This window comes from Vulpes lagopus, chromosome 24, assembly GCF_018345385.1.
Source record: "Vulpes lagopus strain Blue_001 chromosome 24, ASM1834538v1, whole genome shotgun sequence".
Taxonomy (NCBI): domain Eukaryota; kingdom Metazoa; phylum Chordata; class Mammalia; order Carnivora; family Canidae; genus Vulpes; species Vulpes lagopus.
This window is the reverse complement of record NC_054847.1, coordinates 26,801,860-26,946,038: the sequence shown is the minus strand read 5'-3', so window position 1 is coordinate 26,946,038 and position 144,179 is coordinate 26,801,860. Positions and strand designations below refer to the sequence as shown.

General features: G+C 37.5%; 1 long non-coding RNA gene across 1 annotated transcript; it reads right to left on the bottom strand.

Annotated features, from left to right (window-relative positions):
* Positions 1-49,055: 49,055 nt before the first annotated feature.
* On the bottom strand, positions 49,056-109,806 carry LOC121481805. The gene is made up of 3 exons (XR_005985423.1): positions 109,752-109,806; positions 108,965-109,155; positions 49,056-49,834 (listed from the first exon to the last, which is right to left on the bottom strand). It is a non-coding gene; the product is annotated as an uncharacterized LOC121481805 (long non-coding RNA).
* Between the last annotated feature and the right edge of the window lie 34,373 nt (positions 109,807-144,179).

The following is a 144,179-nucleotide window of genomic DNA, read 5'->3' as shown; positions in this document are numbered from 1 at the left end:
CATGTTTGTCATCACCATCTAATTTTTGCACAGAAAGAACTGAGAACTATTGGTCTATCTATCAAGAAATTATTATGATGAGTTCATCACCTCTCTAATGGAATCAAAAATCTTTCATAGCAAGATAGAACCTAATCATTGGCTTGTTTGTGGTACTGAGATGTTCCTCTTTGCTAACAGTTATACTATATCCACCAGATTTTTCTATTAAAAAAACCACTTGATACATTTCTATCCCCTGTGAAGCACCTACTTACATCATTTGGTGAATTCTGTTGTTATTGTTGTTTTAATGAATGTTTAATGTATTTCTTTCTAGCCCATATCTTTCCAAAAAGAAGGTCAGGTGACTTGATACGGCATAAATGATTACAAAATTAACTCATAATTTTGGCAATTCGTTCCTTCTCTCTGAATGTTTAAGAAAAAAATATACCATATTATGCTTTTGCCTCTCTGGCTTTTGATTCACTTTTTTGATCTGGTTTGATGGAGGCTCCCTAACCTGTGCCTCACCCTGATTATAGCAAAGGTAAAACCAGTACATTTCCAACTTCGTATAAAAAAAATTCACAAAATGAGGGAGTTAATATTTCCATACTTGACCTTTTTTCATTACAAAGAGAAATGCAAATAATTTAATAACATTATTTGCTTATACCCCTTAAGGTTCAAATAACTAGTTATTATATAGGAACAGCTAGGTCTAATCTGCTTCAGAAGAAACATACTCCGTTAGTGTACAATAGCTAATATCAGATCACTAATAGATTTAACCTTGTAAGTTCATAGATATTTAAAAGTGTTATGGTTTGAAGGTCAACTTGTCTGTCTTACTGTAAAAGAAAGGCAAAGAAATGAATAAAAATTAGAAAGAATTAATTCTTCAAAAAGTTTTTACAAATCAAAACCCCGCAGTTTCACACTGAGAACAAAAGAAGCATATTAAACACCAAAGTTTATCAAGACAAATTAGGTCCCAGTTTCAAATTTTCTTTAATCTTTTGCATCTGAACAGTTTTTTTGCCTCATGCTGTTTTCCCTAGTTAAATGTTAAAATGAATTCTAGCCAATACCATTGACTTCCTCCCTTAAAAATATTGAGACACATAATAAAAAATTAATTACTTCCCCTAATTTCCGTGTGATTCTTTAAAAAGATGTAAAATTCATTTAAAGTAAGTGGTGACTTTGTCTTTGAAGATCACGACAATTAACATGGATCAAAGCTTAGGTTCTGTAACGATGATAGCTTATTAGCATAATGAAATTAACTTAGAGACAAGAATCTTTAATAGGTACAACAAAAACGCTTTAATAATACTTGAAGAAAATTATGTATTTGCTAGAAGTACAACAGTTTCAGATTTTCTATCCAATTAATAAGTTGTTAATTAACTCCTTTCCCAAACAATGCGCACTTTAAGTTAACATCTGCCCATGGAATATTCTATCCATTGTGCTTCATTTTTTTGGACGGATATTGCAGCTTTGCCGACGATACTTTGTATTATTTTTTTAATTAAGAAAATTCAAGTTTACTCTTCCATACTACAGATCCATCATTAAAATAAAAGGAGGCCTAATCTCATACCTTGAGAAGGGAATGAAGATGTCAATAGATGATCGCATCACGTTTGGCAGTTCACACTTCAGGTTTCTACATTTCAAGGGCAAATTGTTTTTGGACAGCTTTAGGGCATCTATAAAATTTGACCGACTGTTTCAACCCACGAAGAAAAAAGTATTCATTAAAAATAATACTAATAATTTTGGTCTAAGTGTATATGTTGGAAACCAGTTGTATCTAAGGATAAGTAAAAAGAATGCTTTATTTCCCCTAGCAAGTCTTTACAATTATGCTTTCTCCAAGTGCTGGTAAAAATGTATCTTGTCATTTATTTCACCATTAGCCACTAATTTCTTAAGCCAGTATTTACGGTATTAATTTAAGCTACTAATCTTTGAGAGTGCCACCTCGCACTGAGTCTTCTGAACATTAAAAAGAAGAGAGGTGGTGCTGTCATGGGTGTTGTTTTCACTGATGCTGGTGTTTGGTTTATGTAGACTGATTGATTTTCTCCTTGTCCACGTAGCAGAAATGGGTGCCTTCTCCAGGTCCTTCTCTCTGTTACATGTGTCTGTCACACTATCTTTCTAACACAAGGTAATTTGAAAACAGAATTAAAAATCGACAAAAGAATGATTTTTTATATTAAAATTTAACAAGAACTTTCAATAATACTTTACTCTGTCCCTACTGTCCTTCCTTAACCTACCTCCAAAAATCTCTTCCTCTTTCATGTCCATCGAGGAAATCTGTGTGTTTTCCAGTTCATAGAAGTTGGGAATAGTCTTTCCAAGCAGTTCTTCTCTGGATCTAGAAATTAAAGAATAGCTTTTGATCCCAAATTATTCTGCTGCTCCCAATCCATATCATAAGTTCTTGGTTCCCCTGGGAAATGTCAGGTATTTACCGGCCTCTCTTGCCACTTGATCACCTACTTGCCTGTCCCTGCCCACACAGCTGCACTATAAGCTCCTTTTCTATCGGATAAGGGCTCAAACAGGAAGCACGGAAGTAGGGCTCATAGAAGACATCGAGAGAGAAATACGAGGAGACTAGGAATTTTATGAAGGTCAGTGATGCGATGGGAACATAACTCTGTGATGCTTTCAACTCTTGCCCCAGAATAAATTACGATTAGACTGAATTCAAACATATCCACATATGAAACCTATTTCTTTTTCTTTTCTTTTCTTTTTTTTAATCAGATGGTAGCTCTCACTGCCTACTTGAGCCCTAGGAATATTTTGTACCTTTATTTTAAAACTTACACATTTTATCTTTTGTATATGGCTATTTTTAGAGGTGTCTTATCACACAACTATTCTTGAAGCTTTAAATCATAGTAAAATTGCATTTTTTTTGGGAGAAATAACCTGATTTCTCCCCTCTCCCTGCCCTCTGATCTTCCACGAGTGACTATAATTGGTCAAACCTTACTAAAAGTTCAGTGGACAAGGGAGCCTGGGAAGGATAGTTTGCAGGGATCAGCCACTCTGATTACAGGACAGAGTAGAAGAGAGCACAAAATGGATATAAGAATGACAGGCGCTGTTGTGCAAATAATAGCTTCTTCTTAAGGACAGATACTAGATACAAGGGAATATTACTGAAATCAAGGCCTCTTGGGTTTTCCTACCACTTCTTCAGTGCTCAGCTTGAGCATGGCGATATCCTCCTGAAATGCATATTGGATTTTATCACACCTCTCATTTTAACACCCTTCAATTCCTTCTCATGCTTTATAGTATAAATCTTGGATTACAGAGTTTATCACACAGACCTTTGTGCTTTGTGCCCCTTTCACCTCTAGCACCTCCTTCTGGCTACCACAATATACCTCCTGGCCCAACTGAAACTAACCACTTGCAATTTTAGAATATTTCCAGCTTTTGCAGACATGATTTTGGGATGCTTGAGATGCCTACTGGCATCTCCCAAACCATCACCAACATAGCTATTACTATGGCTTTTTTTCCCCATGAGAATAACTTTTATAATCCTTTGAGACTTCCATAATCTTTATGTCCCTGGTATGACTTAGGTGCCTTTCTGTGTTCTTGAACTCGAGGCATACCTCCAACAATAAATACATTTCACTGTAACGACTGTTACAGTGAGTCCCTGCAGGATTTTAAGAGCATGAAAGTCGAGGACTATACCTTCTAAATTTTGAACTACTAATGCTCATCACCTAGAAGGAAAACAAGAAAAGACTGTGGAATTACTAAATGAATGAATGAGTAATCTCTTCTTTGACCCCATTAGATAACAGTACATTCACTTTATACATCCTATAGCTATAAAGACACTCAACAAATGAAGCGAAATTCCATTCTGTCTTCTTTAATGTAAACGGAAGCTGTTTCTTAAAGATATTTTAAACAGTAATTAAAATATCTTACAATGGTCTCCTCTAAGTAAAAATAGATTCAGCCCATTTCTTTTTCATTGAGCATTCTCTTTGAATGTAATCCTTTCCTTCTTTCCACGAGTGTTACTCTTCACTGTCTAAGGTTTGGCACAGCTGTGTCCTGGATTTGAATTTCCCTGGATGACCCTGTTCCTTTAATGTTGCTGTTCGTGTTTGTTTTCAGAATAATTTATGTTTCACACTTAATTTGCATGTTTTTTTTTCCTAACTTCATAAGTTTGAACAAGAGTATAGTTTTCTGGTCTCATATGACAACTCAGCAGGATAACATACTGTACAAAATATGTTCTGTTTTATTTTGTTTCTTCCCTGATCGAGTGCAAAAGATATTTGCCCTGGGTAACTATGTCTTTGTTATTATTATTACATATTACACAACTAAAGGCAAGGGAATCCCTAGGCTTAAGGTAGGATAAGAAAGGAAGGAAAAAAGGTGGAGAGGAAGGGAGGAAGGGGGAGGGTGGTAGGGGAGGGTCAAAACAAATAATGTCCCTTCTCATTTGTGTTTACGTACCATTTTTGACCATAAAAACCTTCACAGGGGGATCCCTGGGTGGCGCAGCGGTTTGGCGCCTGCCTTTGGCCCAGGGCGCGATCCTGGAGACCCGGGATTGAATCCCACGTCGGGCTCCCGGTGCATGGAGCCTGCTTCTCCCTCTGCCTGTGTCTCTGCCTCTCTCTCTCTCTCTCTCTCTCTCTCTCTCTCTGTGACTATCATAAATAAATTTAAAAAAAAAAAAAAACCTTCACAGGAATACCTTCAACAATGTCAACACTAAGCTTCAGAAATCAATTGAAATCAGGATCCCTGAGAGGATTGATATACAATAGATTTGTCTAAGGGCTGATACAGTGAGAAAAGTCAGGTTATATTAAAGTCTCAGCCTCTAGATGACCAACGATATTGTAAAAGGCTATCAGGAAAAGTAGAAGGGCATTCAATTTGTGTGACTGACACAATCTGAGCTAGATCCAGAAATAGATCACTTCAGCTGTTTTAAAATATTCAATGAAGGCTCAGCGGTTTAGCACCGCCTTCGGCCCAGGGCATGATCCTGGAGACCCCGGGACTGAGTCCCATGTCGGGATCCCTGCATGGAGCTGCTTCTCCCTCTGCCTGTCTCTCTCTCTCTCTCTCTCTCTCTCTCTCTCTCTCTCTCTCTTTCTCTGTCTCTCATGAATAAATAGATAAAATCTTTTTAAAAAAAGTCTTAATATCAATTTAAAAAATAATAAAGAGAATAAAATAAAATAAAATATTCAATGAAAAGCTGACAATCATTTCTGTTATCTCTATCTGCTTTGGTATGGCATAAATTGTATATTATGTGTGTATCATGTTGCTGTTGTTTCCATTTTTTATTTGAATTCTAATTAGTTAACCTATAGTGTAATATTAGTTTCAGGAGTAGAATACAATGATGGAGGGCACCTGTGATGGGCAATGGGTGTTATAAGTATGTATTATTTTTAATGGAAGAGTTTTCAAACGTGCTAAGGCATAAAGGATGATGTGACGATCATTTGTATATCCATCCTCCAAACTCAACAACTACCAACTATTGGCCAATAGTCTCAATATGTCACCCTTCTCCCATTTTTCTTGTTGTCTTTGGTAGTGTTACATATCTGGAGTATTTTAAAACAAATTCCAGATATTGCATAATTTTACCCATAGGTTCAATATATATTTCTAAAAGATAGAGACCATTTTAAACAACCACAATGTCATCAAACATCTAAACAATTAAATAATTATTTCTTAATATCATCATTATCTAGTCCACACTTAATTTTCCCTGCACTTTTTCTTAGATTGTGTGTTCAAATCAGAATACGGTCAAAGAAACTGAGTTGTTTTTTTTTTGTGTGTGTGTGTGTTGAATTTCTCTTATTCTTGAGGTGTGTGATTATTTACCTACATTGTCACATAACCTTTTCTTTATCTCCAGGTTTCCCATAAACAGATGGATAGAGACAGAATTTTAAATAGGGTCATAGTAATAGTTTGGGTGGTATTTGTGAGGCAATAACAGCTCATGGACGGTGCTGTGTGTTCCCTGTTGTACCACATCAGGATCCTCTTAATATCCAGGGGTATCCATTTGTACAATATCTGTTTGTACTGTTATTTGGTTTTTGTTTAGTGAGGTTGCAAAAAGTGATTTTAAAAATTCTTTATTTCCTTTTTTAAAATTTTTATTTAATTTTTAAAAATTCTTTCCTTGTGGATTTTTTTCCTCTTATGATAAAAATCTTGGTTTCTTTGAAACACATTTTGGGGTAAACTAGAATAAACCTGATGCACATCCATATTGGGTTTAGTAAAAACATTTAATTATATTTTTCTTTATGTTATACACTGATGATAAGAACAAATTTGAGATATTTGGGGATGTATTAAATACTGAATTTTTTAACCTTTTGGGTAAAATCTTACCTTTCTGAGAAAGTTGAAATTGCTCCTATAAATTTAATTAAAATGTTTTTGAGTTGAAAAAAACTGTAGATACACATAAAGCTGTAAGTAATACTATTTAGAGGTCTCATGTTCCTTTTACTCAGTTTTCCCCAATGGTATCATCTTGCAAAACTATATAGGACCGTATCACAACCAGGATATTGACACTGATACAGCCAAGACACAGGAAATTTCTATCATTACAAGAATTTCTCCTATTTCTCTTCATAGTTTCCATCCCCTCATTCTTACGCTATGGAAACCACCAATATGTTCTCCAGTTACACAATTTTGTCATTTCAAGAATGTTATATAAAGGGAATAATTCAGTATGTAACCGCTTGGAAACATCTTTTTTCACTCAGCATAATTCTCTGAGATTCATCCAAGTTGTTCCGTGTGTCAATAGTTCATTCATTTTTAACTGCTAAGTAGTATTCACTACCGCCATGCACATCAGATTGTTCATTCATTCACCGAAAGACAACCTGGTTATTTCTAGTACATGGCTGTTATGAATAAAGATGTTGTGAACATTTATATACAGGGTTTCATATGAATATAAATTGTTATTTCTCTGTGATAAATGCCCATAAGTGCAATTACTGGGTTGTATGGTACTTGCCTGTTAAATTTCCTTAAGAAACTGCCAAACTCTTTTATGGAGCAGCTATACCATTTTACGTTCCCACCAACAATGTATGAGTGATTCAATGTATCCTCATCTTCATAAATATTTAGTTTTATCACTATTTTTTTAAGATTTTATTTATTTATTCATGAGAGACATGCAGAGAGAGGCAGAGATGTAGGCAGAAAGAGAGGCAGGTTCACTGCAGGGAGCCTGATGCAGGACTCGATCCCAGGACCCTGGATCATGACCTGAGCTGAAGGCAGATGCTCAACAACTGAGCCACCCAGGTGCCCTGTTTTATCACTATTTTTTTTAATTATAGTCATTCTGGTAGGTGCATAGTGATATCTTTTGTTTTTAATTTGCATTTCTCTAGTGGTTGATTATGCTAAATATTATTGAACACATTAATTTGATGTCTACATATCTTTTTCAGTGAAATGTTTGATCTTTTGTCTATTTTCTAATTGGACTACTTATTTTTTTTTACTATTGAATTTTGAGAATTCTTTACATGTTATAGACATTATTTTTTGTAAGATATGTGGTTTGCAAGTATTTTTTCCAAGTCTGTAACTTGTCTTTTTTAACTTTTCAAAAGTATCTTTTGCAGAGCAAAAGTTTTTATTTTGCTCAAATGTAATTGATTTTCCCTTCTATAAAACATGTTTTTAGTTTCCAACTATTTTCTCCTATATTTTTTCTAAAAGTTTTATAATTTTATGTTTCATATTTAAGTCCATGATGTATTTTGAAATAATTTTTATCTAAGATCTGAGATTTAGGTAAAGGTTATATTTTTGTCTATAGATGTCCAATTAGTCTAGCATCTTTAGTTAAAAAGGCTGTCCTTCCTCCATTGAATTGCTTTTGCATTTTTTTTTAAAAGTCAGTTGAACAATTTATGGGCTCTTAATTGTGTCCCATTGACCTATATATATCTACACAGTCTTCAGTACTGTGGCTATATAATAAGTTTTGAAATTAGGTAGGCTGATTCCTCCTTTTTATTCTTCTTCTTAAAAATTATGTTAACTACTATAGTTCCTTTGCCTTTTTATATAACTTTTACAGTAGATAATCTTCTCTATGTCTACAAAACAATTTTGTTGGTATTTTAATAAGAAATGCACTTAACCTAGATGTCAGTTTAAGGACAATTAAAATCTTCACTATGTTAAGTCTTCCAAACCTTGAACAGAATATATATATATATATATGTATATTATATATACATATATATGTGTATATATACATATAAATATATACATATACATATAAATATATATATATTTGTTTAGATCTTTGATTTATTTCATCAGCATATTGTATTTTTCCTACATATGTTGTTTTAGGTTCACATCTAATTATTTCTCTTTAAACAATTTTAAGTAGGATTAAATATTATTTTTTTTTCTGTGTTTATCATTAATATATAGAGAGACAAATACTTTTTTGGATGTTTATCTTGTATCCTGAAAGCTGATGAATTAACTTATTTTCTAGGAATTTTTAGTAGAATCTTTCAGATGTTTGTATAGACAATCACATCATCTGCAAATAGGAAGCACTGTATCGCTTCTTTTACAATCTGTATTATTTATTTCCTTTGCTAACCTTATTGCAGTGACTAGGACTTCCAGAACCATGTTGACTGTATAAGAGCAGATACCTTTGCTTTCTTCCTAATCGTAGGAGGAAAGCATTCAAATTCTCCACCATTAAAGTATTGGTTGTAGATTTTTTTTATAGATGGTCTTTACCAAGTTGAGGCAAGTTCCCTCTTCTCCATTTTTTCTGAGCGTTTTTGTTATGAATGGTGTTGAATTTTGGTCAAACCCATTTTCCATATCAATTGATATCATATTTTTTTTTAGCTTGCTAATATGGTGGATCATATAATAGCTTTTGAAGACTGAACCAATCTTGCATCACTGTAATAAACCCCACTTGGCTGTGGCATCTAATTCTTCATATATATTACCTAATTCTATTTGCTAATATGTTACAGATTTTTGCATCTAATTTTTGTGTCTAATGAGGGATATCAGAATGTAGTTTTCTTTTTTTTTATTTTCTTTGTATAGTTTTAGTATCAGTGTGATACTAGCTCCATAAAATGAATTAGGATGCAGTCCTTTGCCTTCTCTCCCCTGGAAGAGACTGTACATAATTTGTTTTAATTCTTCCTTAAAAATTCAATGGAATTTGCCAGTAAAATGGTTTGGGCTTGGTGACTCCTTTTTCATGAGTTTTTAAATTGTAAATTCAATTTTCTTAATAGTTGCAGGACTATGGGACTCTTTCCCTCTCTGGCTGTAGGAGTGAAAGGAGCTGCTGTCAAGTCTTCCCACCTCTGAAGGATGGCTGCCAGAACTGCTCCAGCTTCCTGATCAAAAGGAACAAGCAAACAGCATGGAGCCCAGTAACCTGAAGGCTCGCAACTCATTCCGCTACAACAGGCTAATTCACCACTGTGGCCATGCAGCCAGTGGCCCACAGCAGACTGTAGTGGTGGTCATAAAGCGGAGTTGGGGCCAGTGAAAACCCACCACTTCCCATGTAGGGACTAGAAGCATCAGTAAGAATGCACCAGTCACCCTCAGCAGCAGCAGCAGTCATAAGATCCACAAAAACAAGTACTGCCCAGATTTGGGCATGGTTGCCATTCACAGAGTCAGGGCCATCCTGTGTAGCCAGAAGCCTCTGATGGTGAAGAGGAAGGGGCTGGCTGGACCAAGAGCTCCTGAGCACCTACTCCCACCTCCAAAGCCAACCACCTGGGCGGGGGTGAGGCAGAGGTTGGCTGCAATTATTTAAATGATCTATTTCATATTTAGACATTTGTGGCAGTATTTTTCAAGAAATGGATCCATTTTATCCATTTCAAATTTATCTGAGTAATTTACAGTGTTTGACTATTTCCCTTTTTATGTTTGCAGGATCTAAAGTGATATCCCCAGTTGACTATGAATATTGATCTTTTATGCCTTGTCTTTTTTTTTTTCTAATGAATGGGTAAATTTTATTGGTCTTTGCCAAAAATAATTTTTGTTTTATTGTTTTTCTCCTTTCCATTTAATTTCTGTCGTTGTATCCCTCTATCTGCTTGATTTATGTTTATTTTTGCTCTTCTTCTTTTACATCCTTAAGAAAGGAGTTAAAATTATTTTTTTGAGACTCACTCTCTTTTTCTCACATATTTAATGCTACAAATTTCCACCTTGATACTTATTTAGTTATGTCACACAAATTTTGGTATGTTTGATTTTCATTTTCATTCAATATATTTTTTAAATTTTCCTTCAGACTTTTTTAAAAATTCAATTTGCCAACATATAGTAGAATATCCAGTGCTTATCCCATCTATTTTCCTTCAGACTTTATCTTTGACCCATAATTTATTTAGAAGTCTGTTTTTAGTTGAATATTTGATGATTTTTCTATTATTTTCTTGTTCTTGTCTTCCAGTTTAAGTTCATTTTGATCAGGGAACTCACTTTGATGACTTCAATTCTTTTAACTTTGCTGAGGTTTGTTTATGGCCCAGAACATAGTATACCTTTCAGCCTTGAGCTATTTTCCCTATCTCCCAGGACTCTGATGACATGAATGTTAGATCTTCAGGTATAATCCCAGAGATCTATTTTTTTCCTGCCAGTCTGTTTTCTCTACATTGTTCAGATTGAAAAATTTTTATTGTCTCCATTTAACTTCATTGATTGTTTCCTGCATCCACTCCATTCTGCTGCTGAGCCCATTAACTGAGTTTTTAATTTAATATTATTTTTCACTTCTAAACTTCCATTTTGTTTTTCTTTTATGTTCTATTTATATGCTGGAAATATTCCATTTATTTGCTGAGACTTTTTGTTTGCTTTAGTTGTGTTTGTCATTGGACACCAAAGCGTTTTTACGATAGCTGCTTCAAAACTTTTGCCAAGTAACATTTCTGTCTTCTTGATATTGGCATCTATTAATTGTCTTTTTTCATTCTACTTGAGATTTGTCTGCTCGTTGGTAAGACTAGTTAATTTTTATTGAACCTGGACTTTTTTGGATAACAAGTTATGAAATTCTGGATCTTCTATAAATCTTTATTTTTTTGCTATTCTTCTCTTATGCCACACCAATAGGGAAATATGAGGCACCATTGCATCATGGACAGTTTGGGACATCGGTCCAGATTCCCCTCTCAGTCTCCGTTCATGGCTGGGGGATGGGGGTAGGGGTTGAAATGACATGGTGCCTTGGTGATACCAGTGGAGTACCAGTGGGTAGCAGAACTACCACCTGTGCCCAAGAGTACTAGGGAGCACTTTCTATAACTTTTTATATCAGATCTTTAATTAAAATTATATAAGCACATTCCAAATCATTAACAGTCATCATTAATGAAAAATGTCAACAAAAAAGTAAAACAATTTTCAAATCAACTCTTATGACCATTCAAAAACTTAATACAGTTAAAGTTATAGATAGCAAATCCAAAAGCCCTTCCATTCATTGATAAATATAATGCTGAAATTTCCTTCAATAATTTTGAATCCATCAGAATGTTTTCTCATTAAGATCCAATTTATAAACATACATATTACTAGAGTAGCTACCACGCAAATAGTATGGACATGATTAAAAAAATACAAATGATCCACAATAAGATAGATGAATTCAATATATGCAAAATAATAATATAGAGCCTCTGCCCTCAGCTCTATCTACTAAGAGTCTCCACCTTGCTACCATTCAACCCACTGAGTTCTCATCCCAGACACAATTCAGACTATATAGCTTTCTTTTTGAAAACCTAAAAAAGGACTCCAGAAAGTCCAAAAGACCTTGATTCAAAATGGACACAATGAGTTCTACAGCTGGCCAATGAAGGACTTATCTAGACCTTTACTGTTGAGTCTAGAGCATCATAGCCAACTAGCAAATGCTGGACGTTACCCATCCTGCTCAACATCTGTAGGCTTTCACTATCAGACCAACTTGACATGGCTGCTTCAGGCCAAAAATATAACAGCCTGGGGGCAATAGGCCAGGAAGTCTAGTTGTTCTGGTCCTGACCAGACGGAGCCCCCCAAAACTGCGCTGCACTATGCACATGGGTTTCCACCAGATTATGTAACTTCATGTGCCAAATCCATACACAATCTGAAAAATGCCATCACTCCTGACATCATAGAACACTAACCTCATGTGACAGAAACATGAGAAAACATTTAAGGGAAAGTAACATTTTTAAAAATAAATCTTGTTTTCCTACTGAAAAATTATGGTGATAACATGGGACATGTTCCTCAAAATCCTCAGTGATGAACTACAAGCCTTTCAACCTTTGCTGAGAAAAAAGACAGGGCTATTGGCCAGATCCACCCACACTAGCCAGCTGATATTAAGGAAAGTATGGGGATTTCTATTATCCTTAATCATGGAGCAGATCACCTATTTCCACGTGCTCTGAAATATTGTTTACCTCATTACAAAATTACCCCTTCAGCATGCCCATCATGTGTCCCTCTCCTCAAGTAAACAGATCATTGACCCTATCTTCTTCAAACAGTGGTTCTTGGTATTTCTAGGTTGTTAACAAAGTTTTCAGGGGTGCATCTTAAATAAAACCCTCTAAAGACACTGTATTATGTTTCGTGGGCTATTTTTTTTAAATTGACATTATATTTCTTCTACTTACTTTTTAAAACTTCATGCTGTTGATAAATGAGAGAATTATAATAGGAGAGATTATATTTTCAATGGTCTTTTGATTAAATAGAAATATGCTAACTCTATATCTGTTATTTCTATTTAGTTTTACTGGTCTATAGAGTACACGTCAGAGAGCCACTTTACAAAATGAACATTTAGTCTTTTATAACCTTCATTAATGTATTACAAAATTAACTTTCCTAACTCGAGATTAAAAATAATGGGCTAAAAAATGCAACAACAAAAATAACAAAACAAAAATAAAATAAAATAAAACATTAAATTAAAATAAAAAATTAAATTAAATTTAAAAATGCAACAACAAAAATAATGGAAATCAAATAATATGATTTGCATGTTGCTTTAATATTTTAGAAAATCCGTTATGTAAAAACATCTATAAAACATCTATATATGAAACAAAAAATAAAATAAATGCATCATGAGGCCCAAACTGTCAGATGGCCTGAAACTGTATTATATGCCAAACGGCTGGTGTCTGCTGGCTATGCACAACCTGATGCAATTCCGCTTAGCACAATATAGCAACTGGCATTATACCGGCATTGCCTCAGAGGAGCCCCCATTGACAGCTATAGGAACAAATTAATTCTCACTTTGTTTTTCATTTTAGTTGTCACTAACAATGCCTCCACCTTCTGGCTCAGCATCTCAATATTAACTTACAAGCATGAAACAAGAACTTAATCAAGGAATGTTTGGGGATTTACTTTTCAACAGCTGAGATACTGAAGGTGAGGTAAGAGCAAACATTTGTTGGTGGGGGACAGTAATTAAGTCCAGACAGAAGGTACAGAACTGCAGTGTTAGCTAAATCTATTTATAGCTGGTGTCTCATCTCAATTAACAAAAAAAAAAAAAAAACAAAAAAAAACAAAAAAAACATATATTATACCCCAAGAATGTAGAGGGTTGAGGGTTTTTGCAAAAGAGTCCAGACCAGGGTCCCCTTGTTAGCAGTCTCGATACGTTCAAAGATGACAAGTGGCTTGTTCCAGAAAATGCTAATTCTCTTGTGCTTTGCAGCTGTTTCTTTTTGTCTTACTATTATCACCATCATTTTTATTTCTTATTGTTATTCTTCTTTTAAACTATTACCTGCCTCTACAACAAAGCTATATTCAAGAGGCTTGTATGACCCATGCAGTAGAAAGGTATCCCTTCTAAACACCATGAATGATTACAAAGTGGTTATTGTTCACTTATAAAAACTGCTCTATATAAACAACAGAAAGCAGCGCTCTGTGTTGAGAGACAAGATTAGTCATAACTTTCTTACTATCCAGCTGGATAACTTACTTTATGTATGTATGTATGTATGTATATAAGCCTGTATTTAAGAGAGAGAGAGAAAAGTAGGGAGGAGGAAAGGGAGAGAGAATTTTAAGCAGGCTCCATGTGGGGTTTGATCTCACAATCCTGGTTCATGACTTGAGTAGAAATCAAGAGTTGGACACTTCACTGACTAAACCACTCAAGCTCCCCAGCTGGACGACTTTAGACATGTAAACATCCAATGCTTCTATTCTCACATCGGGGTGGTGGTGCTAATGTTCATCCTATATTCTTATGTGGTGTTTATAAGAGTTAAACTTTCATTACTATTTTAAAGTATGGAACTTCTAAACTGAAATTTTTGTTCCCTTAAAAAGTGGAAATTGTTGTTTCTTATTTCTTAAGGCTATAGTATAGATAGGTCTAATTACATCCCTACATTATAAAGATGAGGAAAAAAAAAAACAGGATGTAGACCAGTGTTTTTTTTTTTGTTTTTTTTTTTTTAAGGATCAGCACATCAGCTTCTAGGAATACAAATTCATGGCCCCTACCCCAGACCTGCTGAATCAGAATATCTTATGTATAGGTTCCACCTGGGAATCTCTATTTTTACAAGCTCAATGAATGATTCCAACAATCACTCAAATCTAGAAAACCCAAATCTAGTCTGCCTTGGCAGAGAACAGAGTACGAGGCAGATCCAGGACTAAATCCCATAGCCCCTGAATTCTAACCCAGACCATTCTAGAAATCTTTACTTTTAACCTCATTATTCAGAGTAGGTACTACTGTTTTCTATACATATTTTACTAGTTTAAAAAATATGATAGAATATTACATTGTTTGTATATACCACATCTTCTTTATTGATCTACTGATGGACACTCGGTTGCTTCCATATCTTCCATACCTTGCTTCTATTATCTTCCAAATTATGTTGCAATAAACACAGGGATGCATCTACCTTTTAAAACTGTGTTTTCATTTCCTTTGGGAAATACCCAGTAGTGGGATTACTGAATCATATGGTAATTCTACTTTTAATTTTTTGAGGAAGCTGTGTATTGTTTTCCACAGTGGCTGCACCAGTTTGCATTCACACCAGCAGTGCATGAGGATTCCGTTTTCTCCACAACCTCACCAACACTTGTTATTTGTCTTTTTTATTTTAGCAATTCTTATAGGTATGAGGTGACATCTCATCGTGTTTTGACTTGCATTTCACTGGTGATTAGTAATGTTGAGCATCTTTTCATATGTCTGTGGGCCATCTGCATGCCTTCTTTGGTAAAATGCCTATTCACGTCCTCTGCTCATTTTTAATTTGATTATTTGTAGGGTTTTTTTTTCTGTTGATTTGTGTAAGTTCTTTATAGATTTTGGATATTAATTCTTTATCAGATACATCATTTGCAAATATCCTCTCTGATTCCATAGGTTGCCTTTTTGTTTTATTGATGGTTTTCTATACTGTACAAAGTTCTTTTTGTTTGTTTGTTTGTTTGTTGTTTGTTTGTTTGTTTGTTTTTTTGGTATAGTCCCAATGTTTTCCTTTTCTTTTAATTCCTTTGTCAGACATATCTAGAAAATTATTTCTGCACTTAATGTCAAAGAAATTACTGCCTATGTTTTCCTCTAGGAATTTTCTGGTTTCAGTCTTTAATGTTGGTCTTTAACCCACTTTGAGTTTATTTTTAGAATCACAAAAGACCTTGAATAGCCAAAGCAATATTCAAAAAGAAGAATAAAGCCAGAGGTATCACAATCCCAGATTCTAAGATATGCTACAAAACTCTAGTAATCAAAACAGTATGGTATTAGCACAAAAATAGACATATAGATCAATGGAAAAGAATAGAGAGTCGAGAAATAAACTTACGTGTTTATGATCAATTAATTTATGACACAGAAAGCAAGAATACCCAATGGGAAAAAGACCAAATGGTTCTATAAAGACCAGACAGCTACATTCAAAACAATGTAAATAGACCACTCTCTTATACCATGCAGCAATTTTGGATTTTAACCTCAATATTCAGAATAAGTACTATTATTTTCTATACTACTTAAAAAATCAAGAAGCACTGCAATCAGAAACAAAAAGATACTGGTTTTCTTCACTATTTCAAAGAGTAGAATTCCTTGGCTTTTTTTCTCAAGAACCAATAGTGAGAAACATAAAAATGTATTCCTCTACCTTAAGTATTTCCCTACCTTAAGTTGTTGGCACCCAAAATTTTAATTTAATTACTTACCTAACTTTATCATCCCGTCTTCTGTCATTGTGAAACACACTCTATAAGAAACAAAACAGAAAAATGGCTGTTTAGGGATTCATTGTGCACTAGAAATTGTGTCTAATCAAATTGAATTAAATTTCTTTTCAATATCAAGACGTTGACTAAAGTATTTTAAGGAGAATTTAACAGTTACTACTACTACTACTATTACTACTACTAATAATAATGGAAGCAAAATGGCTATATAGATACTACACCACTTTAAGTATTCGTGACTTGATTTTCTCTCTTTTTAGAGTATTAAAATTTAACACAAAGATAATATATAACTCAATAATAAAAACTCAATACCAAAAATAAATAAATGAAGAAGGGTAGGATACAGTAAGACAATAACAGAGAAGTACTTTTTGTTAAAAGATTTATTTATTTATTTGAAACACAGACTGTGCGCACAAGCAGGGAGAAAGGCAGCTGGAGAGGGAGAGAATTCTCAAAACAGACTTCATGCTGAGCATGGAACTGAAGAGAGCTTGATTCCAGGACCCTGAGATAATGACCTGAGCCAAAATCAAAAGCCAGACATTTAACCAATTGAGCCACCCAAGTGCCCCAGTAGATGAGTACTTTCAGTTTATCAATTTTTTTCCATTACACCAGTTTATACTCATGTATTTGGATCTTTAAAAAGCCTGGGGGTGCCTGGGTGGCTTAGAGGTTGAGCATCTGCCTTTGGCTCAGGTCATGATCCCAAGGTCCCAGGATCGAGTCCCAGTGCAGGCTCCCCACAGAGAGCCTCCTTCTCCCTCTGCCTCTGTCTCTGCCTCTCTCTCTGTGTGTCTCTCATGAATAAAATAAAATCTTAAAAAAAATTAAAAAATAAAAAAAAAGACAGACTGAAGTCTAGAATAACCGAAATAAATGTGATTGGCTTGGAAAGGCTATGAGAAAACAAAATAATTTAGCAGAGGCTAAGAGAAAAAAAAAATAATAAGATTCAATCAATGGTTTAAAGAGAGAATCTGGTTAAGCTCAATAGTGTATGATATTCAAGGCCAGCTCCTGGACATAATCATTAGGCAGCCAAATATGCCACTGCTCTTCTCCTGGCCCTTGATGGCTATTGACTAAGCAGGGTTTTCACCCTATTGTTCTCACTGAACACCCACATAGTAATCAGAATACTTTGATTGTGTGTGACGGAAAAAAAACAACTCAAATAAGCTGAAGTAACAGTTGTTTAGAGGCAGGGAGGCTCAAAGAATAAGCAGTCTAGGAGTAGAGTTAGATTTAGGCATGATTGATTTTAAGAGCTTACATGAATTTTTACTCCTTTTTTACTCCGCTCCATCTAAGCTCTGCTTTACTCTGAGGTGACTTTATTTTCACTTGAGCTCTTTCATCGTTATGACAAAATAACTTCCAGAAGCTCCAGCTTTCGCTCAACACCACCAGCCCAGAGACTCCTCATGAGCTAGATTGTTGTGAATCATATACTCATTGTTTGGCAAATTACTGTGTCCGGGCATGTAATGATTTTACTGAGCAAATCTATGCCAAGATTTCTCCTAGGACTGGGGGATATGAACCCTGAGTGAAGAGTGGGAGAGAGTTGGTTTTCCCTGGAAAACCAGGGTGACCTTAGCCAAAAGAAAAAAAAGAGGGGAAATAAATACTAGATCAAAACAAGTACCCACTAAAGCCTATAGTTCTGGACAGTGATCTAGGATTCAGACTCTTCCTCACCAGAAGAGAGTGTCCCATTTCACTGTTCTTGGTGCTTCTAGGCAAATGAATTTCACGTACAAACTGTACCATCATGGCTTCAATGTGATAACCTGGGAAATTCAGGCAGGGAATACTTTGGTAGTCCTTACTAAAATCTCTGCTTAAGAACTTCCAGTAATGGTGGCGATTATTACTGTTGAGTATATGTGATTAAAATTTTCTTTCTTCTCTTGAGTTATCTACCCCTCTATGTTTTATCCATTAATTTCTCCCCATGGAGCCATCTGAATTATGTCTATTATGTGTTCTACATAGTAGATTTTCACATGTCTAAAGGCAGGTTTATTCAACTGCTGTGCATATGACAAGATTTCCAGAAATTTGGCACGCAAGTATTTGTTTATTTATGCCCATTTCATCTCCAGTGTTATATTATTCTTTTTCTCCTGGACTTTATTTTGGTTGAATCTTAGATTGGAAGATTTTTCAGTGCTTCTGTTGTTTTGATTTTGCTTGTCTGTTTTGTTTACATAGTCTCTGAAAGTCAAATAAGTAGAAGTTCACTCAATAGTAAAGAATTGATATCTCTTCATATCATTTCTCATTGCCTTTAGGTTTCCTATGTTGGGAAGCAATAGAAATATGCCAGTTTAAGCTGTGAAACAAATATATTCTGCATTCTTGGGTACTTTTCTCCTCTTGTTTCATTTATCAGGTTGTTGTACTTCAAAACAAATAAACAAGCAATTTGAGTCTTATAGAGAGTGTATATTTTATAATCTTGGAGTCCACAAAAAATTTTATTTATTGCTGCAAATGGTTGGATTCCTGCTTGTGTGCCATGGGAACTGAATTTCTGCCCTAATGTTTTGGCACATCTTCAGTATACTTACCTCTGTAGGAGTGGTGTGTATCCACAATTATATTATTTGAAAAGAATCTTTGTACTGGAAAATCCCATTGAGATGTAGCATCGCGTTTCCAAGGGTGTCTTGGGACAAGAAAGAATGGGGCAGTAATATACAACCTCTTGGTTACATCATTCATACCAGAGAAATTATCATCCTACTGCTGATGGGGAACACTTGTACTTCTCTATTATCAAAGATTTTGCAGAACTGCTCAGCCCCCTCTATTCATTTCATTCCAGCTGTTCTAACACAAGGAATGAAACAGATTGTTTCATTCTCTAAGCGTACATTAAAAAGGACAATGCCATCATTTGGGGGGCTTTTGAAGGGGTTTTTGCTCAATTTGGACTCTGAGTGGAGCAAGCTCACTGCCTTACAACAAAAGCATAAAACTCAGTGGTGACAGGCAAGTCAAAGGCTAAAGAATTCGTTAAAAGGAAGAAGCCCTAAATGTTCAGCCATAAACAACAAGAGACATCAGAAAGGAAGCAGGGAAAAGGTAAAGGAGACCGTGAGAAGGAATGTGCACTGGCTCAGCACTGCATCCTTTTATAATCCTTTGGGAAAACTTGCTCATAGGGCTCCAACGGCTCTTTCCTGAATTTGTCCTACATCAAAGAGCCACAAGCTTGCTCTCGCTTGAGCTTGTTTTTAATACCTTTAAAGTGTACATAATTTTTTTGGGGGGTGTTATACCAAAATGTTAAAATTGTTTTAAGCCAAGTAGCTGGTACTTTCTTGCCATGTGATCTTGAAGCATAAGCCTTGTCCTGTCCTTGGGTATCTTTGATTTTTTTTTCATATGATATTTTTGCTTCATCTTACTCTCTGTATAAAGCACAAACATCTACCAGCCTTTCTCATTCTCTTCCTTTCTTTTCACTTCCTATTCCAGTTTTGTTTTGTTTTTGAATGGCAAATACATGAATACATACTTCCACCCTCTGTCTCCATACCGATGGCAGCCACTGAAAGTTAATGATAGAAATCTTATGGTACATGAATTATTTTCAAAGTATATAACATCAAGTCACCACTAAGAGAGCAGGGTTGAAAAATGAGATAAAACATGTTCATATCCTGGATCGGGAATATGAAAACTCATGAAACTAGAAGGCTCTCAAAATGCTTCTGTGATGTGAAATTTTGTGAAGAACACATAACTTTATAGTTGGTCAATAAGGACAGCAAAATTGATTCTCAATTCAAGATCATTGTAGAAGGAAATATTTTAGAAATATTTTATTGTCAGTTTGGCTCATTGTTTAATCCTCAACTATATATGGATTTAGCACTTGAAGATTCCCATTGATTTTTGAAGAAAATTCAGACAATTTTTTAAGTGTTGTAAACTATAGAAAGAAATATAGTCTCTTCACTTGCTTCTTCTTCCCCCTACCTATATCTCATCCTCAAGATCTGTACTACTGTTAGCAGGAGGCTTTGGATTCACCTGTGAAAGGGAGGTACTTGGAAGCTGTTATTTCTATTTGGAAAGTTCTCTTTTGGGTGGCTGGTCTGTTGGATCACATGCCATCTCACTCTTCCTTCCCTCCTGGGGTCTTCTTCCTTCTAATTTAATAATCACAAGGAATCCTTGAGGCTCACACATGGTCAATTTTTGTTCATTTCGTCATGATGAATAGACTACATAGGGCAGTGGTTCCTATCTGAAATTACTAATCGAGTGTATTTATCTAGCGTGTTCTCTTCCCTACATACACTCCTAGAAATCATGCAGTGGATGTGGGTGGCTGTATTCATTGATTTAGTGATCCTAATCTTGTCCACATATGGGTATACTTCAGAGATACTGCAGGTTTAGTTCCAGACCATTTCAATAAAGTGAATATCATAATATAGCAAGTCAAATGAATGTTTTGGTTTTCCAGTATAGCCCTTTGTTGTCGTTTTAAGAGTTTCTACAGTATCTTCACCAGTAGTTTCCATCATGAGATGGCATAAGAAGCAACTCCTCATCTATTCAGATTTTATCATGAGACTGTACCAATACAGTCACATCTCAGACTTCACTTCTAATTCTAGTTCTCTTGCTGTTTCCACCGCATCTGAATTACCTCCTCCACTGAAGTCCCGAACCCCTCAAAGTCATCCAAGACGGTTGGAATCAACTTCTTCCAAACTCCTGTTGGTGTTGATATTTTGGCCTCTTCCCATGAATCAAAAGTATTCTTAATGGACTCTAGAACAGTGAGTCCTTCTAGGTTCTCAAAGAACTTTTTCCAGATTGATCAGAAGAATCACTATGTATGGTAGCTATAGCCTTATAAAATATATTTCTTAAATAATAAGACTTGAAAGTCTAAATTACTTTGATCTATGGGCTACAGAATGGATATTGTATTAGCAGCTATGTAAACAACATTAATCTCATTGTATATCCCCATCAGAGCTCTTGGGTGACCAGGTGCACTGTCTGAGAACAGTAGTATTTTGAAAGAAATCTTTATTTCTGAGCAGTAGGTCTCAAGAGTGGGCTTAAAATATTCAACAAAACATGTTGTAAACAGATGTGCTGTCATTCAGGCTTTGTAGTTCCATTTATAGAGTATATTCAACATAATTATTAAAAGCCCTAGAATTTAGAGAATCGTAAATGAGCATTGGCTTCAACTTAAAGTCACCAGCTGCATTAGCCCCTAACAAAGAAGGGGATTTACAGTCAGCTTGTTCTTTGAAGCTTTGAAGCCGGGCATTGACTTCTCCTCTTTAGCTATGAAAATCCTAGATGGCTGCTTCTTTCAATAAAAGGCTATTTGATTTACATTAAAAATACACTTTTTAGGGGCAGCTGGGTATCATAGTCTGTTAAGCATCTGACTCTTGCCTTTACCTCAGGTCGTTATCTCAGTCAGGGTCATGGGATTGAGCCTATGTCACGCTCTGTGTTCAGTGTGGAATCTGCTTGAGATTCTCTCTCTCTCCCTCTGCCCCTCTCACTCATGCTTGATCTCTCTCTCTGTCTCTCCCTAAAATAAATAAATAAATCTTAAAAAAATATATATATGCTATTTAATGTAGCTTCCTTCATTTATTATCTTAACTAGTTATCTTAGCATTAATTATCTTAACTAGATCATTTGGAATAACTGGCTAGGGCTTCTAGATCAACATTTCTTGCACCACCGTGTATTTTTGTCTTACGGAGATGGCTTCTCTCCTTAAACCTCATGAAGCAGTCTCTGCTAGCTTCAAATTTTTCTTCCAAAGCTACCCCACCTCTCTCAGTCTTCCTAGAATTGAAGAGAGCTAGACCTTGCTCTGGATTAAGCTTTAAAGGAATGTTGTGGCTGGTTTGATCTTTTATTCAGATGCTAAAACTTTCTCCATATCAGCAGTAAAGATGGTTCCCTTTCTTATCATTCATGTGTTCACTACAGTAGCACTTTTCACTTCCTTCAAGAATTTTGTCTTTGCATTCATAACTTAGCTAACTGGTACCAGAGGTCTAGATTTGGGCCTGCTTTGGCTTTCCACATGCCTTCCTCACTAAACTAACCATTTCTTGTTTTTTTACTTAAAGTAAGAGATGTGCAATTCTTCCTTTTACCTGGACACTTAGTGGCCATTGTAGGATTGCTAACTGCTCTAATGTCAATATTGTTGTGTCTCAGGGAGTAGGGAGGATTCGAGAGAGGAAGGAAGACAGAGAAAGATGGAGAATGGCCAGTCAATGGAATAGTTAGAACACACACATTTACTGAGTTTTCCCTCTTGTATGGGTTTGGTACCATTACAATAGTAACATTAAAGACCACTGATCACAGATCACCATGACAAACATAATTATAATGAAAAAGTTTGAAGTATTGTGAGAATTACTAAACCATGACACAGAGATATGAAGTGAGTAAATGCTGTTAGAAAAAGGGCACAGACAGACATGCTCGACACAGTCTTGCCACAAACCTTCAATTTGAAAAACAGCAGCTATCTGTGAAATCCAATAAGGCAAAGCACAATAAAACAAGGTATGGCTGCAGTTACAACAAATATGGCAATGTTTGTCTAATTATGGTGCAAACATACAAGGTATATGTGGGATGGCATGGAAGAGAAGGATTTGAAGGTCTTGATTCGGGCAGTGAACTTAGGTGATTCCATTATTTGAAGAGGATATACAGTCTGAGAAACAGATCCCTGGGGAAGATCTTGACTTGCCGGCTTGGGTCTCATGATTGCAAATACAGTATGCTATACTCTTTCTGTAATAGGTTAAGTTCCCAGCCTACAGAAGCTGCCTGGCAGTTGTTTCCAGGTGAAACTGACTGAATTTTTATCAGATTGTTTTCCCTCCAACAAAATCACCTCCTCAATATCTGCAGCCAATGCTGAACACACAGAGACACACAAGAAATGGAAACCTCATTTAACAGAAACAAAAATTAACCCCAAAACCCCAAGTTTTTGTCCAAATGAAGAGTCATACTTGCCTCCAATTCTTGGTATTCCCTGAATTCTCACTCATTATATTGCTATTGAAAGCTATGCCTTTTAACCCGGCTTGGGTTCCTCAAAATCCTTTCCTCTTGGGACGTCTGGGTGGCTCAGCATTTGAGCACCTGCCTTCAGCCCAGGGTGTGATCCTCGAGTCCCCGGATTGAGTCCCACGTTGGGCTCCCCACAGGGAGCCTGCTTCTCTGCCTCTCCTTCTGTGTCTCTCATGAATAAATAAAATCTTAAAAAAAAAAAAAAACTCCTTTCCTCTTAACTCTCCACCTTTCCAAAGCACCCACAAACACATTGATAACTTGGTTTTGTCTACAAAACTGTGAACTTGTGAGTCATGAAGCAAGGGGTATTGCATCAGCCAAAGAAGTTTGGACATCACTCCCCTTACAAGCCATGGCAACCATCCTACTACTGGAAATGGCTTTCAGTGTATCTAGAAAATACCATAATGGAGGAAGAACAGATCTTATTTCAGTTTTTAGAGGATATAGCATATTCAAATATGTGATAACCATCAGAATTGCAGTCTTCCCATGTCTACCTGGATCACTCCTGCATGAGGACCCAGTAAACAGACCCATCTTTCCTTTCCCGCTATAACTGCTAATGTCTTTTTACCTTAGTAACTACAATAGGAACTTCACATTAAGGTGAGCAAGGCAGACCAATGGTAGTATGAAGAAAATATTAGCAATTCTTTTTGCTTGTCTATTTTTCCTCTAAATTTGATTGTCTGAGTTGCATATTTATGAAAGTCACCCATCCCGCATCCCCATCTCCTGTCTGATATTTCAGTTTTGTGATGTGTCCTCTGACCACTTAGAGGACAAAACAGAACAGTAAGCAGGCCATAATCAACGGAGTAGGACTTAAACTGGAATTAGAACACTTGGGTTCTAGATTCCTTTTTCTACTAATTAACTACCACCCCAACTGCAAAGACGCCATCAAAAGGCAGACCAACCTGGTGATCTATGCCTCCTACCTTATATTCACAGCAACATGGCCTTGAAGCACTGCAACAGCTCTGGTTGGAGAGGCAGGCGAGGAAGCTCCAGGAGAAGCCCAGGCGGCTGGAGAACCAGCGCCGGCCCCATCACCTCCCAGCATCAGAGGTGGACCTCTCAGGGGCTGCTTGCTCTGGGAAAGCCCTGCCATGCGCCTTTCACCTGGGGAAGCCAGAGCTCAGCCTCCCTGATGGGTATCAGCTGGCCACTGATGGAGCCACCTCCACTGTGCGGGTTCCTAGAGAGTCACTACCTCCATTAGCTGGTCAAGTCCTTCTAAGAGTGGGCGGCTATCTCACCAACTTGTGTTGGATGGGGGCCCTGGAAGCCAGCGAGGCAGAGTACCAATGACACACCCAGCATGGTCCATGGCTGTAAGAACTCAGCTGTCTACCCTCCACATGGCCACTGGGTGACTCCCCCCATCACCATGCTGGGCATGCATTTTGCAATATTGTCCTTGCAAAACATTGGCTTAAGATTTTCTTTCTTCCAATTTTACCATTCCTTTCAATAAAAGAATATAGTTCCTCAATTAAAAAAAAAACAGAAACAAAACAGAATAAGAAAATGGAGCAAGCTTATTAATCTTTCTGTGTCTCAGATTCATTTGTGAAAATGATAAAATCTGCTTTAACTTCTTCATAAGATTGTGTGAAAATTCAATTTCACAATGTATTGGCAATTTAATCTAATTATTCATACCTATCTCATTGTATAAAGAATCTAGAGACAGTTTGGTATATAAAAATAATTTAGAAATCTATAAAGTAGAGATTTAAAGTCTAATTTAGGCAGCATGATTATAACTTGTATTATTTTAGTTTAGCAGTCTCTGAATTGAATACAAAGATAGGTTCGATTAATTGTTAATACTTACGATATGTAAAGTAAGTTGTAAAATAAGAAAGAATATGGAATGACCTAGCTAGGGATATGATCCACTTTGGAACCGGTAAGAATGAAGAAAAATGCTACAAGTGGTTCCATATTCTGAAACAAGTACACAATTCTGGTATGAGGAGAGGGACCTTAGCAGTGCAGCTGTTTCCCCAAAGGGAGGGAAAACTTTGATTCAACCTTTCTCCTACCGACTTCCCTTCAATTGCTTTCCAAAAAGTTTTGAAATATCTGTCTTCTGAATTTCGTGTTTGTTCAGTATTCTCATGTAATTTCTTTTGCATCTACTAACATGATATTCTAAATGTAATATAAACTTAAAGCATTTCTCTCAGTGACCCTAATAACCCTACTTGCTAGGGAGTACACGAACATATTCTTTCTAGAAGCCCAGTCTTCATCTTGTTACGTTCACTTCCATTTAACTCAGTTGAGCCACAGAATATTGAAGCCAAAAGCTACCTTAAGGCAACATTGAGTCCCCACTCCCTCATTTCACAGATGAGGAAGAAAGGACCCTTAGCCTAGTGGTTTAAATCACATAGCTACCTATGACACAGCTCATACTAGATCTAGGGGACCCACCACTCCCATGACAGCCTTCTCTTTACCATGCCATGTCACTCCCTCTGGAGTTCGCACCTTTACCTAGGAAGCTAACATGTTAGAGCTAAATCAAAGGCCCTCATTGTGAGGCAGAAAGTCCAGGAGAAAAGTGCAGAAGGTACAGAAAAAATTTAGATGGGACCAGACAATATGCATTTGAGTCTTGAGCCTGATTTACTTAACACTGACCTGAGGCATGTGGCATGACCTCAGTGAGCCCCGACTTAATCTTTTATGGAATAGGGACCAAAAACACCTACATTTGAGGACCCATGGTGTGAAAGAAAATGGCTAACTCTTCCCAGAATAGAGTAGGAAAATAATTAACATATCTTCTCTCCGTTCCTTATTTCTCACACTGTTCAATCTTTCTTCTAGTAATATTTTCCACTAATTAATATTTCTTTCCCTTGCATCTGTAGAATTAGGTTCTTGGATCTTCCTTTTTGCCACCATGACTGCCTTTTTTTCCACCCCCAATGATAGTTTTCCCTTTCAGACCTACTGTCTCACCATGAGGGAGCCCAAGACCCCCTTCCCTTCCTCCTCTACAACTTCCTTTACAAGCTCCTTTCAGGGAGTGGGGATTTCTTGCAGTGAAAAGTGATGCCAGCAGTACCCATCTCCCTCACATTACCCTCTCAACAGTGCTCCCAATATTCTGTTAGTGACCGGTAGCCATTATCCAGGCATTGGGAAAAATGGTAATGACATCGTCCCATCCTCTACTAAATGCCTCAACAGTGTGAATATTAAATTTCAGAGTTTTTATTCAATTCTTGTTTCATCCACTGTATGCTCAGTTTTAAGAAGCCTTCACGACATACCTGTTGCCTCAGCAAAATACGTGACACTTGTCTGAATTCCACTTTGACCTTCCACCAGTGTTGAAATGGCAAGTTTGAAAGAACAAGTAGAAATAAAGAATATTCTTAAGAGAGCCAGAGAATCATTCACTTGAACATTTCTCCATTATTTTGCAATTCTAAGAAGTCGCCAACATCATTGCAAGATTTGGCTTGTGTACACCTGGAAAATATGAGACTCGAATATTTCATGTTGACACTCCGGCTTCTCTTCCCCTGGGGGTGGGGAGAGAGGCTGAACTGCATGTATTAATCCTGTCGCTGGACTGTAACTCAGCATATGCCACAGGGGCTTCCTGGTGGCCTCTCAGTCTTTGGATATTTACCCCCTACCTTTTCATGCAAAATGAGTTTATTTAGCTGTTCATATATTGGAACAAAATACTGTTCAGGGTCAGCTTTAGCCCCAGGTAAAGAAGGCAGATGTTTATAGGGTTTGATTTTTTTTTTCAAGTCCAAAAGCCTCCTACAGAAAATATTTTTTTTCTAATAGCTCTAATATGAAATTCCCATGTTAGTCACTTCTGTGGAATGAAGCAGTGAGGAAAAAAAGTTATCTGATAAAATATACAATCTGTCTTAAAGCCATGGCACATAAAGCCCTTTTTACTTACTGATTAAACTAGATAATTAGTCACTTAAAAGGACTTAACAGAAGAAAACTGTGATAAGAAAAAGGAGGAAAAACAAGACTTGGAGCATGTCTAAACTTGGAATGGCAACCCTCTCTAAACAGTTGAAGGAGATGATAGAAAGGAGATATCCCCAGACACAAATCCCATGATTTTAAAGTGATTGCTTAGGACCAACCCCGATGCTATACACCCATACTTCCACCTGTCCATTTACCCATCCATCCATCCATCCATCCATCCATCCATCTATTTAATAAATGCAGAGTAACTTTGAATGAAGCACTTTGATGCCATATTAAGACACAGAAATGAAGAGTCTTAAGTCTTTACTCTTAAAAAACTTACAAGGAAATAAGAGCATCTAGGTAAAATTTATAGGTCAGAGTCTTAGATGCTGTCATAGCTGTCAGCCGATGAACTGACATTTGTTATCTTGTGACAGACACCATTCTATCAATGAATTATTCATTTACTCCTTCCACCAAAGCTCTCGGGTAGACACTATTACCAAGTCCATTTTACAGATGAGAAAATGGTGAAAGACCTTAAGTAACTCACCCAAATCCTACAAATCAGTTAGAACAGGATTAGGATTTGAGTTCCCATTATCGAACTGCAAAACCCATTTCTTAACTCTGTTCTGTATAGCTCTCAGGGGTCCACAGGGGTCCAAACAAGACCAAATAAAATCTTGCAGAACTAAATATGAAAAATATTACACAGATTCTAATGTTCTTCTCTCCTTGAATTTTTAGCTAGTCAGCAAGGAAATACAGTTCTTCCGCTGAAATCGGGAAGAATATATGGTTATTATAGTCATTGCTTCGTCCCTAGAGCCTCAGGATAAACATGACTGGTTGCAAGCTTAAACACCAAGGTTATTCACTGGCAAACTGTATCCTCCAGGATTAGGAAGGGGTGAGTAGGACACCTTCGAGCTGTTATGATTTGGCCATTTTCACTGTGAGTAGAGATAGGCATTTGGGCATTTCTTAAGCTCACAAAAGATAGATGATTTGAAAAAAAAAAAAATGGTTAGGGAGGCCAGTGAAGATTTGTGAACAAGACAAATTTTGTCAGGGTATAGGGAGGAGACCTAGAAGACTGAGGCATCTAATTTGATACACTTATAAGCCACAAACATGTCTGAATGACCAAGCGCCAGCCACCGCCACAAAATAACCAGGATAGGTCTGGAGTCAGCAGGGAAGAGCTGGGAAGGAGGCCAGGCCAATAATGAAAGGGGGCATTAAGGTACACATTAAACTCTCCAAAGGGGGAAAAAAAATAAGCAAAATTTCCAAGACATCCCTAACAAAAAGTCGAAGTATTAACATTTTTTGCTAAAGTAGCAAAAATGACAAATTTGCTGGTTTCACTCAGTATATTATATTGCCTTCTTCCCAACACCCCCCCCCCCTTGAAATGGGGAGGTGGTAAACCTTCGCTGAGCAAGAGTGAGGATGTAAGGGACTCTTCAAAAGTGGTACATCAACCAATTACCAGGAGTTTGAAGGGAGCAGTTTTATTTTTCTGGCATTAAGAAATCAGCATGTCTGGAGCTGGCATCCAATGGCTTCAGGCCCACTCCCTGAGCGATGTGGGATTCCAGATGGGAGAGAAGCTGTCTTATTTCAAGGAGTTAAAGCTGCCACTGGAACTCAGGGCACTTGATTGAAATTTCAGACATCTGATTTTGTCAGAGTTCGGATCCCTTCCCTTTGAAATGCCCTGCCTCAGTGACCGCTTTAACCCATTGCCAATCTCGCCGGCAAGCGTGCCTCCCTGTGATTGGGAAAATTCGTGAACAGTCACTGGCTAATAGAATTAAACCCAAACACTCCCAATTTCAGTATGAAGAAAAAGCCACTGCCCTGATTTTTTTCCCCTTGACGACACAAAAGTCTTGCCATCCCCAACTGTTTAATTATTGAAATGAACTGTAACAGGACACCGGGTGGGGGCAGAGGTCACCGAGCTGTTCTGGGAGTCAGAAGTGGGGCAGGGGCGGTCGCAGAGGCGGCCAAGGCCTTGGGCCGCAGCCTCCAACCCACACACGTTTTCTCAGGCAGCCAGGCCCTGATAGGTAGGGTGATAGCAGGACCGACTTGCAAGGGCTCCAAAGGCCCAACGGTGCTCGCTTGTTTAAAGACAAGCCAAAATATGCTCGGGTGACCACCAGGACATTGCGATTCCCATGCCCTGCCACATTCCTCTTTTCAGATCCCAGGCATTTTTTTTTTTTTTTTTTTTTTTGTCTCCCTACGTGCAGTCCAGGATGTAGACAAAACGAATTCCAAGTGACCTATGTGGGGGTGGAATTTTTTTAGAAACAAACAGCAAATTAAAAGGGGGGAAAAAAATCCTGTTCTCACTTCTTTTTTTTTTTTTTTTTTTTCTGGATGGGAGTGTATATGTTTATTTTCTCAGAGACACTTTCTGGCAGCAACAACACAATGCAGTTCTAGGAAAGTATCTTCTTTTCCCCCCAATTCTAAAAGACTACATAGCAGTCCTCTATTTTGTTCCGCTTCCCTTTGCCTCCCAGACCTAAGTGAAACTATGACAATTATTTTAAGTAGAGATGTCCAATTTACTAGGACTCCAGAATAACATTTCCTGGAAAGGTAGGGATTTATTTTTTCTAATATGTCAATGGTATTTAAACTATTACCAAAGATGAGGGGGAGAAATAGCTGGAAAAGATTTGCTAGAAATGTTATTTCTAGGTAAAGCAGAGTAAACGTGTGATTTTTCAAATATGGTAGCATTTAATATTCAAGAGTATTACTAACCAAGAAAAGTTATAAAAAGAAGTATATTAAGTGGCTTGATAAAAAGATGAAGTCTAAACATTTTGTGTGCTCCAGAGTACAAATAGAACTTTTCTTTCTTTTTTTCTTTTTTAAGATTTATTTATTTGTGAGAGACAGAGAGAGAGAGAGAGAGAGAAAGAGAGGCAGAGACACAGGCAGAGGGAGAAGCAGGCCCCATGCAGGGAGCCCGATGCGGGACTTGATCCCGGGTCCCAGGATCACACCCTGAGCCGAAGGCAGATGCTCAACCACTGCGCTACCCAGGTGTCCCTAGAATTTTTCTTTTAAAGAAAAAATAGTATCAGAAGCAACAGGTTGTCTCATAGTACCGGATATGGGCTTAAATAGACTTGTCCTCAATCTTCATAGTCTACACCATTCTCTGGGATGCCGTCCTCTCCCCAGTACATTCCTAGGACCAACGGAATCTGTTATTTCTCTCACCTTATTAAAACCTGTCCTAAAACCTATTAAAAATGATGAAGTCTTAAAAGGGCTTGGCAATCTCTTCATTATAGAACTTGCATACGTGGCCTCTTTTGAAGACCAGCAAAGGTCATGGGTGCACTAGATATGACTGTGGACCATGCCATTTTTAGCCAAACTGAACACCCCACCAATTAATGATTGCTCTGGGACAAGAAGCCTAAGCCAGAATTTTCCCGGGTAAATGGGACCCCTTACATATTTATCTAGATACTGATTGTAAAGAAACTCCTGTTTAGATGTACATGAGATGGCAGGATCCTCTCAGTCTCCTAACCAGACCACCCCTCTTTTTTTCTTTCACTTACTGCCCCGTCTCTTAAGCTGAACCCCTGGACCAATTCTGTAGCTTCCTAGGGTCTCAAGTCAACCGTTGCCATCTCCAGATAGCATCTAGTCCTTCTAGATTGATCTGCTGTGGTCAGGTGAGACTCTGGTATCTCCAGGCCAGCGTCCTGGAGTGAGAGCTCTCTGCGATCACGCAGACCCTCTGTCCCAGGCCAGCTGCCTGGCGGCCAAGAATCCACATTCTAGAAAAGTTTCATGGATTACGTACGTGTGGTTCCAAGGGGGAAATACCTAGGATGTGTCAAATGCAGTAGGACTCTATCATGAGCTGACTTAGTAGTGCACAAACGTAGTACCACGGGAAGAAGTCGTATTCACTGTAATATTATAGTGCAGAGAAGAGAAAAAAAACAAAAAAAAAAGACCTGGCAGGATCATGATGAATTTAGTTGTAGCTGTCTCCAGGTACAAAAAGGATTAAAAAAATCCTTAGCAGTTCCTTTGGATAAGTTTTGTGAAAATGTAAAGAATGGCTAGCAGTGCTTTTCTTTTTTTTTTTTTTAATTTTTATTTATTTATGATAGTCACAGAGAGAGAGAGAGAGGCAGAGACACAGGCAGAGGGAGAAGCAGGCTCCATGCACCGGGAGCCTGACGTGGGATTCGATCCCGGGTCTCCAGGATCGCGCCCTGGGCCAAAGGCAGGCGCCAAACTGCTGCACCACCCAGGGATCCCTAGCAGTGCTTTTCAAACTTTAGTGTTTCTAAGAATCGCCTGGGATCATCTGAAATGGTTCCCAGGGTCCATCGTTCCACAAATGTGATTAGATCAGGAAGTGTGTGTAACAAGCCCATCAGGTGATTTGGGTCCATGTAGCCAAAAACACTGGGAAAAAGGCTTAATTTTTGTCAGTAGTCCTCTGGCCAACACACAGGATGCTGGAGTCCTCTAGGAAGCTTCTGGATGCCCACAAGTCCTCATGCATTAGGAGGGACGTGCGGACCTACCTGTGACTGGAAAAGGGACTTCTCATTCCTCTAACAGTGGTAAGGTGTGTGTCCTGGGAAAACAGACCACATTTGGCACAGACTTGAAATTAAGGACTGAGGTCAATCTCCAGAGAAATAAGGGTAACTATAGCCTACACCCCAATCAAGGAGAAACTGCGACTCCCTTTATAGTCACGCCTTGGCAAGCAAAAGTCAAAATGTGGCCCAGCCACCTCAGCAATGGGCCGGAACAGCCTACAGAAAATAAGGATGGAAATTGCTGGTAGGGAAACATCTGAATTTTTCAAACAAGGTGAATTTTCCTCTTGGTTGTCTAATTTAACATTCCAATCTGAGAAGAAATCCGGAGACTGAGAACTGTACTTAATCCATTCTTTAAATAGCATTACAGCCTTTTTCATTTCTCTCCACACCGCATTTTGTTGTTTTTGTCTCAGAGGCTTTAACACAGGGCCAGGACTTATACTGGGAGGCCTGCGGATTACAGGAAATAATGACCTGTATATATTTAGTTGTTCAAAGGAAATTAGAGTAGCCTGATTTTTATTATTCCCCGTTGCCCCCCATTCTCTGGTGTAATAACTTGCCCTGTTCTCTAATTTACTTTTACATCATCGGAAATGTATACCATTTAGCCCAGATCCTCCCATGACCAATCAGGACCTGCTGCTAGCTAGGTTAACAAAACCTTCCACAGAATGGGGAGCCTTCCTAATGCAGGCCAGCCAAAGACACGGGAGAGCTGATCTTTCCAGAAGGCGTGTGACCTGGAGAAATTGGCCAACGTCTTCCCTCAGGTAGCCGGTGAACACTGTGGGAGCCGGGGCCACTGAAGGAGGCTGCCAACCTCTTCAGGACTGGTGTCAGTTCAGATTAACCTTCTCCTGCAAAAATGTGGAGGCAATTTCCTTCTATTTAATGTTTTAATTGTTCCTCTATCGGTGTATTTCCAGGGGTGCTGCTTCCCTGTCCTGCCTGTCCCTCCCACCCCGTCTCTTACCACCAAGCTCGTTAGTCTACTTTAGGTTAATATCCCAAATCCAGATTCATCTGCTTATATTTTTTAATTTAGAGGAAAAAGCTTATCTGTTTGGGTTTTTTTTTTTTTTTAAAGGATCACGGTGAGATGTTTAGATTATGATTTCATTGAGATTTTCTAGTTCTGTGGCACATACCACCTGAATGTACCAGAATACTGGGGTTGTGGGGGGTGGAGGGGGGAGGCACAACTAAAAATACATCTTTATTGGAGACGAATATCACTAGGTCTTCAGAACATTTGTAACTTATCAGCTTTGCTTGTCATTTCCACTCCATATATGGTTTAAGGACTCTTCGAATGAAACCAACATTTGAAAGGTAGGCAAAACTGAGTTTTGTTAGACTCAGTGGACTTCTTGTGATGATTAATGAAGGTTTGTGGATTCCCTAAATTTCATTACAATAGGGTGAGCTGCGTGCCCTTTAACTGGCAGGATTTGGCAGGATAAAAATGAAGAGAAGTAGTAAGTAGTTTTAATAATCACAACTTCTGAAATTCACTCCAACATGATCATATTTTAAGAGCTCAATAAATTTGGCCTTTATAAACTTTTCTTCATCCCTCCCCAAGCATTTCTTTTCAGTCTGGGCAGTTGCCTCATTATTAAATAGGTTTCTCTATTCCAAACCAAACTCAAATGAACTAGTATTCATTTGACTTTAATTTCCTTCAGTCTCCTGTATTGTAAGATTAATTATTGGTTTTGTGCTGTCTCCTTCCTGGCCCTTCTGAAACAGCAGCAATCTGCCTCGCTCCCTACTTAAAATTTCTCACAAAGGATATTTCTCCTTTTTGAATACTCTCTCCAGTGTGATACCTCTGGATGTTCCTCGCATCTTTCTAAATCTTAACTGAATCCTCTCAACTCTCCTAATTTAACACAATTTTCAAAATGGTTGCTTCTTTATAGTAACTCTCAAAACTGAACCATAGTTTTGTTACTGGAGCTTAGGCAGTCTCTCTCACCAAGTTGGCCGCCTTGCTCTAAATCCTGATCCTAGGTGACTTGGTAACTTGGCTGGGCCTGTCTTCAGAGGTCACGAGATGCTTTTGAAATACTCTGGCTCACTAACCCTCCGGGGACCTTAGAGCCTCAGGAAAATTTGGGATATGAATAGTTTATACCTCAGTGTGTATTTAAATCAGCTGTTTGTCCTTTCCAGAGAGTTCACCAGGTGGCTGGCCATAGGGCTGCGGGTGAGGGAGGTGGATAGGGAATAATGTAATGGAGTGGAAGAGAGAAATACTGATTGTTTTCTCTGTGGTGACAAAAAAATTCCACTGCCAAGCTTCAATTAAAAAAATATTCATTCCAATTGATTATATTCATTCCAAAATGATTTCATAGGGAATCATGAAAATAAATACTAGTAACGGGATAGACACATAGATCATATATGGAATTACTTCTCTTAAGATAGAAATTTGGGTTTTGCTCTGTGTTTCTCTCTCTCCCCTTTTTTTTTTTTGAAGGTTTATTTATGGAATTTCAATTATTCCATTTATCTGTATGTTTGTCCTTATGGCAGCACCAAACTAGCTTGACTATTGCAGTCAAAAACTGCAACTTATTTATAATAAGTTTTTAAAACAGGGATTGTGAGTCCTTCAACTTTGTTCTTCTTTTCCAAGATTATTTTGACTATTATTTTGACTATTTTGAACATTTTGACTAACTGAATGTTAGGACAGCTTGTCAAGTTCTGCAGAAAAACCAACTCAGATTTTGATAAAGATTGTGTAGAATGTATAGATCAACTTGGGAAATACTGTCATTTTAACAATATTAAATATTTTGACCTGTAAACATCAGACATCTTCCCATTAATTTAAATCATTTTAATTTCTTTCAACAAGTTTTTTTTTAGTTTTAAGAGTATAAATTTTGCACTTTGTTTGCTAAATCTATACCTAAATATTTTATGATTTTTCATGGAATTTTCTTAATTTTGTTTTCAGATTGTTCATTGCTAATGTATATAGCTAGAATTGAATCTTGTATTTTGATCTTGTACTTTGTCCCTTTGCTGAACTCATTAATTGTCTCTAAATTATTTTAGTGGATTCTTCAAGATTTTCTATATATATGACCATGACTGCTGCAAATACAGAAAGTTTTAAGTTTTCTTCTTCATTCAGGATGTCCTTTATTTCTTTTCTGCCTAATTACCCTGGTTAGAACCTCCAGGAAAGTGTTCAATGTACGTGGCAAGAGTAACATATTTGTTGTTATCTTAGGAGAACATTCAGTCTTTCATCCTTAAGTATGATGGTGACTAATGGGTTTTTTCATAGATGTTGAGGAAAATCCCTTCAATTCCCAGTTTATTTTATCATGGCAATATGTTGAGTTTTGTCAAATGCTTTTTCTGCATCTGTTGAGATGATCATGTAGTTTTGTCCTTTAGTCTATTGGCAGTCTATTGGTATTCTATTAGTTGATTTTTCAGAAGTTAAACCATCCTTGTATTACTGGGATAAATCTCACTTGTTTTCAGTATATAATCCTTTCTATATGTTGCTGGATGGCTTGCTAGAATTTTATTGAGGAGTTTTGCTTCTATAAGAAACATTGTGTTTGTTCTGTGGTTACGTGTGACGTCTTTGCCCGGTTTTCATACCAAGGTAATACTAGCCTTTGAGAATGAGTTGGGAAGTATTCTCTCCTATTGAAGAGTTCATCAAAAATCGGCACTAATTCTTATAAATGGTAGAATTCATTAGTAAAGCCATCTAGGTTTGAGTTTTTCTTTGTAGGAGGTCTCTTATTATATGTTTTTGAGTCGGTCTCTTATTATATGTTGCCCTGAGTATGTTTGCAATTCTAAAAGTGGAGACATTTTTTTCTTATTTGTAAAAGCCAAAACTCACCAAAAATTATCTTTGGTGTCATGATAAGGGAGGAGAATAAAGAAAATTTCTTGGGCAGCCTGGATGGCTCAGTGGTTTAACGCCCGCCTTCAGCCCAGGGTGTGATCCTGGAGACCCGGAATCAAGTCCCACGTCGGGCTCCCTGCATGGAGCCTGCTTCTCCCTCTGCCTGTGTCTCTGCATCTCTCTCTCTCTCTTTGTGTGTCTCTCATGAATAAATAAAATCTTAAAAAAAAAAATTTCTCCAAATGCAGCAGTAAGTAAGGAAGAAAGACTTCCCTTAGCTGGGGAGAGAATAGGTGTACTGGACTCAGTTTGTGGAGGGGCAAACACATTATATAACAGGGATGTGACCAACTAAAGATACTGGACATGGATTTTGGATTTCCAGAATCTCCAACTTTCTCCTGCCTCTAGAGGCCCTGGGAGCTGTAGAGTCACTAGACCTACGGACCCCAGTACAAGCTAATACAAACAGAGTCTCAGTAATACATAATATGAATTTCTGACTACTGCCTGAAAGAATTGCCCAACATTTTAACTTTACCTAGAACCCATGATAGAACAGCAGCTTCGTTGGATTTGAATTGATTTAAAGATAATAAACATCTTAGTTTGCTGACTAAATTTTGTAGGAAGTCATTGACATTCTATATCTTCATAGTTCTCCACAGTAGATCAGCCATGCCTGACCAGTCCTTCAGCAAAGCTGAACTATCTAGAAATTCTTCTAGGGTGTTAAACCCTTTCAGTCTAATATAGAGATAATACTCCCTGATTCTGGAGCCAGAGTGCCTGTAATTAATGCTTAGCTCAGCTACTTAGTAGTTATGTGAACCTAGGCAATTTGCTTAATTTCTCTGTATCTCAGTTTCTTTTCTTTTCTTCTTCTTCTTCTTCTTTTTTTTTTTTTGTATCTCAGTTTCTTAATTTTTATTTTATTTATTTTTTTTTTTTTATTTTTTTTATTTTTTTTTTTTATTTTTTATTTTTATTTTTTATTTTTTTTTTTTTTTGAGTTTCTTAATTTTTAAAATAAAGATATAATACCTAATGTAGTACCTGCCATGAAGAGTCATATGACAGTTGTCATTTATTCCTTATCTACAAATAAAATTGTTTTTGTTATCAAAAATTACTTGCTGAAGAACTAAATTCTGTGCCTGAATATGCCAGGCTTGGTACTGATCTTTTAAATCCAGTATGTCAAATCCCTGTCAGAACCTGCAGGGTAAATAATGACACCCATTTTACAAACAAGGAAATGGGTGAAGAAAGATTGGGTGATCTCTCACTCCAGTTCACTCAGTTAATACATGGTAGGTCTAGCACACAGATTTAGTCTGAGTCTTTAGTCCATGCTGCTGCTTATCCTTCAAGCTCCTGCCAAAGTAATTTTGCTATAGTGCGGCTTTGATTATAACACACTCAGCTCAATGGGTCCTTATTGCCCATAAAATAAAGCCTAAACTCTTAGCTTTAAAATTCAAAGCCTGCTATAATCTAGCCCAAATCTCCATTTCCAGCCTCTCTCCTCATTGATCCTTCTCACATCCACTACACTCCAATCAAAACATATAACTTTTCATTTGCAAGTATGTCATATACTTCCCTGCAAGGATGCCTTTACACATGTCTTGTGTCCCTTCTGCTAGAATATTCTTCTATCCAGTGCCACCTCTACCATAAGTGCTTTGAATCTCAGCTAGATATAAAATCCCCTGCTCTGTTCTCCCACAGTAGTTCACCTCATTCTGCTAAATGTAAAATAAATGCCAGTGCTTCTGGCTTGGTGAATACTTAGAGGTTTTAGGAGGATCCACGTGCCCTTCTGTATTACCCACACAAGAAGGTAGCTCTGACAAGGGGCCCATAAGGATAAAGAGGTATCTTGCTACTTTTCTGCCCAATAATCCAGTAAGTTGGAGGGAGGACACCTATCCCTGGATACCACCAGTATAGCCACATAGGGCTTTAGGTCAATCTTGCTCATTTCATGGGCTTATATTAAGATGATGGGAGGCAAGGGCTTTAAATAGATCATGGAAATCACTATATTAATGTGAACTGCATGGCCAAGTGATTAGAAAAACACTACAATCTTTTTCAGGGGTCCAAGAGGTTATATGGCCCATGAATTTATTTTGGACACAAGACACTCTTTTGATCAAAAAGTCTGCAAATATGAGACCATGGATGTGGCCAAAAGGCTTCAGGATTATGCTTCTGTAACTTGACCGTAGATTTCCTTTCTCCTAACTCAATCCCCCAGCTAATGGCTGAATAGTGGATGACTCAGGATTAGACTTCACTTCTTGGATGCATCACCTACACCTGACTGCAGCAGTCATGAAAGGGAGAGAGGGGCTAGGAGAAGTGATGATTAAAGTCCCCACCCTAATTTTCCAAGTATTGTTCTATCTTCAACTTTGACATTATTCTGATGTTTGATAGAGTGATTTCAGCACTTGCCCAAAGCCTAAAAATGTGCAGGTACCTGACATATAATAGGCGCTCAATACACAGGAAGGAAGGAAGGAAGGAAGGAAGGAAGGAAGGAAGGAAGGAAGGAAGGAAGGGAGGGAGGGAGGGAGGGAGGGAGGAAGGAAGGAAGGAAGGAAGGAAGGAAGGAAGGAAGGAAGGAAGAAAAAGAAAGAAAGAAAGAAAGAAAGAAAGAAAGAAAGAAAGAAAGAAAGAAAGAAAGAAAAGAAAGAAGGAAAGAAAGAAAGAAAGAAAAAAGAAAGAAAGAAAGAAAGAAAGAAAGAAAGAAAGAAAGAAAGAAAGAAAGAAAAAATAAGAAAGAAAGAAGAAGAAAGAGAAGGAGGAAAGCTAAAATAACAAAACAATAAAATAACCATACATGAGTCCTAACCACACCTGCTGAATGAGGCTTAGTAATCTGTGCATTTAACAAGCACCCTCTGAGTGAGTGTTACCAGGCAAGTTTGGGTCATACTACCTTGGGTCACGCTACCTTAGGACAGAGATTTCCAAATTAGCTCATTACCAGAATCACCTGGAGGGTTTTTAAGACTCACATATTTCTGGGCCTTCATATGGACTTTGTGAATTAGGGTCTAAATAGAGGAATCTGTGTTTCCAAAACAGCTCCTCAGATGGTTCTAGATATGTGACTCAATGTAGTAGAATATGTTGAGTTACATTTGCTCACACATGGAACTGAGTTCAGATTTAATGGGTAATGAGATCAGCTTTGTTCTTAAAAAAAAAAAAATCTCTGTGGTTTGGGTAACACTGGTGGATACATTTGTCAAAACTCATGAAATGGTACACTTAAGATGTGTGCATTTCATTGTATGTATTTTTTTTCATAAAAATATGTGGACAGGTAACTAGACATACTAGGTATGAATTCTAGAAATGCTATGCATGCTGAAGTCTAAAGGTGTAGTGTACTGATGACTAGGATGTACTCTGAAACTCATAAAAAAGGAAGGTGGCTACGGATCCCTGGGTGGCTCAACAGTTTAGCACCTGCCTTTGGCCCAGGGTGATCCCGCGGTCCCAGGATCGAGTCCCGCATAGGGCTCCCTGCGTGGAGCCTGCTTCTCCCTCTGTCTGTGTCTCTGCCTCTCTCTCCCTCCCTCTCTCTCTGTGTCTCTCATGAATGAATGAATGAATGAATGAATGAATAAATAAATAAATATCTAAAAAAAGGAAGGTGGATAGATGGATAAACAGATATGTGATAAAGCAGTCAGAGCATCATTGTAGAATCTAAATCTACAGATGTTCACTGCATAGTCCTTGCAACTTATTTTTATGTCTGAAAATTTTTATACTAAAATGTTGAGGACACAAAAAAGAAAAGAGAATAAATGCCAGCGAGAGGGGACATTGAAAGTATATCAAGGGAAGCAAGTTTGACAGAAAAGCTTAGAACTAGCTGAGCAGATAAGCCTCTCTGGGCTCACCTAAAGTAGACAGGTATGGGAAAAATCAAGAGCAATGAGGAGAAAAATGGTAATGGAGAGGAGAAATCCATTGCACTGAAGGAGGAAACATTTTTTTTTTCATTTTTGCATTCTTTAGAAGTAGAAATTATTAGGTGAGGTGAAGAATATTGTCAGATAAGAATTTTGGCAACATAAAATATTTGGCTTCCATTTGAAATTACTGGCCTGGTATGTTTCATACATTATTTCTGAATGTTAATTTGGTTTTATTCAGATATTTTTTTGTGAGAGTGCCTATCCAGAATTGAAGATATCCCTGGGAATTATGAGGGAGGGAAGTGGCCAGCAATAGTCATATTCCATGTAATTAATTACTTGAATAGAGTCATGTCATAATATACTGATACTGATTTATGTCATCAAGTGTAAATACATTTTATTTCCATGTTAGCCTAAAAAGTACTAGAGCATGGAGAATAAAATGTCTTATTCAAAGTGTCTAACTTAGTGCCTTACATATATTTACACAGGGTTCAGAATTCATTGATACTGTGTCTTCAACGTAGAAGATTCAGAGCCTAGTTTACATTTACCTACTAGTGGTAAGTTAGGCAGGGGGGGAAGGGCATTGAGTATATGTCCAAAAAAGGGGAGGCATAGCATGTCTTGACCAGAGTTGAGTATGGCCTCAAAATCTTATGGGCCATGATGGGAACAGCTTTAGGCAGCGTTTCTCAAACTTTGGTACTATTTACATTCAAGTTAATTCTTTGTCATGTGGACCAGTCCTGTACTTTGTAGGATATTTAGCAGCATCCTTGGCCTCTACTCATTAGACGCCGGTAGCTTTCCTCTAGTTACGACAATCAAAAATATCCCCAGACATTGCCAACAGATTCCATTCCTGGTGGGCCAGAAATCACACCCAGTTGAGAACCGCTGGCTTAATGCAATGAGCCAAGACAAGGCATCTTGGGAGATCTGAACTCCCAAATTCATATAAACCACCCAGAAGAAATGTTACTTTGAAGGAGTTTCCCAAAGAAGGAAAATCCAGGTACCGAAACAAAACAAAGCAAACAAAGTAACAAACAAACAAACAAACAAACAAAAAAAAAAAACCCAACCGGTTGGGGGTAAAGTTTTGAAGAGAATGATAGGAAGTGAAGCCCAGAGCAATTCCTTCACCCAACTAGCTACAAGTCTGTTTCTGCAGGACTTAGGAGCTCACGATAATAGAAATCCTGGCTGAGGTTAATGGTAGGAAAAACAAGTTTGCCCGTAGAGTACAGCTACACATGTTCATGATATAGGCTTAGCCCTGGGGTCCAAGGTGCAGTGGAACCTGCTAAGAGATCGTCATAATGTAGCATCAGAGAAGCAGGGATGGATGAGGTGGGATCCAAGCTAGTGGTTCTCAGATTCTGAGCCAGAACATCATTCCTCTCTAGGTGTGAGAAGTACAGGTTCACACAAAAGCAAAGTCTGGTCCTCGTTGCTGTGTAAAGATAGGGGCCTGAATGGTGACTAAGGAAAAGCCAAGATCTAGGAACTCTGGCATCTGGAGAAGAATTTGATCTGAGATTTTATATGACTGAAGACTCTTCAGGGTTTAAGGGACAAGCTAGATTCTGGACTCAACCTTGGAGCCCAGAGGTAAGCAGAAGACACCATGTCATGGGTGAGATAAGCTGCAGTGGTGATTCAGACTGGGCGGGATCACCCCTAGTGCTGTAGCAGTGCACCCCTACACAATCCTACTAACCCCATAGAGTGAGTCAGGAGAGGTTAATACTCCCTGTCTGCCCCAAGAATCATGCGTTGGAAGTTTTTGCAATGACCTGGCTAAAACACCCAAGACATACCATGGGATGGGAATAAAAGTACACAAAACTGCATACATAGTGTGATCTTACTTTTGTACTGAAGGGGAGAAAAATGTAATCATAGCTAACTGGATGTAAATCTCAACATCTAGGAAACCTCATGGAAGGGGAGAGTGGAGCTTTGCTTTAAGATGTGGGATGACAGGGGATTATGTTTATTTTTATTTCTTTCTTTGTACTTTTCTTTATCTTCCATGTTTGGAATAAGGAGTAGGAAATATTTTTATAATCATTTTTTAGGTGTCTTAAAAAAATGAACTTCCTGTCTCAAACCAGGATTGGTCTAGGAATTAGGAACAGCTGATTTCCTAAGTAGGACAAATACCAGGTCTTGTGAAAAAGCTTGGGAAGACACAGCTTGAGGAAAGAGTGGGAAATGTGGAAAATATGGTTTGCTCAATGGAAATGAACACACTCCTACATAAACTTAGCAAGAATTCAGCATGTGTCATCAGAGCACTTTCTTCTTAACAGACAACGATTTTATAGTTTTGTAATAGGAAGCAGCATGTTTTCTTTCCTTCCCCCGCCCCCACCTCACCACCAACTGCTCTCTGGGAAAAATAAATAAATAAATCCTCAACTCTTTGGCCACATGTAACTGTATATTAGACTATGGAGTGTAGGGTTTGTTTGGAATGATGGATGGTTTGACAATATAGCACAATCAGACAAGACCAGCCATCAATCACTTTAAATCAATGATAGACCTTGGGTGTGTTTTGTGCCATTTTCATTCATTCTAGTGCCCAGAGAGTTGCAGGGAGCAACCTCGTGACCTCACATGAGCAAAGAAAATGGCTTTTAAAGTTGTTTCCAGGCTCTATTCATCACTCATTCCTGGGTGAGATGCCAGGAAATAACTTTCATGGTTTTTCTTCTATTTTTTTTTTTAACTCATCTTTCTCACCTCAAAGTTTGAATGAAGGATATGCACATAGACAAAAAAGGGCAAAAACCCATCTGAGTGGGCTAGGTTTTCTGCCATGTGAATGAAATTTGGTCCGTATTTCTTTCTTTCATTCTTTCTTTTCTTTTCTTTTCTTTTCTTTTTTTTTTTTTTTTTTTTTTTAACATTTCTCTTACTCATCAAACAATGTGCTCAGAATTCCCTCCTGTCTTTTGGAAAGGAAGTTGTGATTTAGTCACGATTTCCTCTTGGGTCAGTCCAGAACATTTGGAGCAGGGCACTCTGGCCATCAGTGTACACTGGACTTGGCTGTTATGTACACCAGTTGAGACCATGAGGAGCCTTCTCTACTGGGCACAGGTACCTTGCACTGTGACCCTCACGGCCACGGCTACTAATGCTTTGCCCCCACCTTCAGAGCCCTAAACCACCTCAAGAGTGAAATTGGCACGTCTTAGGGTAAAGACTATCTACCAGTGCAGGGGCTGAGGAGATATGAAGTCAACTCCCCAGCTCAGAAAGACTTTCAACACCCTGAAAGCACTCCTCTTTTCCAAATGCCCTTGTAACACAGCCTCATCAACTCGGAGCACTAGCTCAGCTCTGGCACTCTCAATAATCCCCTTCGATGGTCCCAGAACACAAAAATCTTTTCCTTCTCCTCATCCTCCCCCTTCCCTGACCTAGACGTGAACAGGGCAATAATGGCAACTTAGCCCTTGAGATACACAGAGGTTAACTCCACCAATTTAGAGTGAGGCTGGGAAAAGAATAGAAAAAGCTACTTTTGGCTCATCTTGCCACACATTTTAAATACAGAGGCTCACAGCAATTAGTAACATTTTATTTCTTCCCATAACAAATGAACCCACCAAAAAAGACTCTTTAGATTTTTCATCTACCAGGAAAATAATATCTATCTCGTGATACCTGCCTTATAAATGCCAATTGCACACAACATTTTATCATGATGTTGATTGGATTCCACTTAATGATGGAAGTAGTTTTGCACATTTTTCAGAGTGTCAAGTTCTATTACTACATACACATTACTCAATAAAAAGGCAATGGGATTGGGATGTCTGGGTGGCTCGGCGGTTGAGCCTCGGCCTTTGGCTCAGGGCGTGATCCCAGATCCTGGGATCGAGTCCCACATCAGGCTCCCTGCATGGAGCCTGCTTCTCCCTCTGCCTGTGTCTCTGTCTCTCTCTCTGTGTCTCTCATGAATAAATAAATAAAATCTTTAAATTTTTTTTTTTAAAAAGGCAATGGGATTAAACACTAAGGAAGTAAGAAACTAGTAACACCTGGGATCTGAACACCTCAAGTTACAAGGCAACCTGGAATAAGGGAAACTCACTGGCCTGAAAATCAAATCACCGACTTGACCTCAGATCATGTACTAGATAAAGAAGGCAAGACACCTATTGTCAAGGTACCTAGCATATATTTGAGCTTTAGATTCCCAGCATTTGGGTGGAATGATTTGTGCTTTGGGGAATCTGTGTGGATTGAAAGTTTATTTATCTTACAACTGTATCAAATTTCCCTTTCCTCGCTGACCTATGACAAAAATCTCGTCTTTGATGACAGCTATAAGATAATTACACTGTCTTCATTATTTTTGTTGCTATTGTTATAGGGCTCAAGACAAATTTGAATATTCTGTTAATTTATACACACACATATGTGCATATTTCTGTGCATATATATATATATGCATGTGTAAGTATGTATGTGTGTATATGTGTGAGAATATATACATAGACACATAGACACACTCAGACACATGTAGTTTCCCATTGTGAAAATTATAGCTCTAAATAGATTATTTTACCAAAAGGGTCGACATGTGCCAGCGGTATTGATAAAACAAGGACTGACCTCAATCTCCTTTTTATTATATTGTGAACAGCATTGGGAAGATCTTCCCTTTCTGTCACTAAGCAAGTTGTAGTCAGTTGTGAATGTGACGAATCCCGATCACTTCAGTAGTGAGAGAACTATGTCTCTTGTGTTAAAGTAATTAAACAAGGAGGCCGTTATAGTAACTCCTTGGCTGCCAAAGAAAACAAACCAAAACCCAAGCCAGAACCATACACTTGAATCCACAAAAATGGCAGTTAAGAACAACCAATCACAAATAGCCAGAAAGGTTTTCCCAAATAAGGCACCTGTTTAAGCTACAGCCAGTCAAATAATTCCTTCACCCTGCTTTCCACCTTGTCTGTAAAAGTCTCTCTCCCAGCCCCCAATGTGGAGCTCCCCTGACCACCCTCTGTTTGGCACCATCAAATTTGAATTGATATATGCTCAAAGAAACTTCTGGAAAAAAATCTTAATGTGCCTCAGTTTATCTTTTATCACTGGAATATAGAGAAAAAATATACATAGAGCCTAAAATAGTTTGACCCTAAAATGTACTTAGGAGAAAGCGTGTGCATTAGGAGAAGAAAGCCTTCCGTATAACAGAGAAAACACAAACCATATACTCCTCGATCTCAGTCCTTAGAATGGAAGAAAACCTCAAACTCCCTATGTGCACGAGCGTCTTTATTGGGAATCTAGTGGCAGACAAGAACATTGTTCTAGAAGAGAGAAAAACCGAGCAAAAGTTTCACTCCTCCAGGGCAGACCGGCCAAGAATACCAAAGTAGAACTATATTTTTATTTTTCCTGTGACAGCACAGATCTGTTGTTTGGCTACCAAATTACAGGTTGGGTCTGGTTCTCACATACTTCTGCTTTTCATGCGCCGAACAGGAAGAGTAATAACAGGGTGCTTCTTTTACTTGTGGGATTTAGGTATTCTTCATCATAGAATGGGTCATTTTTCTAAGAAAACCTGCCAGTTTAAAGACTAGAGGTGTATGCCATTCATGTGGGGGTGGAAAACCCATAAAAATGAGAGGTTTTTGGCTAAAAAGAGTGGCTCTAGTTACTTGTTCCCATGTTTAAATGACATGTTTATGAGTCATACTCTTATTATCTAATCCTAACAGCATCATCCAAAGATCGCTATCATTTAAATGACTACTTCAGAGCAGGGTCTCTGGGAAATTTGACCAAAGAGAATATAATACACACCCATTCAGTTACGGAGCAGCACTCTGCACATATTTCTCATTCTTCTCTTTAAAATGCTCTATTGATAATCTATAAAAGACAATTAAACAAAGTATAACAAATATTGTCCAGATGCATAATATCTGATATCCTAGACAGGAGACTAGTTAAGTATAATAGAACATGTATTGAAGGAAACTACTGCACACAGATATTACCAATTAGTATTTGAATCAACCAGCGATCATACAAATCTTGTTCCCTTCCCCCATTGCTTAGTTAATGGCTCTGCTCAGGAATCTGTGGGAAATAAAGTGACTTCTTGGGAAAAGATTTTAGATTCAAGGAATCAACTGACAATTGAGAGTATTATAGAAACATTTTAGGGAGAAACGCCTTATCGCTGTGACCTAACTCAAAGAACCACACAGCCAACATGGGAAAGAACCTTGGAATTTTGACTCATCAGAGAATTTCTAAAGAACTCTTTTGGCAGACAGGACCTATCTTGAGGACATCTGGCTTTCTTCAAATGAAATTAATTCTTTTTTATTTTTCTTAAAAAAGAAAGAAAGAAAGAAATAGGTGTTTCCTCACCCTCAAGCCATTTATCTTGTCCGGAGATTAAAAAAATAAAACATTATCATTTATATCACCCTTCATATTTGTGGAAGAAAATGCTATTATTCTATTTTATTAGAAGAGGAAATGGAGGAACAGCGGATCCAAGTGATTTTTGCTCAGGGAAGTAGAGAAATTCAGCAGAGCTGAGTATTCTCAGGATCCATGGCTACATCAAGAAGAGAAGTAGCCAGCACTAAAGCGAACTCTAACTTTCCTATCCTGACAGAAGGTCAGTCACCATTTATAACCTTTCTCTATATGGATGTGTTTTCTCCACTGGCTTAGGTCTCTCGTGGACCTATCAAAGTTCCATTACCTAAATATTCTTGGTCTGTTAATTAAAGGAGGAAGTCCAGGTTTAGCCCGACCAAGAGAAAAACAACCCAAATTGTCTGCCTTACTAGGTGCATAAACTATTCCACCTTGGATATTGTTTGATTTCTACAAAATCAGGATTGGATTTCTTTATACGAGAGAAGAACCAGTGATAATGAAATATAGGTGATGAGTTAACAAAATCTTTATGAATAAAATAAAATAATAATAGAAGTAAAGATTTCATAGTATAATCTGGTTGTAATGATTTGTGTGCTCATAACTAAAATCTGAAAAAAAAAATCAAGCCTTACGGTGGATGGAATTATTGCCAATATCCTCAATAATTATTGAACTTTTAATCTTTAAGAAGAATGTTCTAACTATGCATATTTCTCCAATTGTAAAGTAAATTTCCACTTGGTACTTAAGTAACAAAACAGGGAAATTAAAAAAAAAAACACTTTTGATCTAATCCATGTTTAGTGCTTTGTTTGGCTATGGTTCTGGATTATTCTCATAAATAATTTAAATCACAAGATTTCCATCTTTTCTTTTTTTTTTTAACTATTTGTTGACTTAACAATGCCATTTTCATTTGTCTCTCTTTTAGATGTTTTATGCACAAGATCTTGCTTCAAGTGAAAACTCCTATTTCTTGCCTTACCAAGAGAATAGAGTGAGGTTACATTTTTCTCACAACCTTTCAAATACTCCTACCTGGTCTTACATTTTCCGAGCCTTTACTTTCACAAATAACCAGAAGTGATTGCTTCAAGCTCTCTATAAAGCAAGCAGATCATGTTAAACACCAGGTGGGGTGTAGTGACCTCTTCTAGGAAGATGCCATTTCCTGATGCTCTGTGCTTTGCAACGAGGTGATTAGATGATCCTGCTGACCCAGAGTTCCTCTACTTAATCAACAAGAGAGGATTTTGGAAGCAGAGGCTTCCCTTCAGCAGCTGACGTCAAAGCCGTGGCACAAGCAGCACACAGCAGCAAGAACTGCAGGTGTGCACGCTCAATCAATGTGTCTTTACTTTCTCAGGACAAGCTCCAGAACGTATTCCGGCTCACCACACATCTGGTTTATATTAATTGGTTGCTGAAAAGAACATACAGAAGATGCCACATGTATGATTATGTATTTACCAAACTGTCACAGAGTTGATAGAAGCTTCCCCTGTGTCGATTTCTGTGCTAGGGGACCACGTGAAGGAGGGAGTCACGACGGGGAGAGCTCGGGGTGACTTCTCAATGCTTGACCATAATCCTCTCCATGAGGGTGGTGGACTAAGGTTCTCACCTGTGCTACCTGGAGACACATTAAGGATAGTTGATGTTCACCCCGTGAATGATTCCTTGGCCTCCAGCTACGCCCTCCTCCATCAGTTCCTCCTTCAGCAGAAGGCTCTCGTTAGACCCTAAGGGAGATCCTGACCTTCCCTGCTAGCACTGCCTCCTTCCCATCTCTTGCAAGTAAAATCCAAAATCTTTCTGGGGGCCCAAGAGGCCCTCCCTGTAAGATCCATTCCACCTAGCTTCTTGTGTTCTTTCCCTGGCTCCGCTCTCCCATAGGCCCTGCTCCTCCAGGAAGATGCCAGGCACACTCCCAGCCCTAGGCCTTTCCACCGGCTCCTGTCTTCACCTGCAGGGCTCGTCCTCCCAGATCCTAGGGCTCACTTCCTTGACCTCTTTGTTGAAATATCACCTTCTTAGGAAGGTCATCTCTGGCCTATTTAAAAGGGCAACTCTCCCTCCCTGCTCCCCTACAGTACTTACTAATATTCCACTTAATCTGCTTATTCATCTTATTTATGATCTGTTTTCTCCTATGAGAAAAGAAGCCCGGTGGATGGGGCATTTTGTCTGTCTTGTTCACCTGTGAATGGAACAGGTGCTTCAAACATTCTCACCTTGCGAGTAGTCCACAAAATCTGATGGCAGACCTGAGGTGTTGAATTTAGCCAATGGCTTCTGAGAATATGAAGAAGGTTAACCACCTGTTTCACCTGTGAACCAATTAGCCCTGCAGAAAGAAAATCTGCATTCCACAGTAAAAACACCCTAGTATTACCCCTCCACCTAAACACTGTATACAGTAAGTCACAACAGTAAGAAAATATTGATGACATCATGCAACTCAGGACATGATCTGAACAAGGAAAGATTCTTACAGCATATACCTACCTATAGGGAGTATCCATAGAAACCGTTTTTTTTTTTTTAAACAACATTTTATTTATTTATTTAAGAGAGAGAGAGAGAGCACAAACAGTGGTGAGGGGCAAAGGGAGAAGGAAAAGCAGGCTCCCCATTGAGAAGGGAGCCTGAGGTGGGGCTGGATCCCAGGACCCTGGGATCATGACCAGAGCCAAGGGCAGCCACTTAACTGACTAAGCCATTCAGGCACCCCCAAAACACTTTTATATATAGCATTTTTATTTGGATAGTATAGTGCATTAGTCCAGAAAGAGATGATAGTCATAAGGAAATGGAGATATAAAGTATATTTCAAAGCCAAATAGAACCAGAAATGTTTGTTTATGTTTTATGAAATATGTTAGCAGCGATCCACTTGCCAAAAACAAGACATTTTATTTTACTAATATTATTAGTAAATATGTGTTTTTCTGGTTTTAAAAATATGTACTTTATTATAAAAAAATTCAAAGGAAATTTAGTTCTGTACAATTAGATAGGCTTGTGAATTTTCTTTTAAAAGTATGTAACCATATTACTTATTACTCCTGTCATTAGCAATCAAGAAACCTTGAGTTTTGTAAAAGCAATTAGCCTTTAAGAAAAACAAAAGCTAATTAAAACTGACAATCTAGTCATCTAGGCAAACAATAGCACAGAATCAGTCCATATTACCTACTCTAAACCAATAATGAAGTAAACTATGGTTTAAAATGACTTCAATATTTTTGATAAAAAGTTCTCATAGTTGCAGAGACCTCATATGCTTTTCCTGCCATGCTCTGTTGATTTATTCTCTGAAATTGGTTAAATTTTTCTATATGTGAGGCTATATCTATCCAAACCATTTTTTAAGGAATTCATTTGTGCTGAAGTCAAGTCAAGCAATCTTCTTCAGTTATCCATGCTTGGAAATCTTGGCAATCAAAGCCTAAAAGAAAAAAAAAAAAAACGCATTTGAAGGAAAAATGTAAAATCAGGCTATGGGCACACATCATGTCATATGAAGAATTAATTTAGCAACTAGATAGTTGTAAATTCTATAGTGAACCAGCATAATGAACAGGACAGGGAAGCGGAAGGGAGGGGAGGGGAGAGATGAAGAGAAGGGAAGGAAACAAATATCCTCTTGAGTTCCCTCATGTAAAATTGAAAAATTCTGTAAAACACTCAAAGATGGAAAACGAGAAAGAGGAGCAATTTGTAATTGAACATATATTTTCCCCAATTCCCTCCTGTTTATTCAGTCCTATGGTCTCATAGTTTTCTCTTCCCCATCTTTTCTGTTCTTTGCACCTGAGTTTATGCAACAAACCATACATGTTTTATTTTTCTGCTCTCTTTTCACTTCCTTCATTGTTCACATCCCTCGTTTTGCATGAAAAGAAGTCACAGATGAGATTGGGATTAGCACAGGCAGGATGCAGTCTCAAGATCAGCTTGATTTCATTCTGATAAGAGGCCCAGGGACCGTGGGGGGAGAAGGGACAGAGGCCTGGTGCTCCCAGTCCTCTTAGAGCCACACCCATGAGCGCTCCCCCTGCCATGTCTGGAAGTGGCAGGGCTGGCTACTGGGGAGTTAAGGACTGGAACAGGACTACTGATATGTCAGGAAGTCCTGGATGACTGTATTTTGCTGAATGATGAAGTAGCAACTGCTGGAAATAATAATAGGCCTTAAAATAGCAAAAATTCCTGAATGACTGTATCAGGGAGTGACCAATTTCTATCATGTGTTGATGTCAATTTAGCGCATGGATGTTCCCTAGAGAAAAAAGAAATGAGATTCCAGACCTGCTTTTTTTTTTTTTCCCCATGAGTGATTTAAACTACATACAAAACCCCTTCCAGGCTCAGCTATAGAGAATACTGGAAATGTCAAGAGGCCAAGTGACAGGAAATGCATTTGGTAGAATCATGCTGCTCTCATGTTTAATGTGGGAGTAGGAATATCCTCAACAGCACAGCATTCCTGGATGGATTTGAAACCACAAAATGCCAGAGCTACAGAGTTAAGGGAAAGCTTCCCTAGACTAAAGCCCAAGGAAAAGTTACAGGAATTCCCTGAAAGGGAAGTGCGTGTGTGTTCATAACATTTAGGTATTGAATGTACTTTATTAGAGGTCCAGGATCGTGGACTCCTGGCTTGTCCTGCCACTAGCCACTATCTCACAGTTCCAGTCTCCATCTTCATCCCACACAAGATCACTGGAGGAAAGGTATATGCACAGTAGATATGGCTAAGGAGATACATGTTCTTCATTCCTCCCCCAATGGAGCAGGAAAGACCTTGAAAACCTAGATTGGACTAACAGACTACTCCTCCATAAACTAGAGACAGACATCTGTAGCTTATGGCCTAATGGCCTGACGTCTCCACTCTGTCCCTTCCCTGTAGACCTGAGATTACAAATCAGGGGCCATTAGCTGGAACACGCTCCTATGTGCTTTGGCCCTCACTGCATTCTTGAAAACAGGGAATTCCTTACAAGCATCTAAAAATCAGATTTCATATTTTAAAAAGAAAGACTTCTGTTTTTCTGGGAAAAACCAAACCAAACCAAAACAAAACAAAACAAAACAAAAAACAAAAAAGATCTGCACCACTGGGAACATTTGCCTACCTGCGACTGTTTCTCCAGAGCTGACGCTTGGTTGTTCTGTCCATGAAACAAAACTTACAGTCTCTGCCACTCACTGTGCAGCCCTTAGGCCAGATCTGCTTTGTTCACTTCCATTACCTGCCTGGCTTTCCATTTGAGACATTTGATCTAAATTCTCCACCTGAGTCCTAGCCCTCTATATCTGAAAACATCGATGGCAAGGCACAGAGAAAAATACTTCAAGAGAAAGAGGGAAAACATATGTTTCATGTTCTTAGTAAGGACAATGTCCTTCTTCCCTCCAGGCTTTCTTAAGACATGCCCCAATCTAAAAACTGAGAAGAATGGGCAGCCTGGTGGCTCAGAGGTTTTGTGCCACCATCAGCCCAGGGCCTGATCCTGGAGACCTGGGATTGAGTCCCTGCATGGAGCCTGCTTCTCCCTCTACCTGTCTCTGCCTCTCTTACGAATAAATAAATAAAATCTTAAAAAAAAAAAAAAAACTGGGAAGAAGAAGTGATGATCAAAGTTTCCAGAATGACCAACCACAGAGTGAGAGAATAAGAGAGACAGAGACAGAGAGAGTAGGACATAAACAGGTTAGTGTCCTAAATGACTTTGTCAACATTAACACTTCCCCCTTGGGAATCACATGCAGAAAAGGACAAAGAGATTAGAGAGGGGTCTGAAGCTTCACACAGAGGCCTCAGTCTCTAATCCTATAGTCACTTCCCAGATGCTAATGAAGCGTAAGATTCTGGTAACTCACTAGTAGGGTTCCTTCCAAGATCCTTGTACCTATTTTTATATTTGTAATTGTGTATTCTTTTTCTCAAGGAGGGTCTCCCAAACTCTATATATTTCAGGGCCTCAAAAACCCATATCCGCTTCTGCTCATATCCCCAAACTTAAATGCGTTGGCCAAATTTATGAGTCAAGGGAACAAAATGGGAAATACATAAGGTGCTATGAGTGTGTGTGTGTGTGTGTGTGTGTGTGTGTGTGAGAGAGAGAGAGAGAGAGAGAGAGAGAGAGAGAGAGAGAAAGAGAGAGAGAGAGAGAGAGAGAAACAGAGGGAGAAAGAGACTAGGCCAAGCCATTCAAGGAAGGAGATAACTCAATGATTACTGAACCCATATTTCATACAATGGGAATTTCAGAGATTGCTTATTTCATGGAATAGCTTCTGAGTCATTATTCCAGAGGTAAATTATTTTCAAATATTTAAAAATAAAGTTCCATCAAAACCTGATTTTCATGAATAAAATCAGAAGCACTGATATATATTGTCTCTGTCATGTAATACTCTATGTCACATATGACTTCAGAGGCATAATCTGACTCAAATTTCTCCTGATCCTCTAGTGTATAGAAATGTTTAGAGATTTGCTATAACTAGGTTTCAGAGATTGTCCACAAAAATAAGTATTAAAGAAGAAATCGTGGAGTATCAGCTAAAGTTACACGTGTCATCAATATTGGGTCTGTTGTATATTCTGTAATATAATCACTTATTCTTTTCATCTTTACAGTATCATCAAAAAATTTTAGGTCATAATATGTTGAAAAGTTTTACTTTTAGATAAAAATGTCTGAAAATATTACTTTTCCATTCATTAAGATCTGAGCTTTATATGTGACATGTAACAAATGTGTAAGCTATTGGTGTTTAAATTATATCTAACTGCACGCAGAGAAGTGTGTCCTAGAGTTTTGACCATCTCTAGCTTCTCAGAGGTTTGGTACTTTCCATTCAGAAGTCAATTGTTCTAGATAGAAATGGAGGAATTCACTTTATTTTAATATGGAAATTTAAAACCAGGCATAGAGCAACAGGTTGGCATATAGGAGATTCCTTCTGTCATTAGAAAATTAAAATATGATTAAATAATAATATACCAAAACTTGTCAATACACTTCTCTTACAGAGACCCATGTTATGGGTTTTGTCAGTTGGCTGACATGGATTAAAAGTGAGGACAATCTGAAGCTAACAATAATAAAGACCCTGGATTGAGGTCCAACAGAAATAATCTTGAGTCAAATGCCCCACCATTATCAGAAATGTACTAATAAGATTCTTTCTGAAAAATATATTAGTCCTTTTCTGTTCTCTTGTCTTTTAAATTCATGTTTTGGCAAGTTAGTCAATAACAACATTGAGGACGCATTTATAAAGTGATGGGTGAAATAAATATGAAACGAGAAATGTATTTTATTAAAATTGATTTGACTGTTTCTTGCCAAGTAAATCAGATAATATATTTTTTGATAGCAGAGTTAGAGCCACTAAGATCTACGTGGATTGCTACTAAATTTAGGTTTATGGCTCTCCACCAAAAATTGTATTTTTTAGCAATTGAGCAAACAGAAAATCTTAGCACATGCAAAACAATTCATTTCTACATAATATTTCTGGTTTTGCTTAGTCTTTGATTGCATAGACACACACACACACGCACACATACACCACCACCACTAATCTCTTCTTGTGACTAATATTCCCTCAATTTTTTTTAATTTAGAAATATATGTATAATAAGAAAATGGCCCAAAACACTAAGATCAATGAAAGGCAATTCTACACATGCGGATGTATGTTCTTTTTCCTAATAGGGTATTTAGAGTGATACTTTATTATTATATTTTTTGGTTGTTGTTATTCTGTGTTTGTTTTGGTTTTGCTTTTGTGGGAAAACATCTCTTTTTTTATACCAAATTGTTTCCTTTTCAGAAAACTATGTCTTTGATTGTCAACATTTGAATTAATTTAATAGTATGAATAACTCCAGACATTTTTAGAGGAATTTTTAAAAATTAGTGTATTGTTCTAAAGAAAGGGCAGAAACTTGGTCTTCAGATAAATCAGGAATTTGTCTTTGTCCAATTGTCTTAGAGAAGCTATTTTTTTCTGTCTTCTTTTTTATTTTGTGAGGTAATGAAATATTTAAATAACTGATACTTGGCAGAAACACTTATTCCCACAGTATTTCTTGCCAAAATGAAAGAAGAAAGATCCAAATATCAAACAAGGGGATGCTGTATTTGTGAGATTATAAGCCTGATTTTCTACATGACCTCCCCTTTAAAATAAAATAAAACAAAATAAAATAATTGGAGGAGTGGAAACCCAGAAGGCTTTTTGTGAAATGATATAACCATCCTCAGTTGATGACAGAAATTGAAAATAAAAAAGGATATAGCAAGAAACAATCTTACCCTGACAGTGAATAGATCAGATAACCAAATCATTTTCCAGTTTCAATATTTGTTCAATTTTTAAAAGGAACACAGAAGTTAGGACAACATGACCCATAACTTGTTATTATCTAAATAAAATTAAATGCCTTTAAAAAGTTTTCCACTGGAGGGATGAGGGGACAAAACAAACTAGGTCAGAAATAATGTGTTTACTGGGTCTTGTTTTGTGAAAGGAAAATGCTCGACCAAGGAAAGAAGTAAGGACATTCTACACAGGTTTCATTTTTATAAACATCAAGTTGGCAAATATACATTTACTTTCTTTCCCAAGATTTGCTTTACAAAATTTAAGGAAGAACTCCCTTCACTAGGGTTTCTCCACTTAATTATTGCATCCAAAATTTATTAAAGAAAGAAAACAAAAACATTTGTGAGCCATGGGGACTGGTGGTAACACAGGTACAGGGAAACCAGGAGGATCTGCTGATTCCAGATGGAGTGGATATATTCCCATGGCACCTATTACTTGCCAAATGTTTCGTAAAGCAAACACATGACCTAAAAGATTTTGCAAGTGTGGGGTCTTCAAAAAAAAAAAAAAAAAAGGAAAAAGAAAAAAAGTACACACTTGCAAAAAAAATTCTGTTCTTATTTAAAAGTCATTTCTTAATTCCTAACCATAAGTTGTTTTTAAAAACACACACACACTTTTAATATTTTTCAGCTGTCATGCCCACTTTAGTGAGTCTACATGTGTGGGTACTCCATAAAATCTCAGTGGTGGTGGCAGATGTCCTCTTTGAAATATTTCATCTGCTGCTGGGGGTGGGGGAAGTGTCACTTTGGTGCCATGAACACCATTCTTTCTGAAGGCTCTGATTTGGGACAGCCCCTGTAGAGCAAACGCTGCATTGCTTGATGTCACTCAAACGGGTGGTAAGCAGCAGAGAAACATATGACTATGTCAAGATGAAAAAAGGAATTTTAAATAATAACATATTTATGAGGCCCTTTACAACAGCAAAAGAAGGGCTGTAAAAAAATCAATAATTGTTAAAACTGAGACTTGGGTATGGGAGAGTAAAAATTTATATATGTTGGTTGAAGTGACCAAGCCTATGTTCACGGATGTCCTACCTAATCCAAAGAAGAGTCACCTGGTGGTTGGAGCCCCAGGGTATCTCCTCTTTGCTTGCAATCCTTTAGCAGTTTCATGCTGTATCACACATTTTCACATTTAATTGCATGCTCTCTTCCTTTTTTCTCTAATTGTTTAGAGGGTTAGTGGTTTAAGAGATTTTTTTTCTTTTACTTATTTTGAATTGATTTGCATTCTTCCTCCTTCAAGATGACTACTCTGGTGACCAGAAGATACTTGATAAATATTAAATCAATTCATTGATCCAGTAAATTTTATCAAGCACCTACTATGGGCTAGATTTTAAAAATGTTATGGTCCCTTGCCCTCAGGTAGCATACATACTTCTGGTAGAGGACGAGACGTGAAGCCAAGAATCCCAGAAACACAAGTAAAATTACAGCCAGTGATACAAGTTGTGAAGTAAGAACACCACTTGATGAGAGAGTCTATTTGGGGATCTGATGTCTAGGGGGCATGGGGAGGAGGCAAAGTTTTCTGAGCAACTGATACTTTATTTTAAGACCAAAGGTAAGTAGAAATTATGAAGGAAACAGAAATAGAAACATCTTCAGAAGGGGAAAGTGCAGGCTAGGTTGAAGAACTGAAATATGACCAGTGTGATGGGAGAATAACAGATATTGGGGAAATACAAGAAGATCTTAGAAAGATCAGCAGCAGCCATGTTGATCCTTCTGGTCTATGGTGAGGATTTTGAACTTCTGTGAAGACATTTAGGGGCCCCAGCCAGAAAGTGGCATGATAAGACTGACCTTTTAAGATAATCCTGTCTGCCCGGAAAATAATGATAGAGTTAACAGAGAGGTAAAATTTAATTAGAAAGAACAACTGTGGAGGTAGGGAGACCAGAGAGAAAAATAGTTCATTAGTCCAAGTGAAAAGGACACAGACTTGCACTAGGACAGATGACAGCATTGGACATGGAAGGATATGGACAGACTTGAGGCATATTTGGAAAGTCACATCTTTAAGACTTGATGAAAGATTTGATATGGAGTTCAAGAGCAAAAGGAATCCAAAATAATATGCAGGTTTCTGGCTTGAACAACTAAGTGGTGATAATACCATTTACCAAGATGGGGAAATAAAAGGGAGTGTGGGACTAGACTCAGGAGGAGGTGGGAATCAATAATGGTCAGCTTCCATTATAAAGTTTCAAAACTTTTCAACTAAGGCATCAAAGTGAAAGTGTTGCACAAGCAGCTGGACAGATCTGGAGCTTAGAAGAGAGATATTTTTGGAGAAGACAGTTTGGGAGTCATCAGCTTACAGAAAGCATTTGCAAACAGGACTGGAACATATCACTTAGGGAGAGAGAAGGCAGCGCGAGGAGCAGAGGGCCCAGGGCAGAAGCCAGAAGAATTCCAAAAAGGACAAGGAGACACAGAGAAGAGATGAACAGAGGGAACAGAAGGAGAGCAGGAGAGGATTGTGAAGTAGCTCGGGAAGCAAAGTCAGGAGACCCCCACCTGCTGACTGCCCTCAAGAGAAGCTGTACAGTCACCGATCACTACCTTCCATTCAGGTGTCTGCCTTCAGTCACTTCATTTGGGAGTTTGTGGTAAAAACAGAGATTACTTTCTCTGTCACTAATGTCTGCATTTATACACCATTTTTCTCCCAATTGACATCACATGAGCTGTTCTGGTAAACACTTATATTTCTCTTTCTGAAACCTCATGGCTTACAAAAGGGGTTCTTGTATGCCAGGTAAACTACACTTTGAGGTCAGGCCATCTTAAACCTAGACTCCAAATTTGGTGTAAATGTATCTAGCATATGATATAGCTAAAAAATAAGATAAATACTAATTTATTATTCCATTAACAAAGATTTTTTGCACACAGATGTTAAAGAGCTATAATTTATCTAACTAGCCCTCATGCCACCTGCTTATCACAAAAAAAAGATACTCTTTTTAAAGAGTTGCCAAAAAACTTGCCAAAAATGTCTAAGGGATACAAGAAAATTAAAAACAAGTATATTTTATTAGCAAATTTTCTGATAAATGTATACTCTTACATGCAACTCCCAAAATTGTACCAGAATGTTCAGAATAAAACTGATTAGGGGTACCTGGGTGGCTGGGTCAGTCGAGTGTCTGACCCTTGGTTTCAGCTCAGGTCATGACCTCAGGGAAATGGGATTGAGCCCCACATTAGGCTCCATGGTCAGTGGAGAGTCTGCTTGAGATTCTCTCTCTCCCTTTTCCTCTGACCACTCCCCTGCTCTCTCTCTTTCTCTAATAAATAAAGAAATATTCTTTTTAAAAAAGAACAAAACTGCAAAAAACAAAATTGCAAAAACCCACATAACAATCACCTGGAAATAATAACTTGTAGTATATTCACACAATGGAATATAACACAGCAGAGAAAATTAAAATGAATGAACTGCCCCTAAGCACAACAACAGAGATACAACTTAGAAAACATAAATATTAGAAACATAATGTTCACTTGGAAAAAGCAAATTTCAGAAGAGTTGAAGTGTATGATAGCCTTTTTATAATGCTTTAAAAAGAACAACATAATAATATTTAAGCATATATGACTGTGTGACAGAAACAGACAAGCAAATAAAAATAAAAAAAAAAAACATGACATTAAGAATAGTTGTTTGCCTTTTAGGTGAGGGAGGGGTGAGTTATAGTGCAATATATCATTGAGACCAGGATGATTTTGAGAGCAAAAAGGGGCACTATTGATAATTAAAGCAGGAAGTACTAGTAAACAGCGACTGTCCCAAGGCAAACCTGGACACGGTGTCACCCTAGTTATGGATAACCAGTGCTTAGGTTGACTCGTGAGTTCATGGGCATCTCTTCCTTTTTAATTAATTAATTGATTGATTGATATAAATTGAAAAGGAATATTCATAACCAATGATTTTAATGTGTCATGAACCAAGGATTTATGATTGAGTCAATTCAGGAACCATCTGAGGTCCAAATATAAATAATGCTTTGTCAAATTAAAAATGTTAATTATTTAGTAGAATGGGTCTTAAAATTAATCCTTGGGGGTATGAATGAGAAAGATGGAAGAGAACAACCATTTCCTAAAATAAAGTCTAATTTAGAAAAGGAGGTGAAAGGGAGAAGATTTAGCCATCATCCAGTCCTACTTCTTCTCCTTCTCCCCCAAGATCCTGAGAGTCAAGGATCACAATACAACAAATACAATGAATGAAATAATTATTTGATTTTATACCTAATTGAGGTTAGGCTAATTACTTAGGAAACTCTGGGCATTCAAACAGGTTCAAGTTCTACATATTTATTAAGCCAGAGTAATTGGAACCTGACAAATTAGCTGACATTGCTTTACAACTATCCTTCAATAGTTATGGGACTTTTCTTTTTCTATTCATGAGAGACACAGAGAGAGGCAGAGACATAGGCAGAGGGAGAAGTAGGTTCCCCTTGATCCCAGGACCTTGGGACCACGATCTGAGCCAAAGGCAGATGCTCAACCACTGAGCCACCCAGGTGGCTCACCTGGTGCCCAATTATGGGGCTTTTGAAATTCATCTGGATCTTCAGGTTTGTATGGGATGATATTCACAGTATTTAATGACCAAAATAGCAAGACAACTGATCCAAACAGGCCCCCACCATGGCTCTGGAGTAGGGTTCTCCAGCCTTCCTCCTCCTGCACTGGCAAAACCTCTCAATGCTGGATCACACAGAGAGCCAGGTGATTTCCAAGGAGAAACCCCTATAGCTTGAGTGAGAGGCATGACCCCTAAGGACCTGGGTTGCAGCTAGCAAATAATCAGTTATATGAGTAAGACAATATTTTAAAATTTGGTAAAACTAGAGGTGGTTAAAGAATTTGTTCTGGCTAGAATTCATATAATTTGGAATATACTCATGAAGAAAGTGAATACATATTGCCTTGCTTTCTCAAATAAATATGAGAAAAAAGAAAATAAAACGATCATTACCAGGGCCTCTCCCGGGACCTTGGAAGCTTAAACATGATTAGTTTTATGAAAATCCACCTCTGGCTATGACCACACTGGAGCATACCAACTCAGTATTTACCTTACGTTCACACTGAATATTCCAGATCCTTTACATTTGCAGACTGAACAAGAAGATTCCATCAAGACCTTGTCACGATTGATGACAACGCCAGCAGAGACACAATCAGTGTATTTGACTGCCGCTTCTTAGTTTGTGCATGACTTGATTGTAACTTAAATTTGACTTACTACATTAGGATTTTAATCTTCAGGGAATACCAAAGATGCACCTAAAATGTTTTCAGCAACTGTGGTAGATTATAAAGCAACTTTGAGATAACTCCCACCATGCTAGCCCTTCTAAACCTTCCAACAATTTCCATTACTTCAATGCCTAAAACAGTGAGGTATGTGCTACATGTTTGTTGTTTGAATAAATGAAGGCAAACCTGGATTTTAGTTCTGATTCACTATTTAGCACTAATAGCACTTTTTTCACCCATCTTTAAGATAGGAAAAGTAATAAAAGAAAAGCCTTCTGTGAAAATTACTGAGAAAAGAGAAGAATTGACAACGGTAGATGCTCAAAAACTTAGTGCCTTCCCTTTCCTCCAGAATACAGTTAAAGAATATGATTTCTGGAGCTCATAGTAAAAGGAGGGGCTTTCTCTGCCACAGCAGTCCCCAGAACCCAAATGACCAGTTTTCTCGACCACGAAGAATGCTCTAATTGACCCAGTGTCAATGTGTTGACTAATCTGTATCACTGTGACTCAAGCGCAAACTCAGTGTCATCAAAGATTCTGGATTCCATATCAACATTGAATTGAACCCACAAGGGAGACTGTTGTATACATGAAGACTTTAAAGAAGTGAAAGAGAAATCACAGCAATTAGTCCCAACTAACATAGTGAAAACTGGAACACAAGGTTACCAGGACAATGTTCAAATCATGAACGAATTCTAGATAACAAATACAAATATATTTGTCATAAGTAATTTTTGAAACAAAAGAGGTTATATTTAAGTGAGAGGCTAACATCAAATTAAAGAAATTCAAGAGAAATAGGAAAGAACAGGAAAGAAAAAAAAAAAACAAACTAAATAACCTGCCTTGTGGTTACTAACACCATTACTGTCATTAATGATTACTGAATTATTATCATCACTGAATGATGTATAATTTCAAGTTCTTATAACTCTTACACCTTATATATAATGAACACATTCATATGTGTTAAATGTGTGAACACATTAACAATATATGATAACCTTTCAAGCTCATGGGTGTCAGAAGTTTTATATTCCATAGTTTCAATTAATTTTGCTATTCAATTTTAAGGACTATCTTAAGTTACCTTGGTTACACCCATCTGGTAAAGAAATTTTATATGTAAAATCAAGACTTTTCTTTTCAATCATATTTCATTCACATTCTGAACTCTACTTTCTATAACCCTAATTATGAACAAAGAGATCATGAGAAGTAAATCCACTTCCACTTCTAGCTACATTTCAAAATATGGAATATTGAGTCTCTATGGAATGCTCAGTCTCAGAAAGATTTTCCCCTGAGTCTCACAGGATATATTTCACAGCAGTTTAGGAGAGGAACCAATATTTTTTATGGTCCTCCGGAGCTTTGGATGGGCAAAAGACCACCAAGAAGTGGGATAAGTTTTCAGTTCTGTGGGTGTTACTAGAAGGGATTTGCTAAACCTACAAATTTCCTTCTCAGGTCACTATTAAGCCAAGGCGACATATATATAATATCTATATGTGTTGGTGATGTAATTGCAACAAATTACGTCCGTCAAGATAAATCCAAAATACATTTTTATCCTAAATATTTCTAGAAATATCTATGCAAATGACATTTTTCAATTTATGAGAGGCCGCTTTCTTTGTTTCTATAGAGGCTTTAGGGGTGATGTGAATCTAGCTCCAAAAAAAATGTTGTTTTTATACCTATAATTGCTTCACTTTAACAACAATCATTTTGAATTTATACCTTGCTGTCTTCAAAGGGCAGAATTTCTTACACATATATGTGAACATCAAGAGTCTTTGAGAGGCAGAGAAATAACATTGTAACAATGAGAGTTGGCTATCAACGATGAGAAGGATGAAAAAACTATAATAATAGTTAACTTCCAAAAAAGTTTTTAGTTTGTGCAAGGCATGTGGTAAGTAGCAATTTACGCAGTATCTACTGTAATTATCCTAACAATCTTATAAAAAAAAGAAGAAGGGCAGAGTTGGAATTGGAATCCAGATAAGTGAAACACTATAGAATGACACTGGGACTGAAAGAGTAAAGAATCTTTTTGCCTATTCTCTTTTCCATAACTAATTGTTTCCCCCAAAATGACCTTGGGTCTGCCCTCATTTCTCAAGATGATTCTCACAAGTTCATTTTGGCAATATCAGTCTGAAAGCTTGAAAACCACCATGTTTTTTGAGCCAGGAACTCCATCTCTATGAATTTTAATCTAAAGAAATATCCTGAAATTGGTATAAAATACGAATGCAAAGATGTCCACTGAAACATTACGTAAGATAAAAAGGGATTCTAAACAGCACAAAAACATGAGATTTGTTAAATAAGCTATGGTAGACCTACATAATAATTTGCTATGCTCCATGGTAAATTGTTTTATAGGAAAAAAGTTTCTGAGCATTCCAAGAATATATTCAGCATGTATTGCTAACTTTAAAAAGTGTATCCTAGTTTGTATAGAAACAAAAATATATGTACATTTTGAAAAGGTCCTAGGGAAAGAAAAACACACCAAAATAGTAACGTGCAGCATTTCTCTCAGCTGTGTTCAGTCAGCACCAAAAGCATCAGTAGTGAAGGGGAAAGGCAGCAGCACAATGTCCTCATAGACAGAACTCTGGTGTGTGTCTGGATGTTGTTCTAAGAAGGAGCCTGGTTCCCTGGCCATCAGCAAACTCCACAATGTCTTTTAGTAACTTCATTTTCTGCTTCAAATGTCCAGAGCTTATTTCTGTGGCTTACACTAAGGATCCTGACAGATACAGACCCTCTTTAGAGCCTTCAGTAAAGTCAAAGTAAAGCTTTGCTCAAGCCAGGTTTTCGGAAGCATACAGGGAAGAAGCCCAGGTCATTACTTTAAAATGACCAGAATAAATTATTCCCATGCAGTAATAAAGTTATTTTGGAATTATAATATGCAAATTCTCCAGCCCAAGATAAAATTTTTAAGTAATTTCAGAGACCCTGGAAAATTACTGAGATAAATTGGAGCTATGGAAAAAATAAGGGAACTGCTAGAAATTGGTCCTTAGATCCTACCCAGTGCATACTTTGACTAGTAGAGGCAACAATTATCTCTACTGAAAGAATGCTTCAGAGCAATGCAATTTCAAGGTTAAGATCTAGATTCAAGAAACACTTCATGGGGCCATGGGGCACCTGAGTGGCTCAGTCAGTTAAAAGTCCAACTCTTGGTTTTGGCTCAGGTCATGATCTCAGGATTGTGAGATCAAGTCCCACGCAGCACAGAGTCTGATTGAGATTCTCTCTCTCTCTCTCTCTCTCTCTCTCTCTCTCTCTCATAACTTAATAAATCTTTAAAAAAGAAAGAAAGAACACTTTACAAGATATAGGTCTATTCAGTCAACAGGATGGGTAACTACTGAGAGTTTCAGAGAGGATATTTTGATCCAATTCCCCAGGTCCTGTAAGGGACATCTATATGAAGTGTTAAAGCTATTTCTACCCCAAAATGTCCCAACATCCTGATGATGTGATGACTCAAAAGAGTAGATAAGTAGATAATTCTAAAGAGCAAATTGAAGAGGCAGCCATTCAAGAAGTCAAATAAAACTAATTTTATTTTTATATCCAATACCCCACACTATGTCTGCCTCTCTCAATCCACCCAACCCATTCACAGTAACACCCCTATTAGGAACTTCCTATGACCAGTTGACTGAGGAAGAAAAACCCAGACCTGGTTATAGATGGGCTGCATGATATGCTGGTATCAGTCACTGCAGACCCACTCATAAGTGGCTCAAAGACTATGAATCCCCACTTAAAAGTATATGATAAAGGGATATTCTTTCTTATGGGCACGATTTGAGGTAGCAAATCTGGTTACCTAGTTTGCTTGGGAAGATAAATGGCCTAAGGAACAGACTGGCTCATAGGCAGTCACTGGTCATTAGGCTAGCTGGCTTGGAATTAGAAGCACAGCACTTGAAAACTGGTGCACATTGTCTGAAGCTAAATTAGATGAAGGTACCGAGTATGGACACAAAGCATGAGAATGTTTGTATCCCATTTAAAATGCTCAGTGAAAGACATCCACTGTTGGGGCACCTGGGTGGCTCAGGGGTTGAGTGTCTGCCTTCAGCTCAGGTCACGATCCTGGGGTCCTGGGATCGAGTCCCACATCTGGCTCCCTGCATGGAGCCTGCTTCTCTCTCTGCCTGTGTCTGCCATTCTCTCTTTCTGCATCTCTCAGGAATAAATAAATAAAATCTTAAAAAAAAATCCACTGTTGAAGAGGCTCTCATATCAAAGGGGTAAAATAATTCATTCAATAGATTTCAGGCAGCATCCTTCCCTAGACACCACAGTGCTTATTCAATGGGTCCATGTACATAGGTACCATCATGCCAGAAATAAAGGAGTCGTGAGGGCTCAGTGGCATCGGTTTTACTTCTACTTTATCACCACAACATAGCAATGGCCAAACCTTAACATCTGACATAGCATCGTTCCCAAAGAGATCAACAGCTTCCCAATAGCAGATTAAAGATAGTGAGCCTCTATAATTTTGAAGAGGTGTTTATCCCTTCTAGAACACACAACTATTCTGTAAATGGATTATCTATACATCTGCCAATATTATGATCCGTGAACTTTAGAAATACTTTGTTAATCATCACAGAATTGCAAAGCACATTTGAGCTCATTTTACAGCAAAATGTGCACCAATGGGTTTACAGCCATGAAATTCATCTGTATTGCAAAGCCCAAAGGAAACTGACCTCACAAAATAGTGAATGGCCTACTGATGATTCACTGGTGACATTATCTGGGAGATCACATCCTGGGAGTGTCAGGTACTTGGAACAAAGGACTAGTATTAGATGCTATTTCTCCCATGACCAGTATATTAGAGTTTGGGAACAAAGAAGTAGAAGTAGGCATTATTGTTTTCACTATTACACCAAATTATGTATACTTGCATCATTTTTTCTCCCTGTAACTATAACTTCATGTTCTGCAAGTTTAGAAGGTTAGTTCCTAAAATAGGAATACTTTAATTAATCACCCAATAATTGTCCCATTGAATTACAAGTTGAGAGCTCTATCTGGATAGCTTGGGTTTTTCCTGCCATTAATCATCAGCCAAAGAAAAGGGATGGATATTGACCCTGTTTACCATTAAGACATCAGTTTGCTGAAACATGATAGAATTCACTGGGACACCGTTCCAACCTTAGTAATCCCAAGACCAGTTATAAAATCCACAACAACTACCCAATAAAGCCAGAACCACTCAGTGTTCAGGCTCTTTGGGAAAGAAGTCTTGGGTCACTGACCAGAATATAGAACCCTGATCAATTGAGGTTCTGGCTGAGGGCAAGAGGAACATACAAGATTGGAAGAAAGAATCATTTTCCTGGTTAGAGACAGAAATAAGGGCTATGCCAACTCTGTTCATTTTTGTTACATATATATATATATATATATACATATATATATATATTTGTTATATATATATTATATACTCTTTATATACTCTATATATTAACAAATTATTTGTATGTATTCCTTCAAAAAGAGGATTTCTTTGAGTATCTATATGAAGAGTGTTGGTGATACTTAAACCTGCATTTTAATTTATTAGTCACCATACTTTGAGGAACTATATCCGACCTGATGAAGAGGGTATTTCATTACCTGGAGACCTTCAATTCTGAGAGTTAAGAATGAAGAATAAGACTCCATGTACTCCTTTTGTGGGGAAGTGTGGGAGCATTTCCATTTGTATTTGGATTATATTAGGTAGAAGCATGAAGCTGTTGTGTGAAGATAAATATGTTTGGGGAGAACACATGTTGCATAACAAAAAAGGTGGACTGTGACATGTATTTGCACTTTTGCTCACACATTCATGTGTGAATTTATGTGACTTTATGTGGCTGCTTTTATGTGGCTCCTCAGGAATTGGTTTGTTGCAAACAACATCTTCAAGGCTACTTTTGTCAATTGCCCTCTAGCTAGGTAGGGTAAATGGGAAGATAGGAGTTCGGGGCCCAAGAAAGGGCAAAATGAAGCCTATCACATTGTTTTCCTCATTTGACCTTGCCTGAGGTCATCTCAGCGGCTCAGATGAAAGATGATGGTGGCTTAAATTAGGCTATGAGGCTGCTGGTAGTAGGGACCAAGAGATTTGGACAGAAGAGAAGACATGTTGATGCAGAAATTGTAGGTGTTGAGAAAAGGAGGAGGAGAAACCATGCCTGATTTCTGTTTTGAGCAACTACATTATCAATAGCATCATTTATTAAGATGCACTAGATAGATGGAGGGACAACGGGGAGGTAAAAATTAGACAGTCCTTTAGATGGGCTCATCATGAGATCCCTGCAGGATTGCCAAGGGGATTTAATTGGCAGATGGTCACTAGAATCCAGAGATCTGTGGAAAGACCTTGCCTCCCAAATGTCATCTTTTAGTTCTAAGCCCTCTTTTTCTCTTGCAGTTGATATCTGAATGGTCAGAGTCCAGCTCTTTTTGTGGCCCTTAACCCGGCAGTGGGGGCGGATGAATGGAGTTTCTAGGAATATATTCATTTAAACTATACTGACATATGACAAATGATTTGACTGACTGTTTCAGTTTACTAAAGAGCATTTTACCTTATTCTGAGATGACAAAAGTAAGTACTTGTTCTAACACCCTGAGACCAATGGGAGGTGGAGTTACGCAAAGGCCAACTGCACTTACCAACACCGTGAGAAATTGCCCTCCGTCAATATTCTCTTTTGAGACATAATCAGTCTGTTGCTTTGGTCTCAACTAAATTTCTTCAGATGGAAAAGAATGAGAAAAAATAGGCAGTCCCATGAACACCAGAAAGAAATTATGGAATCTAAAATAAAAATTTAGTAGCACTTTGGTACCCAACTGAAGGATGTAAGAGAAGCATTCTTTGGGAATTGGCTTTGTCAATTTAGTGATACACTCATATTTCTATTCCTAAATAGTCCTCAGCCATTCACATATAAAACATAATCTGAAATCAGGAGCTATTATTAAACAAGGGTGGGTAAGAAAACATGGAAATATCACTGCTATATTTTATAAAAGGAAATTGGGTGTCAAAATGTCATTCTGAAGTTTCACTCTTGTAGGGTCAGCTACTACGTTTTCTTAAAACTTTGTACAAGTTACTGGTTACTGACCTTTTAGTGATCATGTCTTCCAAAAACATTTGTGAAGTGTGACATAAGGTGGAAGTCCAGTCCTATAGCAAAGCTTGTTTGTTTTTTTTTTTTTCTATTTCCTTTATATACTCTAAATTTCCAGTAAATGTGTTTGAGATTGGGGACTCTGTGTGTGTGTGTGTGTGTGTGTATGTGTGTGCTGAGTGCATTATTCCCACTGACATCTGGCCGTGTAGGGGGAACAGTGGTGAGAAATAGAGGTGCATGGGGGAGGGCACTTCCCCTCCTGAGAGGTCTTTAAAACTGAAGATTCCCATGTCTCAAAAGGTCAAAGAAAGAGTATAATACACTTATGAAAAAGAGACAGCCCTAATCCAGTTGTTCTTGGCCCAGTCAGCGGAAGAAATACAAATGCTGTCACTGCTGACGTGTGAGATAAAGGACAGAAAGTGGGAATGTGTTGGTTTACTGCAAAGACCATTCTTTCAGTTTGAGAGCATCGCTGGAAATAACCTGGGCTGAGCACTGCTCCCGGGGAGGACCATGTGTTATGGGAAACTGTGAAAGGCAAACTTTGGTCACTGACCTTCTCGAGGTAGTTTAACCGGGCTGCAAGCACCACACCAAAAAAGACAGCTGCTTGAAGAAGGGAGCCCTCACCCAGCCAAGACATTTTACCTTTCCTCTATTACATGAGTCGGGGCTAAGACACAAGTGTGCAGTAAATCTCTAGCTCATGCATTCAGGGGCCGCACTATAATAATGATAAGACTATAAATCACACAGAAATGGTACCTTTCTTTTAGGACAGTAGATAGCTAGAAATAGTGCTCACCAATAGCACAGATGTCTAGGAGATATAAAAACAAATGCTTGGCAGTTGTTTAAAAATGGGAAGTACGAGAATCTGACCTAAAATATATTGAAAACAACAGCAGTTTCATCGTTTTGTCAGGTTTCCAGTTTTGCATTTCACTCTCTCTCTCTCTCTCTCTTTTTTAAAACCCTGTGTTCTGTTGTTGAAGGTAGAAGTGCAGCTTTGGAGAAGGGAACAAAGGTCTCTGGTGCGTTTCCCTAAAAATCTCGTAAATATTTGTAAGTCACATATACAGATGCAAGCTTTTCTGTAAATCTGTTTTTTCTTTTGAAACTTCTAGGATAACTGAATGCTGAGGATTGAAGTGAGATGAGGCTGTCAACAAATGGGAGGCTCCCGCAAGGACCCAAGGGGATGGAACTGGGATCTCAATGTGCCAAATATTAGCTAATTGTGAGGATGACACTGCCTGGCCAGCCTTACAATCTGCATCCCAGCGCCTGCCTCAAAAGAGCTGTTATGAGGAGAAAAGGCTCATTTGTTTCAGCCGTGCCCAAGTGCTCTGAAATCCAGTCGTGGGCCCTGGAAATGGAGATCCCTCTAATAACCGACAGTGCTGAGGGTCAAAGAGGCCTCTGACACTGCTCCCGGTAGGAGATGCACAGGGTTAACAGGCTGTACTCCACTTATCAATGTTTCTTTTTTTTTTTTTTTCTTCAATAGCAATCTGGACAAATGGCAGAGTTATGGAAAAAAGTGAATGGCACTTTTAAATAATCTTCTTTTTATGTGTTTTTTTCTTGCACCCCACTTTTTGGTAGGGGGTGGAGGGTGGGGTGGGAGGGGCACGGCCAGGAAATTGGACAAGTTGATTTCAACTATTGAAACTCTAGAGAAATCTGAATCTTAACTTACCAGAGAGTTAAAGTAAAGCTCGGTTTCCTGTGACTCCCCATTTCCTGGGTTTAACAGGGACGAGGATCTCAAGAATTAAACTACGGTGAGAAAGTCAGTCCTACTACGATTTTCTCACCCCAGTAGGAAAGTACCATACCAGAAATTTCACAAGAAAGTCTGCTCTCATGAGACTCACAGCCAGAATTTTAACCATTTTGATAAGTTCAGAAGAGCTTCAATCAAAAAGCTTTCAAATCCCTGTCCCAAATGACCCCACAAATCCCTTTGAGAGCCACCCAACACCACTTCATAGTTCCCATAAACACTTGGACCTTTCCCTGTGAAAGCTGACAAGTTTTCCCGAAAGTCCTTACATACCACGCTCAGCCTCATCTTGCCAAATGTGCTATCTCAGTGGAAACTGCTGGAACTTTCCAGACAGATTTTATGCTACAGGCAAAAAGTACCTCAGTCACCAACATGCCCACAGCTTTCTGAGACTAAAGGTTCCTAGATACTTCAAATGTGGTGTATAAAGCCCCATACCTTTTTTTCTCCCTGTATGACCAAGTATCACTCTCATAATACTTTGTGAAAAATGTCTCATAACTGTAGTAATTACTGATGTCAACACCCCTGTTAATATTCTGGAACTGCAAACATTTCACATCAAATCTCCACGTGGAAAAGAGACTGCTCACCTCTACTTTGTAAATTAGCTATATGATTTATCTGTGGGAAACATTTCAAAAATATAGATTCAGAAAGACATCTACCACATGATGGCTTTTCCATATGGCATCTCATAATTATTTTGCTGTGTGTGAACATGATGAAAACAGTTTCATAATTCTCCAAGGGTCAGAGTAAATTATTTCAATTAGACATATTTCAGAGCAAACATTACCTTAGGGTTTATTAATAATATTACCTGAGAAGGAACAGCTGCCTTTTATGCATAAAAAGCTGTCAGCTTCTTACCACTCCTTACTATAGAAACTCTTTTGTGACTTTAAAAAAATGGCAGATTTTCTCATGCTTTACCTAAACACAAAACTTGGCAGCAGGGACCTGGTTGTAATCCTCAGCATGGGAGCTAGTGGGTGGATTTTTTTCTCTATAAACTCTTGTATAAACCACACCAGTCTCCTGGTATTTATTCTGGGTAATGCTGGAAATTGTACACAGATCCAACAGCCCATGTAAAGGAGTTTTGTAACTTCCTGAAGCTCTTTCATGCAAAATCCTTACTCTAAATGCAATTCCAGAAAGATGGGACATTTCAGCAGCATTAAAGGAAAGGCTTATTCTGTTGTCTTTTCCTCCCTCTCACTGGAGTCCTGCAAATATGAAATAGGTCAATTGGGGCAACATAATAACGGCAATTAATATGACATTAATTGACCTATATTGAAAATTCAATGCCCATTGAAATGTCTTCAGAGATAAATCACAAGGTAGCTACACCATAATAATTAAGGATTGGAATTTTTTTCTATAGGTTGGTTGCCACTTTACAAGAGTTAGTCGGAGCTACATATTACTGCAGGACATCAATTAAGTTTAGCTTTATTATTACCACTACTAGTCTCTGAACAGGCATATTAAAAATCTCAAGACACAAGAGTCTATGGGGTATGTGAAAAAGAGATTAGAAATCTTCCCTGTGCCCAAGAAATCTATCACTTCACCACAAATGTGTTTTACCTCCCACCCCGGGATAATGATGATCATGGACAAAGTCTGTGATGATCAGTTGATCCGGTAAGGGTTTCTCACCACCATGTTCTGTTTTTGGCAAAACCTTTCCAAGGCAAAGGCATAGTTTGTCTTAGTAGAACTAACAAAGTATGGATTCTTTAGGTGTTTGTTGCTGGTTGGATGAAGGTCGGTATGGGAGGTGGTAGGATTAGTCAACTTCAACATCTCAAGCACTAATCTCTTGGCATGGAGGTTCAGTGTGGCTTCAAATTCTCAGGGGATCCCAGCTGGAACCATAACTGTGACCTTATGAGTGTTTCTTGAAACAAACAGACTTTAAGCACTATGACCAAAATTTGAAAGATGACTCAAATGTAAATGCAATCTTTCAGATACTTGCAACCAAAGTTCCTTTTCACTAATACACATGAGGCCACAGGGAAAGCAGTCTTCCCCCAAAGGCAGCAGGGAAATGCTGAAGGAAAAGAGGATTATTGGGAGAGTGACTGGCATTTGCCTATTTTGTGCCAGACTACATAGCCGTAAGTGAGACATTGTGATTTAAGAAATAGAACTGAAAATTGCAATCAGAAAAGTCATTTCCCTAATTTTGTCCTATTTTGTTTTAGAACAAAATATCAATTAAAAATGGGGATATTATAGAATTTTGAAGGACCTTTGTGTTGTGTTTTTTATATTCCCGATAGAGGGGCATCGGAAAACATCGCTTTTGCTTTGTTGTAACCTTTCAGGGAAGAAACACATACACACAAACACACACACACACACACACACAAATGTTCTCCCACAAGCATTGCTCCCTACCATCTGACAATCTCATGCTTCCTAACTGTCGTTTCTCCTCCTTTGGCATTCTGCATGTCACATTCTGATTTTGTGCTTGTTTTGACCCCCAACTAAAGGATGAAGGACTAAGCACCAAAAGCAGAGCCATAACTAGGTAAGAAACAATTTGGAGGCTCCAGGATCTCAGGCATGAGCCGTTGGCAATAGATCAGTTACGGCACTGTTTTATTTCTTACCATGGTGGCCTCCATCTCAGTAAATGGTACCATCAACCACTTACTTGCTCAAAACAAACCCTGAGAGTCATGATTGACTGCTTTCTTTCTCTCACACCCCATATCCAGATCATTAGCAAATCCAACAACTTCTCATCTCTGGGGCTGTTACCCAGTCATCATAATCGTTCGTCTATACCACCACTGTAGTAAAGAGCAGTGAGCTACAGTAAGCAATGGTCCTCATGCTACTTGGTTCTACTGTTGTTCCCTACACTTTCACCTCCACACAGTTGTTGATGATCCTTTTAAAAGTAAAACCAGATTGTATGATGTCCTTGACCTCAATCTTCCAATCCCTTCTCATTATACTTAGAATAAGATTCAAAATCCCTACCACGGCATCTAAGTCCACACCAGAGCCATCTTCTGGAACCACTATGAGTTAATTTCCTACATACTTCAGCTTACTCGTTGCACTCCAACAGCACTTGCCTCCCCATCTCAGGGCTTTTACACTCTGCTTGGAATACTTGTGTGCTAGATAGTTGCATGGCCCATTCTCTTATTTTATTCCCTCTCTGTTCACAGTTCACTTCCCAGAGCTTAACCTTTATAATCCTGTGTATAACAGCCTATGTTGTCATTATCCTCTTATCCTACTGCATCTTAATGCTTACAAACTTACTTGACATTATAATATATCCTTATGGATTATATTTACTTATTTAATTAATTACTTTCTTCATTATTGTTATTTCTTCTACCAGATATATAAGTTCCATGAGGTCAGAGTGTGTGTTTGCTTACCACTATATCCCCAGTGTCTAAAATATTGCCTAGCACATAGCAGATACGAAATAAACATTCATAATCTAAATGGATATTTTTTTACTCAATTTGAAAGTTTGAAACATATGAAAATAGATAAATGGCAGGATATATCATACAGTTTCATTATCCATTTTATATGTTAGAGGAAGTAAATGTGTATCAATACTAGTTAACAAAAACTGGCTAATTAGCATGAAGATGGTTACACCTTGATTGTCTACAACTCTCCTGGTTCATACTGACCTCCAGTACCACATAATGCATTGGCTGTCCTTGGGTTGATCTACCTGTGGCCCAGTCAAAACATCTTGTCTACTTTTCCTGTTTAACTCCATGTTCGTAGTTTCAAGTTCTACTTGTATATCAATTGAAAAGGGAGAACTAACATAATCTCCAAGATCTCTTCTAGTTACATAATTTTACTGAAACTCTAAAAGATAGAAACCTTTTAGAAAAAATATGTAAACTTAATGGTGATTCTCTATTATTCAATATCCCTGCTTGTTTTAGTTCATCAGCTACCCTATACATAATTTTACTGTTCAATTAACATCACTTGACAGTCAAGATTCGCACTAACCAACTGAACTACAACTTATAAAATTGTCCTTCTTGTTGAATATCCCTGGGAAGTCTTACAATCAGATGAATGAGAGGCTAATTTGGTGATTAGAAAATCACAGCCATGATACCTAATATGTAATTCAATATTTGTTCTAAGCAGGTTCTCTTCATTTTGTATTTTAATTGCTTAATCTGTAAAATAAGGCCCATGCACAGAGCACTTTTTAGAAATTCTCTTAATACGGTCATATGCACAGGTTAGTTTCTCTGGAGGTAGGAACTGAGGGTGAATTTGACGATTAGAATATGTCAGGCGGGGAAGCAAGGTTGGGCAGAGGGAGAATTTGAACAGCCATAGAAGCCCAATAAACCATTAGTCAAAATCTCAGGGAAGCTCTGGGGAAAATATAGCTTTTCCGAGCAGCTCTGTCTTGGGCAGGAATGGCTGGATATTTATACTCGCGTAAGTCAGTATCAGGTAAGGTTGGGGTGGAGGGCAGGAAAAGCATGTCTAGGAGGAAGCAGCCCACAGAACGTTTGGCAGACCCTAAAAGAGATGACAAGTGGAGACTATCTACTGGAAGTTAGGGCAATAAGTCCCTTTTTATAAAGGGATCTGGGTGATACATTTCCAATTTTTCCACTCATAGTACCATCTAGCAAATCCTCTTATACCATTTATATTAACAGCAAGAATAAGGTATGTCGTATCCAGACATATTTCAACCTGTCACGGGCAATACTACACCTTTGTGATCTATATTGAAGTATAGATGTATGTGCAAGTGCCGATGGGCTTGTGGGGATAAGAAAAAGAGCTTGAAGTACACAAAAAAACTATATGCTAATATTTATAGTATAGAAGAACAATTATCAGATACATAAGCTGTGCTTTGGCTGGACTGCTCCTTTCTAGACTTATCAAGGACACTGGCTTTAGCTACGGTCCTACTTAATTGGCTGCGTTTAAATTTTACAAATCTCACATCTCACACCATAGTAAAGGGTTCATTAACATACTCACATATGTTGCTATAAAAAAGCAGAAGTTAACTTAAATATAACATAAATTCGTGAGTTTTCTAAATGTTCTTTAGTGTCATGATCGTTTGTCCTGGAACTGTTAATCATAGGATATACCATGATTTTTTTCTTTTTTCTCTCTTCTCTACTTAAATAACTCTCAAAAGCATTTTTTTCTTGTTTTTTGAAATACTCCACCAATTGGCTTAGCCTCTTTTTTTTTTCTGCTGTGTCACCTTTTAATACAGGTTTTCATCACCTCTGCAAAAGAGACGTTTTTTTCTCCCCAGTGAAAAAGATGGATTGGTAAGAGGTCCCACAGCCTATAAACTGTTTCCTTTTAATTCAGGCCCTAGCAGTTTGGCCTGGCTCACGTTCAGATAGTACTATAACTTGTCTGAACCCCATCTAAAGGGCCTCCTGCTAGTGTATTTATGCTTCAGCACTTGGGCAAGACTTGAAATAGCTTCTCTAAAGAGTGATGGGATCTGTTTGCTCACCTCCAGTCCACATTGTAATGAAGCATGACCCTTGCTTTTAAACTCCTGAGGTTCTGACCTCACCAGGTGAGGCTTTCCCTGGAAATGGCCCCCCGAGGCTATTCCTAACGGCAGTTTATGTGTAGGACACCAATAACGGTGCTCACTCTTAAGGGTTTTCATTCTCTTAACATTGTCAGCTGCTTTCATGTACAGCCTTAAATTTCCACGTAGGAAGTATTAGGAGGAGATTTCTAAAACTCTGAAAACTCAACCTGTTCAAGTTTTCCTTTAACATTCAAAATGGGATTTCTGAGCAATTTGCAATAATGTGTTCATTTTAAGTGGGGTATAATAGACAAAAGAACCAAGAAATCTTTTCATCATTAATGTCATTGCCAAGAAGAGGACCTGATGTTATTTGAGCTTTGTTTTCTTCCCCTCCCCTCACTGCTTAATTCAATTAGGGATCCTGCTTTACATAATATAGGCACCACTCCTACACAACTCCTCCTTAATTACAGACTATTCAGGGATCCTAGGTGTCCTGAGATGGAGCTGGTGTATTGGGCCACTGTTTTCTTCCAACCTCCACCAGGTACTGCATGTCCCAGATAATTTTCTTTTTCAGGCCCCCAAATATCAGACTGCATGATAATAGCTCATTCAGTAATCAGTAGATTATGAAGTGGTTGAAACATAAATGAAAATTAATGGATAGACTGAGACAAGAGGCTACTTAGTTCCCTTTGATGAGATGATACAGCAACTTACATCTAACCTAACTGCTACTCCCTCTCACCCAATTAACTATGCAACTGCAAATTTATAAAAACATTTCAAACTAAATTTATATTACAGGCCTTGTCAAATATAGCTTTTTAATCATTGTGGGCAAAAATTGAAGATATTAAAAAAAAATTAAAACTTCTTTCAATTTTATACCTTACTTCTTTACCCAATAGTTAGACTAGCATCCTTTACTAAGCTCTTATTTGGAAAAAAAAAAAAAAGAAGTTGGCAGAGGAATGGATGGATAATGGTAGTAAAAGAAAATGGTTGGCACATCATGAGAGTTTGAAGCATGTGTCTGTCCTCGCCTAGGACAGAGCAAACTAAGCTCAAGAAGATTCCTGCCTTCTAGAAGCTTACCATCTGTCACTGGAGAAGGAAGAGTAAACAAATGAAAAAGGGCACCTGAGTGGCTCAGTCAGTTAAGCTCTGACTCTTGATTTCAGACCTTTCAGTCATGATCTCAGGGTCATGAGGCTCCATGCTCAGGACAGAGTCTGCTATAGAGTCTCTCTCTCTCTCTCTCTTCCTGTCCCTCTGCCTATCCCTCTGCCTCTCTCCTCATAATAAATAAATAAATATTTAAAAAACAAAAACAAATGAGAAGGCATTAAGCAAGGATGTCTATAAGTAATTAGATATTTAAAAAAAGAGGGAGAGACAGTTATGTGAAATAGAGTGTTAAAGGGAAAAGCTACCAGGGGAGTCAATTGCAATTTCTCTTCCAGAGTGTTGTGGAAAAGGGGTCTTAATTGGGATGATGAAGTATGAATGTAATGAACAAAACCTGGGGAGTTCATTTTTTAAATTTTTTTTAAAGATGTAAGTTAAGCATTATTTTCTGCAGATTTTCTGCAGGTGTCCTTTTTTTTTTTTTTTCTTTTTCAGACATGCCTTGTTATCTGAGAGGAAGACCAGAGGATGCCCTAGTCAAGATGCATCTCCTTTCTAGCACAGTTGAGCCAACTTTATATTACCATTCTTGGTAGCAATATTTTGATTTTCCTTTGGTTCCAAACATTTCCATAAATTGCAATTACTTCCCACAGTGTCGAATACATTTTTCTTGACAAAGGTGATTATTAGGTATTAAAGTCTAATCCCATAAGAAATTTGTGAATTGTTAAGCCTATTTCTTAACTAGTCAAGAGAAAATCCTTCTTTCTCATACTTTTTCATGCTAATGTTGCATGTTATCACCTGCATGTCAGGAGAAAATTCTTCAGGCAAAGATTTCTCCCTCCAGAAAAAAAAAACAAGGGCAGTTACCTTGCTCTAAATATATCACGAGGGACTTTGATCTTTAGTTCTTTTCACATAACTTTTATTTTTACCAGGGAAAATTGTCCATAAGTTCAATTGTAGGGATGAAAATATGAGTGCAAAACCAACACACATTGAAAGTAAAGGTAATCAGATGACAAAGGCTATTTATACAGAAAAAGTGCACTTTACAATAAAGTTGTAAAAATGTTACAAATCTTATGTGTTAATTGCATTAAAAAATATTATGTAAAAAATGGGTAGAAATAGAACTTCTATAGAGGCCCTTGTCCAAAAAGAAAAAGCAAGCCTCAAATGGAGTCATTTCCCTCTAAGACAACAAATCAAGACTTAGAGTTTCAATCTTTTCCAGGAATGTAACTTTTTAACAGTCAATCTGAAATTTCCTGATGAGCACCAGTGGGGTAAGCTACATGATAAAAACTCTCCTCATCCCTTCTCCCCAGGAAAAGTGTCCTAGCCTGAAACAATCTTTTATTTTGCTAATAACTTCTTGCCCCCAACTCCTTCCTATGAAAACTTTCTATTTTGTACAACTTGCAGGAGTTCTCCCTCTACGTGCCAGATGGGATAACCCCTGATTCATGAATCACTTAATAAAACCAATTAGATCTTCAAATTAATAAACGACTTTAACACAGTTCTCTGTCTTTGTTATTTCTAGTAGGTCAAGAAAAAATATATAAATTATGCCAGAAAGTAATATGATTCAATTAATAAACATATTTTAATTATAAACTCTACAAAAATATAAAATATGTAATATTTATGTAACATGTAGAAAAAATAGTCATCTATAATGTCACAAAATATTTCAATATATTTTACAAAGCATAAATAATGCAGGACACATTCTCTGATGACCATGCAGTAATATAAGAAATAATAAGAAGAAGCTAAACCAACCAAGAAACGAACAAAAAACAGTAAAAATTCCATTAGGAAATTTGAAATATTTTTTTCTAAAAATATTTAGACCAAGAAGAAATAAAAATGAACAATTTTAAATTATTTAGAAAATAAATCAGTATATTAATTTTTAACTCATATGAGATGCAGCCAAAGTGGTATTCAGAGACAAAATCACAGCCTTGGAATATTTCTATAATTACACGAGAAAAAAAATGAAAATAAATCAAGCATTTAATTAAAGAAATTAGAAAAAGAAAACACACTTAAGGAAAATAGGAGAAAGAAAAGAGTGAAAATAAAGACAGAAATTAATTTATTATAGGGGAGGGAGATAATAGAAATATTTTTTTAAAAATTCAAGAAGTATAAAAGAACAGAAAAACTTCCTGCAAATAAAGTGGAGAGGGAAATGGGCATGATGATAACTATAATGCTAAATAACTAGGATGTAGTGCATACTTTCACTGTAGCAGATGCTACCCTTAGAGTTTCGTATATGATTTCAGTTAATCCTTAGAGCAAAACCCTGAAGTTTTTATTCATTTTCTTTTTTTACAAAAGCAGTCATTGAAGCTGGGAAATTAATTTACTATTATCACAAAGCTTCATACGTATCAAAGATGGATTTTATTTTTTTTTAATTAATTTATTTATTTATGATAGTCACACAGAGAGAGAGAGGGGCAGAGACACAGGCAGAGTGAGAAGCAGGGTCCATGCACCGGGAGCCCGACGTGGGATTCGATCCCGGGTCTCCAGGATCGCGCCCTGGGCCAAAGGCAGGCGCCAAACCGCTGCGCCACCCAGGGATCCCAAAGATGGATTTTAATGAATCACTTCCTCTCCTTGACTTTGCCAAGACCTGGCTCCTAATAGCTATATTATTTCTAACAAAATCATTTGAAAACATGGCTATAAAAGGTAAGAATGCATAATTTTCAGTCAATTTGATAAATTAGAAGAACCGGGCAATTTTCTGGTACAATACACATTTTCCAATCGTATCAACTTTAAATAGGCAATCTATATATCCAAGTAACTACTGAATAAATTGGAAATGTTACCCCCCCCCCCCCCAAAAAAAAATCTCTGAAGATAGCTCCAGGCCAACATAATATTTTATTTTAACTAATGATCATTCCTTTTTAGATTTTTTTCAGAGAACAAAACCAGCTCTGTGTCATTTATTCTAGAGCCTCTAAAGGATAAAAGGTAGATTTTTAATTTTAAAAGTGAAATACCTAATGTCAAAATCTGATAAGAGTAACAATAAGGAAATTGGACATTTATGTCAGTTATATAGATGTGAAAATACCAAACACGAGTACCAATCAATCTCACCATTATAAAGACATACAATTGAATAAAATGTAATCCTCTTACTCATTAAGCATAGTATAGAATAGCTTTTAAATCATTAATCAGCTGTACCTTATTTTAAATTACTAGAGATACTCCCATGAAACTGAGGAACAAGAGAGGGCTATGCACCATTATCATTATTACACAATAATATCGGGAAGGTCCTGGCTAATTAAAGAGCTAGTAAAACAGTCTACACAAATGTACCAGAAAACCTTTGGAAAGGAGCAAAGTTATCTTTATGACTAGACCACACCGAAAACAAAACATACCATTTAAAAACTCTTAAAATTAATGAATGCTGAGAAGATGATCAAATGCAACAGAAAAATAAAATCTTTAGCTTCTTAGATACTACAAGTAGCTAATTGGAACAAAGTTCCATCTGCATGGAAGTATGCTTAAAAACAGGAAAGAGTGACTAGATACCAAGAAGTGGAACCCCCGTGGGATACCACTGTCAGTCTGAAATTTCTGTGTCCTTTCTATCATTCATAAGTAAAATATTCTTGTGATCCAACTAGGTACTAAGGTCTGTCCAGATACAGAGAAAACAACACTGGAGAGAAAACAACACTTCTTCTGTGGGAGAAGACCCACAGGTTTCATTTGTAAGGAGCTTATAATTTATTGGGGTGAGCAGAGCAAGAGATAATAAAAAATAAATACACAAGGAAGCATCTGAGAATAAACAGTGCTATAAGGAATAATATAGACTGATAAGCTGGAGATTCACGGGCTACTATAGGTTGGGAGTTCAGTGAAGGCATTCTTCAGTACACGACATTTAATTTGAGACCTGAATGACCAGGGCCAGATATGTGAAAGTCAGGTTGCAGAGAATTCCAGAAAGAATCTCCTGTTTTAACTTAAAACTAGTTAATTTTTTATACTGGATTTTGTAATATAAACATGCTTCTTTTAATGTAAATATTCTGGGTTTTTTTCTTCTAATATTAATGTGATACTAATGAAGAAGTCCATTTGGACTTCGCCTTCTCAATTTAGTTGCTTTGACTTCAGTTCACTTTGACTCAAAGTTAGATTTTGTCCTCCTTCTCTTATACTATCTCATCTTCTTTCTTTTTCATCTTATCTCTGATTATCACCTCCATTTGAAATCATTACTGAAATGAAGGACAGGGTGCTTCATCAAGATATTATTACAATTTGTGGTACTCAAATGGCCTCAATAAATTGTGTCTGTACACATTAAGGTAATTTCAAATTGTCTATTTCAAATTGTTCTATTTTTTCCCTTATCAGGCTAGCATTTACTCTAAAGGTGATTTCTTTTTAAATATAAGAATATAAAAATAAATCAATTCTAAGTTTAGTAGAAATATGGCAGGAAGTTAAATATGAAACTTCCCTCCTCTCTTAGAAACTACAGAAGAAAAACAACAAGAACAAAATCTATGTACTGCATTTGCAGGGAAATTGAAGACAGATTTCAAATGGCGTATGGGCTGATTAAGGCAACTGAGATTGACAAAGTATTTTGGTATTTGGTAATTTTTACAGAAAGAGGCAACACAAGGGGTAGCAAAGAAATGACAAATGGGGCCACGATATCTAGTGATGGCAGATCTCCGGAAGTGCCAGAGAAAGGAAATCCCTCTATCTATGGACTGTATCCATGATGGTGGCCAAGAAGACTTTAAAGAAAGACTGCAAAAGCAGTGAGGGAATGGATTAGGTTTTAAGAGGTAAAGGGGCCACAGATCACAGAATGGGTACATATTAAGAAAACTCTCATCCATAGACAATATTTCTGAGATTTTTAAAGGTATTGTCCCTCAGCAATGTCACAGGAAGCCAAAGATAAAGAAGGAATTGATCTCAAAGAGATTTGTGAATATGGCTTTTATCTAATGGAATAGATGATTAATTGATAAATTTTTTAAAAAGTTTTTTTAAAGTAGTTATATTACATTAGACTGAAACTGTAACGTACAAAAACTACAAAATAAAAAGATCTCTGAATTTCAAAAATCCTATAGCTACAAAGCATATTAAGAAAGCTACATAGATACTAATATTGGTAATTTCTAATGAAAAAAGGATGACTTGAATGTGAGAACCAGGAACCCAGAGGGTATAACCAAGACTCCAAAGAATCATTTTTAGGGAGCTGAATTAGACGATGAAAACTGCTAGATTCCCAGAATTACTGTGAACCACGAAGTACCTCCTGTTCCCCTTTTCTAATTCAAGCGTCTATTGATTCTATCTCTACTCCAACATTGTGTGTGGGGATGAGGGGCAGAGAGCACATGGACCTAATTTAGAGGACAAAATCCTGGACTACACACTGATGTGATAAGGGGATGATAATTTTGCAAATCTTGAGAGGAGAAGAAAGTATTTCATATGTTGTAGAAAGTAAATAATTTGTGGCCCAAGTATAAATGGTGTAGATTGAAGATACCATGAATTATTTTCTACTTTTTTTCATTGAAAGTTTGAGTATAATTTCCCTCCCCTTAAATTGCCCTGACTCTAGTAATTTCCCTGCTCAATAGAAGGGAGTTGAAATACACTTCTGAGGCTTAAGTTAGGTCATAAGAAGCCTTTCAGCTTCTACCCAGGCTCATGCCATACTTAATATTTGTACCATGAGTTGTCATATGTTTGACTACCCCACTGGAGATACCATTTGGAATGGCCCTGAGACGACATGGGCAAGGAGAGGATCCCAACTGAGCCCAGTCTCCTGGTCATCTCCACCAAACCACCAACGTACAAGTTAAACATTTTTGAAACCTTCTGACAGCCAAGCTATCAGGTGAATACCGACAAGTGAAACCAGTTGACAAAATAAGAAATAGGAGAATCACCCACCTGATCCTTACATGAATTTCTTTTTTTTTAAGGTTATATTTGTTTATTCATGACAAACACACAGAGGGAGGCAGAGACACAGGCAGAGGGGGAATCAGGCTCCCTATGGGGAGCCTGATGCAGTACTTGATCCCAGGACCCCAGTTCATGACCTAAGCTGAAGGCACTCAACCACTGAGCCACTCAGGTACCCCCTACACGAATTTCTCCCCACAAAACTGTGAGATATAATAAAATACTCTTTTACACCATTAAGCTTTAGGATGCTTTGTTAGGCAATGATAGATAATCAAAATACCCACAGTAGAAAATATTATGCTGTCTAAAAAAAGAGGGAACTAAGGGTCTTATAATGAGGTGTAATTATAAAGGTAACCAGTGGAACACAAATACAAACTTTGTGAAACATCAAAGCCCCAGTAAGAAAAAAAGCTAAGAAAAGAGACCACACCGTAAAAGGTTAAAAATGCACATACACATACACACTGTGCAATGAACATATGCCTCTGGACAGCAATTTGTCAATATGTATCAAAACTTAAAATTTATAATATATTTTTTGATCTGGCAGTTATACTAGAAAAAAAAAACCTCCCAAAATATATCATGAGAAATGTTTATAAAATTTTAATGTATTTTTTGAATGATCATTTATGATGGTAGAAGTTTGGAGACATCATTACTGCTTCAAATGTGAAGTGATTTTAAAAATTGGGGCCCATAATGTAACAGAATAATATGCAACCACTGAAAAACATGTTTCTGAGAATATTTAATAACATGGAATCCACCCAAAATGTAATGCTAAATGCAAAACAGCAGGAAAAACTATAGAATGCCATTTTATAGGAAATAACACCATTTTATAGTAAAAAAAAACCCACAAATGAATATATATATATGTGTATACATACATATACACTCACACATATACCCATATATATTCAATAATGTTTAACTATGGGTAATAAGAATAAATGTTTATTTTATTCTATTTATTTTCGGGATCCCTCCTATATTATTCATTCATTACATTGAAATTATAAAAAACTATTTAAAATGATCAGATAACTAAATTGTTAATCAAACTATGGATCTGCCATCTTCTGCAGGCTGAAGCTCTCTACTCTGTCTCCTATAGTTATAGAGTACATTCCAGAAAGGGTGATGATAGAGCTAGCACAATCAAAATTGACTATTTATACCCTAAGGAGACATTTCTGGAGTAAATTTCTGAAGCACAATTTATTCTCTAGATTTTCAAAATACCTATTGTTCCTGAGGTATCTCCAGATGTCTAAAGAGAAACTTTTCTAGCTACATATCATTTTACATGTATTTTGCTTCCCCGAAATCAAAACCTTGCTTCTTTCTCCTGGAACCATCACTTAGCCAGGTAACATTTCCTACTAGACATTGAAATTTGAATGTGTATCACTCAACTACATACGACATGGAAATATCTTACCTCTGACAAGTTGTGTGGGGCCTTTACTTAATGATGCCTAAGAAAACCCAGGTATTTGCAATAATATCACCAAGACCATTAAACATTAAAGAAAACAAAAGAGAAAACTTTTTAAAACACTATCTCTTGTGTGTTTATTATTTGCTTCAGGTCCCTTTCTGCACACTAGGTAAGTTTGCAAGCTCTATTAATTATTTTAGGAAGTCGGGTTACTCTTCTTCTTTTCTCTCCCTTTCCATTCCTTTGTCTCCTGGGATCATGAAACAGTTAAATCGCCTCCCAAATCATCATATAAAAGCAATGTCCACAGCAGGAGCATCTGCTCATTATTAGATTATGTGGGTACTAGTCAGGGTAGAACTCTGAGCAGACTAAGTAATAGCAGGGGAAGCATAGTTGTGGAAAAGCAACCCACAACCTGAACTGCCAGGACACAAAATTACCCTTTGGTCTTGGCACAGACATTGCCTCCATTTTTGTTTTTTCTATGCTGCTCTTTTTACTTCACACGAAAAACATTCAAACTCATTAGTTTACATTACTTCCAATCAAGGATCTGAAAATATGAAAAGATTACTTTTAAAATGTCTAGATATTCCATCTTCGTCCTAGTTTTCTCTACTCTACTTTCCCACCCAAAAAGGAAGAAGAAAGTGCCTGGTATTTAACTGGGCCTGAAATCAGAAGAGCCAGAGTACCACAAAAAAAAGTCCGCTGTTTTGATATTTTTGGCGAACACCACGGGTGGATGTTCTAGAAACGTGGCCAAATTTTCAACCCTACTTTGTGGACTAACTTGTGAGGTTCTGAGCATTTGGAAGGAAACAGATAAGCAACTCAGCATCAGATTTTATTTAAATAGAACCCAGACACTAAGGGTCTCTGGGTTCAACAAAGGTGACATTTTTGTAGCTCGTATGGTCTGACTGTCTGACTCCATTGACCAGTCAGAGGTGAACTTGCAAGCAGCACAGATTCCCCACACTAGGCACAGACACACCACAGAGCCAGAAGAGGATTTCCTGGTGGCTCAATGAGTCTAGTAAAGGATTCTCTGGTCACATGTAAACTCCACATCAGATGTTTGACAATCCCGCTCTATGCTTGCTTTGTTTGGGAACACATCTGTGAAGATGACTTAATTTTTAACTGCAACTTTTCATTAAAGAAGTAACTTCTTGTTAGAATGACACAAAGCAACAAAATAAACAGGAACTCTAAGAGTTTGTAGAGAAAATATTTCACTGATTCTTTTAAAATAAAACCAAAAAACATTCCCCAAACATCTCACCAATTATCTGTTTAGCCTGAACTGAGGAAAAGAATGAGGCAATCCTTTCATATATAAAAAGAAAAACAATGTGGAAAGATGGATGACTACATTCGATGAATTGGGGATGACTTTTTAGAGACGTACTCCAAACTATCTCCCCATCACTTTGTCCTCATACCTAACTTCTCCAAGAGAAATCATTCAACTTATTTTTTTTCCAGTAGCTACTATGTGCTATAAGAACTTCTTTTAAAAATGTAATACTTTGGGGTGCTTGGGTGGCTCAGTTGGTTGAGCCTCTGCCTTCAGCTGGAGTCATGATCCTGGGGTCCTGGGATGGAACCCCATGTCTGCCTCCTGCTCAGTGGGGAGCCTGCTTCTCCCTCTGCCTCTGCCTCCTGCTCCCCCTGCTTGTGCTCTCTCTTTCTCTTTCTCTTTCTGTGTCAAATAAATAAGTAAAACATCTTTTTAAAAAGGAATAAAATGTAATATTTTGAAAGGGAGGCTATTAGGCTACTAGTTGTTCAACACATTGATTTGGACTTGTTTTTCAGATTAGTTGCAGAACACCATGGGAGGGGATCACAGGATAGATGAGGTTTTTATTTATGGGGATTATGGCTCAGATGCTTTTTAGATCAAGGTGGGTTATTAGCTGTAATAACTGGAAGCATGACCAGGGAAGGCAAACTTTAGGTTGGCCATGAATTCATGTATTTATTTAAGAATGTAAATGTCGTGGGGTGAGCATAGAAAAAAAAAATCAAATAAAAGATAGGTAGGTTCAAAATAGTGATATAGATAAAAAAAAAAAAAGTGGATGTATTATCAAAAGACCCAGAGAGTCTAGGACATAGTGGAAGTTAATTGAATACAAAACAAATATAAGTACGGTGAATTAAGAGCTTGAAATTACCAATATCGATTCATATCTGTCCTCTTATATTACTGAATTTTTTATCAAAATATTTCCAATCTAGAAAGATGGAACTAAAGAAATCAATAAGGGATTAGAAGCCCCATCATAGATATCATGTGTTTCATTTTTTGTTGTATTTTCAGTGAAACTAGCATAGTTAAAAAACCTTAAGGTTGTTGCTGCTCTTATTCAAAATATCAATAGCAATTGGGGAACCTGCATGGCTCAATCTGTTGAGTATCTGACTCTTGGTTTCAACTCAGGTCAGGATCTCAGGATCATGGGATCGAGCCCCATGTCAGGCTCCATGCTCAGCGGGAGTCTGCTTGAAATCCACTCCCTCCCCCTCTGCCCTTCCCACCACTCACACACACACACACACATGCACGCTCTCTCTCTTTCTCTTTTAAAGATTTTATTTATTTATTCATGAGAGACACAGAGAGAGAGGCAGAGACATAGGCAGAGGGAGGAGCAGGCTGTCTGTGGGGAGCTTGATGCAGAACTGGATCCCAGGACCCTGGAATCAAGACCTGAGCCAAAGGCAGAAGCTCAACCACTAAGGCACCCAGATGCCCCTTGCACTCTCTCCCTAATAAATAAATAATCTTAAAACTATATCAGCATCTAACATGACTGATTATCTTTCTTCCTTCACACTATTTTTCCCTTGCTTTGACATTTCGCTTGCTCAGTTTCCCTTTTATGTCTCTAAATGCTCCTTCTCCAATGTTTCTTTACTGTGCTTCTACCCACAGTCATGTCCGGAGTTCAATCCTTGGATCCCCTCTCTACTTAGGTAATTCCAACTAGTTTCATGACTTCATATAACATTTCTTTGTTGACAATTCACAAATATGTCTACAATCCTGACCTCTCCCTAAACACCAGATGGACGTGTACTGGCCTGTTAGCCACCTCCACATGAATAACAAAACCACTGCAAACCCAGCTCCCTAAAAACACACCTGGGACTGCCGTCTAACGCCATGGCTTCCTCAGCCTGCTCCGAAGGCCACAGCCACTCCAATCTCTAATTCTAATTGCTCTGGCCAAACACCAGATGAGCAGCCTGGCCTTCTTTACCACAGATCTCACAAACATCCAGTTTGTCAACAAATCCTATGGGTTCTACCTTCAACATTTCTTCAGAAAATGTCCACCTTTCTCTTCCTCCATTGCTACCACATTCACACAAAACCACAGTCATGTCTTTTTTGGACTTTTTGCAATTAACTCTCCTTCCTGGTCTTCTTGCTTCTACCTTTCTTCTTAGTCCCAGTCTTCGGAGCTGGTGTACCCGTTTAAAATTCAAAGTAGATTATGGCATTTCCTGACCTAACTTTTCCAATGACTTCTCATCCTATTTGGAGTAAATGCCAAAGCTCTTCTGCTATCCTATAAAACCTACAGGATGTGGCTCTCCATCCAACTATCTGAGCTCATCCCCTTGCATTTTCCAACTTCATTTCCCAGCCCTCAGTGTCTACACTGGCCTCTTAGAACACCTCTAGCCTCAGGGCCTTTTCACTCACAGACTGCCTCTCTGGGGGAAACTCCTCCATCAAATAACTCACTTCCTTGAGGTCTCTGCTTTTCTGTCATTTCATCAGAAGACTTCCTTGACTGCTCAATATAAAAATAGAATCCCTCTCCTGCTTCTAATTCTAACAAGGTTGCCAGATTGGGGATGGAAGAGCACCGAGATAGTTATATTTATATTTCAGATGAACAACAAATATTTCATCTTTTAGTATAAATATATCCCAAGTATTGCAGAAGATATATTTTATGCTTTAAAAAAAAACCAATATTGCACGGGACATGCTTATACTAAAAAATTATTTAGTGTTTATCTGAAATTAAATTTTAGCTTAATGCCCTAGCAAGTCTAAGTCCATCTCAATACTTCTTTTATTTTAGTTTTCTCCATAGTATACATAACCACTTGACTTACCACATCTTTGTTTCTCGTCTGTCTCTTGAATTAGACTGAGGGCAAGGACTTTGATTTATTCAGTATTTTATCTTATCACCAAGAACAACGCCTGGGCGGGCAAAGATTTGTTGAATGGATGAATGAACGAATGAATGAATGACTGAATTAATGGAATGTTGATAATTACTATCTACTATTGCTCTCTACTATACTAGTAGAGTTGGGGGATGTGTTCTGTTTGCTCTCCTGTGATCTCCCACGGTCTTATTTCTTTATCCCCACCCAGATCCCATTTGTTCCTGGCCAGGAAAGGGACAGGAGGATCTGAAGGCCTGGTTTGGCTTCTAGGAAAATTCTGCCTTAAGCCTCCCCATTGCACTGTCTTCTTTACCAAGCCTCAGCCAGCCTGTTTCTGTTTCTCATGCCTGCCTGGTGTTTAACACAGGAACCAAAGAGGCAGAGTAGTTTAGGGATTCTTAGTGGGCTGTGTTTTCGGAAGGAAAAACCCTGTTGGATAGCGAATGTCATTCTGAATTCTTTAGATGTCAGGGCTGAGCTCACAGAAAGTCATTGTTTATGTCTGAAACAAATCTTTATTATGTGATTGAAAAAATTCTCAGTTACTCTAACTTACTTTTATTAAAAAGTTTAATGTGTTTTTATTTCTTCCAGGCAGTAGATAAAAAGGTGTCATACAAATATTGATTTAAAATCCTAGCAAGTTTGCCCTCTTTTCTAAATCTTTTTTTGCTCTTTGAAGACAAATATATGCTTTCATGGATGTGTGTGTGTGTGTGTGTGTGTGTGTGTGTGTGTGTGTTTATGTTAAGGCTACTTTATGTCAGGAAGCAAATCACTGTTCCCTTTATTTTTAGGGGAAAAAGAAATATTTTCCAGTCCTAGGTTAACAAATAAAATATAGCAATGCAATGTATTTTTCTAAATTATTGAAATTAGTGTTAATAACTGCACATTATATAGAAGTGTGCATGAACTCAACTCCATCCCCTGAAGAAACCTACCAAGCAGCAATTATAACACATGAACCTCCACAGCTTGAAAATTTAACTAGAAAGAAGACTGACGTGAGAATATACTTGATTTAATAGTATCAGAAACATTTTACAGGTAAGAAAACAGTTTCTAGAATAAACATAAAAATCTCCTAAAATTCACAAAATTGGCATAGTTCTTAAATTATAAACTCCAAGTCTGTCAAATCCCAAACAACCAGCACTTTAAAGTTACTGATTATAATTTAAAGTGCTAACAATGACATTTTGCAATGAATAATCCATTAACGATCATGTCCTAGACCAACCACTCAAGTAAAAACTCCACTACTTCATTCACGACTTTACAGACGGCCCGTTTCCTCGCCAAATATTTTCCATACCGTGCTACCAATATTCTCCAATATGTTTTGTCTGGAAATTTCAAACATAGTTCTTGCTCTTCAGCAGGGCTTGCTTTCATTCTTCACTGAAGGCTATTCCCAAATTCACTGTCTCGTTGAGCCTCACGACGAACCTGATCCCCAGACTGTCTCTAGGAACCTCATTTTACTTCTTAATTTACAGACAACAAACAATCATTCCTCCACTTCTAGCTCTACCACGTGTAACCTTCCATAAACTCTTGGCATTTTACTACAGCAATTTACTACTCAGCAATTTACTACAACATATTGTCTTTATAATAAAAGATGAAGTAAAATGAGTGAAAACTTACTGAGTAATTATTATATACCAACTGCTTTTCCATGCAGCTCACAAATAGAAACTCATTGAATTCTAACACAGCCTCCTGTGGAGCTCCTATTCTTTCCCCCTATTCCTCACAAAAGAAGACTGAGGCCCAGAGACAGGAATGCAACCAGAGCATAGCTCCAGAACCCTGGCTCCCCCAACCTCTATCTACATGTGTCCCCCCCATCCGACTGGGCTCTCCGTAAATTCAGTGATTCTTTACTGGTAAGACTTGCATCTCCAGTGCCGGGCATAGTTTCTGCATCATAGCAGGAATTACATAGTTTCTTACTAAAGTAAATGAAAGGAATGAAAGAAGGAACAAAACGACAGAGGGAGATAGAGGAATACATTAGATTAGATTAGATTAATAGATTAGAGGAATTTTTTTTTTTTAACAACTCACTTGTTCTGTTAAACTGTCAGCATCTTCTGAGCCCTCACCCATTTATTCTACCAAAGACAGAGAGGCAAACAGACAACAAAACAAAATAAGTCTTCACATGACCAAAGCAAGCAAACAGATGAACTAAGCCCTCTTTATGTATAACTCATTTCTTCCAGGACATTGAACATCAGACAAATTAAAGTACTATTCATTCAATCAACCACTAATTTAATAAATGTTTCCTAAATACATATTTAGCTACCCAATTCCCAGAGGGGCTTGTTGTGTTTCCTTCCTTCCTTCCTTCCTTCCTTCCTTCCTTCCTTCCTTCCTTCCTTCCTTCCTTCCTTTCTTCTTTCTTCTTTCTTTTCTTCTTTCTTTTCTTCTTTCTTTTCTTTTCTTTCTTTCTTTCTTTCTTTCTTTCTTTCTTTCTTTCTTTCTTTCTTTTCTTTTTCCTTCTCAAGGGAAAAAGTCATCTTACATATAATTTACTTATTAATTATATTAATTGTTAATTATATAGCTCAACCTTCTGGAATATAGTAAGGTCGACAACTTTGCTTTATTCTTTGGTGTATACTGAGCACATACAACCATGTCTGATGCAGCTTACACAGTCAACAGATATTTATTAACTGAATGAATCAGTGTTGAAAAAAAAGCATAAAGCTGAAGAGAGTATAGTGCATTTAGTAATGAAAAGTAATTGGCAGGATTAGGGCCGAACTAGATACATACAGGAAAATGTACACTCAAAAGTCATTGAGAAATATGAATGATATTGCCAACAGCCAAATAGGTAATACAGGAAAAGAGAAAGAAAGTTGGGCGGGTGGAGCTGGGAGTTAAATTTTGATAAGGTTTAATTTGAATTGCATGTAGAGCATCCATGATTTTGAGTAGGCAACCAAAAATTCCTAGCTCTCTAAGAATTGCCAATATGCAAAGCCATAAGGATCAAAGTATTCAATACTTCATGATGAAAGCCAGTATTTGTGATTGAGTTCATAGTTGATTTCTTGCTTTTCAGCCTTCTACTGCAAAAATATAAATAGGTTGGAATACAGGATTGAAATGAAAAATAAAATAAAATATATTCTTTAGAACTTACTGTGTGTATGTGCATTTATCTGGCTAACAGATATTTGGAGTAATGATTTGAAGTGCCCCTCATTTTACTGATAGTAAGATTGAAAGGAGCTGGCTAATGACAACCATTTTGTCCTATGCATTAGGATTATGTTCACTAAGAAATGGAAAGACTAGTAGTATTGACAGAAAAGATTGGTGAAATAGGTCCTGTAATGAAGAGAATTATGGAATCCAGGAACACGAGTGAAAATTAAAATGTTGCCAAGGAGGAGGGAAAATAGGGATAGAGCAAATATATAGAGGTCCTTTAAGGAATGGAGAAAATTGATGGAGATAAATTTTATGATATTGATATTCTAGGACAAATATAAGGCAGGTGTATCAGTCAGGGTTCTCCAGAGAAACATTCTTATGTTTCCATTTGTGTATTTCTATATTTACATTTTAATATATATTTATATTTCTGTATATATACATTGAAATAGAAATATATTTCTAGGATAGGGTATACAGATATTTCTATGTAGAATATACAGAAATATATCTTACCCTATATCAAGAAATTTATTTTAAGGAATTGGTCACATGATTGTAAGGACTGGCAAGTCCTAAAGCCACAGGGCAGGCCAGATGGCTAGAAACTCAGGCAGGAATTGAAGCAGCAGTTTTGAGACCGAATCTCTTCAAGAAATCTCAATTTTTGCTTTTACGGCCTTCAACTTATTAGATGAGGCTCATCCACATTATCAAGGGTAATCTGCTTTACTCACAGTCAACTAACTATAGATGTTAATCACAATCTAGGAATATCTAGATTTGGTTTTGGCTAATGGTACCATCATCTCACCAAGTAGACATATAAAATTAACCAATCATAGAAAGATTATATGCAAAGTTCAGCCTGAATAAGAAAGCAAGACTAGAGCTGGTCCAAAGTAGCTCCCAGTATGTATCTCACCATTTGTTTAGAAAGGTAGACGGGGGAGAAGGTAAGAGTGGGACACAGAACCAAGCATTAATTGAGAAGACAATGGCCTAGTTAAAGTACAAAGCAGGACATAGGCACCAACCAGGACGCTCACTGAGCTAAGAACCAGAACACCTGGCTCCCAACTTTGCATTGAGGGGTTGTTTTATTTGGGTCACATGCAACACTGTTTCCCTGAAGCTGAATGGAAATATTTATATCTCCTTCACCTGCATGGAAAGATCATTTTTCAAGTCAAATGAGATAATGTATGTGAAAGACTTTAAAATATATACATCTTTATATAGACAAGTCTATTATTTCTATTATTGCCACTATGAAAACTTTATGAGCTAAAGTCTATGTCACTCCAATAGAGATGGAGCCAAGTGAACATATGAACTTAAGAAATAACAGCAAATTTAACATTGAATGGAGACTGTCGCCGAACACCGCCATCCGCTTGTATTGCCTGTTTGGTTCCCTCAGTCTCATCCACTGGAGCTGCTCACTTAGAGACCACTGTGCCTATAATAAAGCATCAATATCCTGTTGAAAGGCAAACCGTGATGTGAGTGAATATGTATTGCTTTTACTAGGTTACGGTGATCAATATGGAATTAAAATCTACAAGTTCAAATGAGACTTAGAGTTATTCTCTGAGTGAAGATTTAGCAACAAAGACTGCCGAGTATTTAATCAAAAGGTGATTCATAGTTTTAATCCTATGTTATTATTCCTTCTTCTAGCTTTAGGAATGTTTTAGTAATCAAAATGTCTACATGGAAGACAAATAATTTGAAAGTCTTGAGTTATTGGATGTTCACAAATTATATAAGCAAACTGCATTTAAGCATAATTAATAGCATATATAGTATTGTGATTAATGGGTTGAGGGAACAGCAGAAGAAAAATCCTTTCTTTTTTTTCTCAATAAAAAGAGAAATATCTATGTGTATATACTACTTACTTTAACAAATTTGTGGATGAGGAAAAAGCATTATCATTACTATGAAAATGGGAACACAATTTCCAAGCCCAAATGAAGGGCACTAGCAATAAGGATTAAAATCTATATAAACCTGACATAACAAAATGATAATCCAAGATAAAATTTATGAAAATATGCATGCTAGCAAGTAATTGTGCTTTGACCAGCAAAGAAATTATTTCTTAATAAACAGTTCCTTTAAATAACCACAGTCTAATACATTTGAATATTTATTTACAGATGATTCTTTGTTTGGCATAAAAGCTGGAAGCCATCCCAGGTGAGATACTAAAGAGTTAGAAGACTATGCCAACTAAAGTTTTATAACAAAATAATGATATATCATTCCTGAAATCAAAATGTAAACCAATGAGGAAAACATTATTTAGAATAATTTGAACTCATAAAATTTCAGAAATATCTTAATTGGGTAAAGTGAACTCTGTGTACCAATAATGATCCAACAGAAATCTTCCTCAGCTTGGGTTCTTCCAAAAAGAAGCCTCTTGAGAAGGGCTTGAGGGAAGATTGTTTATTTGGGGGAAATCCCCCCAAAAGAACAACTAGGAGTGGGGATTGAAGAAAGCAAAACAGAAGAGGGGGAAGGAAAGTAGCACCCAACTGATCACTATTGTGGATATTAGGGCTCAGTGTCTGAGGGGACTCTGAGAGAAATCACGTGGACTGAGTTCACCATGGGCTTGCTTGCCTGAGACCAGGGTAGAGGCAAGTATTTCTTGATGGTTCCCACTCCCTATTAGTCAAATTTCCCTTGAGGATGTAACATGCCTACCCTTCCAGATGTCCACAAGCCCAGCCTTTTACACTGAGGTTGTAGAGAAGTTCTAGGACAGAAAACAAGATGCTGGATTCAGTTGTGGCTAGACATTACCAGGTGCATCTGCACTGACTGGATGTCCCACAATGGCAAGGACGTAGGCTGCTAGAGGGACAGGAGATAGGGCACGCTGTCTGCGAGAGGTTTCCCTTCTTCAAATATTACTGACAAGATTTAAAGTCAACCTGAATGGCAATAGGATTTAGAAAAGGCTTCCCCCACCCCGAGAGATTTGCTCCAATGTTTTCAGCAGAGTTAGGTAAAATAGATCCACGGAATTTTAGATGAAAAGATCTTGGAAGACTCTCTGCCAAGGCATAAGCTCTTCTGTATTATGAAAAAAGAAGCTCCTAGATGTATTAATACCATATGACTCAGATCAGGATAAGACCTAAGTCTTTTTTTTTTCTAATTTAGAGCTTTCCAGTTTTTATTTCATATTTGAGATGCATTCATTTGCTCATCAATAATGCTGAATACAATCTTCCACACACTGCAGATCTGTTTCTGCCTGTCTGTCTCAAGTTAGAATGGTGTCATTAAAAAAAAAAAAAAAAAGAATGGCGTCATTATGTTTTTTTTGAGCATCTACTACCAATACCACTAATACTACTATTATTACTAATAATAATAATAATACTAACAGAACCCATAAGGAAATATGAATTTAATTTGCCTCAGGATATATAGGGAGCTATTTATTACCTTATATTTTTATTTTCTCCACCTTGAAACATTATCCTGCCTAGTTTTCATACCATAATACTTCTTTTCTTTTCTTCCTACCTTCCTGATCATTGGTTTGATTTTTTTAGCCTTTACCTCTTCATTACAATTTCAGTATTTCAGTTTTCTGGGCAACTTGCATCCCCCTCTTCCTTGCCCTCTATTGTCTCCTTAGACAACCTTATCCACTCTCCATGGCTTTCTACACAGAAGCAGCATACATGTTTATCTGTGGTCTAGCTCTCTCCTCTGAGCTCCAGGTCTTGTTCCCACTGCTCTCTGGATATTTTCACATGGGTATTTCCAAGGCTACAGTCCAAACCAATCATATGGTTTTCTTTCAATCCTGGCCCTCATCCTCAGCACCTCTCTCCTTCTCCATTGAAGAGCATCACAGGGTACCAATTGTACAATCAGTGACTCAGTGGCATCTTATAACTTGTCGTCTCCCAGGGGCACCTGGGTGGCTTAGTTGGTCAAGTGTCCAAATCTTGATTTCAGCTTGGGTCATGATCTCAGTGTTGTGACGTTGAGCCTGCTTGAGATTCTCTCTTTCTCTCTTTCCCTCTCCCTCTTCCAGTCTCCCCTGCTCACACACACTTGCTCTCTCTCTCTCTCTCTCTCTCTCTCTCTCTCTCAAGAAAAACAGTTCTCATCATGAAATGGGCAAAAGACATGAAGAGAAATCTCACAGAGGAAGACATGGACATGGCCAACACGCACATGAGAAAATGCTCTGCATCACTTGCCATCAGAGAAATACAAATCAAAACCACAATGAGATCCCACCTCACACCAGTGAGAATGGGGAAAATTAACAAGGCAGGAAACCACAAATGTTGGAGAGGATGCGGAGAAAAGGGAACCCTCTTACACTGCTGGTGGGAATGTGAACTGGTGCAGCCACTCTGGAAAACTGTGTGGAGGTTCCTCAAAAAGAGTTAAAAATAGACCTGCCCTACGACCCAGCAATTGCACTGTTGGGGATTTACCCCAAAGATACAGATGCAGTGTAATGCCGGGACACCTGCACCCCGATGTTTCTAGCAGCAATGTCCACAATAGCCAAACTGTGGAAGGAGCCTCGGTGTCCATAGAAAGATGAATGGATAAAGAAGATGTGGTTTATGTACACAATGGAATATTACTCAGCCATTAGAAATGACAGATACCCACCATTTGCTTCAATTTGGATGGAACTGGAGGGTATTATGCTGAGTGAAATAAGTCAATCGGAGAAGGACAAACATTATATGTTCTCATTCATTTGGGGAATATAAATAATAGTGAAAGGGAATATAAGGGAAGGGAGAAGAAATGCGTGGAAAATATCAGAAAGGGAGACAGAACATGAAGACTCCTAACTCTGGTAGAAGGGGAGGAGGGCGGGGGGTGGGGTGAATGGGTGACAGGCACTGAGGGGGGCACTTGACCGGATGAGCCCTGGGTGTTATTCTGTATGTTGGCAAATTGAACGCCAATAAAAAATAAATTTATTATTGATAAAAAAAAAACAGTTCTCAAAAAAAAGTCCACTCCTAAACTCCTCTCTATCCAAAGCAAACTCCTTTGAATATATATATGAATATTTATGTTAATAATACAGATACTGTTTATACTTATAAATACTAAATATACATTTGTTATTTTAATAAACTAGTATTATTGCATCATAAATAAATATACATTGACTCCTTTCTGCTGTCTTCTCTTTCTGCATCATCATCCCAGGACAAACACTCATCCCCTCTTTCTTGGACTACTATAGCAACTTCCTATCAAAAGGACTCATTTACAGCCAATGTGGTTTCCCATATCACAGCCAGAATATTCTTTCCAAAAGGCAAATGCAAAATGCTGTATTCATCCCTTGGTCCTTTCCCCTCTCTTCTGATTAAAATGTCAGTGGCTCTCCATTGCATTTAGTGTGAAGGCTAAAATCCATAGCCTGGCCCCTGCCTGCTTCTTACAGCTCACATTTCCTCATCCCCAGGGATGTGTCACTGCTCCTTCTTCCTGTTCCTCATCCTCCTTTATGCAAGAACTCCTACTATTCATTTCAGTCTTAGTTCAGTTCTGATTTCCTCTGAGGGGTAATTCCTGACCTCTCTCATTAGGCAATACTCTCATAATACTTTCTTCTTCTCATTTAAAGCACTTACACCAGCATAGTTTCATTTTCATATAGATCTTTGTAATCCTTTGAATTATGCTGTGTGCCTTCTAGAATACAGGCTCTAAAGGCAAGGGGCTCTTTAAAAAAAATTATTTATTTGAGAGTGAGCAAGCAAGAGCGAGAACTAGAGAGAGCACAAACAGGGGGAGCTGTAGAGAAAGAGGGAGAAGAGCTGCTGAGCAGAGAGCCAGACTCAGGGCTCCATCCTGGATTCCAGGACTATGATCTGAGCTGAAGGCAGATGCTTAAACAACTGAGCCACCCAGGTGTACCAGGCAGGAGGTCTCTTTCACTTGCATACACGCATGCATTTGCACATACTCACACATGCACACAACACACACATACACACAAGGCTCTCTTCTTACCTTCAGGCTTTCCAGTCCTAGAAGAGTATAGGTACAGAATAGGCCCTTAGATACCTAATTGGATTAATGAACAATGCCTAGGCTGAATTCAAACATGAATTTGGTATCAGTTTGTTCTCCTCAACATTACATGAGCCTAAGTGAATTAGATTTTCTTCACAGTATATGCAGACAGTGCTTATAAGTGGAAGACATATATACATTCAATTTGGCCCCAAAAGTGAATGAATATTTCCTGACATAAATCATTTATGAATCTTCTGATCACAGTCTTAATCAAATTTTTTAAAGTTAAATTAAAATAATTTTATCATAAATGCAGGCATTTCCAGCACCATCTATCAAGGCTAAGAATATAGTCAACTTTGTTTAATGGGATTTGCTTATATTCTAGCTAAAACATACGTTCTCTACTATCACCCCATAGAAGACATAGTGCATGGATCTTAGTGATCTTGTCATAATTATCAGTATGAATAACTGAATTTTATATCTTTGGGAAAAGGTCAAGTGTATCTTATAGCTTCTGATTTCAATCTTTTCCCCATCTCTTAATAGCAAGAAAACAGAAGTGCCACATGTAGAAGGTCGACTGACATTATTTAAATTCTAGTTAAATATACCCTAGAATGATTACAGATTCCTGGAGCCATGAGTATTGAAGACAAACATTGTAGTTGTTGCACACTTATAGAAGTGGAGTAGAAGTGTGAGGAGAGAGAGGTGAAGAGGACAGAAGAAGGGAAACTCTTAAAAAGGAAAAGAAAGGTAATGAACAAACAACTAGAGATTTCAATACACTAGCAGCATGTGATTCACCCGATCTTGATGATAACATTTGACAAGGCTACACTCCAAAGATTAAGGCCTCCTTCCCTTGGAAGAGAAAGAATACAAGAACACCCAATTCATTGATTTTTTTTTTAATTTTTTACAGGGTCAGCCCACAAAGTGATCCTTACTATCAGCTCATGATAAGGGTTGCAGTTGTGTTCCTGAAATTATCATACTCTTATAGGCATGAAAACAAAAGAAAGAAATACAGGAAGGAGGGAACATGCTTTATTAAAAAAAAAAATCCACATACACCTAAAATATATGCCTCAAAAAACACAGCTTTCTTTTTGGCTTTTCTCTTTCAAGATTTGAAAGGCAGGACAAATGCCCGTAACAATAGGGAACAGTTAGGAAACTATAATATAAATATGTATTTTGTGGTCTTTTCTAAAACCTGCATTTTGAGTTATACTTCATGGTGACTGCTTTAGAAATGTCAATGCCACAACAGACTCAAACTTTTAAAATTTGATCTATTGCCCAAGACTGATGTGGCATTCATATAACTGTTTTTATTTCTTTTAATAAACTGATTGCTTCTACAATTTAAAGAATTCCAAAAATGAGTGAATAATTAGTATACTTTTCCCTTTTGAGTGACCAATGTAAAAAAAGTATGCAGGAATTTAAAACAAAGTGGTATTTTCCCAACACTGAGAAGAAGCCTCTGGACTTAACATATAAACATCAATAAAAACATCTAGGGAAGTTACTCCTTTGTATCTACTGAAGTTAAAGTAAAGCCATTAGGCAATTATTTTAGAAATACCAAACCAGGGGCGCCTGGGTGGCTCAGTTGGTTAAGCATCTGCTTTTGGCTCAGGTCATGATCTCAGGGTCCTGGGATCAAGCCCTGCATCGGGTTCTCTGCTTAGGGGAGGGCCTGCTTCTCCCTCTCCCTCTCCCTTTGCCTACCACTCGCCTACTTGTGTTCATTCTCTCTGTCAAATAAATAAATAAGGGATGCCTGGCTGGCTCAGCTGTTGAGCGTCTGCCTTCGGCTCAGGTCATGATCCCAGAGTCCCAGGATCAAGTCCCGCATCGGGTTCCCTGCATGAAGCCTGCTTCTCCCTCTGCCTGTGTCTCTGCCTCTATCTGTGTGTCTCTAATCAATGAATAAATGAATGAATGAATGAATCAATCAATCAGTCTTTCTAAATAAATAAATAAAACATTAAAAAAAAAGAAATACCAAATCATGTTGACTGACTTCCTCTATAAATTAAATGTATTTGCTGAGTGCTCAATATTGCACCTGATATTTTTCTAAACATGAGCTTTCAACTACATCAAGGAATTCTCAAAAAGGAAAGTGGACATATGACACTAAGTCATTAATACATGTTGACTAGCTACCGTTTTATATAATGTGTGTTCAATAAGCATTTTTTCAAATTTGCATTTTACATGATTTCTTACATTGTTTCTCAAGAGGAAGCATGTAAATAAACCCCAGAAAATAGAAAACAAATGTATTAATTAATGAGTTAGAACCAAGGTATTATATTTGACGTTGAAAGACAAAATTCCCTAGAGGTTTACACAGAGTATACTTTGAAAGTGAAGATATGACTGGGTCCAGCTCCCTGTTTCCTCTTCTATGTGGTCAGTTTCCTAGTAACAGAAGAATGGAAACTCGAGAGTAGCCTGGAAATTGAGTGTGGGGAGACCAGTGCCTCTTCCAGGTGGAATCTGAGATGTTGCAGACCACAGACTGAAGGTGAGGCAAAGCAGGTGGACCCAGACCAGCTGCGAGAGATTTTTGCATCTCGTGACAGTAGAATAATTCTCATGTGTTTAAGGATTGCCAAAGCTATAGCAAAAGGCCTCTCAGAGAGTCCCATGACCCCAGTGGGCCATGGGACCAGCAGGATTTTGCTCAGGAGTCTGAGAAAGGGCTGGAAAGAAGTTAGAAAGACAAAGTTACCAATTCTAAATGGGCTTGGCAGGCAAGACTCAAGCAACCTCTGTGAACTTGGGGGCTAAAGGTGAGATACTGGACCTCTCAGAGGTTCCCCTCCTTGACATGACTCTGATCCTCAGAGCCCTGTCTGAAGCCTTGGATCTGTGTAAGCTTCTTCGTACTTAGACTCCACCCTGCTTCAGTTGTTGTCCCACATTCCGCCCCCTCACACATCCTTCCCACCCATCTAGAGTCGGCCAAAGTGACTGAGACCCCAGTATTTTTCCTTTCTTGAGGACCCTTCTATCCTAATCTCTTAATGTTTATTTTCCAACTTTCTTCAGGCCCCCAGCCCAGCAGAGTTATATCTAATGGCTAACAGAGCAACTTGGCTCTTTACTTATCAGGTAGTTTTTCAAATATTTTGCTCATGCCCTAAGTTGTCTCTGTTTCTCTCAAGGAGTAGGCTCATGAAACTCAGAGGCTAAAATTTTACTCATTTTCCCTTTGCATTTTGATGTGTTATCTCTTCCCTGAGTTTTCTGGAAAGGGCCAAGGTTGGGTATAAGGAAAAGGCAAAGCATCAGTTCATAGTTCAAAACTTTAACCCACCACATTATTACTTATATGCAATGTAAAAAGCCATGAATATAATTACAGAATTTACAGGGGGGTATAAACCAAGGTGAAACAAACTCAGTATATGAAAGAATCATAAGGAAATAAAGAAGGAATAAAAAAAGAAAAGAAAGAAGAAAGTGTGTATCTGTGTTCAAATATGTGCGTGGAAGAGATCTATATGCTTTGGTGTGACGCTGAGTAAACATAATTGGTGGTATACACCATAAAGTTTCTGAGATAGACCTCAGTATCTGAAATATCAAAGAAGTGCCCTATTGTGACCTCAGAATGATTTTGTTTATTTTTAAGCACCAAAATTTTATGGTGTACATCAGATTTTCACATAACTATATAAAGACAACATTTTAATTGCAATTAGGAAAACAGACACTGTCACTTCTACAATCTTCCACTAAAAAAAATACCCCTCCGTCCCAATGTTAACCTTGCTCCTTTGGTTCTTCTTCCTTCTTCCTTCTTTGGTTCTTTCTCCAAACCTTACTCAGTGTCCTGGTCACAGGGTGTAGACGAAGAGATACTATACACCGAGTCAATAATGTGTCACTCATTTCATCTTACTAAGTTCAGGAGTTGTTAAGGTAGTAAGAGAGATGCAAGGCCCAGCAAGAAAACACCAAGAGTCCTGCTAATTGTCCCTTGATAAACATAAGTCACTGAAAACTTGTGTGAATAGATGACATTTTAAAAGGCAAAATCTTAACTATTCTTAGCTGACAAATTCTTTGGAAGCTTCTTAAAGGAATAAGCTGGCAATGCTCTCACATTTCAACTTTAAAATGAAAGGAATCTCTGAACTTTCCTTCTTTAGCAACAAACTCCCTTAACTCCTTCCCTCCCTTACATAAACAAAACCAAACCAAACTAAAACCCACAAAAAACAAACAGTTTAAGATCCTTGGTGTGTGTGTATTCACACACAATATGCACACACACACACATCCACCTCTTTTCCTAGAGCAAGGGATCACCTAGAGCATTTACCCTTCATATCTCATTAGTCAAATTTAATGCTTTTATTTTCCTCTTTCATTTAGATTTCATTTTCTCATGATAAAAATGGATAGCTGTGGCTTAGAAAATGAGAAACTGGATCAACTATGAACTGGAGCAAAGTTGAAGACAACTAAATATTTCGAGAGTATTTTCGGTAATTCCATGATCTTTCCTGACAGTTGGTCACTCTACCCTCACTGCATCCTGTGGTGTAATGTTACATACCCAGAGTCCATGATGCAACACAGCACAAGTTCAAGGGTAGTAGTAGTAGTAGTCGTCTTACTTTTTTTTTTTTTAATTAAATGGTTTCTCCAAGCATGTCTAATGATTTAATGGTGTGTTGTAGCTCTGGAGTTGTGAGTTCATTAAAGATATTTGGAGTACTGGCTCCGTGAAGCTTAGCTGCATGTAGCCACTGGATCACATATCCACTGCCCTGCCATATAAGAAGAAAACATCTTGGAATATAACTATTAGTTGGCTTTGTGGTGTTGGGTTAGTGTGCCAGTCTGAGGTTAGAGCACAGATGAAATCCCAAGCCCTAAGCTTTGTATTATATAGTATTGTATTTTTGATGTTGTACTTAAGGGTCAATTACTGTTTCCATTATAAACCCTGTTTTTCAAAGGTTTATAACTCACCAATTTTCATTTTGGTATGCAAGCTGCATGAGTATACAGGTTTTAAAAATAGTTTAAATTGGGCAGTGCCATTTTTAGATATAAAGCAGTAAAATGCACTCTTCCATTTGTTACAGTTTGTTTTGGAAGTTTCCAATCTAAAAGTTTATTCTATCTTAAAATGCAACAATGCTTTTTTTTTCATGTATTTACATAATAGCTATTCATAGGGAAGATGGTAAAAGGAGGGCAGGGGAGATATCAAATGAAACTTCAAGGAGGAAAACAATTAAAAATATTTTTTCTTCTGACTACTTATGGGCAGATGTCAAAACCCTTAAAAACCAATACATTGATCAATCAATACTCCCTCAGCATGGGCACTATTTCATGCTACTATTGTGGCAGGTACTTTGAGGAATAAAAGGGCTTCCTGTCCTAATGTGCTTGAAATTCTAGGAGAAAAATACAAAGGCAGCAATATTAAGCATAATGGCAACATACATTGAAGCATGAGAGTGATAATCATGTGGCTAAGACTTTCAGAGGCAGAGGCAAAGCCACTTACGGAGTTGTGCAACTCACTGGCGTCCTGCAAAAAGAGTGAGAGATTCCAATGCATGGGCAATTGCCCAGATGTGGAAATTTACCCATGTAGGGTCATGCAATATTTAGAACTCTCTTTCCCTGATCATCAGAATTTGAAAATCCCTGCTTAAGGGATTTCAATTTTTCAAAATTATTTTCTCTGTCATTCTCAATGTTTCCAAATGATAAAAGCAAATTTCCCCCCTGTATTAATCTAAGTTAAACTTCTCAAAATGGTCGTCTACGCTAGCTATTTTCACTCCATCACTCAGCTCTCACGCCTCCATCTCTTCCAGTCTGGTTTCCTGCACCACTGTACTGCTCCTACTGCTCTTGCCAAAGTCACAATGACCCCCTTGCTGCAGCTGCTGCTGCTGCCAACGAAGAAGCCTTTGCTTTTCTCTTTTGTCCAAATTTATCTCTGTTTATGAGATTACCACAATCTTCTAGCTTTTGTCTTATGATGATCTTTGTCATTTTTCAGTCTACCCAATAGCTACTCCCCCCTCCTTCCTATTGGCATCTCTATTTCCCTTTTGGAGAAAGCTCCATAGGTGTGGAGTTTGAGTGGAAGGTCATTGTTGCTTCCTATCATGGAAGCTGAAGGCGTATAACCTTCTTCTCTTTTCCCCAGCACAGAGAGTAGTGCTGTAAGCTGGGCTCAGCCAATCAGACACTTCTTTCTGGGATTTTAAAGCTTGATCAAATCAGGGTATAGGGATAATTAAAAGTCATTTCCACCACTGCCACCGTGTCCAGCTTGCTCTACTTATGCTATCCCGCTCTCCATATCTCCCTTTATTAATGCCCATTTTTCAACTCTGGTTCTTCATGTTTTCTTAATTTCTGTTCTCTCCAGAAAGTTTTTGATAAATTTAAATTTTCCTTAAGATAGTCTTCTGTTGCCTATAAAAAGAATGTAGATTGCTGTAATTTCCAATTCTCTGGCTCCTCTTTTTTACGGCTTTTGGAGATTCATTTTCCTCTGTCTCTTCCTTACATGTTGCATGTCTTCCAGATACTTGTTATTATTCCTTTTCATTTCACCCTAAACTATCTACCTGGATTATTTTAACTACTTCCTTGACCTCAACTGTCACCTGCATGCTAATGACGTCAAAATCCATCCAGCCATCCCAAATCTCTCCTCTGATCCTCATAGTTCTTTATTCGGGCCACTTGTGCTTTTGCTTATTTTATAAATATTGAGTGAACTTCAACTATGTGGCAGATATGATAAACAATGGAGCAACAGTAAGAAACAACGCCATGAGTTTTTCTATTTCGTGGTGGTTAGTCTAGTGGGTTCCATAATCCTGTGAACTCCATAATCCCATAAAACTTTAATCTAATGGATGTCATAGTCTGGTGGATCTCATAGGTGCCATGTAATATTCAATATCTCCACCTGGATATCTCAAAAAAGAGTGAATTCTTTATGTTCCCCTAACATCTGCACTTGTATATTCCTCCTACTGGGTTCCCTGTTTCAATGAAAATATTCAGTTGCTTATGCCAGGAACCTGAGCCTAAAACGAACTTTTCCTCTTCACTCCACCCCCATCTCTGCACCAATCATTAAAGCCTAGCTGAGCAAGTTTCTCACTAACTCTAAAATGTGCTCACTGTTACGACTTCTGTGCTGTCCTATCGACATAGGTTCCATCCTCCTTCTTTAGAATCAACACAACCCTAGTCTCACCCTTTGTGTCCAGATTGCTGCCAGAATGATCTTGATAAAATTCAAGTCTATTTGTGGTTATATTTTGATCAAAACCCTTTAAAAGCTCTATAATAATCTCAAAATTATTTATATAAGTGAGTCAGCAAATGAATTGTGGTCTCTCTTAAATCTCCTTCTATTTGGCATATCCTCTCAATTTCATATGAATGCCAAGCAGCCCAGCTCTACTCATTCTTTAGATCACTTCGTTTTCCCTAGGAAGCCTTACTCTGTCAACAAGACTGGGTTATGTTCTCTTTTATGAGTTCTTCAAACATCTTGTTTCTCCACATTCTAACATCCATTACTCTGTATCATTAATTGCTATGTTGTATAAGTAGATTTTATTAGTAAGACATTTGAAAACTGAAATCACATGCCTTTCTACATTGCTTTATCTGTAGCACATAGCAGATCAGTAAACATAGGATAAAATAAATTAATTTTAGCTTTTGCATTATCAAAAACTCAAATATCAAACTGTGAAAATACTTGTGTTGGTTTTCTCTAGGCTTTAAATATGTTGGGTAGATTGGTTTGATAGTTGACTGATAATTATATCTATCTGATAATTATGGAACCTGTTTATAAGCTGTGTTTTATGGCTTCAGTTATCAGAGATGAAACAGAAATCCAGAATCTCAGGTATGTGATTCTGTTCCTCATATGGATCCTAAGATGCTATATTTCCCCAATTCCTATTTTCTTCTCCTTTTCTTCCTGAACCTCTTCAAAGATAAACATCAGATACCCAGAATGAGATAATGTTCTTTGTGCTCATTCAGCAATACATAAAAGATCATTGGGACCACTTGGGTGGCTCAGTCAATTAAGTGTTGGACTCCTGATTTCTGCTCAGGTCATGGTCTCAGGGTTATGAGATAGAGCCCCACGTGGACTCCTCACTCAGTGCAGAGTCTGCTTCAAATTCTCTCTCTCTCTCTCTCTCCCACTTTTTCTCTATCCTTACACCCCTCCCTCTACTCCTGCACACACACACTCTCTCTCGCTCTCTCTAAAACAAATAAATAAAATCTTTAAAAAGTAAAGATCATCAGAATCTGTAGCTATCTAAACTCTGAGGCACAAATCTGAAAAATGTTGAGTTAGAAAATAATAATTGGAAAAGAAATTATATCAAGTATCTAGTATGTGTCAGATGGCCCACTGAACTCATCATTTGGGGGAAGGTAGATACAAATATGAATTCAGCACAGTATAGACCAATATTATGGTACATGAGCCTCCTTGAGAGTTCCTGAGACCCTTTCAGGGGTCTGAAGGATCAAAAGTGTTTGCATAAGGATTTTTTTTTTTTTTTGCCTTTTTTTACTCTTATTCTCTCATGAGCCTACAATGGGGTTTTCCAAAGGCTACATAATATTTGACATTACAATTAATTGAATGAAGAAGCAGATCAGAAAATCTAGATATTGAAAAGACTCGCTAAAATGTAAAACAGTGCCACTCTTCTCACTAAATATTTTGTTTTGGAAAATATAGCTATCTTTCATGAAAACCCTATTTATGGTAAAGTAGTAGATTTATTATTGTTTTGAAATATAAACTGGTGAATACTTTTTAATTTCACTTTTAATTTTTGGTAAGGTAAATATGGATAGATCTAATACCCAACTATTGAATGTCCTCAATAATTTTTGTGAGGAACACGGTTCTGAGACCAAAAAGTTTGACAATTGCTGACATAAATAGTGAAATAAAAGAGGAGGCATCTGTCAATCAATAACATGGCCCTGAACATGACTGAAGCTAAAGCAAGTCCAGGGGTGTATGATCCAGTGTGGTTTAGGGCCCCATTCTGCTATGTGTCAGCCAGTCTTCTAGGACCATAGCACTAAGATAAGGGGAGATTCATAACTAGTACATGCATGTAAATATCAGCAGTAGGCTTTCTTTGAGTGGTTGAGGAGATGCCTTGCAGGGCATTCTGTTCCCCTTTTCTTTCTCATATCATTGATTCAAGGAGCATCATCATTTGATTCCTATGAAAAGCCACATTATTGAACATATCTCTATAGTATAGTAAATTTTGGTTGAAATATGACAAAAATGAGGAAAGTCTTTGAGCACTCCTCTTTCTCCAGCCTGTTTGCAGCTATCCTGCTTCAGCTAACTCTCAACAGTTGTTTGGGTGTCATGCCAAGCAGGTGTATGATCAATGTTTATAAAGTTACCGACTGATTGATCGATTATCTTGCCTAAAGACCTGCAGAAAGCATTACTTCATTCTTGGCAGGCTAGTCTATTAACCATGTGGCAAATTACTTCTATGAATAGAAGTATTCAACTACTCTCTTATTCAATGTAACTGTCTCATATTCTGAAAGAATGAATACAAGGTCAGTGTAAGTGTCCTCAGTGCCTTGGGAGAGGATTTTAGGGTTGCTCTTTTTAATAGACTTTTGCTAAGAGTAGCAAAGGCATCATAAAAAGAACAGTTAACGAAACTTGTTTTCTTCATTACCAAACTTAATATAAATACTTCACCATGAATGTTCTTCTTTTTTTTCTTTTTTAAATTATTCATGAAGTCTTTCTTATGTTGGGGGGTGGTGATATATAAGAATAATCTCAGGAATGATTGCAATAGGAAAGCAGTAATATAATATTTTTGAACCCCAACTAATATAAGGATGATTCATAATCCCCCAAAATACAATACAATAAAACTGAGAATGCAGGTTAGTCCTTAATTTGACCTACATTAAATAATTATGATGTAGAGGTAAACTCATAGATAATTTCAAGGACTCCAGAAGGCTTCAGCTTAAGTAAATGAGATCTTAGATTTTACACTCTGACATCCCTCGTTTTTATTTTTCCCTCAGGTGCAAACTCACATCAGGACCTCTTTCCTGTGCAATTAGCAAGGTAACTGCCTTACCTAGCTGGCATTACCCCTTTTCGTTTTGGGGTCTGCAAACATTTGCCACTTACACTCAGATCATGTTTTTGTGAGAGGCCACAGAGTGACTTTCTTAAAGCTATCAAAGCCTTCCTCATTATCCTTTATGGGCTGTGCAGAAAACATCTCAACTATTAGACATTTAACTGAGTGCAGTAGAATGGGTTTTCTGGCCCCCTCCAGTTCCTTGGGTAAAAGCTCTGTTCATAATCAGTTTCTGGTTTTTTAAATGACCCTCAAGAGGTTCCTTCCGGTCCACTTCAGTTCCCTTTTTAGTGTCCCATTGATTTTCCAGACTTTAGGAACGTGTCCTTAACTGCCTGCTTTTCCATTGGCTCTCTCTACTGAATGCTAAAGGAACACTTTGTTACTTCATACACTGAGACAGGAATATCTTGAAAACCAACACACCATTTATAACAGTACAGTTTACAATAGCATTTCCTGCAGAAAGAAGGTGCCTTTCTCAGAAGGAGAAGGACAATTTCTGCACCCCATTTACTTTCAAAACTACAAGCAACACCCTTGTTTCTTGTCAATAAAAAGGAAGATAGACTAGAGTAGCAATCACAATACATAAATGATATTATTCGTCCCTAGAGTATATACCAAGTAGTAATTCACTCAAAGAGCTTGCATGAATTATAAATGGCAGGAAAGCACAGAGAGGGAACCTCAGTCCAGACCCACTCCACACGGCTGTTACATGAACATTTTAAATTCAGACAAGCTACACAAACTATATAATGAGACCGCAAAGGTATATAATTTACTCTTGATTCCCTTCCTGCTCTAAATCTCATTTTGAATAATATAAGGATGCTATAGAAGCTGTGAATCTGAAGGTACAACACCGATTAAATTTTAAAAACAAATACGCTAATCCATGTAGAATCTGAAAAACCTCTTGGGAGTGGTGGGACTTTCAAAGAGACTAAGGCTCTTTAGTCAAAGAGACTAAGACAAAGAGGGCTACTCCGCTTGGCCCTACCCACCCCTGAAATAAAAACAAAAAACAAAAACAGCTAGAGAAAGACAAGAGAAATCTTGGGTTCCAAACTATACACAGATGTGGAAGACAGAAATATAAGCATGCAGAAAACTGGGACATTTATGGAGCATTTGGTAATGTAACAGTGTGCACTGAGGGATCCTGCTTTAACCAGAAACTCGGGTGGCAAAACCATTATTGTTTCTGTTGCTGAAAAAAAAAAAAAAAAGTATTCCTGTTGTAATATAACATTGTTATATTGTCCAGGTCTTTTTTAGCCTTTATAATAAAAAATTGTAGTCATTTCCCAAAGAAAAGTCCTAGAATGATCAGATCATAAGCTCTATAAATAAACATATGCCAGAGACCCTCAGCCTTGTCTCAGTGTACAGGATTCACACATCCTATTTCCTTGTTTTCCTCCAGCATTTTTCTTGAAGTTCCTTTGAACAAAATAATCAGGGGGAATTGGGGAGGTAAAAGGGAAAGAAATCTTTTCCCCTTGTAGAAAAGAATAATTGTATAGAAGAATTTCTTACACACATGCACACATATCCCCCCCCCCGCCCCCCAAAAAAAGCAATAGCTAAGTTGCAACAGAATCGTTATCAGAAAGCCTGTGTTAGAAAGAGAAAAAGATACAAAGGCAAAGACTCATCTGAATGACCCTAGTTAAGGGTCTTACCAAAGAGACAGCTGAAGTTATCTTTGAAAACTGGTGAGTCGCCCTGCTTGGCTGAGTTTGAATTGAATGTTCCCAAAGTAACATTTCACAAACAGGGATACCCTTCCATTTCACACTGCTCTTTCTCGAAATAGCAACACCATTTAGCAATATTTCATATCAAGACAATTACATTGTAGAATTATTATAGTCTTAGTGCTTCATTAAAATTAAAAAAAAAAAGTTAAATCCCTGTTTTGTTGAACACAAGAAATGAATAGTAAATATTGATTTAGAATGAATGCAAACATTTCCCTAGGAGTGGATAATTACTGCCTTTCTATGCAAAACACTTATATTTGAAGAAGCACTTCACTTACTTTGCCATGCGGTATACATTCTTTAGTACGTTGTAAATTATACGTTGTCCTGGACAGTGTCTGCTCTATAATTTCTTGTGTCTCTACACCAGAGTCAGTATGTAATTTTAAACTACAAAGTTTCTGCCAACTAGGAGAACAGGCTTAACTCTTTCTCTTTGCTGGGTTCTCAAATCCTTACAGGAAAAGATCTGGAAAGCAAGAGGACAGATGATCTCAGATCTGGGGCAGTTTGGTCTCTGTTTTAAACTAACAGAAATGCCACTAGTTAACTGGCCACAGATTTACAAAGTAGAGACTAAATTGAATATAAAATGTGTGGACCTAAGTCAGTTTGCAGCCTATCTAGAAGACATGAATTAAATAATTAACATTAGAAATTTTGAATGAAGCATGAGTGTTTTAAATATTTGTTGTAGAAAGGTCTAGTTAAATAAGGCACTTTAGAATATATTGTATTTTAGAATATATCTTTTTTCAAACCTTTGATCTTCATAGTTCTATCCCTCTGCCAAGATATTTGCAACACAGCACGTTTTAAATTATGTAAAGGACTATATTTTAACCACTTCAATATCATCTACATAGATGGTGATTTAATTCAGAAGTTGATGTTAGAATACTTCTAATTGGATTCCTTAATATAAAAATATTAAATATAAAAATTATAAAATATCATGTATATCATTATATTCATCATTTTTGCTTATCAAATTATCCTTCTCTACAGAAATAAAAAAATTGCAAAAATAAAATACTTGCAAAATAGCAAGATTAAAGTACTCACCATTCAATTCTCTGTTTCTATAAAATTATTTTTTCCTTGTTTGTTTGTTTGTTCCATATGTAAATGATACCATACAGTACTTGTCTTTCTCTGTCTGGCTTATTTCACCTACCATAATGCTCTCAGAATGATGGTTGCCAGGGTCTGCAATGAGGGGAAAATGGGAAGAGGTAGGTCAAAGGGTACAAACTTTCAGTTATAAGAAGAATAAATTCTGAGGATCTAATGTGCAGCATGGAGATCATAGTTAATAACATGGTATCATATACTTGAAAGCGGCGGAGAGTGGATCTTAAGTGTTCTCTCACTACACACACAAAGAGTTAAGAGTTAGGTTAATAATCACCACCCTGGTAATCATTCCACTGTATGTGTGTATGTATATATTAAACACAATGTATGTATTATACTCATATACACAGTCATGCTGTACACTTTAAATACATAGTTATGTTTGTCAATTATTCCTCAGTAAAGTTAGAAAATATATAAATAATCTTTTTTTAAAAAAAAGAAAGATGAAAGTATGAAGAAATAAGAGCAAAGAAATGTTAGATTTAGGGACACCTGGGTGGCTCAATCAGTTAAGCATCTGCCTTCTGCTCAGGTCATGATCCCATGGGCCTGGGATGGAGCCCCACATCCAGCTCACTGCTCAGCAGGGAGTCTGCTTCTCCCTCTACCCATCCTATCCCTGTCCTTGCTCTCTCTTTGTCTTGCAAAAATAAATAAATAAAATTTTAAAAATTAAAAAAAAAAAAGAGATGCTAGATTTGGAGCAAAGTTACTCTTCAGGAGATAAATGAGATGAAACCAAGTGATTGTTTATGTTTATGGATGCAGCAGTTTATCTCACTTTCAAAGCATCCTCACAGTCAGATCCTGTGGGATTTAGTCGTTTTTTCTCTCTGGTTTCAAACTGAATACAACTTTCTACATCTTGGATATATTAAAGTTTGCAATATAGGAAAGATAAACTGTAAGAGGAACAATAAAATTTCAATAAGATTATACCATCTATAAATGTATTTGAAGAAGGTAGATCAAAGTTTTACCCTTTTGCATGTCATGTAGAATTTTGTGGCATCCACTGTGCTCTCTTATGTTTATACCCTCTCCCATTATTGGCTTATTTTAGACCAACTTGCCTGGTCATAAGAACTGCCTGGGGAGTTCATTAAAGAACAATTCTCAAGACCTTATTTCAGAAAGTCTGACCCGATGAGTCTGGAACAGGGCCCAGGAAACTTTTTTTTTTTTTTTTTTTTAGTGCTCCAGATAGTTTTTATAATTAAGTTTAGTAAGTACAGTTCTAGACCTTCATTTAACCTATCCTCTAAACTCAGTTTTATTTTTAATCAATATGAGCAGAATTTTCACTAGTTGTACTTAGGGGAAAAAGGTAAAGTCTACTCTCCAGCATGCTCACTGAGAAATATCCTGCCTAACTGTGTCAGCATAAAAAGAAAGCACAGCTAGGATTGACTCTAAGTCATACCAAAGTAAAACAAATTGATATCAGATCTACTCCTTATAGAAGGTATTGACAGAGGTGTGTGGTAAGAAACAGGAAGATATGAGTTACTCAAGTGCAGAAAAGGAAGTGGGCACCAAAAAATGGGACACAGAACCCAGGGGGCTGCATGGAGATGAAACTCAGTCAATCACACCATAAATGAGTCTGAGCTCTGCTCCTTGCAAATAAACTAAATCCAACAGTTGTCTGAGAATAGACTTAACCAGCAAAAGATTATGTGGATTTTGTGGATGGTATTTTTTAAATGCAAATGACAACTTAATACTTCCATAGAAATTATGAATAGAGACCATGATGGTGAATTTACTAGCACATAGAAAAACTTATAAATTCCAGATTTGATCATTATCATGTGAATGAAATCCAACCAAGACTGTGACTCTGCAAGTGGTATCAAGAGGTATTTTGTTTTCTGAGTTTTTTTAAATTTAAAATTCTATTTATTTATTCATGAGAGACACAGAGAGAGAGGCAGAGACACTAGGCAGAGGGAGAAGCAGGCTCCCTGTGGGATCCCAGGACCCCAGGATTATGACCTGAGCTGAAGGCAGATGCTCAATCACTGAGCCACCCAGGTGCCCCATCAAGAGGTATTTTGTAAGATGGTGGGTAGACATCCTAGATGATGCCAATACTAATGTAAGTGACATTGGTAAACATCAAAGGTTTTTATAATAGTAAATAGTCAAATTCTACACATCATAAAGGTAATATGTAGTATGTTGATGTGTTTGGCTTTGTCCATTTTGTCCCTTCACATTTCTAAACACCCTAAACAGTGAATACTTTAGAATTGTTTGCCTTCTTTAAGGTCCTTGTTAGCATCATAGACAGTAGAGGAGGTGTGGGTAATACATCGAGGCTCTTACTAAAGGAAAACAAAACAAAAAACCCAGAACAGGGTCTAGAATCCAGCCCTGGCAGCCCTTGACTTCACGTGTTCACTGGCTTTAGGAACATTTCAGAAATGTTAAAAGGTGAAAAAGAATGTACATCTTAGAATCAATACTATGTAGAACTCTTAAAGTAAAACAGATAGGAGGCCTCCTAAGGTTTTAAAGATGTTCATCAAAGAAACTCAAAGACTGACACATAGAGGTGGGGAGTGGTCCATTCCCAAGTCATTCCCCAGGGCACTGATACCATGTCAGGATGACAGGAGTTGCTTAAAGTCACTTTGTCACAGCAGGAGACCCTTTGCTCTCTCAGACAAGGTTATGAAAGACAATGAGCAAGAAGCATATCTCAGAGCAGCCAGATTGGTGACTGTGGAACACTTTCTACAACCAGAAGGAAGAGATCCTGCTACTCTAGTCCAACAGAGTGAGCTTTATGCCCCAAACTCTTGGCCACTACAAGTTGTTTATCCTTCTCCCCTTTTCTAAATGATAATCTTAATCAATTTATCCCCTCATTCCTACTCCACTGTCCATGAAGGTGGTAAATGAAAATGCCATGCAGCATCTGGCGAGTAGCTTATGAAATTGCCACATCCACATCAGACCAAAGGCAAACACACATCCATCAAAGACCCTGAACTTGCATTTGGGATGAAGTAACAAAGTGAGATATGGGTTTGTATCTCTTTCGAAAGGGGTGAATGTGTTTATGGTGTAGAGGAGGGTTGCGTTATTTTAGGCAAGGGCATTACAAAATTGTCACATATAAAAAAGAGAATATGGAGAGAAAAATGGGCCACAAGTGGTAACTGGCAAGTGTATATCCATTAGAGATATTTGGGAGAACATCCAGCCTTCAGCGTGAGAATCACGTTTGCTGGAGGGCATACCTGCCATCATGTACAGACAACCTGCCCAAAATGAACCCATCACAGAAGAGAGTAAATGCTGGAGAAGGAAGGGAAAGACTAAAAAGGAAGTGGAGGGAAGAGGAGATAATGGGAACCCACAGATCAGACTTCCTAGAAATGTGAGAGAATATAAGAAAAAGATGGAGCTGGTTTCCTGTCAGAGTCCATTGAAAGAGGCCTCATTAATACAGAATGAATTGGCTTTTGATTCAAATTTCATAATAGCTTTCCAAAGGTGGGGTCAAAATAGGCAAACTCTTATTGACTCCCTGTCATGAAGTCAGTGAGAGTAGAAAGAGGAAGCAGATTGTGTATCTTACTTCCACAGGGAAACGGAATCTACATTTGCCAGGAGACACAACCAGGAACTATCCCGCTCGTGAGGTCAACATCAAACAGCCATAATAACTGACACTTACTGAATTCTTATTATGTGCCAATCATCGTACAACATTAATGATATGTTTATTCACCTTCTCATCCCTGTAACAACCGAATTACTTTTACTTGCTCCATTGTGCAGACGAGAAAACAGACTTAGAGATGATAGACAGTTTGCCCAAGGTCACACAGCCAGCGAGGACTGGAACCCAGGCTCATTGCCCTTGCCCATCTACTCCCTTAACCACCATGCCCAACTTGGGACAAGAATACCAAATGGAATACTTCCCAAATACCAATGAAATTCCTGTATTTATCTTGATCTCCCGTCCAAGTCCAGAATGAGAGGAAAAAAAAGTGTTTTCCCTCTGCCAACAATACCACTAACATTGCTACATTGACATTATTCAGCAAATAGCTTTCACTTAGCAATCATGGTGAGAACTCTTTGCCTGACCATTACAGACTGTTTTCCCGCAAGCACAAATCCAACTAGAAAGAGACCCCAAAATGCAAACGTAGTAAAAGAGGTGACATGTAATTGGTATTAATTCCACTTAGATTTTCCTCAAGACCTGACTAACTGTTGGACACCAGTACAGAACCTAATTTGCTTGGCTCTTACTCAGCACCGATGCTCGAACTTACCCTCCTTCAGTCCTTGCGGCAGGACACCATTTCAGAAAGCTGAGTGTTCAAAGGAATGTTACTTCTGCAAACAGCATTCTTAATGCCAGAGGATAAAGCATCACAGTGGTGGGGAAAGTCATGCATCTACCAGGAAAATATTCATCAGCCTACCCAGTTGGTCAGTCCCTTTCTCTTTGGCTATCTGGGCATATTTTAGTCTGTATCAAAATATCCATGAGATCTCCCATCTTAATTATAAAGCTTGAGGGAAAAAAATGTCCAGGGAAAGTTATTTTCAGGTATAAAATTAGAAGCTCCTTTTAACTCCTTTGCCTCAAGATTTGCATAACTGTGATGGCAAAGAAATCAAATGATAAAAATACCAGCTACTACAGATTAGCAATGAAAAGTAAACCAGCCACATGCCAGTTTCTTGCTACAAGTTCCAGCCGAGACCAAAATCAACGTGACGGAGGGAAGATGTAGTGTAGAGAGAAAATCTCCCAGGATAATCAAGGGATATATTTCCAAGTCTATTTCCCCCCACAGAACTGTTTTGTTTTCTCACATCAATGAGCTAGAATAAAATGTGGATCCCATGATCAAGCTGGCAAAAGTCATGCTCCCTACCTGGATGCTCGCAAATTGTAAATCACAACTTTACAAGGATTTAACTTTTCCCTTTCCAAAATAATCAAATGTTGTGGTGAGGGGGCCACTAATCATGACAAAAAATATACTGCAAATTCTTTCTTTTGGTGCCAAGTCCAATAAGTTCTCTGAGTGAAATTAAATGCACGATCTTATTCCAAACCACAGCTTCCCTTGGGGATGTTCAAATCTCAAGTGGGGGCTGAAAGGCCAGTTGTATCAAAGCCCAGGGTTACACCCATTTTTTCAAGTTGGTTTTTTTTCTTCCTTTTTTAACTACTGCCTGTAGTGTAAATGGCTCAGGCCCCTGTGCTTTCCAGTCCGTACAGTCAGATCAGCACTTCATACTTTCCATACTCTGCCACAGAAAAGTGGGCCAGTCCCTGACTTCTCTTAGTTTCTCACAGTTTTTGTTTATTTTAAGAGATTCTCTGTTGAACTCCAGGGACGGGGGGGAAAAAGAGGAGGAGGGGTTTGGGGAGGCAGAAATCTGTTATGTTGTAAACAATTACTGGCTCCATCTCTTAGATCTGCAATATCACAGGAATTAGAGATGGAAAAGACCCATTAGGTCATCCTGTACACCCAGAGCCAACACAGCACTATTCCCTACTGTAGATTATCTCTTCTGAGAGTTTTTAATATGTTTAAAGGGTAGCCAATGATAACATAGTTTCATTTTATTTCTTTTACTGCTTTGTTCCATCCCGTCTACAACATGCCATCTCTAAGAATGGCTCCAGGGTGACTTCTCAGAGGACATTTGACTGGCCATGAAGAATTAAAACAACATTTGTGCTATCCAACAACTATGTGCCAGTAAGTTCAGCCTAGAAGTATCCATAAAGACAAATTTTAAAGAGCCAACATTCAGTCCCAGGAATGGAACTGTTACATAAAAAAATAATTTTGCCGTAGACACATTCTACCTATCAAGTGCATCATGCCCCAAACACACTGTGTGAGTGTGCATGTATGTTCACATGAAGTGAATACAAACACTCTTCATTACCCTAGAGTGTTTCTGTTTCCTAAACTTTGTGCCAAATGCTGCATAATTCACGAAAATGTGATCCAAAATATTTAAGGTTATGTTTCTCACAATTTTCTTCTTATCTCTCTTAAGTCACACATTTTAAATGTCAACTTGTACAGAGAAATATTTAATTTCAAGGATACTCCGCCATCAGGAAACTCTTTAACTCTTCTTTAAGTAGTTGTGTTTTGTTCTTCCTCTTTCTTATCCTAAGACAATGGAGTTTTTCAGGACCTTTTTATATGCCAAGCCCCAGTATCCCTACGTTATTAGACTACCAGTCCCATACAATAGGAAGAAGAAGTACAATATGAAGGAAACCTAGAAGGAAGAATGAACACAGTGTGTGTTTTTGAATGGATGCCATCTCAATCCTGTCTTTGAAGGCTAACTGTGGGAGATCAATTCCATGTTAGTATTTGAAAGTATTCCACCTTATGCAAAGATTATAATCAACATTGATAAGATATGTATTTTTATTATGTCATATTCTAAGTTATATGGTACTTTCTAGGCATAATGCATGATACATTTTAATTTTCAATGCATATAATAAGTTGGCCCATCTTTAATATGTGGAACAGAAAAAAAAAATATCTCACTGTTCTACTAAAAGGTGGGATAGTTTGGCAGACAAGAGTCTGGAGTATGGACCCTTTACAAATTTTATGATTGTGGGCACTACCAGTTACTTTCTATGTGAATTTGGTCATCTTGTTCACCATATTTTATTGACTCTATGACATCATGGACTCTAACACTGATGATTATTTTATGTGTGATTAAGAAAATAAAAGTAATGCTAATTAAATGACATGACGCACAGAATTTTTTAACACAGTAGCATGACACATGCCAGCAGAATACTGATGCTGAAACATTTCTTGAAGAGTGTTATACTATTGTCGCTAATATTTCTCCTAAATCACTTGAAATTATTCTGCAAATTCTGGTTTTATGTTTTTTGATCTGATCACAAGGAGCTAACAGCAAGTTTTGAAACAATAATCAGGAAAACATTTCAGAAAGCAATTACAGGGGAGTGGATGAAATAGAAAAAAGGGATTAAGAGGTACGAACTTCCAGTTATAAAATAAATAAGTCACCGGGATATAATGTACAGTGTAAGGAAGAGAGTCAACAATATTGCAATAACTTTGAATGGTGACAGATGGTAATTAGACTTATCATGGTGACCATTTTGTAATGTATAAAAATATCAAATCAGTATGATATACACCTGAAACTAATATGATGTTGTATGTCAATTATACTTCAATAAAAAAACATAAGAAGCAATTAAACTCAACATATGTAGTTGTAACAATCCATATATAACTCAACTGATGTAATATAATATGATTATCTATGACCAAGCACATTCATAACAAACAATGAAAACTATGTCATGACTGGCTTATAAAATGCTAAGAATTACAAGACCCATCCTGAGATCAGAGATGTAGATGTAACAACAACAAAAAAAGGAGGCCCTAGCCCTACTGAGGGTTCCTATGCTGTCCTAGGAAGCTCCTGTCATAAATAAGGCTCTACAAAGAAATAATGAAATTGTTCTTGAGACAGAGGAGTGCCTCGATGGTAACCAACGACTTGGGTTGCATCTCCAGTGGTGTTTGACATTAATCAGTTGACTTTCTTGTCACCTGGAGTAATGTTAAGTTGAATAGCACAACATAACAAGAAAACAAACTTTTTAAACATCAGAATATCCAGCAAATAAACAGAGAGAGTTATGGAAATAAAAGAGTTGAACATTTTTTGGAATCATGCAAACAATTAAAAAAATTCAGGGCTCTCTATTAACCAGTAAAGTGGTCTCAGGCAACTTTTATCTCCTGAACTTCAATGTGTTAATTTATTTAATGATACAACTTATTGAAGTGTGAGGTTTAAATGAAATAAGATATATGAGGGTCTTCCCCTGAAGCTTGATACATAGTAAACACTAAATACATTTTAGGTTTTTTCCCATTAAAGTGCCAAGATCAGGCATGTCTGGGTAGCTCAGTTGGTTAAGCATCTGCCTTTGGCTCAGGTCATGATCTCAGGGTCCTGAGATCAAGCCCCATGTCAGGCTTCTTGCTCAGCAGGGAGCCTGTTTCTCCCTCTGCTTCCCACTCCCCCTGCTTGTGCACTTGCATGCACGCTCTCTCTTTCTCTCTCAAATAAATTAATAAATAAATAAAATATTTAAAAATAAAAAATAAGTAAAGTGCCAAGGATCAGTGGAGGTCATTTTTAGCACATGTGATTATTATAAAGGTAGGGGCAGTAAGTGAGGTGATAGAAACAACAAAATAAAAGGAGCAGAGGTTAAGGACAAACCTAATAGTTTCTACAAAGGCCTTTATTAAAAGGCAAAGCTCTGTTTATAAAATCAGCGGTTGATTGTTTATATAGCACTCCTCAAGAAAAAGAGCCTCACTTATTCACCAAAAAATGTACATGATAGAGGGATTCAATCTACTTTTTGTAGTTTCAAGAATAGAATTAAAACAGAGAACTTTAGAAGAAGAAAGTTTGGGCTCCATTAGATTTTCTCCATTCTTGGTTTTTTTTTTTTTTTAATTTTTTTTTTATTTACTTATGTTAGTCACAGAGAGAGAGAGAGAGGCAGAGACACAGGCAGAGGGAGAAGCAGGCTCCATGCACCGGGAGCCCGACGTGGGACTCGATCCCAGGTCTCCAGGATCGCGCCCTGGGCCAAAGGCAGGCGCCAAACCGCTGCGCCACCCAGGGATCCCAGATTTTCTCCATTCTTGTTGGGGAAGCCTTTGTACTTGTTCTTTTCTGGACAAAGCTCTTCAGATGGCTGGTTCCTTGGAATACTCCGACCCTCCTCCCTGACCACTGTGGCTAATGGGGCTCATTAAGCCTTTTTCAGAATTATGCTCATTTGCTTTGTAGCTCTAATAAGAGTCAGTTACTGTGTTGTCTCTTTATTTGTTTAGCTGGTGTCTTAAACAGTGGCATGGTGTTGGGGTGAAGAGCAAAGGCTCTAAAACCATCATATCTAGCTTAAATCCCTGCTCTGCCAATTGTTAGCTGCATCTTTTTGGCAAGTTATACTCTCTTCCTTACTTGTAAATGGGGAAAATTACAGCTCCTACTTCACAGGCTTGTTATGAGTAATAAATGAGTTAATATGCATAAAGCACATGGTAACTAACCTGTGGTGTGGTCCCAATAAATATCAGGTGCTGTTGTTTTGTATTACCTTCCTTTATGTTCCAAAGCCTAGCTTAATGCCTGGCACATAATTGGCACTTAATAAAGGTGTATTAAAGAAATGAAAGAATAAATATTCTGAAGAGTGTTCCTATTTGGGTCCTAGTTTTCTCAAAGATAAAATAAAGATTTTTGACTACATAATCACTAATATCCATCCTATTCCAACAGTCTATGATTCTATATGTGAGTCACTTGAACTTATGATTATATTTTTTCCTTTAAAAATTCCCATAGGAGGTGAGTTTTTCTTTTGGCAACTCAAATAACCTGGTTCAATTAACACCTGGGACAGTTTTTCTACCCCGGGGGCAGGGAGCTCAGCAACCTGTGACTATAGCCACTTCCTGCCACTTGGTGACAGGAACACAATCGATTCCCCATGTCTCCTCTTTCCACTACTGGATGCTTCTTCACTTCCTACCTTCTGAAGCAATACAGCCTCACAAAATAGAAGCAGCTCCAAAGCAGAGGAATCCACCCACACAGCACTACAGAAATTAGAGCCAGAAAACTCGCATTAGGTCACGCAAGCCACACCCCTTCCAGAACAAGAACATCCTCTTCAACTGACATTTCAGCTCCTCTTCTGGCTCCAAAATAAGGCTGTGCTTCAGTGGTTCCTGTATATGGTTTGAGTAACAGTTTGTAAGCATTCTGGGATCCTTTGAAAATAAAAGTTCCATATAAACTGATATGCTATTTTCTTTGTTATAAAGGGGTGTGTGTGTGTGTGTGTGTGTGTGTGTGTGTGTGTGTCTTTGGCTTATCTTCCTGGGAATAGTCACAAGATTCCTCAAAGAAAAAAAATATACCAGCAAGTCTTTGACCTGGTTTTTGTCAAACCTCTGATAGCCATTCAGAACCTAGCAGATTAATGCCCTGATTGCCTTGCTGAGAACAATAGAAAAATTAGTTTTGTAAACAATTAGAATATTATTTAAAGCACTACATGTTAATTTTCGCTAATATATTTGCTCACATTTTCCTCAACTTAAAGTATATATTTATATACTGTCAACGTAAATTCAGTTTAATTTTAATTGTATAACACTACTTTGTTGGCTTTGGATATGAAGGCTTATAACTGTTAATTTGCTGAACATTCAATATTTTAAAAATCTGTTTGTTTCATTGTGCTGAATATACAAACTCTACTCTAGGTTATAAGAAAGTCAACTGATTAACACAAATGTCAAACACTACTGGGGATGCAACCCAAATCCTTGGCTACCATCCAGCCATTCTTCTATCTCAGGGACAATTTAATTATTTCTTTGTTAGGAAGGGAACGTAAGGGTGGGAAACGAAGTTTGAGATGACACAGTAAGTAGTACTTTGCATAGTAGTAGTACTTTGCTACTTATGGCTTTCTCCTCTTGAAGAGCTGAAGGCAAATAGTCTAAGAAAATGTTTATTTTTGGCACATGCACAAACAAAATTAGCAATAATGTACCCATTTTACAGAGATGAAAACTGGATTGTGGAAAAATAGAGTCACCGGTCATTGTAACCTAAATCATAGTGACAGAGGAAGGCCTAAAATCTGTCTCCTAAGTCCTAACCCATAATTATATCCAAAAGACCAGATTTTCTTTAAAATCACCAGAAATAGAAACAACAAAGTACTCTACAAAATGTAAAGAGCTACTCAAAGATATAATAGTAATAAAATTCTGAACTTGCGCGGTTTGTTTCCTCCATCTGAAACATATTAAAAAGAAGAATTATTGCAAGGAATGGTGTTAAACTCAATATATTCTTAAAAAACTACTATTATTTTAGATAATAAAGTAAGTTACATACTTATCAGAGAAGTTTCATAAGCTAAAGATAATTCCCTGATTTTATAAATGCTGCCATTCACGTTGGAAAGCTCTGGATAACTGCTGTCTATTCTGACACATAACTAACGATGCAGAGAAACTCAATTGTGACCCATAGTTGGGAATGAACCTCAATGTCTAACACATTCCAATTGAACAGAGTTCAGAGAGAGAAAGAGACAGATATACACTACTCGGAAATTTCAAATTTTGAACAAAGTGGAACAGTCTTCAAAAGAATACATAGAAAATGGGGGGGGCGCTCAAGGATAAATAGCTATAAAAGAAAACATTGGGAACATAATTTTTGGATCAGTGTAGAAGAATGTAGACTGGGTATAAACTAGCAGGAAGTACTTTAAGGTTATATTGAAAAAGGGGCCCAGTGAGCAACAAAAAGAAAACAATAGGTTCAGCAGTTTTAAAACCATAACAATAAATAAATGAACCAGTGTGAAAGGATATCAAGATTTCTCTAAAAGGAAGCATTCCTCACAGGAATTGAGCCATGGAAGGTAGTACTAACACATCAGCATTTATACCACATCCACCAAAATATGGATTATTTTAACTATTTCTCCATGTAACACATCTGCCCACTTAAACCTAGACAATGCCTCAAGGTGGGAAACCATTAATCCAGAAGTTTTGCATTTTACGGACCATCAAGGGGCTAACAGAGATACCCAATGAGTCTCATTTCAGTTCACTTTGAGTAAAGAGGACCACAAAACGGCTGCTCAGGTCACTGCATTGAGAATTCAAAGGCCATGAGGCCAGCGGGAACAGTCTGTAATCAATTATTGCTGCCTGTCATGGCCATGGGAGTGGGGAATCCAAACCCACCTGCCATTTGTTTGATTTTCTGATCCCATCCAACCCGCTTAACTTAGAATTGAGGAAACTGAGGCATAGGGAACTTACATTTAAGAACAAAGAGCTGCAGTAATTGGCTGAAAGGCAGACAGATATTAGGTTGTTATTCTTTATTGAATACAGGTACACTGATGTCGAGTTCCCACCTTTCCTTTCTTCCATTGCATTATAAATGCTGATTATTTGGAATTCTACAGAAGATATAACTCATACATAGCTTCTGCAATAATATAATCTTAGTTTTTTCTACCATTAAAATCTTAATATTTAAATATACTCTTATTTTTTCAAGTCCCTAATTAATATGTACCTTTCTGGGAAAAAAAAAAAAGGCCCTTCTTTCTAAAACTTCCTTTCTCTCTCTAGGACATTTAGTCCAATAAATGTACTGATTTTCCTAGGCCCCATTCCTTTTTCCTTTTTCCTTTTTTCTTTCTGTCTGCGTAGAGAGTTTATAAATCTAACTGACTTAATCCCATTCAGTGTGATACTAAAACTAGTAATGAAGTGTAGAGGAACCATTAATATACCAACTTCCTCTAAAATGCACACCAAGGTACCCTTGAGTAATCTCAAATTACTAGCCATATTCCCTTGAAGCTTACAGCAAGAAGTATGGAATATCCATTGGCCCAGCATTTACCTTCTGTAACCACACCCAATATAGAATTACTTTTCAGAAATCCAAATGAAATGTTACGGGTAATCAAATCATTATTACAATTGTAATAATTGGATATCTAATATCTATACCAACATAAAATAACCTAGCACTAATAGGTGTTATTCATCACTTAAATTTCCCTGCATCATTTGGGTTTTTTTTTTTTTCACCTGTGTATAGTACTTATTCTAAAACTTGAGTGCGCTTGCAAAGACAAGAAAGCAAATGTTTCTACAAAAGGCTCCTGGTGAGAAAACACACAGACTCCATGAAGATGGCTTGTAATGGAAGTGCCTCAGGCCCACTTGGATTTTTTTCAGCATATTTTTCCAAACTATCTGTATTAGGTGATCATTGGAAAGTTAATGGCAAGTCTCTGGTATGTGGGCCTTCCTGTGAAAAATCCTTTAACCCAGGTACCCCTTTAGAAACTACAGAAACTATAGCAGGGGACAGGATAGGCATAGAGCATACTTTATGACTGTTACTGCTTTGCCTCTCCAGCTGCCCACTGAAGAGATATTTTGGCTCAGATTTACCTATCATGGCAGCATGGGCCCATTGGGACCCATGGAAGGTTGTAATGAGGGGCTCCATCAACCTGTCTCGTTATTTCAGAAGGCCCAAGGGAATAACACATTCACCAATAATAAGGCTGCTAAAGCTAGAGTGTCAAATTACTTTGCTTTGGGGTAAAATCTTATCAATTTCATATGAAAACTCTTACTACCTCATGCTGATCAGAGTCCCTGATTGGCAACTGTGCATGTGTTTATTAATAAAATGTGAAATAAAAACACATTGTTTTTTTGAACATTAAAATATCTCAAAACATGGAGTCTTAGACATAGAAGGTAATCAGAGAAGACTAATTTACATTAAGGGCTTAAGGTCAGACTAATATGTTTCATAATGATGAGGATTGCAAGGTCATAGCTAAAACTTTCATGGCATTTACTAAGTCTGAGGCACTCTTCTAAGTATTATCCATACACTAATCCATTCAATCATCACAAGGACCACTTCAGAAAGGAACAATTATTAGCCCACAGTAGGGCTATAAAGTCAGAAGTGAGCAAACACACGGGGACCATCAAAAGGACATGCCTACAGTCATACAGACAATAAGGGCCGAAACAAGCACTTGAACCCAGACACTGTGGCCTTAGAATCCATGCCCTTTCAGGTAGTCCTTCCAGGGAGTACTCTGTCTAGGGTCTTATTGTTAACTACAACAAACACATACATAGCACAGTAACTATCCTTAGATGTAAAATTAGGGATATTGATAGTTTTCTCAAGAGTTGTTGATAAGATTTAACAAATTATTTTTGGCAAGATTATAGACCAATACTTGGCACAAGGTAATTTCTATTAGGCGTTTGCCAATATTAATACTAATAGTCTCTTAAACCACAAAGCTTTTTTTTTCTTCCCTTGAGCACAAATGAACCTTCTCACCTGTGATCAGTATTGGGTAACAGATTAACTTAAAAAAAATGACTTTTCTTGGGGCACACCTCGTGGCTCAGTAGGCTAGGCAGCCAACTCTTGATTTTGGCTTAGGCCAGGATCTTTGGGTCCTGGGATGAAGCCCCACATTCATTGGGCTCTGTACTCAGTGGTGCTTCAGGATTCTCTCTCCCTCTGCCCCTCCCCTTCCTAATTAATTAATTAAAATGCTTTAACTACCGATAGGTAATGAAATTCAATCAACTTCCTAAAAACAAAGCATTAACTCATCATATGGTAAAAACTCATGTGAACACTCCCTTTGTACCCAGGGAGGGGGATGGTAAGGGGAGAGGAGACTACTCATCCCCTAGAGGTGCCCGTAATCAGGGGCCTCGGTGCTGCCAAGGACACTTGTTGAGTACTTTTTTTCTTTTCTACCTCATCACAAACACTCCTATGAGACTGTAATTTACCACTAAATCTGTGCGCATAGAAACAAATTTTAAAAGGATAACATCCACCACATGATCTATATACATTCTTTGGACCAGCGTATCATTGCATAAGATTACTCAGTTTTAATAAAACTCCATCCTTTGAAGCTCTGCTGTGGAGGAGAGTAATTCCACAGCAGCTTTGAAGTATACTCCCTCAAATAGAGGAAGAGAAAAAGCCATTGTTGATTTCACTACTATTTAAGAGTTAATGAGAGATTTGCACCTGTACAGCTGTCGTGGACTGTAACTAGCTCATGGAGTGAATGTGTTTTCTGCTTGAGACAGTTGTAAATGCCTTGAGTAAAAACACTGAGGACTGCTAATGGATAGGTTTATTTTAAAGCATGCCATCTGCTATCAATCATAGAGAAGTATAGGAAGCAAGTTTGGCTGGGCTCCCTCCTTGCGAGCCTGATAAAGACAGGGCTCCAGGACTCGGGAACATTGAGTCCTCAAGAGAATAAAACATCAAACCTACTCAGCAGCTCCACTAACAATAATAAAAATGCCTCTGCCTAAAGGTGACATTCTGAATTTACGATTATTTGTGTCTATAAAGTGTATTCTTTGGCTCCTGACTCATTCTGACTGTCTCACTCCGAGAACAATACATTAAGCCTGCCTGGAGTAAATGGAAATCCTATCCTTTTATTAAACCAGCAGCCAGTACCTGAGACGATCTAATGCCCTGTATGATCGCAGGAAGATTTTCAGCTCTGTTCTGTTCCTTTTTTTAAGAGTTTTAGTAAGAAAACTACAAATGAAATCTATGTTGATGCACTAAAATACACAAATAATGTAGGCAACTTATGTTTCCTAAAAGACAAAATCAAGAGAGGCAAAATAAAAGAGTGAACTGGAACTAATCCTACTCCTCTCCTATCATATGCCTACTGCAATGTCATTGGAAAATTGCATATTAGAGATATGTGTTAGTAAAACTGAGAACCGGTTGCTTAGAGTTATTATGTTCTGTACGCCGTATGGACCAAGTATGTGTTCAAGAGGACAAAACATTATTTCCTCGGAAATCTTCCAGCTGTGGAATCATAAGCAATATTGCTTTCAAAAATGGATCCCAAAGTATTCCTTGAAAAATGTCGAGCCTGGCTTATTAAAAGTGCTGCCTGCCGAAATCCTCAGCGGATAAAATGAGTTGTGGTGGCTTTGGAAACTTCCATAGCTTATAATGTTAGATTCAGCCACAAATCTGCAGCTTAACTTAATTCTACTGTTAGCCTGGAAAATGGAGTTGTGAGTATTTAGGGAAAACCCACCTGGCCAGCAAACTCATGAGCCTAATTAAAGTTAATAGAGAAATTAAAAGAGGAAAACATTGGCTCAGCAGTGGCAAGAAGAAATGTATCAGGCAGTAGAAATTCAGGGAAGGAACTTCTGTTTTTGTATGATGCATTTGTTAGAAGTTATTTCTTCCTAAATACATGAAAGAGTTATTTGATTTACTATATATTATGGCTGATATGCTACGGTTCAATAAATAATTTTCATACTGAAGGAAATTAACGTTTTAGATTAAATAGTAAAGAAGTGGAAATACTGATTCAATCAACGAGTACACTTGCAGATCTGCTGTGCACTCAGCACTCTGTGAGGTTCGGTAATATTAGGAGTGTGAGTAAATTAGCAGTAGTTTATTAGTAGTAATATTGGTAAAAAAAATATTAGTATTATATGTAATATTAGTAAAAGGCATTATCCTTGCCCTTTGTGGGGAAAAATGTCTAACTTTGACTTGGATTGAATTCCAGAGCAATATTATAGTGCCAATCTTAAGAATCAAATTTTTAGAGAGGCAAAATGTATTCTAAGAATTCAGAGAAGGGGGAGAAAAGCAAAGTCTTCAGTAGCCCAGAAAAGTTGGTTGGGAAGCCTTGTATTATTTCCTTAAAAATAAAAGGAAGATATAAAATGAATAAAGAGAGCCTATAATTTACACATAAAAGGTTATAAAAGATAAATACCTACTGAAATTTCAGCATACTTTCCAATGCAACATGGGGTAAAATGTTGAGTCAAGTTCCAAAATATACCTGGGGCAGAAGGCAGCAACAACAATGCTTTAGTCCTTTGACAAGGGTCAAAGAAATCAAATGTCCATACTGACGAAGCTGGAAACGCGTGAATGTCTGAGTAAAGCAGGCTAGGTCAGAGTCTGAGCACAGCCAGTGAAGGGCAACCACCTCGTCTAAACAGCCAGGTGCCTCTACCCAATACACACCAATCAGTGCCATGAGAGGAGGAGAACCCAGGGTCACCAGATCCTGCAATTTATCAAACGAATTTGGACACCTGGCTTTTACGTAACACTGTCCAATTTGTTAAAAGACTTCCATGCTCAAACCAAGCACCTTACCACTGCAGGCCACTTCCAGCAACTCTGCTCTGGGCTTTTCAATGGTCCATGACATAGACAACTGAATGGCTAGTTCTAAGAATCCTGAACATCAGTCTAAATACTACTAAAAGCTCCTGTGTTACATTTAAAGTTTTTCTACCTGGTGGACTCACTGATCTTTTCATTAGACTAACTCTATGAATTATTTTAGAGGGGCCAGTCTCTCTTAGAAAGAGCTGGAGGTCAGTGTGCTTCTTACACCAAATCTCAAGTCCCTGACAAATAACTCAGTGGAGCACCAGCGGAACCAGCCCCTCAATGGGTCCTGTGCTGCCACTATTAGACGTGAGTGGTCATATCAGGAAGAGAAATACCTGAAGATTAGCACAGTAATTTGTTTCTTTAAACCTGAATCATTTAATCTTTTTTCCTGCAAAAACAGTGGGCTATGAATACAGTAAAAGAATTAAAATCGCATTTATAAAGTGATTTCTAAAAGATTTTAATGTTTTCAATAAAAAGAATGGGTCATTAAAATATAGTTAATAAATGTTATTCAGAACTCATTAACTTAAATACCTCTGCTTAGAAATTATAAATACTCGCTGCCTGAATTGTAAGAAAGTTATAATGCCAGGTAGGTATTATGTGATGTTTTCACAGTTAATATTTGCAACCTAAGATCTTACACATTGAGAAATGGAGGTGTTTAAACCAAAATGAAGCCACTCTTGTACTTTGAGAAGTCTCATTTTGTCATACTATTTAAGAAAAGACTTAATGTGAATTTTTTAAATAGTACTTCCAATTCTGACTATATGTAATTCCATGTCATTGGGAAAATGTTTCTGAAGATATTGTGTGTTTATTGTTTTGGCCAACAACTATTTATTGAAGCTGTACTTAGTGCAGAAAAAAAAATACCTTACTATAAGAACTTTGTGTTACTGGATGGAAATCACTTATTTTAGTTTATTTCCCTTGCATTTTTGGTTAGTCTCAAATTCAAAGCCATCCACGTTAAAAGTCAGATGCATAAATGGCAACAGATTCAAAGACAGAAGCTCTTGCTTCATACCAACACTTAGCAGACATTGTCTACACAACATGTAAGGCTATGATTAATATTGCGACTACCTTTTCCAATTTAGAATGTCAAACCACCCACAATATCAAGAAACAGGTGACCATTTGGGAGGTAAATATACCAACCACATAACCCAAACTTCATCAAAATCAATGACCTACATATAAACAAAGAAAGAAGAGCATTAAAAAAAAATTAAGAAGAGCATTAACAATAAAATGCCATCTGTTGCATTCTGGAATGAGCTAAGGGCTAAGACTTGTTCTAGCTTTATCACAAAGTTACTATGACCTTGATAGAGGAGGTATCACATCACTGTGCTTCTTGTTTCTCTCCTGGGAAAACAGAGAGAGGAACTAGGTGGTTGCTTAGCTCTCTATCTTGAATTTCTTATTTGTGTTAACCTATTTCCATTTCTGTGATAGGTACACTTAAGAAATACAGTTTTTTTTTACTTTGATATGGATATTTTCATAATTTCTATCACTTACAAATTAGGTAAACATTTTCCTCCTTCCATGTCTAACAAAGTGCATTTTTCATCCTACAAAAACAGTTTTACCTGTAGCTACCTAATTATCTATACATCCATCCATCTATCCATCCATCCATCTGGCTGGAATGCCAAGCTACAGAGAATATCACTGCTACAACTTTTGGTGTATTTCCTATTAGTCATTTACTTATGCAGTGATGCATACATATTTATACAAAGCTGTCATTAAATGGAGTCAGTTCTTTATTCTTCTTTTTCCACCACTTCACATGATGTCAAAGACCTTACCTCATTATCTTCGTATATTCTTTAAGAATACAACCATAGAATCTTCCATTAGATGAACATATCACAGCTGATTAACCTTTTCCCAAATGTTGGACGTTTGTTTTCACTTTTTCTTTTGCAGTGAAAATCCTAGCTAACAAACCTTAGTGTACACTCATGAATACTTCCTTAAGATCCGTTCCTAAGTACAGATATATGATTTTTAAAGCTTTTGACTTGGACTGCTACCATGCCACCCAGAAAGGTTGTGTCAACTCACTCTGCCACCACTGTAGAAGATTGTCTATTATTGATTTACACACTAGTGTGTATTGTATCAATATGATAGGTGGCCCATAACAAGAGATTTTGCGCTGCTTCCTGGGGAGCAACAGGGGAAGGAGTGCCATCTTAATCTCTAATTTTCTCAATCACAGTTTTTGAGTATTCTTGAAAGCTTAAAACTGGGCTCTGTGCCCACCCCTTACACACACACACACACAGACACACACACACACACACACACACACACAGAGCCCCCGTGGTCATACATGTAAGATGAACCTTCTGATGACAGCAAACAGACTCCCGCTGACATACACAATCAGGGGAAGGGAGGACTTTTCTGAGATCACTTGGTTATAAGCCAGCTGTCAAGAGGCCATGGAGAGCGAGAGTGAGTCTTCAGGGGATCCTGCCTGGTTGAGAAAACAGTTTCTAAGATGATAGGAGTGTTATATGTTGTAGATGGAAAAGATCTTTCCCTTTATCTACTAAAGAAAGAAAACTGTTGCCAGGAAATGAAGTATTTTCAAAACCCAACAACAACAACCAAAAGAAAAATTTGTGAATTTTGCCAGCGAGCACAAGGAACTCAGCCACCAGTCAAAAGGCTCCATGTCCAACTCAGAGCTGGATTCACTTTAACAAAAATTTCCCTCTTCAGCCACCTAAGTGTCTGTTGAATTAGGCGAGAAGCCAAGCTGGGGTAGAAATAGTCACTCACATGAAATGTCCGTTTCCATTTGGATCTCTATGGCCCTTTCCCATGTCATGGTGAAAAAATGCTTCCTCTGCTTGGATGTTTTCAGGATGCCTTGGTTTGAGGAGGAAGTCAGATCTGCTGTTCAGAAGGCATCCACAGGAGGGGAAGCCACAGCTTTGCACACTCGGACCAGGCTGTCCATGCTTAAAAAAGAAAGACAAAAAGGACAGGAAAGGACAGGAAATGAAAAGGAAAAGAAAAGAGAGAGAGAGAAAAAAAAAGAAAATGATTCCTCGCCCACTCCTACCCATGGTTTTGATGTTGAAAGAAACCTGTTGTGGTTTGAATGACTCGGTCAGTTCTTTTGGGATTTTCCAAAGTTTCCTATAAAAAGAAATCTGTGGGAAATGAATGATTGCATAATCACTAACATATGCCAATTTCTCAAAACCTGTTATCTTTTTGGTGTTTTGAATTGTATCGTCCCAACTAGTGAATTGCTATCTTCTAATAGTTTTAAGTAGTGATGCAGACTGGATAGTCCCTTTCTCTCTCTCTCTCTCTCTCTCTCTCTCTTTAACTTTTGAAGGGTACCTAGTTAAAGAAAAAGTAAATATCACAAAAAAGGAAAGCCAGGTGGTTTGTGCAGCAAAAGAAGGGGATAGGGTGATGAAGAAGGGGTGGAATGAGGCAATTATCTAGATATAAAATAGGTAAAGGGAAAACCTGATTTCTTCAATTACCTGTATACCTTAAATAATATTTTATTTAGCCTGACTTAAAAGAATTCATTCCTCTATCTCTTTCTTTGATAAAAGTAGATGTGGTTAGCTAGTAAGATCATTTGTCTTTTTTAATCCATAGTAGATATGGAATTTGCTCCTTTTTGCTTAAAAAAAAAAATTTAAAGTGCCTGGGCCCAGAAAACAATCCTTAAAATTAAAGAAAAGCTGGGGATAAAGCATAAAGGCAAAGGCAACACACAGAAAGGGGCTGGTGAAGGAAATAAAATGGATGCTGTTCACTTTCTATGACGATGAAGATCACTGATGCCTGATATTCAATTTATTAAATGAGTTATAGATAAGGAATTCCAGAGGCTGCTGCTATTCCTGGCAGCTGCATCACAGAGAATCCGCAGTCTTCTGATTTACTACTGGGACCACAAAAATGGATGTTAAAAGCAAACCCATTTTTTTTTTCAAAATTCTTCATTACCATTCTTTGTGAAAAGTTGAAGACCCAGTGAGGTGCTGATGTTTAGCCAGAGGGACGTGGGTCCATATCTCTAAAGTAAGGATCCTCAGCAGGCATTCAGTGAAAGGAGGGACTCGTGCTTCTCAATCCTGGCTATACATTGGAATTACCCAGGGAGCTTTAAAACTACTAATGCCTCAATTTATCCTACACTAGGATAATCAGACCACAGGCATAAATATTGTTGTTGTTTGTTTTAAATCCTTGGGTGAATCCAACGTGCAACCAGGGAAGGGAGCCATTCACATGCTCTTATGGCATCTAGGACTTCTTTCTCTTAAACCATATCATCCTACTTGATTGCGGACACATTCTTAAATGTGTTCTCTTTACAAGTAGATTAGACTGTAAGGGAGTCTATTGGCTACTTCCGTGTTCATAACACCTAAGGTGACACCTGATTTAAAGTAAATGTTCAAAGCACATTTACAAACGTTGGTGATATATAAATGATTACAAGACAACATTTTAAAACAGTGAATGATTGTTTTAGAAGTGATGAATATATTAAGAAAGGAAAGTTTTAGCCTGGGACATATTGTTCAGAGAAAATTTGATGAGAATGATGAATCTTTGCTGGGCATCGTAGGCAGTATGAAATGTGGTACATGAAAAAGAACTGCGTGAGCAGAGATTAAAAAGCCAGTGCAAAGTATTTTGCAGGGTGAGGAAACTAACTTTCCACTGACTATCTAATATTGCCCTTTGTGTTCATGCCAGAAAAACTGAATGTGTGTGAATCTACCTAATTTTTTTTAAAGTCCAGAAAATATCAAAAGCTAAATGTGTGAGAAAACGTCATTAGTGATAACATAAAAAAAAAAAAAAGGGGGGGTGGGTGGGGAAGGACAGCTAGAAGTTAGCAAACATCCACAGGTAGTAAGTAACATTTCAATAGCCTCACTTCATTTTACAGAAATGTTTCTAGTTTAGGAGATTAGAGAAAAGCAAAAGAATAATTCATCTTCATTCCCATCGGAAATTATACGTCATATCTTGAGTGATAACATGGAGATTAGAGTTCAATAGTGGTGCAGTTAAGGGGAGTTGTATCTTGTTGAAGGTTTCACGTTTTATTTGTAGGATTATAATACCGTGTGGTCAAAATTGTCTTTGAAATTGTTTTTTGATATGTCTTTCTCGGCAAGAACAACACAGCCAGTCTTTCCTGCAGCTATGGAACTAATCATCTTTTTCTGTGATTGAGCATTATATGAAGTAGTTGGCTCAGGTTTACAAACCATATTGTGTATCCCTAAAAATCTTTAAAAACTAGGATCACACTCAGCTTGACAAAATGATCAAACTCAGAACTTTATGGAATCCTATGAGAACTGCAATCACAAAACAAACATCACTTGAGCAGAATGAAGGGAAGGAGAGCCTCCATTATGTATGGTGTTTTCTCTCTCTCTTTACCTCTCTCGATTCTCTAAAATTGCCCTTATTGGTGTCATGTAGAAAATACAATGCAATTAACTTATGTTAAATTTATCTCTGATGAAATGTAAATATAGGCTTTTCATAATTATCAAGCCTAGAGGAAGTATATTTGATACTGTATTCATGGGCTTCAGTGGTTTCACTTCTGCTCAAAGTTTTGGTGAATGCCTTAGATTAGGAGATGCAGAAGGAAGTGTATTCATTTTATGATAACATAAATCTTGGAGGAGAGCTAATATTTTGGAATACAGAGTCTATATGCAAACAGATCTCTATAACCATAGAATTGCCAAGGAAGGTAACATTTAACAACAAACTATAAACCTGTGGATTTAAGTTCTAAATATTATACTAATATAACTAATACCTAAACATTAGTATAACTAATACCTAAATCTATTTGAAAAAAAAACCATCTGTTGAATATGAGCCCCAAATCAAGAGCTATAGTAGTTCTAACTGTTGACATAATAATTATGTATAGGCTAATAAAAAACAACTGCAGAGTAGAAAAGCATTTTTTAGATTTTATGTTTAATTATACATTTTGAAAAGTAGTGAAAAGGCGTAATAAAAAAATAAATCTGAATCTCCCAGTATCAATTACATCCAAATCTCTAATTTTTAACAAAATAAAAATTTAGGAAAATAGATTGTGCCAGTGATTACCCAATGGCATTTATCAAGGTAAATGAGTGAGTCTCAGGGCGACTTTGAACTCCTTAAAAGAAGTTTAAGAGCTAGTAGCCTTCATAGTTGTTTCACATGATTTAGATAAAACACAACAAGGGACATTTCATCGTGGAGAAATGAAATGGTTCTCCTGCAATGATCCTGGATTCATCTTCTAAGGTAGAACTTTAGATTTGGAAAGGACTATAGCAACCATCTGGTCTGAATTCCCTCTCAGTGAAATACTTCTTTGATAGTATATGGAATCCCAGAAGGAAAGAAACCTTACAAGCTTATTTATACAATTATCAGTAAGGTATTTGCATCTCTTTCCAAATATGTCCACAAAGTATTCAAGTAGCTGATTAAGTCACTATTTAATTTGAAAAATGGACTCTGTTGAAAATTCTAGTGATTCAAATTGACATCTTCAGTCTTGATCTGTCTCTTGAGCTCCAGGCTTTAATAGTCAGGTGTCAACTAACCATTTCCACTTCCCATATCCAAAAATGAATTCCAATTTTCACTCTTTTCAATCTATTCCTATTGCAGTGTTTTCTTTTCAGTTTATATTGCTAACCATATAGGGATTACTGGGGGCGCCTGAGTGGCCCAGGTGTTCAAGCATTGGTGGTCTCTTGGTTCCTGCTCAGGTCCTGAGAACCAGCGGCAGGCTCAACCCTCAGCATGGAGTCTGGGTTTCTCTCTCCCTCTCCTTCTGCCCCACCCACTCATGCTTGCTCGTGCTCTCACTCTCTTTCTCTCTCTTTAAAATAAATAAATAAATCTTTTTAAAAACTAATTACTGATATTGGGTTTATGCCTGCCATCACCGTATTTGTTTTCTATTTGATCTTCTGGTTTTATACTTTTTTCTTGATTTTTCTTTTTAATTAATCAAATATTTTTATTTATTATTTATTTATTTATTTATTTATTTATTTATTTTTTAATCATTTTATTTTAGCTTCTATTAGCTTGTTAGTTCTCTATTTGCTAGCTTTCCCTTTAGTGGTTTCCGTGTAGATTACAGCATGCATCTCTGGCTTACTACTGTCTCTTATAGATTTCCTTGTCCTCATAAATGGTGATTCCATTTTTATAGCCACACAAGCCCAACTCTTGGAGTTGTCCTTGATTCTTTTCTTTCTTTCTCCCACAAATACAACCCATTAGGAAAACCCTTTGGTTGAACTTCAAAATACATTCAAAATTCAACCACTCTAACCACCCCATTTTAGCCTTATAGCATAAACTATTACCAGCTTTAACGTAGCCTGTTTGAACAGCTTCCTCACTGGTCTTTCTCCTTTGTTGCCCACTGGAATCTGTGTTCTACTTACAGTCAGGTGGATCCTTTAAAATATAAAACCAGATGGCATCAGTACTATGCTCAAAAAGTGAGGCAGCTGGCCATATCACTTAAAATAAATTCTTGAATCCCTACCTTACCCTCCAAGATCCAGCACAATCTGACACCAATGCCTCCTGGAGCCTCACTCCTACAGCACTTCCTGTTCCTCACTCTGCTCTAGCCTCACTGGCCCCATGTTATTCCTCAGCTACATACACATAGGCCTTGCCTCAGACATCTGAACATCCACTACCGTGGCCTGAAACAGGCTTCCCACAGTCTTCATTGATTTGCTCTCACTTCAGCCATGTCTCTGTTTAATTGTCACCTCCTCAAAAGGGGATTCCTTAAACATCTTTTCTAAATCAACATCCTCTCCCTCCTTATCTTCTTGCTCTACTTCATCTTTCTTCATAGAAAACCTGATGCACTAACCATTTATCATCTTTGTATTCCCTGTTATATGCAACCATCAGAGAGACATAGAGCTTGCTTCTTTGGTTCCTTCTTTACTCTCTAGAAAAAGGTACAAATTGACCTCAATAGAAGCTCAATGGATATTTATGGAACTGAAGAATGATTTAATAAGTGATTTCCAATTGTTAGAGACCTACACCTCTCCCACATGTTCTTATTTCTCCACCTACATTCTCTTTCTCATAGTTTTTCCAAAGAATTCCACACGCTGGATTATCCACATCTAGGTCTTACCCAGAACATACATTCATGGAGAATGTGGTTTACAGCACCCAGGGCTGACTACCCCTTATGCACAGTCCTCAGGCCAGGCAAGAACATCCTCTTCCATGCATCCCAGCTGAAATGCCATCTCTCCTCTTTGTCATTATTGTTCTAGCCACCCAAGAGATGCTTGCTCTGGAATCTCGCCTTACTACTCACCATTTCAGAATTGCTAACTGCCTAAAATGTTTTTAAGTGAAATTCACACACAGTTAAAACTGTGCTAAGGGCAGAGTATAGCTGAAAGTAAAGAGAGAAATTATTTTCTCAAAGTAGTCACATTTCTCTCTGTCTTTCCCTCTCTCTCTCTCTCTCTTCCTCTTTTTGCTCTCTCTCTCTCTCTCTTTTATTTACTAGATGGAGTAGAACTGTCCAGTGGGAATAAAATGCAAGCCACAAATGTAAGCCACTTAAGTTATTTTAAATTTTCTAGTAACCACATTTAAAAATTAAAAAGAAAAAAGGAAGTTGGGATAGTATATTTAATAAAATATATATCTGAGCGTTATAAGTCCAACATTTAATCCTTATGATGATATAAGCTTTTGTAAGCTACGTAGAGGTTATAAAAGTCTGGCTGCATCATGAATCTTTTAGGGCGTTAAGCTAAAGCACAGGTCATTCCCACGCAGAATATGCAAAACTGGATCTTAGGATGGTGAGAGCAGAGTGAAGGAATGAAGGGTGTGAGTTGGAATCATCTTAAAGATCTTTAGAAATGTTCATGTGGAGAGAAAAAGCATACATGATTTGAAAAAAATGCCGCAAGCATTTTAGGAATCACCCCATTTCTTCTCCCACTTTGAGAACTAGAGTGAAAAAGAGAAATCTTCCAAAGGGACTAGGTAATTAATAAAGACTTTTTCACTTTCTTCATTCCATTCATTTCATGTGATGTGAAAGTTTGGCATCCTCCCAGCCCTCTCCTAAATCATCCCACATCATACAGCATTCATTTTTCCAAATAGAGGTGAAAGACTACATCCTTAATGTCCATTTTAGCTAAATACATCCCTTTTGGCCTAATGTGTAAAACATATCTAGATTAATGATCAAAGGCTATGAAACAAATGGCTGCTACCTTCCCTTTACCACCCTCTCTCTTGGCTGGCTCTTCTCTAGTACAGGAGTTTTCACTGGATAATACCTGGTCTCTATGTCCTGCTAGCTTGGGCTTTTAACCTCTTTGGGTTGAAGTTGTTGGGGTAGCATATTAGAAAAAAAGTTACTGAGAAAGCCAAAATTAAATACCTAAAAGTAGTCATGGCATTGTGGGACAATTCTAATTTGTATTTACTTTTCCACACTGTTTTAATATCTCATGGTAGAGCTGTCACGTATGGGGAAGTAATCCAGTAAATTGATCAATGGTCTGTGCATTCCTGTATTGGCATCACCTTAATTCTCCTCTGTGACTTGATCTCTCCCTCTAAGATTTACATAACAATAGTACTCTAGACCTTATATATATATATATATATATATATAATTATATATAATATATATGTATAATAAACATTTTCAAAATGCTTTGGAAAAATAATTTAAAAATCACCAAAATGATTTGTTTTTTATTGTCAGATGCTTTCTCATTTTCAGATGAGAAGCACAATGACAGAGACTCAATGTTCTTGAAATTTTTTTTTTTAATATGCAAACTGCTTGATTTGACATTAAGAGTTTAGTGGCACACAACAGCCTGTGTAACTTTAAATGCCTTCATTATTTCAAATCCAAATTTAAAATTCAGACACCTAGTGTTACTTAAATGTACCCAGGTTTTTGTGGTTTAATAATAACATCTGTTTTGGTTTTTCAACCACAAAAGTGCGTTTAATCTGTTCTTCCTTTAGTTGAACTTTTCACATCTGCTTCGGCTTGGTTCCCATAAGCTAAAGACCAGATCTTTTCCAAAAGTAGGAAGTCTACCTGTACCACTGTTGTTCCAGCTCAAAAGATCTGTTTTTAATACCAGCTGAATATTTCAAAAGAATAACAAAAATAAACTGCTTACCCATAATGCACTTCTCACACGTTTTGGCTTACAAGTCATCGTGTGGTCATTTTATGAACACAATGTTGGGCAGAAATTTTAAATTAAAACAGTGCAATGTCAGATCACACATACCCAGGTAGCTCCCCTATCCCCCAACTTTCTTAATCATGGAAAAAGAGTGTATTTTATGAAGTTGATGACTTGTGAGAAAATTATACCAAGGATGGACAGTGGCTTAAAAACCCCAGTGGTTTATTTTGGACACATACCTAATGCTTATCTAAAGCCCATGGGTCCTGAAAAGTAGGCCGGAAAATGTTGCAAGGACAACATTACTTCACAGATTTTCCACAATTGTTTGCTGCTGCTGGACTTCAACTCTTCTTCTGCTCTGTTTATAACCAACCCTGAGACACATACCTAAAATCAGACTCTGAAACAAAATCCTGGGAAGTACCTTTGAAAAATAACCAAGGCACTGAGAAGAAAAATTTGTTCTTCACTTATGAATTTGGCTGAGAAAGTTCTTGAATAAATGAGTGCCTGGGTTAGATATGTGTTAATTGTTTTTCTCAAGTGGAAGGATTAACTCTCTTTATCAGCATTTACATGAGATTGAACAAAGCTGAATGTTCCGTCTTTATTTGGACAAGATTTAATTGATATCAAGTTAGTCTAATTATTTTATTTTAGAAATTTATTTTGAATATGTGAGATGCACATAATTACATATTTTTCCTGACACATGATTATGTAATTATATTTGGTCCTGTTTCCAGGACAGAGTAACACAGCACACTGCAATTAGTAGGTGTTCAACCCATGTTTGGTGAATGAGGCCTAATGAGGCAATATAATGGGGAGAGCCTGGTACGGTACCTTTGTCTATGCAAACAAGATGATTTCGTGATTTGAATAATTTTCCAATGTCTAATGTAAATAGTGGCTGTCAGTGGGGATGATTCAACTTAATTCCAAAAATATTTATTAGTTTCATGATATGCGCAAGTCACTATGATAGGCAAGGATGAGTAGGAGCTTTACAAGGTTAAAGCATAAGAGAAGCATGCAAATTATTTAAAATGCTTCAGGAAAAAATCACCAAGCACTGCTATGGCACAGCTAACATTTGAGACAGGCGTTGAAAGAGAAGTAATCAAAATTTTGAGAGTTCTGAATAGGACATGGGCAGGAAATGAAAAGCAAGAAGGGAAGTGATCTGGTAAGAAAGCAAAAGATTTTAGGTCTAGAGAACAGTATTAGGAAAAGTAGGGAATGACAAGCAGTCTAGTTTGTCTGGAGCACAGGCTTAGAGAGAGAGGATTAGAGGAGGATAAAGATAGAAAAGTGGCTCAGTGGCGTGCTGTGGAACGCTTTAAACACTATGCCAAAGAACTTGTACATAATTCAGTAGGAAATGAGAACTCAGATCTTCAAATCAGGTTTTCTTAATGTTATATTCAAAAAATTAACACAGAATTTCAATTATTTTGCCAGCATAGACACAACCAAAGAATCAACATTCTTTTCCAAACTTGGTCAAATATGTTTGGTCTAGTTCTTCAACCCATTTTTTGGTTAAAAGAGAATTCAGGAGTGTATGTGTGTGTTTGGAAGGGGGGAGGTGTCTGTCCTATTTCCTGATCCTTAGATTAGTTCCTGGGCTTGGAGATAAAGCAGAGAAGGCTCTTTTAAAGTTCCTGAAGCAAAAACACACGTTCCCTGACAGAGAGAAGGCAATCCTAAAAAAATATGTGTAGAAAAACCATGTTTGGAACTTCTTGCTCTGAAACACTCAAAATTAAGTGCCTGTCATGATCTATTAGATTATTGGCAACTGTAAGAAGCTCCATATATGGACTATTCATCAAAAGACAGTAAACACAGTATTCTTAAAAAGACAAGAAACAAAAAGAAATTCAATTCTTTTCATTTTGTTAAGAGAGTCATAAAAGCAACTATATAAATCTTAATGGAGAAAAGCTTCATGAAACAAAAAATACAAGGCCTGGCATGTTGAGAAATAGAAAATTTTGCTTTTTTTATCGTGATGCCATATATATAGGTGATTTTATATATATGTAGAAAGGATATGTAGATCATACCCTCACTAATTAACTGATTTACCCTTTCCCGAGACAAAACTATGTAAATTAAGGCTAAAATAGAAAGATGAACAAAATGTAATATGTCTCAAATGTCTCAAGATAAATTACTATTCTCATTCCCATTTTCTCCACCCCCATCCTGGCCGACTTCCAATGTTCTCTCCCATCTACTGAGTAATGCAAAGCAGCACTCCTGATCCCACCCTCTCTTCCTTCCCCATATCCACCTCATCACCATGTCTTACAACTTTACTCATGAGAGATTTTTCTGACTCAATCCTATCACCAATTCTTCCAACCTACTCTAAATCACCATCACACCATACGTAGACGATTGCAATAATATGTCATTTCATCTACTTGCCCTTCTCCAATTCATTCTGCATGCAGCAGACAGATTGATAGGAACTTGTCACCACCTTCTACCCTGGTCTCTATCCTTTCCCCTTGATCTTAGGATTTTACTCCCTGTTGTCCCTCGAACATTTAGCCATCAGTAAATATCTAATTTAATTTAATCAAAGATGTGGTCACTATAAAGGAGGTAACTAGACACAAGGAAAGGTTGGTAATTTTGCTCTTACTCCCAGAGGTAAGTAAATTTCACATGAAAAATGAAACATTCTCTTTCTTCCACAAGGCAACACTATTTTTGTTTCTTCATAGGCTTCCCATGATTACTCATCAGTTTGGTATTCTGGAGGGGACTTGATTCAGAATATGAGAAACCAAATTCTTTAGAAGTCAAAAGTAAGCTTTAGAAACTTAATTCATGAAAAAGTTCCCAAATATTTTACAGCCTTCCTTAAAAAATCGTCCTCCTTTCATTGGATATGGTCCTTCCAGGACTATGTTATTACCTGAGACTTGGGTTGGGCCACTATTGGGGAGGCTACCCAGACTCAATTCTTAACTTATATTTCAGAATTCCACAATGCATTTTCACTTCTCATAAAGGATTAAAACCACATCATGATAGAACAATCTGTAAGAGTCATAATGCTTTTAACAAGTAAGAAATGGATTAAAAAGCACTTTACGTCTTGTTAAAGAAATCCCCCGTTCCTCTGAAGCACTTTTTAGCATCTTATTAGTGGCATTTGATCTGACTGACATATTGACCAGCAATTTGAACAGAAGACGGATCATTTCCACTTGTATCACAAAGGGAATATAAATTTGTGACTGTAAATTCAAGAGGGACAACTTCTAAAGAATTTCTTAGAATAACACATCATGCTCTAAAACAGCTTTTAGAGATGTTTTAGATTCTTCCGCAGATTCTTTAATAAACCAGTGTCTGAAGTTACACCTAATACTAACCTATTGTTTTTATTTGGATTTGCAAGGAGACCAAAGTGGAATTGCTCTTAATGTACAAGTGACTTAAAATACGCCCCCCCCCCCATCCTGGTATCAACAGGAAATTAGTCATACCGTTACTGGGTAGTGTTCTGTTGTTCTTTATCTTGTGTTTTTATTTTTCCATTTTTGCTATTTTGTGCTACTTGCACATTAACAGTAATTGTCTTTTGGTTCCATATTCTCATTGACTAATGACTCCTCAAGCCTGAGATGCCACAGCTATCACATCTCTTTCTACAATTCCTAAGACAAACAGGCAAATAAGTCTGACTATAACACAATAGTAAATGTCTCACCATTTCACTGTTACGTGAAACACTGAGCTATGAGTCAGCCGAGTATCTACAGAACATACTCAAGTATTTCCTTTCAACTATACTGTTAAAGTCTCTTACTACTAGAACTACTACCAATATTAATTATTCAAGTATTATTCGGTTTCGTTTTCATTGTTTACAAAACAAGGAAGGAATTCATTGCAGGTACGTGAAAGAAAACATATGCATAGGTGCATGTTACTGTTTTTGTTGTTTGAATTCCAATTCCATCTAAGAAAAATCACACAATTCAGATCATGGACGTTGTATGAATACTTTGAAGGATCCCACTTGATTTTCTAGAAATGTAACCACACAAAAAGAAACTTCTTTATGGCACTTATGGATTTATTACCTAAACATATAAGTTCATGAATTTCCAGTGTATTGATCTTTATTTTGCAAATGTTTCAGCAGCATTTACTATCACTGAAATAGTGGCAACATGTTCTACTTAAGATCAAACAATCTCCCGAAATCTGGCAAGATTTAACAGAAATTTAAAACAATACTTTCCAGGGAAAACGCTAACCATCTGCAACTGTTATTGTTAACACTATTCTTTTCTCTTTTTTCTTCCTATATTATTTATACTTCCTGTTACTCTCAAAGCTTTCTATCTATCATTAGCAATTAATCGTAAACAAATGGTGGAAGAGGATGTTTATGTTTACGATTTTTTTCCTAAGTCAAAGAAATACAGCATCCTGTTTCAGTGCCATGAATTTCCTGTCCACAGACAGGTCTACCTGAGTTCAGTTGAGAAAAATCCATGGCAAAACTCAGAAACGATTACTTTCAGAGAGGAGGGACATTCCCTAAAATAATGTTCTTGGTGTACTCATAGTAGTTGGATGGATTTCTTTTAAAAGGAAAAAGAGCTAAGTAGGTTAATAAGGACTTCTTTAAATTAATAGTTTAAGTTGGTGCTATTTAGAGTGGAAAACACACACTTAGATACATTTGCACATAAAAAGAAATTGAAAACATCAGAATGTACCGGGTTGTTTCCTTTTACTTTGTCCTAAGCCCATAAGCCCAGCTACTCTGGAGGAAGTGGTCTTAAAACAAATTATGTCCCCATTTCTTAGTTCTTGTCCTAACCATCGCCCAATGCCACCCACTTGTATCTCTGCCAGAGTGAGCGCACAGTTACTTGCCTGATGCAAGTAACTTACGGCAATAGAGTTGCTTCTTTGATGTTGTTCAGCCACCATTTCCTTTCCATTCACTTTTATCTCTGTCCTGGCTCTCATTCCTGCAGCATCCTCCTTTCCAGATGGTCTCCATCTCCCCTTCAGAAGTGCCCAAAATACTCCAGCTTCCTCCTCTTGATCTTTCCCTACCGACAGCCACGTTATCCTTCAGGATTTTAATACCGACCCATCCTCTGCTTTAATTACTTGATTCACAGATTCTTTTTATGGGGAGGAAAGGGCCACAAGAAAAGGTCACAAAACCCTTAGCAAAATTGTTGCATTATTAGTACTCCTTCCCAACTATTTTCTGAGATGTTTGGTACCTTGTCCATGTCAAGTAACTATTATTTATCAGCAACAGCATTAGGCACTGGGGATTCAGATATAAACAAAACACAGTTAATGAGAGAAGATAATCGAGGTCTGGACAAAGTATAGGGATTGGGCACTAAAGACACAAAGGGCACTAAAGGCACAAAGACACAAACAACTTATTGTGCTTAGGAGAGTATCATAGAAAAGTTCATTAATTGGGTCTTGCAGGATGGCTAGGAAAGGAAACGGTGTGGAGAGGCAGATATAAAGCAGTCTGCCACGTTTAGAGAATTATAAGTAGTGCACATGCTAGTGTGCTAGATGCTAGTGAAGCTTCTAAAAGCAGGTGGGAGAAATCCAGTAAATGAATTTTGAGAAATAGACACCCCCAAAAAGGGTCTTTCGTGCCTTGATAAACTAATTTGTTGGAAGGCAATTGCAAACATTAAAAGTTTTTAAGTAGGTAAAATATGTGATAATAATATCTGCAATTTTAAGGTATTTCTATGATGGCAATGTGATGAATGAATGGAAAAGAAAAAAAGATGGACAGAGAAACCTGAGGGTACCTGGGTGGCTCAGTCCATTAAGCTGCTCATGATCCCAGGGTCCTGGGATCAAGCCCCATGTCGGGTTCCCTCCTCAGTAGGGAGCCTGCTTCTTCTACTCCCTCTGTCTGCCGCCCCCACCCCCTCTTGTTTTCTCTTTCTCTCTCAAATAAATAAAGCCTTTTTTAAAAAAAAGTGTTTTAAAAAATGTTTAAAATAAAAAGAAAACTGATAAAACACCAATAGAATAGCTCCACTATGAAGTACTCAAAGTTGAAACTAAAGTAAAATCAATGGACTAGGAGAGGATTGAGAAGGTACGGTCTAAAATTTAGGATAGATTAGAGCCTAACGCTGTGTTCAGGAGATAACACAGAAAAAAGAATCTGGAAAGCTTGCAAATCTCTGATTTGGGAAGGAGGGGAAGAGACGCCATTGGTTCTGGTTTGAACACATTGAACCTGAAGTGCCAGTAAGTGTCTGAGGAAATTTGACCAGAAGGCAGGTAGAGTTTAGGAACCACGACTTGACTACAGGGAATAATTTGGGAAATATAAGTTCTTTGAGGGTTATGGAACTCAAATGCATCAATTAGAAGCCTGGGGAAAAGCATAAAGAGGAGAAGAGGCCAAGCCTCAGTTCCCAGAAAACACCAAAGTCTTATGTTCACTGTGAGCTGAGGTACCTGCAGGCAATATTAGGAATGGCGGAGAACTAATTCTGATAAGGTAGGATGCAAGTGACAAGGTCAGATACCATTGAGAAGTACTTTGAAAAAATTACTAGTGATTGTTGATTGATAATTAGAAAAGTAAGGGGGGTAAGTAATGAAAAGTGTGATATGTTACTCAAGTTTGAAGGAAAAAAAGTGATCAAAGATGATCATTATCATGGGTCAATCATCTCTTACGATGGAAGAAACTGTCACATCAGGAATGGAAGAAATCAGAATTTAATGGAGGACAGGACATACAAAACAATTATCAACTAACTTGAGTGCTATGATAGAGAAATAGAAATGTGGGGTGTTGTTAGGAGAACCACAATCATCACCCCTTCCATGAATGTGAAGGTCAGTAATATTTTAACTGAATTTACCAAATTAATTTGAGTGACTTATTTTCTGAAACAAGGTGATTCATAGTGTTTGAACAGAAAGACGTACTGGAAGTAGTGCTGTTACATTCTCTCGTTCAGTCAGAGGAAGAGGGGCACCTGGGTGGCTCAGTTGATTAAGCATTTGCCTTTGGATCAGCTCATGATCTCGGGGTTCTGGGATCCAGTCTGGCATTCAGGCTCCATGCTCAGTG